Here is a 123,062-nt window from a genome sequence, read left to right on the forward strand (position 1 = left end):
TCTTTCTTTGCTAGTGAAAGGACACAGGCCTTCAAAAAAATATTTTGATCACCGTAACCTTGTACTGTCTTGGTTTTATTTAAATATGATTTGAGATGCCATTAGAGTTACAATCTTGTACACTGCACCAATCAGGGATGAATCATTTCCATTTCTGTTGGAATGAAATTAAGTATTTCCAGTATCATTTTTAGTAGATCCACAATGACCCATCATCTGGTGAGATGCAAAGAGATGGCAGCCAAACAGCAGCTGAATGCTACATACTGACCTTCTGGTATGGTCAGTATCCTAGTAGAAAATGTGTTTTCAAATTTATTTTAACATAGCATTTGGATGTGATGTGTGAAACCATTCAGAGGGAATTTATACATTAGCAATTTAATTTAGGATTACTGACTGCAAATGTGCCTCAGAAGCAAAACGAAAAGTGCAGATAGTTAAATGTTTTTTTTTAAATCAGCAGTGATCACATGAGCTTCAGCTAAAAAGGTCTTAATAAGTATTCACGTTCCCTTTTCAATTTGGTGAATTTTACTTCATATAGTCCCACTGAGTCCTCTGGGAGTGTTCAGTAACAGTGTGCTTTTGGGAATATATGATTGTGCCATGTAGCCTGCAAAACACCCAGTGGTGATCAGAGATGTAGAAGGTGTGCAAATCACCATCAGATTGCCGAATAAGACTGAAAGAAACTATATCTCCAAGGAACCTCAACAATCAACAATGTGAATGGAAAGTCACATAAAGTGTTTAAATGCAAAAGAAAACTATATTTGTCTTTCATATACAGTAGTTATAAATAAGAAACATAAATCTTACTATATAAGTATATAGTAGTTAATGTTCAGGGCAGGATCTCAAAATAGAATCAGATTGAGGGGGACAGATGATCTAACTATGGGTGACTGGAGCCCTACAATACCAGTGATATTCTAATATTAAATAAGGCAGCAATGCTTTTGGTACACATTATATGCAGCAGGACAATATATGTCCAGGTTAGGAATTTTTAAAGTAAATACACATTTATTTCAAAATCTCCAGACTTGCCTGTTTAAACTGTAAATATTTTGAAAATAAAAAATAATATGCTAAGGTGATATTCGCATCTCTAGTTTCACAACTTAAGGAAGATCACACGACAAAGCAGTCAGTACAATGCATTTGTATAGTTGTGCAGACCTGGCAATTCGATTTTCTGTTTTTCTTCTGTTTCCTCCTGTTATGCCACTTTGTACTTACACTATACAGTATGTGTATGTCTCTGTGTAGGAACATCTAAGCAGACAGCACAATCACTTTGATTTAGACACGAACAGAAACTAGTCTATCATTCTTCAGATTCTGCAGACTTGAGTAATAAGGACAATCAGTAACACATATGTTGAAAGTGCACAAAATCTGTGCTCTAACGTAAATAAAAATTGAGCTTTATCTCTTGTGTTTGGACAGGCGATAATATTAAAAAGCTCCAACAGAGTAGAAAATGACACTGATTGCCACAAAATTTATCAACTGCCCTACAGTATGTACATTGGAAGGCGAGTTGCAGACTCAAATTAGGCTGTCAGTTTTTCTTCTGTACTGTGACACTGGACTGTCAGACAATACATTTAATTCCGAGAACAGAGAGATGGCATGACAAAGCCTTCTGAGCACTTTCTCCATTAAGCAAATACTTGATACTGTATATGATATACCGTCCCTTAGGGTGGAATTGCTTTGACTTGACATTCAAAACGACTACATGAGACAAAACGGTTTCTCTTTCTTCCATGCATAATTTGAAATTCACGTTGTTTTTATTTTTAATTATTCCACCACACACATGCCACCACACCCTTAATTTCTTAATCGACTCAATTACACTGCTGCAACCCTTGTACCAGCAAAGGAGGGCTAAGGAACACGCATGCTGTCCTTTGAAGATGACATTGTCAGCCATCTACCGTTTTTCACAAATCCTAAAGCCCAGGTCTGAGTATCGATTTGAGGATCAGTACAGCTCTTGGGACCAATAAAGTTCTTAAGTGTCACTGTGGCAAAGCAAGTCAAGGATTGCCAACCAACCCATAAGGCATTTGGTCAATTTTCAATGCTGAGACTGAGCATAGGCATGAACTGTAATATTTATATACTGTACCAACCATGATTTGTTTTCTATTACAAAAATGGCAATGATTAAATCTATTTCTTTTCTCTAGCACTGGCTTTTTGGTAAATTTATATCAACACCTACTGAGTACTTTCACTGAATATATTTATCAAATATTTTTGAGAGGTTTTTTATATTCAAAATCTGGCCCTTACATTTGTGTTTCAGGTTTATAAGTGGAAATTGTACTGTGCTAAATTTCCATGGATACAGGTTTTCAGCTGAATAGATTAATAATAGTAATATTAATGCTCATGTACATAAGAACAACAGTTCCAAAAGAGAGAACATAATTGGACTCATTTTGTTTGATTTCAAATGGATAATTGATCCAGGAATTACATCCAAATATTCAATCACCTTCACACATTCAATGCAAGCCTCTCAACTCTATCTTCAATTATCCACACATGAAAATGTATTTAAAACATATTTGTATAAATCAGTGTATTTACAAATAGTTCTTATCATTATCATGCTTAAATGGACACAAAGCTCTTGGCCCGAAGTACAAAACCAGGACCTTTCTTTGATAAAACAATACGGCGGGATATTTAATTGGTTTTATCAAGCCATCACACAAATTAATTGTAAACTATTAGAAATGGATGGAAGGAAAACAGGTCTTTTTGGTTTCTGGGGCTAGAGTGGCTTTCGCAACCACTAATTTAGGGCACACCGTACATAGAAAAGCTGTCAGGCTGAAACAATTTCATAGAGAAAGGCAGACCTCTAGTGGAAAGAGAAGATACTTACATTTTACTTTGTGAGCCCATTAAGGAGCTTCAGAATTTGTTTTGAAATTGTTTGGTCATTTAGTATGATAAATTATATGAAATCCAAATGTTCTAATGACAGGAGTTCAAAGTTTTAATTAGCCTATCCTGCTCAAAATAAATAATTCTGATTTAATCTTCTTCAGTGATCATACCTTTAAAAAAAATATATTAACCATTTTTGTGGAGATACAGTACGTCGAGGTGCATAACATTTTCGTAACACTATGTAGTTTAATTTCACATGCACAAATTGTTTCTATTTTTCTCCTTTCCTCCCTCCTTGTTTCAGTTAGAAGACCACATGAAAATAAGTGTTTATAAAGCTCTTTCTGGAAACAGCAGCCCAGTGCATTCAAGCTAAAACAACTACAGATTTTATTCTTAAACGGAAAAAATTGCGAGAGGACCTGTCTTAAGCATTCAGAATCCTTAAAGGTGCTCACAAAAGAAACCTTTTGTCTTACTACAGCCTTCTTCAGATGCAGAGGTGAAACATCAATGGAAAGACAGAAACAGGAACTGCATTTAAAACTGGGAACAAGAAGCTCCTCCTTACAGAGAGGGTTATGGAAATGTGGAACAAACTTCCTAGTCATATTGTCAAATGCAATACATTACTATTGCTCTTTCAAGAAAAAAAGCTGGATGAGGCCTATAGAATACTGAGCCAAATGGCCTCATTCCATATGAAAACTTTCTTATGTTCTTAAGCTTTTATTTTTTACACTGTTAATCATGTATGATCCCATCTTTGACAATATCCCTTCCCCCTAAGTAACCCTTGTGAAGCTTGAAAGTCTGACTAGTGTAAGTTAGTGAGTTGTGGGGCAATATCCTGCCACTCCCCATTATAGGAGAAATCAGAAAAGAGGCTGTGGAGGAAAGTGGCAAATAAAAATGCAATTTATATGTTTATTAGATGTAACATTAACAAACCATGTCTTGGTAAATTATTTGCTGTGTTTAAAAAATAAAGTACGTTGCTCTGTGCTCTAAGGCTTCTGACAACTGATAATTTCACAGGGAACTGATCAGACAGGAGGCACGATCACAGTATGGTGTACCACTTGTCCCCAAGCATTATTATAGCTAACATGTTGAGTCCCAACCACTGAATCAGCCAAAAATAAAAATAAAAAGACAAAAAATATTGCAGCACACTACTTTATTGAGAATTGAGTCCATCATTTTCTTTCAAGGCAGTCTTGATCTTGTTCCAAAGATCCCTAGAATTACATAAAAGATTAAGTGGTCCTAAAAGTACAAAATATACTGTATATATATTTGTACAGTATATTTAATGATTTTTGTGATACATACTTTTGCACTTCATCAGGAACCTTCATCCTGCCAAGTACTTTAGATGTGCCATTTTCCAGATCCTTTCAAATGAATGAAAAATAAAACCCATTGAGTTACTTTTTTTCTGAGGGTTAGAAAAAAGCTCTTGCCACTTAGCATTTTCTTTTCCATTTCATTTTAAACTTGCTTTAACTAAAATATGAATAAATATTATTGGTTAGTATAAAAGTAATGTATCTCACATGTCTGTATGAATACAACAGTGCCAACAGAGAAAATACAATATGACAATTTGCCACATAGTAGAATTCAGTTAAGTGTTGTTCAATTATTCTCAGCAAGACTGTTAACAAGAGTTTCAGCAGGCCTTGAGTGAAATTGTACATACAGTATACTGTATGTAAAACTTAATAGTATAAACAGTTAAAATGTCAAAAACCATAAAAACAGTAATATAGATGTAGGTTAAATACAACAAAAACAGTGTGGCATAAAACAAGTGTTTTATGTATAGAAAATAATTCGAAACAGTTTAGTTGCAGGTCTATATTTAGTTAAATAAAAATAATGCATAGCAGCATCTACCATTACAGACTTACTTTTGTTGCTTGTTGTAGATGTTCATTGGAGGTTAACAATTTCATTACTTCAGCCTGCAGATAAAAAATAATGTCATTAAACTGGATATTTGTGTGTCTGTGCCCCTGACATAAATCAGAAGTGAGATGTATGTGGTGCACACATTTTTTTAAAAAATGTATAAGGTCTTGTGATTCGGTTTAGTGAGGAAATAAGAAAGTAATACATGTTTTTTTCTAAACAGACAAATCATATATATATATGTGGTCACACTTAAGAGTAACAGAATGCCACACCATCCCAGTACTGTATGTTTATCTTAATTTGATCAGCAGCGGAGTCTGAAATTGGAAATACTGAAGTTCCCTATAATCACTATAATGGAAAATATATAGCTTTGCAACTTAGCAACTGAGAGTATATCGGAAGAGTGCAGCTGCTCTAACTACACACATTCTGATGAGCAAGACATATTCTGTTCAATTATGTGGGAGAAGATGTGTCTTAGGGTACAGCTATGTACTATATTTCAGCCATCTGTTTGCTCCTCTCTGCCTACAGGATGCAGGTTTGCTCTGCTCTTCTGAAATGCACTCGCTTGCAATACATGTCTTCAGTTTCTTGTAAAAATTCTGGCACATGACATTTTTGTTTTGCCAGATTATTTTGTGGATAGCCAGCCTCTGTGCAGAAGTGCTAATTGTAAAACAGTGGTTGACACTCTTCACTCACCTACTGTAGAAATATCTTTACCTTTGAGTCTCTGATACATCTCTCAGTTGTGCCAGTAGTGATGGTTGAAACCATTTTTTCTTTGATTTCTCTCTCCAGCTCCCGAACCTCTTCCCAAGCTGCCCACACCTGGTACCTCATGTGCTGAATATGGTCCAGTGTGCAAAGAGTGATCTCTTTGTGTTTCATTGTCTGCACATAATCCTTGTGGATTTCTGAAAAAAAAGTCCAGAAGTCGCGAATACAATGTCATGGCTCCACTTGTCATCTGAAATAAATTTACAAACTTTAAGGAAACATCCAAAAGTGAAACTCAAAGATATCACAAAAATGACTATACCTAAAATGAAATGAACAAAAGGAAAGAGCACAGGTAAAGAAGGCCTTTGCCCAATCTTCATTTAACCAAATTTCCATTTGGCTGTTAGCAGCTACAGGAACTGATCAGAGGATCTCATCCAGTCTTTTACAATTCACTAGTATTTCTAGTACTAGTCTCCACTGCAGTATTCATTTCTGGTCCTATTTCTTTCTCTTGGTCTTTACAATATCCCTTTTACTGTACCCATGCTTTTGATTCATTCAATTCCTTTTCTTTATCCACAAATTGTTTATTTTTAATCACTTTATAAACTGCTTTCTTTCTCCTTATGTTTTCTCAATGAACTTACTAAACCATGTGGGTCACTACTTTCTTGACATCGACGTGCATTTTTGGGATTAATCTGTTCTGTACTTGAAACAGAATATCTTTCAACTGTTACCATCTGTTACCCACACTACAGTTACCTTGCTTAACTTAACTGCATTTGCCTTAAATCGGGGAAAAACACCTAGAGTATATGAAGATTAAAATATCAGATTAGATTTCGGCGTCACACATACAATACATTGCCTGCCATGTGTATTCAAAAAAAGGTAACATTATACTGTAAATAAACACAGTTTATTAAAATTCACTTGCCTTTTTCGTCAAGGCTTCCGGGTTTTGATACTTCAATCTGCAACTCATTCCTCAGTCTGGTGCAAACATTTATAGAAGAGACAATAAAAATTAGTGAAGCATGAAATAAATAGTCAAATGAAAGCTGTTTAAGGATTCATTTGGAAAACATGCCAAAAAACATTAAAAACCCTTTAGTAGGCACCATATTCTGAAAACCCATTAGCGGAATTCTCAAGTGAATTGTTCTGAAGATTGTATTTCTAGACAGGTGAGCTTGAGTTAAGTAGTTTTTAAACACATTTATAATAAAATTATGATTGTATTTTTGTAATTAAAAAAAGTGATTATGATGGCTATGAAGACCAAATAGCTTCCAGTGGAATAACATTTGAACAAAGTTTCCTTAAAGTTTAGAACTGACTGATTCAGAGTACCTTAGATCAAATAATAGATTTAGTCTGCATATCTCATATTTTTATGAAATATTTGCCATTATTGTGCAACACATCTATGTGTTAATTAGACACAAAATATTACTGGTTTGGATTAATCTTTTAATGCAGTCTCAATCCAGAAAAGCATATTTTCCCGAGTTCACATTTCAAAATGGGTAAAATTTCCTTTAGCATTGTGATAGAAAAGGACTGTCTTGAGGGTGAAGTTTCCAGTGGCATTCAACAAAGAAAGACTTTCTGTGTAATAATTACTGCTCATTTTCCTCCAGTGCTCTCTTAGCTGTTTCTCCCAGCCGGAGGACTTCCTCTGTGGCCAGCTCTACATCCTGTGTCATCACAAACTGGCTCTGTGTCCTTTGGATTTCTTCCACCAGGGGCTTTCATGGGTCAGAATGTGAAATATAACATTCTGAATAAGAGAACTACACAGAAAAAAGCTATGGAATTTATATAGAACATTTCCAACATGCAGTGTTTGGAGCAGTATGTGCTGGTACACCTAAGGATATGGCTAAAGTTAGCTACTTTACTATTTGCTAAAGTATGCCTAATATTATTTATATTTTGATCTAAATAAATCAGACCACAAACTGAAATTAAAACCAGCACCTCTCTTAAACAAGCAAGTAAATAACAATGAAAACTAGCTAACTGCATCACTGCATTTCACACATCCTTAAACCTTAGTTCCTTTTTACTGCTTCATACACAATTGTGCTCCCCTGAGCTGCTGTCTTTAACAAACATTTACATCAAATGACAATAAGCTTACCATGAGCTGAAGTGCAGGCTGGGATTCAAGGAGGGAATTTAAATAGAGGTCATATTCCATCTAACAGAAGAAAAAGAAATAATCAAATTTCCTTAAAAAGGGGGCTAGGTCTATGTGTAATTTTACTAATTTTCCTACTTTTTAAAAAAATTAAAATTCCTTTTTATGTGTCTCTCCAGGAACACCATGGGGCATATGTTTCGCCAATCAAACATATGTGTATTTATAAGTGTATCACATGGTTATATGATGCCTAAACAAAAGGACAATCCTCTTTGGAATCTACAGAAACACAAGCAAACTGATCTCCTCATTTATGTAAATGATATCTACATTTTTTCATGTGTATCTTCACATTTAATTGTAGGACTTAAGGCAGTAAGACATACAGTAAAATGTATCCATAAAAATAAAATACCTTAATTTCCTTCAAAAGTTCCCCAAAGACCTGTGACCCATTGCACACGTCAGAAAAAATGTCACTAAACACCTTCAGGTGCGAATAACTGGGCCCGTCCGTGGAAGACAACTTCTTCAGTTCCTGTGTTACAGATATTCAGATGTCATTGGAATAGCTTAGGGAACACCACTTCATACACATACTGTGTCAACCTGTCAGGCCACGGAATCTGGGGTGTTTTCACCTTCCTACAGCTGCAATTTGACAGCATTTCAGTTCCTTTTTGTAAACATTTTAATTTATTTGTATTCAGGCACAGTATTAGGGCAATATTAATAATACAGTATTAGGGCAAAACATAAGAATACCCTTTAAACACGATGCCAGGTAGAGTCAACAGACATCTATGGGATATGTATTAATCCAATTTAACACCATATTAATTCAGTAATTATATACTTTGCATTGTTGTAGTACAACAGCGTCACCTTGCCCAAGATTTAAAAAAAGTTTCAAAAGTGTTGTTTCAAAAGTGAAATAGATGAGCAGTTTAAGATAAGCATTAATTGTCTGCTACATTCATTTACTATTAATGCTTCTTTATGAAAAGGCGGCGTTGTAGCACAAGTGTTATCTATCCATCTGTCCATGAAGCCGTCCATCCGTGTTATGACTGTTAGGCCTATCCCTGCCAGCAAGTAAAAGGGCACAAGGCAGGATACACCCTGGATAGAATGCCAGTCCATTGCAGGGCATGTACAGACACAGACATGCACACACTCACACCAGGACCAATTTTCCAGGAGCTAATTAGCCTACCAGTATGTCTTTGCACTGTGGGAGAAAACTTGGGAAAACACATGCAACGCATTCCATAATTCAGGCTCTTTACAAAGTTAAAAACATGCCAGGGTTTGTAATATGTCACATATTCTAATCTAGAGCAACTGTTCTAACATTAGTATGATGAGTAATATGTGAAAGTGATATTAAATACAAAACTTCTATTTCCATACACTAAACTATTGCCTAGTAAAGGATATAAAGAACTTACTTCTTGTCATGGTATTTGTCTCCCTCTTGTGGGATGACTGAGAACACGACTACTGCTATGTACAGAGGCAACTAAAAGAATTAACTCTCCTACACCAATGGTGCTTTACCATTTAAGTGTTACATTTATTTTATATATTTGTCTATTCCATGTTTCTAAAAGACTCCATTAAAGTCTGCTTAAATATTTATTCTCAACCACATAGTGTAGTGAAACCACCAGAAACTCTTGTCAGAGTGAATGAGTGCTCCATGAACCCAGGACAACTCCCATTGTCAAATACTTTGAGCTGAACACAGACCGTTTTAGAACTCCATACACACAAACTATGAACTTCTGGAGATGGAAGGTGGGAATATTTGTTTGCAATCGTGAGTGTTTATTCCAAGCTTTAGCACAACACACACAAGCTGGAGTGGAGTGGTACAGTACAAGAGGACAAGAGAAGGATAATGGGGCAGCCAAAAGATGTTTCGCCATGGACCGTTCTCATGAAATCGGTACACAATTAAAATGGTTTTATAGTATCCTACCCGATCCAATTTCCTTGCGAGGTGCTCTGCAGCTTTGTGGCCACTCAACACGTGTCTTTCCTTCATGTCTTGTTTCTTCAGGACCACCTTTTCCAATTCTTGCATCAGCCTAAACTGCTCCTTTTTAGTCAGCCCTGCGTGGTGGGACTGTGTGAGCTGATAACAATCAGGGTTTTGCGCACTGCGTGTCCCATCGCTTCTCATGCCCGGGGGTTTAAACAATAAAAGTTCGGCAGGATCCAAAGAGCCTCTCAGTTTGTCCTTGCTGTCCACTTGCAGATGGCTCGCGCTGGCTGCAGCAGACAGACAAGGTTCTTCAGACCTCGGGGTCTGTGCTCTCCACCGGTCGGCTACTGAAGCAGTTTTTACAGTGAAATCCATCAAAGCATCTTTCATTTTCCTGACAGAAGCTTCTGATGTCTTCAGTCTGTGGGGAGATAGTGTTTTTTTCGGGTCTGGAGTCTTTGAGCTCTCCCAGATAGGTCCATTAGCCTTTTGGACTGGCAGTTTACACAGGTTGTCATGGTTGAGGTGTCCTGAGCTATAAGCCAGGATGTCTGCTTTGTGGGCTTTTTCCAAGCCCTGCAGTAATTCTTTACGGGTCTTGCTGAGAACATTTGAACGTAGTTTTCTTTCTTCCTGGTCAGCCCACATCACTAAAAGCAGAAAATATAATAAATATATTGATTGAGATATATATATATAATTAAGACTAGGCACCTCCATGTATACTGTACCAAAGCTTTGTTACATTGAAACAACAATCTTGAAATACTTCACTACATTATTTTGTAGAATATTCTGATCATTAAAGACATTGTACTAGTGAACACATGCTGTTCTAGAGCGCCCATCATTTAACTGTAAAGAACAATATACATGTATGTAACATATTATGTGCTCATATGCATTGAGCAATTGTGCAAATAGAGAAAAAATACTACAAAAAAATTAAAATGTTATGTAACCTGTAGGCGTCAAGCCAGCATTTGTCTATTTTCAATGTCTTACTTCATTTCGATGGTAATATTAACACAGTGCATATGACAATTCATGACTTTATTATTAATTCGCGGAGAAACAAAATCCTGTATATCGCTTATTTTTAAGTTAGTGTACTGCAGACGCTTACCAAGAAGTATTTCCCCGATTGCCAGTGTACAGGAAGTTGATCTCTCACCATGACAACAAAGTGCTCCGCTCTTCCGTCAGGCTCACTTGAACAGCGCTGCTGATGCTGATTTTCAGTGATTGAAAGCTTGCACTTCTTAAGGTAAGAAGTTTTTTTTTTATTTGATAGAAATGTTGCCTATTTAGGACGACTTATATTTAACACAAATAAATCGCTGTGCTATAAAACGCAGCTTACTTGCAATACTTCGTGTTAACTTGACAGTAATCCCATAATGCATACAGTACTTTAAAACGGTCCGAGTAGATTCAGCACGGCTATCACGTTGTTAACCCACAGGGCACATTTGATGTTTATTTAAGCGAAAGCAGACAGTATGAGATAAGGGAATGTGAATATTTTTCCTTTTCTCCAACTACCCCTCGCTGTGGAAGTAAACATTATCGCATCTCTTGAAACCTTAGGTTTAGTATGTCGGAGCCCCACAATTTGTAAAGCAAGTGTCATTTTGCTCGGTCATTCATGCTCATTGTCATAGCTTATTATCAGAAAGTGATAATTATGGTGGAATCACACCACACAGTCAACCCCTGAATGAAGGTGCTAGCTGAAGAAGGTGTAGTCCTTTGTGTTTACAATGAATGTGAATTTGTTTCTGTGCTTTCTGCTCATCAGGCTATGAAAGAGATTAGTATTAATGAAATTATGAATTCTAGCTGGGGTTTATGAATAAAATGTATTTATTTTCTCTGCTAGCTAAAGTGGCTTTCCCGCAGGACCACTCAGTGGAACACAATGTGTAGCAGATTGCATTGCTGCACTAAGTACAGAACTAAACACCCATTTGTCCACTATTCAGCAATTGGTCACAAACCTAGTTTCCCTTTATTGTGAAATGCACTGGCTAAAAATCTTCTCTCCTATTTTAGTGATGCCTTTGTGTAGAAATGTGGTTCCTACTCCATTGCATTTTTTTACAGAGGGAGATTTAGTTCAAGTCAGGATCCTTTTTTTAGGAAATAGGTTTATTCACAATGGGCTTGTAAGGTGTTTAATGTATTTATATTTTAAATATATAATTCTGGGCATTCTGTACAGGGTATATATAGAAGGTAAGGCCCCTAAGCTCCCTGAACTGGAAATATCTGCATAAGCATACAGTACCTGAGTAGAGCATGTGTGTGTTTATTCAGTTGTTTATAAATATGTCTTTTTGCCTGATTATTGCTCTGTTATTTAGTCTGTTGGAGAATAATGAACACGTGTGTTGTGTAGTGCTCAGTAATCCCTAACTTCATGCAGTGAATTGTTATCTGGGGGAAATTAGTTATCATTATTATTTGCTTGCACTGCAAACTGGAGTCACAACCTGATGTTAATACTGAATGAATAACCTCCCAATTTTTTACTTTATTACACCCCTCCCCCTCTCTGTTGTTACATTATTAACAGGATAAGTGCAAAATGTTTATTGCAGCAGGTGCACTGACATTGTATTAGACATGAGAGGGTAAATTCCTGCTGATTTACAATTCTATTCCGCAACGTTTATCAACAGAGGTTCTATTGTGAAAGTTACAGACTAAAAGCATGTGCCACCACCACTGTATAAATGCAGCGCAGGGTTTGCACCATGTTGCAGATGCTGTTTTGTAGTGTTCTGTCCCATTACTCTAATAGTATGTGAACGAGCATGTGCTTCTGAGCCCTGGATGCCACACTTCATCCCATCCCAGCTCATCCCACAAACGTTCAATGGGGATCAAGTTTGAGAAGTTGGCCATCAATGCCATAGCTATCATAATCCGATCTGCTGTTGCTCCACGAGCAGCCCGGGGACACGTGCTGCCCTTCTGCAATTCTGTTTCTTCACAGTGAGCCTGCAGCAGAGGCAGCAAGTGAGGACGTGATCGCTGCAGCGCTGTGCAGTCAAACTCCCGTATAAAATCAATTACACATATCTTTTCATTTACATTTGACATAGTTGTATTAAAAGTCATTTTTAAACTGTTAGTGTTTATTATGATGTGGAGGGAAGACTGTTGGCAGGGGTGGGAGGTGAACAGTGTGGAAGTAAGGAGGAATGCGCCTAGAACTGCAGATAAAGGGTTATGTAATATTGTGATAGATTGCAATACAGAAGTTCAAACTTGAATAGAAAAGAATAATAAGATTAATACATACTTATTAATTCTGTTGTTTTGCACAAACAATATGCTACGGGGCTAGTTCGGACAAACTTTTTCTTACTTTTTTTGTTTCACGATCACTGTCTATTTTTTTAATCTTGACATTCTTATATTTTGGGATCCACTTTAAGAAAGGTTTGCCTCTCCATGTAGATTTCAAGATTTGATTGATCTCATGCTCTCCTTAGGTTTAGTGCATTGCAAGTGTCCCTACTCCTCATTTTAGACTGTGGTGACGTAGCTTATAGAATGACATCTTAAACTGCTCTGGGAAACCTCATATTTAATACCATTCTTTTAATACCATATTTAAGACCATTCTGTATTTCATACCAGTTTATCACAGACTCCCCGTTACCACACTCATCAGTGTGAGCTTTATTCTTTGACTAATTGGGCTTCTGCATCCTTGATAAATCCTTCACTGGTTTAAAGTAATTTACAGAACTTGAATTAGGAGAACAGCTCTGGCAGGTCCCCCTTAACTGATTTCATGGCTCAATTCACATAACCACTGGGAGTATGGAGAAATTCAGTGTCAGGACCGAGGCCAGAGCAATTCTGGTGTCATTTTATCATCGTCCTAAGTTAGTTCACAATCTGAATTACTTGTCCGGAGTCTCCTTCTTAACTTTTAAAAAATGCCTTCTCGGAATAATTGTAATGTTAAAAGCCTGTAAGTCGTCGATCAAGAACCTGATTTGCCAGCACTGACTGCTTTAGCTCTGCTCCCGTGGTTATGATCTAACCATTGACCAGGGTTAATTACCCCTGAGACTGGTTTCACCCTAAGACTGAGTCAGTAATTAGACTTCTTCTCCTGTGTTCTCTATTTGTAGAAATCCTAATGAAAACCAGCTGAGTTTGAGACCTCATACTCCCTTGTGCGAATTCGTGCACTTGTTTTCTTCACTAGAGCAACCCGAAGCCTCCCTCTGGTGGCATAAATCAACATGGACACTCCAAGATTGAACTCTCTGTTACACCACCAAATAATTTCTTGGAGACCTCTGTACTATTCTGCGACCTTAGATGTGGTACTGTTATTAAACTGAACCTGCCAGGAGGACCTCCTATCTTTAATCACAAGTCATTTCCATTTGCCCCATTCAGAACCTTCAGAATGAGCTCAATCTACCTTTGCATTTGAGGGCATTTTTAGTCATATGATTAATTCCTCTCTGCTTGACCCTTAAAGTTGTCAACAAACATATCCTGTTATTTTTATATTGGTTATTTATTTCTTTGATTGATCTTCTGTAAAACACAGGTACTGTATAAGCATTTTGTCCAGTTCAACAATTTAAATGAGAAGTTGTTCTCAAGTGACTTTATCTAATTAAAATATATATTTGTATATGTCGTGCATAAAATATCCAAAATATCCAAATATCATGCATAATCAAAATGTTGCACGCAGCATACTCATTATTTACAGTTTAAATTAGTGGTTCAAGTAGTTTCCATCTGATTGTAAGTGCTGGTAAAAGCATTCACATAACACTAGATGGCACTTGCACCTTTAAAATAACATTTTTCCCAAGAATTTCATTATCAGCATCGAACTGTCCTGAAGTCCTTCAACATTACAAATCAGTACTTCATTTTGGTCACAAACGAGATTTGCTCAGGACCATATTATACAGAAAGTCAGGGAGATGTCATTAAAACTGACTCTTGTGTTCCCCATAAACAAACTGTGACTGTTTGTGTGGCTTATGTACATTGTTATTATGCATATAATCCATGCTTGATTTCATACATATCCCTGTTGATTTTGCTATCCTGTTGAATGTTGGACGTTTTAAAATCTTTAGCTGTCTTGCACGAAAAAGGGATGTGCCTTAGATATGGGTGCTTGGTTGCTGTGCTTTTCAACAGTGACACAAGGGCAGTGCAGTTAAAAAAAATGACTTACATGTAGGGTCTATCCAACATCACCCCAGTGTGTTTCACAGCACCATTTTTTACACCCAGCGTGGGTTTTGCCATTGAAATCATATACCCTTAAATCCTGACTTTCACCAACTGACTTACAATTCCGGCAGCTAAACCCTGCACTGTGTAATACATCCATCCATTTTCTAACTCATTCTTCCAATTCAGGTTCATGGGGAGCTAGAGCCTATCCCAGCCAGCTGCAGACAGGGTATACCCTGGATGGGATACCAGTCCATCACAGGCTACACACAGACATACTGTACAGACACACCTAGGGCCAATTTTCCTAGAAGCCTAGAAGCATGTTTTCTGGACTGTATGAAACCCACACAAATACAGAAAGAACATACAAACTCCTCTCAGATAACACCTCAGCATGACCACTGCGCCACCAGTGTAAAGCTTTTGATTATATGTAGTTGGAAGACAAGTTTCAGAAGGAACAGTGAAACATGACTCAGAGGGCACAAGTGGAAAATAAGTGGAAGTGTATTTAAAACAGAGAACAAGAGACACTTCTTTTTTACTTCTAAACTTGTGGACGTTCAGAACAAGGTACCCAGCCATGTTGTTGAAACTGTTACCCCGGTTTCGTACACTAAATAGCTGTAGGAGATCCTTAAATCCACTGGTTGGATGAGCCAGATGACCTCCTCTTATACGTAATCTTTCTCCCAGTCTGCTCTTTACATTGTATTCCCCCCAAGAATAAGTTTTTTCAGTTTTTCTTATTGTTGTAAGGTGTGTTTATGACTATAGGTAATTGATTTATAACTATAGAAAAAATATTAGAAACATCTAAATGTTGATTTGCATACGTGGAAATTCAACAGAATGTGGTTGCTGTAAAGGGAAAGTTTATTTTTTCTGTCTTCCAGACAAAAAGCTTCCCTGTGTGCTTTAGAACATGACCTAATAAAATCCCGCACTCCTTGGGCACCAGAAAAATGAAGAATCTCCACACTTTAGCCGGAGTGCAAGGCAATCTGAGAGAAGGTATACAGGTACAGTAGGAAGAATGACAGACAAAAGAGCTGAGACCTGAATGTTTGTGCCCATTTTTCAAAACTGTTTTATACAAAACTGTATAATGCATTTTCTAAAATGTTAGTCAAAAAGTGGGAGTAGAACCAGTTTTTACTAGAAAATGGAATGCTAAATAAAATGTAGTTAAAAAATATTCACAAATGTTGTATTCCCGTATCAGTGAACAGAGTGATGGGGCAGTTAAAAATAAACTGCAAGACAATAACTTTAATTTGGAACAGGCATACTGTACAAAGGTCAAGCAATGGAAACTGTGCCACAAGTAGGAACAAGATGTCATGATAAGCAATGCAAAGTCTAAACTATCTAATGGTCTAAAACAAGAATTCGAGCAACAATGGAAGAGTTTCAGATTAGAATTTCTTCTTGGCAGCAAGGAATACTCGACATTGGATGCAGTAGACAGAGGAGATGAGGTCCCAAAAGCACCTCCATTTTCAGATACTTTAGTTTCTCAGATGAGAGAAGATACTCTTAGTTGTCAGATGCTGGTCACATGTGGGTGTGGTGATATGCACAACAGTAATTTTCTCTTAAGCAGCTACAGTACATGTCATGATATGGTGATATTTCCCTCATCATCCATTCAGGACATTTCCTGGAATAAACACTCAAGCCAACAACTGGGGCTGGCCTAATCTAAATTCTGCAAGATGAAGAGATGCAATTCCATAGGATTACACTGGAAAGTTCATCAAAAATGTGCCAACTTTTTTCTGCCTTGCATCAGGTACATTCTATTAATATAGTTACGTGCACCATTAACAATTGTATTTTGAATAATACGTTTTTCAATCACACTTGATTGGTTTCTTAATCTTTTTTGATGAGTCTCCCTATATTTAAATATAGCTGAAAACATGTTAATAACTGTGCTAGAGAAGATTTTTAGAGATAAAATCATGTAGTTGAGCCTACATTAAAGAGGACACAATTACACAATATTCAGTTTGCTAGGATGCTCAGCAAACATTTGAACTTAACTTCTGTTCTTCCATTAGAAACAAAGTTTGAAATGTTTAAGTCTGATGCTTGTTTTCCTCATTATGGCTGTCTGATGTTGTGAAGAATCCTAGGACATCTTAGGACACTTACATATAGGCTCTTTAATTTTACATGTTGCATGACTTTTCAAGCAACTATAACAACTTATGACAGATGAACAAGAGTTACATAACCTGCCCAGACCTGCTTCATCAGAGTGATACATCCTCCTAATCATTGCCAAAGTGTTTATAAGACCACAGAATCACTCCCATCATTGTAACCAGACCTGTTCTGAGGCATCTACACAAACTAGAAATCCATGCTCACCAACCTATACTGAAGTCATGGTCCAAATCCCAGACATACGGTATTAAGATGCAAACTTCAATAGGCTTACTTCGTATTTTACTCTGTCGAACCAGGATATAAATTCCATTGAAGATCCCTAGGACAAATTGGTGTCTGATGTGTTTAAAGTGTTCTTTGAAGACGATTCCACACAGAAGCTTGTCAAAGCCAAAAAATGACATTTCTTTGCTTTATTTCAACCAGATAAACAATGCTCAAAAAGCAAAGCTTATATTTAATTTGAAATGGAATTGCCTACAGCATGTTAGTGCAGTGATTAGCATTGCTGCCTCTGGGCATTGGGTACTGGGTTCAATTCCCGGGTGCTGTCTGGGTGAAGTTTATCTCTACTTCCCCCGTTTGCACGAGTTTCCTTCAGGTGATACAGTTTCTTCTTACAGTACTCCCAAGACATACGAGTAGGTTAATGGGCTTCTGGGAAAATTGGCCCTGCTGTGTTTGTGTCTGTTTGTGACCTGTGATGGACTGGTTTCCATGAAATTGCCTATATTTGAGGAGCAGTAGCATCACAACAGTATTGGATGGGTTTTGGACAAGAGTTTTTTTTTCTAAAGTCATTTATGGTTGGTTTACTTGCACCCATTGTCTATTATATTCAATGTTGATTCATTACTTGAAATAAGACTACAGAAGTAAATGAAAAACAAAATATCTGTTCTGTGCATTTATTTACAATGGTATAATAAATGGTTTTGATGTTCTATAGTACAAACATAAGAGTATTCTTTTAAATACAAAGACTGCAAATGAATACATGGAGAAAAAACAACATATACAATATTTAAATTTATAAATGTGAATTTAAGACATCTCAAAATTATTGCACTTGCATATATATTTTATACAAACCAAAAATAAGAATAAAAAAAATACAGCTTATTTTATTCAATTGGTAACCAAGTACTTGGTATGCTACCCTGAATCAAATTACTTGTGAAAAAAATCCCATCCCAAGCTTTGGTCACAGATTTTACACACATTTGTTCTTTATATGTGTACAAACCTAAGCTAATCATTTGTTCTTACATTGGAGCAAGTCAGATCTCGGATTACTAACAGTAAGTAAAGGAGTTGTAAATATTATCCATTAACTGTTTTCCACAACTGAACTGATCAGAAAGACAAGGATCTAAGAAATGGATACCTACAGTAGCAACAATGGAGAGAAAAGTACAATAAGACTCCTTCCTGTTTTGATATTCTTGCACTGCTTTGGAAAAAGCAGCAGCTGCATATTATTACCTTCTGTTTAAGTTCCAGTTAAATTTGACCATACCAGGGTATGTGAATATTCGTTTCACGTATTATAAATAACATCAGTCTTTATTCCCAGAACAACAGAGAATGAGACCTTTTCTTTCTTTCTTTTTTGAAAGGGTGGGAAAATACATTTTTTAGATCAGCATAATTTGATTCACTTACGTGCTTCAGGATACTTACTACCTCTTGCCTTCCATAGTTTAATGAAAAAGTTATCATAGAGCACAGTGATTTATAAGAGCAGATTACAGTGGGGTCTCAAAGCAGAACCTGAGCTATTTCAGTGAAGTAATGTTTCTGGAACTACACAATTTTCGAGGAGGACTGTGGCCATTTTTAGCACAAGCATCATTTTGTTAGCCACATTTACAAAACAAGGTGTTTCATAAAAGCCATATTAAGGAATAGCTGTACAATAAGTGCTCCTAAACAACATATAATGCATTGCCCCCAAAAGAGATATTTTAGTTTTTAGGTTTGTTTGTGCAAAGTTCTTGCTTTAATTCCCTTCATATTAACTGGCCTGAAAGCTTTTGTTAAAGGCAAGACCTTCCCTTGAAAACAACAAAACAAAACATGCATGTTCTCATATTTTTACATGCTATTTAATCTGTGTTGCACACCATGAATGAGGTCAAAAACCTTCCTTTCATAAAATCATCATTAAATGTGCTCATTAAACATATTTCTCCACTTTCAGGTACTTTTATATTAAACATATTTCTCCACTTTCAGGTACTTTTATATTTTCCAAGCTCAGGTTTGCAGCAACACCCCAAGTAATATGCACACATTCTCCCCTTCAGCTGGTTATAGATTCCCTTGATTGCAAGCATGCTGTACTAAGCCTCCAGGCCTAATGGATCACATTAAGTTACTCCACAATGCAAATGCCATTGAGTTCCTGAAAAACCCTCTGAAGAGTTACTAAGAACCAAAAATGTCAGAAGCAAAGACACCTGCTATGGCCCTAACATTAGCCACTACTTTCACAAGGTTAATTTTTGGAAACGTACTTACAGTAAATATATGTCAAAGCAAGCTAAAAAGACATATTGGATTGACACTGCAGTCCAAAATAAATCATAAACCACACATGGGATATAGTTCCTTATAAATTAGTTTAAGAACTAACTTCTTGAGAAAATATTAAAATGTACCGTTAACATTGATTTCTTTTATCAAGGAAGGTGGGGAAGAGAAAGTTGGTTGATTAATTTCTAGGTCACAGCAACTTAAGTGTTTCTTGGTAATGATCACACAGATTTTTCATTTATATAGTTCTTGCTTTGTGCAGTAAAGTGTTGATAATTGCTAAATTTATACCTAACATTATTTTTCCTCTAATAGCAACCCGAGTGTGAAGGAGACCTCCTTGGGTCAGGCACCTCACATCAACTATATACAGGTAAAAAAACCTTGCAGTCATCCATCTTGACCAATCGGAATGGAAGACTGTGTAGATCACCATGGTGTTTTATCCTGTGCTGCTGGGCTTTAGCACTCATTATAAGTTTTGGTAACTGACTGCAATCTAATATGCATTTCAGTGTTGGGTGGCAGTTTTTACAACAATTTCATTTTTAAATAAATGTCTTTTATGAAATTTCAATGCTACACTAAAATGGTTATTTATCTTAGCTCGCAGTTATCATTGCTATTTTCTGCCCATTTCCCATTCAATATTCATAACACAAAGTGCTTGTTCAAAATTGTTTGCAGTGGTCTTCCACCAACACAGCACTTTCTGACATCTAAAGAAAAACACTGGGGAACAGCCAAATTACAAAGCAGAAAGAAATAAAATTACATCATCTTTTTAATGGCAATGGTGTTTTTTTTAATATGGAGAGACACATATTTAGTTTTTTTATGACAAAAAATGCTATGTAATATTTAAATAATTGTTTTTCTGATTACACAGAAGGTGAATCTTGTTTACATCAACAAATAGGTTGATAAATCTAAATGCAGTTATGTCCTCCCCACACTGTACTAGTACACAAGTAAAGAGCCAGCTTTTTTTGTAGTAATGCCTGTTGTTACTGAAAACTAAAGAAACACTAACCATAGTGCAATCAAAGAAACAGAAAGGTGCCAGATAAGGAATCTACATAGAAACCTTCCTATTACAACCCAGAAGACTTGGTTTTAAAAAAATGGGTTAAAACACTGGAGGCACAAAGATGAACCTCCTGATAGCACCATTGATGATTGCAGCTGCGCTATATTATCCTAGCAGTGAAACAATTGTAGAATATCTTATTCTTTGCAGGGCCATTTGTTTAAAAGTATGGATGACATTCAATACAAACATTATTCTAGAAGTTTCTTCTAAAGTGCACGCTCTAGAAAAGCAATACCGTGTATGAAAGTTAGCAACATAAAAACTCCCCAACTTGTAGATTCATGCTTCTGACTAACATTTGTAGCAGTTTTGCTCCATGTGCTTTTTTCATGAGTTTTTTTCTTCCGCTTCTGATTTTGAGTCTAAAGATTAATCCTAACAGAGACATTTCCAAGTACTTCCCAGAGTTATGAACCACTTTGTTATTCAGATATAAATAGACTTTTCTTACAAACCACTGTTATATTATTACTGAATTTCAACATACTCGGTTAAAGAGTGAAAGATTCCCACAGCACCCTTGCTGTTGACCTCTTACGTTTAGTCTTTTAGAACATCATGCATATTTTGGAACGCTCAAATATAGTATATATCTCTTTATATATGGAAAATAATTTTTCACAAAATTATCCACAAAGATTTCCCAATTTTCTGAAGTTGTCATCCCTGCCTCCACCCTTCAGGTCCTTGCTCACTAGCAAATGATTGAGGATTTCATAAAACAAGTTGGGCAAAAGTGCAAGAGAACACCAGCTGTTACACTCCTGTCGGTTACCTCTTCTTACATTCTGTGCATGTTACTTGGTGAAAGAGTATATTATAGATATGAATAATAGAAGTTTGCATTTTTCCAACAATCTTCAACAATAAGGCATTTCCATTCATGTATTTTCTCTGTTTACTTTAAAGCTATTCCTCTTAAGGAATGACGGAGCTTATTATTAGATATTATTTTCAGTTTGATTCTCATTTAGACATTTCTTCAAATATCAAAATTGTTTCAGAGTCTACCCAGACTGTACACAGTGTGCAGAAATCTGTGCATTTTGCTTGGCTGAGACTAATAATAAATGCTACAACATAAGATGGACAACCAAAATAAGTTAGATGTTTCAAATAAAAACACAAAAACAAAGCAAATTGCTAAAAAAAGTCTGAATCTGATAATACTACCTTAGGGAGTGCAATTCCAACCTGCAGTGTCAGTCTTCCATCCTCTATTGCTATTTTAAAGGGAATATTTTCACTACTGCAACTAACTCTTCTTCCTTAAAAATTACATTAGCTTAACTTTGTTGAATATCACAAAACCTATACAATAGGACAACGACTTTTTTAAGTCCACCAGTTTAAGTCTGATCATTTCATGCTCTAGAATAATTCAATGGTAACTGATTTCAAGCAACTGTTTGCATTTGGGGATCATTTTAAACAGAAGATACATTTCAAATAAATTACATGACTTCAAATATTCTTGATATTATTCAAATTTAAAGTATTGCAGTCAGTTCAGTCTTCCTGACCCCAGTATTAGTCATAACCCTTACTACCATGCCCAAGGCTCACAGCTATTTGTGGGCTCTTATTCCCTGAAGTTCAAGAGCTCACTGCAGCATTTCAGAAGTTCTTTATCTCGTTATATTATTGTGTCTTCCAAAAAGACAGACTGTTCTGTGGTGTTCTGTAAAGCTAATGTACATATAAAGTGGAGGTTCCCAGAATTCACAGTTAAAGAATTTCAGTGAGGAACACTGCCAGTCATTATGACTACAGTGGAAATCATGTTATCTTAGGCCAAAATGCTTTGCCACTCCTTGCACCTGGAAGGTTGAGTTTTTTTTTTGCCATCTGCTGTAAGAATAGGTTGTATTTTATTCAAGTACTGGTACAGAACCTTTTCTCTTGATAACAGACACATTCCTGAGACCGCAATCATTGTTTAGTCTCACAACACGAATCTTCCATAAACATTCCGGCTGATGTATAACCAATCCATTAGCGCTTTGTGGAATTAGCCAACCACAGTTTCAAAAGTACCATTTCTACAGGTTAAACCTCTAGAACACAAAACAGGCAGATTTAAAACCACCTGCCTTAGTTAGGGTTTTGAATTAAGGCCTCAGCAAATATAGACCGCAAAGGAAATCGGTTAAAACAAAATAAAACAAAACGCTAAAAAATAGACGTTCACTCTGCTGAACATATTCCCAAGCGGTATGGTTCAGGTGATCAGATCACAAGCCTCATTCTTCAACTGAAGTCCCTAAAGTCACCATTCCAGGTGACACCTTCAGTCTATGGACCTCCATCACCCAATGAGGTAACTGTATGTTTTTAGTGTTCTTCAACGAAATCACTCCTCCACCTAGTGCTCCTCTTCCTGGCCTCACAGGAAGGTGGTCGTGCGCACAGGAGTCTTTCGCAAGATTTGTTTCCCTCTCTGTCTCTGTAGCTCCCTGTCCATATCAATTGTCTATTTTCACAGGAACGGTCTCCGCAGACTCAGAGGTAACAGACTGGGAGGGAACCCACATGGAACTGTCCTCTCCTTCAGCCAGTTTTTCCCACTGGGCGAGGTTTTCCCTAAAAATAGAAGCACACAGTTCAGGCAATGAATGGAAAACACTCTAAGATGTAAAGGCCTTATAAGTACCAGAAAATGTGCAATTGTGAAATTGTTAAATGAAAAATACCAAACATTTCTTATCTGGAAAAGATGAAAATACTGGAGGGAATGTGCAACTTGAGGTTTACCATAACGAGAGTTATCGTAAAAGAACGAGCTATTTTAACCTATCATCATAAAAAGCATCCACTCTCAATAGTGTAGGAACTTTCAGTGGTGTTGGCTATGGTTGTGTCTGAGTGCAAACTGTCAACAAAAAAAGGAGGAATACGTCTGATTAACATACTAAACAGACGCTGTTGGCAGACACTGATAACAAACAATTTCAATAGACTGCTTCCAAAAGAATTGGACATAGGCTTGCCTACAGGCTTATGCAGAGAAAAAAAATTGAATATCTTAAACTAGGTCAACTTAATGGGGAGTTTAATTGTAGCATTTTTTCCTTAGGTTTTAACACGGCTAAACAATTGTATGAGAAAGTAGTGTTTTTTTTTTTAGACCATTCCTTCCAATTAGAAGTTGATGTAGTTTATACGTCTGCCTGATCCCACAACTAGCAGGGGCTCCAATGTGTCTGGGATGAGTGCCCATGAATTCCATCACAGAACCTTGGTGCTGACGCAGTGTTGAGCTTTTCATATCACTAAACAGAATTTGTTTGCATTCCCAGTAGTTCAAGGACACAGTGGCTTAAAACTGCACTATCCAGACTCCTAAAATAAAGATCTATAGGATAATTAATACAATGATATAAAAAGTGATTCCTAGTTTTTTTTTCCAAAAGGCAATCATATACACTTACTGCCCAAAACAGTAGGAATACCCCCACCACCCTCCGCCAAATAACATGCTGGGGCTCTGTGAGCAGCAAGAACACCTTGAACAAGATGAAACATTCTACAAGATTTTGAAATATTGGAAGCACATCCTCGATTTCTCTAACAAAACTGTTTCTACTTAGGGCTGTTACGAGGGTTGTTTTGTGTTTGTAGATTCCTTATGTTTTCAGGATTTGGGATTGTTCTGGTCAGGAAAATGTGTTGGAAGCCTGTGTCTGGATCCTCAACCCAACCATGCCTGACACTGAGAGAATCCATTGTTCTGGCTGGGACTCCTAAAGATTTGGCCAGTGAGCACAGTATTTTGCCCAATGTAGGCATCAGTATTAAAATGCATTTGTACCTGCATGCTCTCAGAAGTGGGGTGGATGGAGGAAATAACTCAGACAAAGTTGTATAACAGGGGATTGCTACCGCATTGTAGAAACCCACCTATCAAAAAAGAAAGTAAAAGGTTAAAAAGTACATAAACTCGCCTTTGAGTAAACAGGAAAAAAAGTATTCTAAGGAACTGGAACAACAGAATCAAATGGTAGTAGTGTGCAATTTCAGGGAATAAATCCAGGGGCATAGTTTGAATAGTTCCTTAATCCAACTGCTTTACATGTCAAGAGATGGAAGAATTTCAGCTTTGTGGAAAGAACACTTTTTAAAAACAAGAAGAGACACCTTAAATAAGAAGTACTAAAACTGAAATGTATTTCAGTGCTGTGTTGATTTGATGCTTATTAAACCTTTTTTTTTCTCCATAAAAACCTGGCTTATTAAGCTTGGCTGGCAATACCAGGTGGGATTTTGTAACACACCCATCAAACAGAAAACATGAGGGTTATAAAAATTGAGAGATTCTCACTTGACCCTGGGGAACTTCATCTTTTTTATCTCTATCCATCATAGGGATTGGCTGCATACCGATCTTTTTCATTTCATCTCCCTGTGCAGAGAAAGCAAGAATAGATTAGAACCATTTTGTTAACCTTAGACAGCAGCAGCCTTTTTAATAGAACATGGAAAAACAAAAAACAACACAAATTAAGAAACAAAAAATGTTAATTAGAGAAATTCTCATACCTCAGCCCAAAATTCTGCATATATGTCATTAGCGGTCAACCTTGTCACAGGCCACAACTTTGTGACCGAGCACAGGTCACATGCTGTCATCATCAAACCAATGACGCGATCCCTTTAAACAAAAAGGAAAACAAGTTCTTGTTAAGATGACCACAAGTAGGATTCTGTCCTCTTCTCGTTATGAAATAGCCTCCCCTCTGTGTTTTACTCAAGGGCTGTGTCTGAGTACATTTCATTTTTTTTCTCCCTAGCTATTGGGTCAAACATCTCTTTACTGTAATATTTTAAAACAAATAGAGTGTCATTTGTATTTTTTATTACATACCCACCCAATCTGGAATAAACAGTCATTTACAACCTGGCTTTCCAGCAGTGATTCTTGTACCCACAAATAAAGAATGAGGATCCATAAACACACCCCTCCAACATGTCGTCCTGTCAGATTTGTTTTGTTTTTTTTATTTACAGGAGATTGGAGTAACAGATTTTCACACATCACATCACCAAGACTTCAGGGTCATTTCTGGAGTCACTGTTGTACCCATCCCTATCACCAATTGCATACTGCCATTTGGGGAGCCCCAGTCACATTCAGCTAGCCATATGACTCGGGCTCAAACTCATGACTGCTGGGCTGCAGAGGACTCCAAGCAAGTGCCTTGGTGGAGGTTTTCTTGAAACACCTTCCTTCAGATGAGAAATGACAAAGTGGAGTGACAAATGCTGACCTGAAGAATGGGCATCAGGTAAGCGGATATCTCAGGACAATGTCAAGAGTGTGGCCAGAGGATGTCTTGGGCTACCTGTGTGCGTGATTGTTGAGGTCCAGAGCTCCTGTTGTTAGTAACTCCACCAGCTGCTTCCTGTTGCCAAAGTACAATGCTAGGTCTGTGGCAATGATGGCTTTCCGGATGATCTCCAGGACTTGCTCATACTCACTGGAAGTCAGGTTGGAGAAAATATTGTGCCCTTCCAGCTATGAGAAAAATAGAGATCAATAAAAAAGCAAAAGCTCTACTTATGAGGCGTTCGTCTGATCTTTATTTGGGATAAAAGTCTTCGGTAAATATTATTAATTGTCTTAGCTCTTTACTGAGGAGGAATCGTACTACACAACCATTATGGAAACTTTTTGTGGAGTGGGTTTCTTAACGACGCTGTATTCATCTCAACATTTGTTCCTCCGTGCCCCACGTCACTGCACTTGGAACATGCATCTGTCCAGGAAGTAGAATGTTACAGGAAACCAGCTGGACTCGGCTGAGGTCCTGTATGTTAGCGTTACCTGCAGGATGGAGACAGTTTGAGAGAAGTGATGCTGCTCCATGGTGGATGTGGAGTACAGAGCAGCCAGGGGGTGGTCAAACTTCTGCAAGTAGCTGTTGCTGTAGCCTCTGTGATCCAGGTCATGACAAAGGCAGGCTACCAGGAGTCCTTTCCGCTGCAGAAAGAAGCCAGAAGAACAAAGACGTACACCAATACACGTGAAATGAAGTCCCACAAATTCCAAAATGTCCGGTGACATCATGCTTCACAGGTGCCCTTTGGGCAGAGAGAAAGCAGGGAGGAAGTGCAGATCCATCAGATCACAACAATGCTCATGAAACATGATCAGGCTCTCATCAGTTGGGTCCCAGCCCTTTCAGCTTGAACCACCCTTTTTCATGCACTTCCTCCCCATAGGTACCCTCGATTTAAATGAAAAGAATGTCAAAATACAGAATTACCATTACAAAACCTTGAAAAAAAATGATAAAATATGAATATGAACTTATTCTAAAGAGTTACCACGTATTTTAACCAGAGCAGCTCCATTAATGAAGCAACCCTGGATGCTGTGTGAAAGGGATGATTTTACGCATTACTAGTATAAGGTTGAATTTTCTCTTCGCTTGTCTCTGATGACCCCCTGCATAATCTACCAATCTACTCCCTTACTACTGCTCTAAGGGAGAAATTCTATAGACGGGAGCAACTACAATATCCCCTACTGGTTCCTGCCATTAATCTTACCCATTGGTTCTCTAACTAGTAGACGAGGTCCCCTGAGGGATAATCCAGGGAAACTGGAATTGGATTTAATAAAGTGAAATATTTTCAATTTGTTTAATTTGTCAGAAGAAAGACACTAAATGACAATGCACTAAAAAAACGGTTGTCATTTTTAAATACAACAAGCGATCCCTCATTTTCTTTGTATATAAAAATTAAAATTTAGTATAGATATGCTGTATTATTTTAAAGTAAAGATTTACCCTGGCTTCTTTAGCAAGCAGTCTGGTAATAATAACTCAAATGTACATACATTTGTCCGTTATCAGAAAGCAATTTATTCCTGGTGGTTTCTAATTACACATCCTATGAGTAGTAATATAATGATAAACGTCTACATTCTAACTATCCCCAACCACCACTTACTTCTAGTTCAGTAAAAATGTCTTGGTTTTTCTGCAGAATGGCATACATGCAGTGAGCCACCGTTAAAGCATGTTTCCAGTTGTGGTAAGGAACACGCCGATAGTTTTTCCTCACTGACATGGTGAATCGGCACAGCTTCTCGAGTTCAAAGCTAGGCATGGAGACGGATAGAGACAGGAAGAAAAAAAAAGACAGCTAATCAATCAACCACACCACCACTGACTCAGATCATTAAGAGTATAGTGCTGTCCCACAGTGTTGTCAAAATTCGATGAGCATTTGGCTTTTAATCCAGGGGGAAATAAATTCATCAAGGTGTTCGTATTCTCTGCATGTGGCCTTGGCACCTGGGACATCCTGGGCACTGCCTCAGGGCTAAGGCCAAGCTAGCAAATCTGTGATGTTCTTGGATGGCAGCCAGCTCAATCGGTATGATGCTGTTTCTTGTCATAATATTTTTTATTTATTAATTGGTGGCATCTGATCCTCAGAAAGGCTTACAATCTTACTAAAATGTTGCAGTATTTTCATATATATTATTTTTTTTTAAATGTCCCTTTTGAATTGTTTGGCCTACAGTATGTTAGAAATAGCATTCAATGCCGAATATCCATTAGTGTATGCAAAGAAGACAGTGTAAAAATGAATTAATCTGTATTTAGCTGAAGAGGAAAATCAAAATTTAACGTTTGAAAAGAGCTGCATGTTGTTTTGCGTTTACATTTAAGCATTGCATAATTACAGTGTAAGTCTCCAACTAACTAAGGTATTTAGTTACCTGTTTTTTCCACATGAATTGTGGACCATGTATACAAAGACTGCCGGCCATAGTTCTTCATAAGGGTTGATATCAAAGTGAAACCTATGACCAAATAGTAAAACAATCCATTAAACCATGTATATCAGCACAAAAGTAGCAATCAGAAACAAAGTGTTGACCTATGATCCTAAAGAATAGGGTAGAAACTTCAACTGCAACTTCAGTATAAAGTATAAAATGAACAACAAATAGAAACTTGTTTTAAATTCTGTCAAACGATGACAAAGAACCTTATTGTTGGGGGAAAGGGGGTGAGTAATGGATGGTCTAGTATGTAATTTCTTTAAAACTTTCTGAAAAACGTCTGTGGTACAAGATCTGCACATTTTTGACTGTGACCTGTCAGTTTATCAAAATTGTTTATCAATAATACATGTGTTTTAAAACCACATGGCACCAGGAAATAAAAGCACTGGAATTGCCCTCAAGAGAAACTAAAAGGAATGACAGTACTTTGCTTTTACTAAGTGTGGTCACTGTTTGGTGACAAGGTTTTCCAAGGTTTGGAAAATAATTATTATGGTTCAGTCTCCGTGAACAACAATCCCAGCTAGCACAGGGATACAATAAGTTGTCATATCCTTTGTAGGACCAGATAGTATATACAGTACATACAAAGTTTCACTTTTAAAACATTTAACAAGTAAAGATTTTTAAATGAGTGATGGAGACATAAATACCACCAATGTGAACGTTTAATTATAAACCTTTCCTACCCCATAATACTATGAGCCATCAGTTAGGTAAAGGGCCTTACAGCTCTATTTCTTTGTACATGGGTGCTGGAAGTGTCAGCTGTGTGAGATTCTTCCACTCCTCTGATGTGCAGATGCTGTGGTAGGAGAGCTTCTCCATGGTCACTCTGTAAATACACTCTGAATGTCGTATCCTGTGGTACATCTAAAAACACAAACACATTGCAATAATTTTTCTGCAATGCACTTAATGTCAAAATATTTTGTTCCCTTGTAGTACTGTGAATGTTGACCAGCATGTTGCAATATACTGTATAAAATGTAAACCTCAGTTTCAGGGTTTAAGGCAAAACGTATTATTTTACGTTGATACTTCTTACACTATAGATTAGCTTATATTATTATTATTATTATTATTATAAATGCTTTAATGTGGGACACTATCTGGTTTCCAGTCTCTATTAAGCATATAGCATATCTAAAAGCATAAGAAGATCAAGTAACATCCTGAAAGCCACAGTGTAAAAAACAAATCAAATGTATCTCTCTCAATGGTTGACTCAAGTTTGCAAATCACTAACAGATACAAATATCAGGTTTATTTTATTCCTCTTTTAAACATATTTTTGAATGCTTCTGTGATGTTTGTTGTTTATTTAACAAAAATATTGTGTGCAATTTTAAGGCGTTACTTTAAATGTTAATATCCATCCATGAATCCATCATGCTATACATTCCATATATTCATTCATCTTCACAGCCACTACTGTCTTGCATTCCTGCATAAAAAACTGTTATAATAAATTACAGACATTAATGAGTGAGCTGTCACTGTGATTGCTGCCAGTGTATCCTGCTTTTACTAGAAAGGTATGGGTTACCTGAAATCAAGGGCACTTGTGTATTAAATGTTAGGTTAGTTCTTTTCAACACTGTCTTGTTATAATTATTAGGAGGGATTGGTTACAATCGGTACTAAGACTAGGGAAATTATTGACTGTTCTTCACTTATATCCCTGTATTACAAATATAGGACAAATTATGTTAGGGTGCTTATTTATTATTTGAACCACTAATTTTGCTGGTGAAAACTGTGCTTTAAGATCCTTGGAATAATTAGACATCTCTGTGTGTTCAGAGAAACTTTTTTTCTTTAGCCACTCAGTTTCAAGAATGATCTCAATGGGTCCTGAGATTGCTAAAAAGTCCAACCCAGAGCCATGAACTTGTTGATGTTGAAAATACAGTAAAGACAGAGGTACTCCAATCTGAATTGATGGGAAACGTACACCCTCTTTCCACTATTTATACTGCTTTCCTACTAAAAGAACTACCGTTCTACCATTATAATCTGACATCAATGTCTATAGTATAATTTTAAAGACCAATATCTGTTCAGAAATGCAAATATATTAGAGACTATGAGAATTACAGTGAAGACAAATTAATAGCATTCCCTCTTTCTATCTCTGTACATGGTGTTTACTAACAGTTTGGGTGTTTTCATTCATACACGTAACTGGAATTGCAATAGGCTGTGTCAGGCTTATTTCAGAAGCAGTCCTTTGAGAGCAATATGACTTTCACTACTTTGTAAGGGGTCATGACCTTGAGCAATCAAGTCTGAGATTAGTCACCTGCTTCAGTCTATTTAAGGTCATGGCTAATTTTATTCTCAGTGTAGACTATACCTCAGCTGAAGTGAATAAATAAAAATGTTGATGATTGAATATTTAATGCTGATATCATATAGCAAATTGTGAACACCATATTCACAAATACACTGAATCAATAAATCATGAATGAAAAATGGCTTAACTTATTGTGTGACTGATGTCTAAATATAAATCATAGTGGTTGGTTGCAGTTCTTCTGTCTTAAAATATTCATTGACGTAATTAATACAAAAAGCTTTAACATAACATGATAATTTGCTGCACTAAAATGAGTCAGAGCTTACAAATAGGGAACAGGGCATGAAAGGCTTTTGGAAGAGATGTAAAACCTGCAACCCTGTTTTATCTTTCAATAAATTGCACCCACTTCCTGAATCTACAGGTGGCAGTGTTTTAATAAATGTATAAACACTTTTCTTTTTTCAGCAACTTTATAAAGAAAAGAAAATACCTACTCCAGTTCTCACACTAGCAAAAGGTAGGGTAGTATTTTAAAGTTAAAATACTAAGTACATACACAATACATAAAGGTGGAGGAAGAGGCAAAGAACTACACTTACATTAGCACAGTGTAAGGCCAAAGCACAAAAGACTGCAAACATTTTAAAGTTGTTCTCATCGGTTTTAGTGAAGGCACTTCCATTTAATTTGTTCACCATTTGTACGACCCCTATAACTGTCCCCCGGCTGACAATAGGCATGCATAGGATGTTCCGGGTAGTGTAGCCCGTGTAGAGGTCCACCTCTCTGCAAAAAGACAGAAAGACGGAAAAATCTCAGGTCTCCAGCAAGAGTTTTGATATCAGTTCATTCAATTTCCTGAAGCATTTACATTCTTAACTTAACGTCTTAGAACCAGACTTCATTCTCTGCTTTTCATACGTTATTGTAATACTTCAACGTGGCCGTTCAGTTATGGCCTTCCTAAGAGTCTAAATCGTTTACATTGCTGCTCCCAAACATGCAACAGAAATAATGACTGATGAATTACAAAACCATAAATTTTCACTTACTGACAGTTTGGAATTTTTCCCATTAAAACACCTACCATATATCTAGAAACAAAACTGTCAAAAACAGTACTTGTGTGTTTTTAATAGGACATCTTACCTGTTAAAGCGTGGGTCTGCATAGGCATCAGGAATATTGAGGACCTCTCCTGTTCGTGCCACTTGTCCTGCTATTCCTTTTTCTATAGAAAACCTAAACAAAAAGATTATTGAACCTTTTCATTCTCTTTTGGCAACAACTAATCTGTGCATTCCTGTACAGCTGCTGGCCCAGCCTTCAGGCATTATATACTGTATATTCTAAATAGGAATTCATATTGGTTAAGTCAAATCAAGAAAAATGTTTTTCTTTTTTTCTATTGTAACTTCAAATATCCAGTAAATAAATCGGATAAACAATCTGACTCCGCATGCACAATGCTGTTAATACACCTCAGACTGTATTCTCATTGTCTCAGTGTCTTGTCTTTTAGCATTCTTGAGTTAAGAAAGCAGCTACACCTGTCTGATTTGGCAATGCCAAGGTTTGATTTAGCTGACTGAAAAAGGAACATTCTGAAGGAGCTGAGTTTTAGAATTTACACTGTTGCTGCTGTGTAAAATATTTGTAAACCAGGTATGCCCTATAACATGTCATGTTTCAATATCCTTGTCCTAAACAAGACATTTGTGCTTGCATAAGAGGCTGATTGGGCTTGCAGCTGATCTATAAAGTGCACTCAGAAGTACTTGTTTTAGAGCTCATCACTGACATAAAAAACAAACTTATTTCATAACTACAGAGAATTGCGCTGTGACTTCTTGCATCTTTACATAATCTTATTAACAAGACATACATTTTCTGGTAAGAGCATTTCTCTCTGGCCTCCACAGATGTGCTCTTGGACTGGGGAACAGATCCACAGTGAGGCAGCACTCACCTAATTTCTTTGGTTTTCCTAAAGACTGGTTTCCCTTCATTTTCTTCCCCAATGTCAAACAGGTCTGAGTACAGTTCCTTGTTGTTGTGGTCAACCTGAAAGAGCGCACAGCGGTCTGCATTCACCAGGTTTTTTGCATATATCTGAAAGACAGGGGAATGAAAAAAAAAAACAGATCTAACAGAGCATATATTATATACACACACAAATAAATAGAAATATCATTATGTAGTTCAAGTAGGTAGCTGCGTCAGCATGCGTAGGCTGCAAAGGAACAAGTTAAAGGTTTATTCCATGCTGAAAAGAGAAGAAAGGAAACACAATGTTTTAGCTGTGGAGCCTTCTTTGGGTGTCACTTGAACTACTTTAGCCTATTTCTGCTACGACCCACTATGCCTTCCTCTAAATCTTTTTCTAGATCTCTTCATCGCTCCTCCTCCTCCTCCCTGGGCCACTCCCCCCCCTCTAACTAAACCAGCATTCCGTCTCTTCACAGCCGTCTGTTCCCAGACCAGGCTTTCTCACCACCTCCTATTCCTCTACGGATGTCGCCGATACAATATCATCCCAAAAGGATTTACCCAAAGAAGGCTCCACAGCCGAAACGTGTTTCCTTTCTTCTCTTTTCAGCATGGGATAAGCCTTTAACTTGTCCCTTAAATATCATTATGCAAAGCAGGCTAAAATCAATATCTAAGAAAAATGACAAAAATTAAGCCATTTAACACCCACATTACTAGTGCAGCTACAATTAAAATTATAAATATATAAATTATGGTGCTACTACAGTACAATTACTTAGAATATTAATTTTATCTGCACAATGTTAATGAGTTGCACTTTAAAATGATTTAATTACAAAAACACTGCTGTTACTGGCATATTCCTGGTTTAAAAGAGGCAACTCAACTACTTTAAGTTGTAAGACAATCATTCTCATAGCCATTGTTAACTGCTTAATTAATACATTGTAATATAAGCCTTGATGTATTGGTAATTGGACTAAAGTACATGTATTTTAATAGAATTCTGTGGAACTAACACAAAGTTGTTTTTTTAATTTAAAAAAATCACTTGTGTTGTTTACAAGTCCTTCAATGGTTGTTCCAAACCCCACAAGCAAATAGGTATGTGACATGCTCATTCTGCATCTATGTCATCACACAGCTATTCAAACTGCGTCTGTCTATTCTCTGGATGCCTAATTATTGTACTCTACATGGCTCCATTATCAAACCAAGCATCTACAGTTTATCTGGGCAGAGACAGGGACTGAAGCAATGAACTCAGAAGCATTTACGTAAGAAACAAAGCAACTGCTTGATTAATAGTCAGACTGCAACAATGCTAGCGTGCTTATCTGCCCCTTGGGACAAACCAATGCTGTTCACTTAAAGACTAAATAGGTTCATATCTGACTTCAATGTTTGTTTGTTTCCATAATCTTTCATGTTGCCTTCAGAGGGTGTTCTAATTGTTATTGACAGCGTCGATGGCCTGGCTTCCAGTAATTACGATTGACAGATCTCACCTTTAACCTGTTCCTTCATTTAAGAAGGAAATGTCCCATTATAGCTGAAGACACAAATAAGATGGAAAGACTTACACAGAGGTAGAAAAAGTGGGCCTGGGTATGTGTGAGGCCACGGAAAATCTACAATCTGGTCTAAAACCACACCTGAAATGAGGCTGAAATAAGGTTTCTGATCGATAAATGATGCAATGCCACAGATCACAGCAAATGAACCACGGCCACTTTGTGAGGCCTGCTTAAAAGACACATAAAACTGCTAGGTATGCCCCCCTGTCTCTGACAGTTACACTGGAATAGAGCTCAGTATACAAAAATTAGTATGGATTTTATTCTATTCCAGTCTGTTTAAAGGCACAAGTAATGATACTGGAGATGTGATACTGACTTCCTCGGTCATTAAGACTGGGATAGCACTTTGCACTGTACAAATTAATGACCATCTAAATGGCAGTGGCGCAACAAAATATTTAGCATATAATACACTTAGGACAAATGCCTTGTCTTTAGCGGTCAATGAATTATGTTAGTGTGCAGAGTTCCAAAATCTAATAGCGGTGCAGTTTCAGTGTATGCGCTGCACTTGCTCATTGCATACTGTAACATCACATAGGCTGACATGGGACTGGAAAGAATCTCAGGGCAAAAAGCCTGAAGGGCAAAATAATTCTAAAAAAATCTGTGGTGATTTATAAGGTGCTGAGCACACGGTTTTAAGAGGATTTTTGTTTCTTCTTAGTTTCAAAATGAGTTCTCCACATCTGATATCAAAACAATGAGTAATATAGTGCCCTTAAAAAGTACGGGGAGAGCAAAATAAAATATTTTCTTTTGCTTTACAGTAAAGCCATTTGTATTCGCATGCACTTTTTTGTATTTGTGATTAATATAAATAAGGAAAATAGGATTTATTTTTCTTAAATGCTTTTGACTGTAGTAGAACAAAAATACTTTGTGTTCTACCCATGATTTCTATTTCATTTCATTTCAGTGTGTAGTCAGTAAAATGCATTCTTAGTTGGATTTGGATCTGGAGACTGATTGGACAACCTAAGATTTTCCACTTTTTACTGCTGATGAGCTATTCTGGGTCATTGTTATGCCACATGGTGAAGTGCTGCCCAACAAATATGGAAGCATTTTCTTCTACGTAAGCAGACACAGTGTTTCTGTTTTCTTCAGAATTAATTCTCCTGCTGCCATCATTAGTTACATCATCAATAAAGAGGAGCAAGCCAAAAAGACACTTTACTGAATACTACTGCAGTTACATATTTGTTGTCTTTATAGAAGCATTTTAAGAAAGATTAAAGCTCAATATCAGAACGTCCATGTTTAAATGGTTGCACCCGGGCTTTCTCCATCTCAGTGTTTATATTTCTGTTGTACACACAATGCCCTACAGCTTTCCAATATGCAGAGTTTATTTACACTATGTTAAAAAGCTTATTTAAACCTGCCAACAGCTCTGCACATCTCAGCACTTAACAGTTTACAATAATCTTTTCAGCTGCTGAATAGGCCTTGCATATAGCACTCTCATTATACTTAAGATACGCAAACTAAATACATTCAACTGCAACTTGTCAGCTTCATAATTTCATAATTTCAGGTGCTCAAGGCTATATTATAATCTATTCTAGGAATACAATTTTTAACATGAAAGAATGTGTTAAGTTAAAATAGGTTATTAAAGAAATGTTTCAGAATAGAGATTTGAAGGTCTCAAAGTTGGCTTAAAAACATTCTAAAGGTAATTTATGCTTATTTAATAAACAGCCAATTGGAGCAAAGTCCCATTCAGTATATACAGTGCAATGTCACAGCTATAAATAATGCCAGGACATCACAATCAATATTCCAATACTTAATAGGAATGATTTAGAATTACTGGAATGTGATATATTCACAAAAATGCTATCATTTTTGGTTTGCGAAAATTGCAATTGTAAAAGGCTTGGGAAATTTTTGATGGGTCTAAACCAGCACATCAGAAAGAAAGCACTTTACTACAATTTTTATACTGTTTATTACAATTTATGACAAACCAGAGTTTTTACATGACCCCTAAATGTATGCATGCTACCACTATAAAAATGTGGATTTAACAGTTTTATGGGATACCAGTTGCAATCAAGAAATAAGGTGGATAGTCTGTAAAATATTTACCTTATTTATGTTTGTCAAATATAAATGACTAATGATGTCTAGGAATATGCAAAATTTGAGTGTCAAATGTATGGAAATAAACAAAGCCATTACCAAAATTAATTACATTTTCACCCAGCTGCGCAATTCAAGGTATTTTGATTTCCTTTAATATTTTTAGACTACCTCAATTACTTCAGAGGACTAAAACCGAACAGCTCTGTTGAAATACTCAGATTGCTGCGAGCACTGTCAGTAAAGGTAACGCATCTCACTGCTCAACAAAATCAAATCCTGCACTATCACTGGAAAGGAGTTTCCTTTGCCTGATACATTCAACTATCTTCCCCAATATTCCAGTTGTTAAGCCTTTTCTTGGGTGTTAAAATGAAGTTACAGTGGGACATCTGACACCTGATGTCCCACTTTAACAGCCAATTTTTTTTCTACTTGTCAACATGAAATTAACCTTTGCATCCAAACGCAGCTATAACAAACATAAAAAAGTGGGTAAAACTATACATCAATAACTGATGATTCTGGGACCACCTTCCATAATATGAGTGATGTCCAGGCTCCACAGGCCACAGAATCCATGTACATGTACAGAATCCATTCACAGTATCCATTAATCCAGGAGAATTGTGAGAGATTCACCAGGATCTTTAAGGCGTCATATGAAACTAAAAAAAAGAGGTGGGGTCCTCCGGTCTTAAATGTCTTGTTGCAGCATAATTAAACATGTCCTCCCTGTTACCTAGGCTGCTTCCTGTGGCCTGTGTTTCTTCTGTTCAGCAGTCTGACAGTGGTCTGACAGTAATTCAATACTGGCCTTTAATGGCTGCCCTCTGTCAACTGCCTGCAGCCATACCGTCCCAATCCCTGCTGGTGATACAGCACAATTTCCATAGCATCACCTCGCTCAGTGCCAGTGCTCGTAAATCAGCCCGCGGACATGTCAGGGCTCACACTACAAAGCGCCTCACAGATAAACAACACGGTACAATTAATCAGGGCACAAGAGGGAGCCTCAAAATCCTCTGTACTGATATGGATTGATATGTGTTAAGAAATGTCAGGGCATGCCAACCAACTCACAACTGTGCTGATGGGCAAATCTTGGTGTGCAGTTCGGGAGAACCCCAGAGAACCTAATTGCAACATGTGATGTTTTACATCAGACTTACCATTATATGTTCAAGTAGAGAATCTATTGCCACAATGTTATCAAAGTATGTTCTACAAAAGAAAAACAGAAAGTGCGATTAAGTCAGACAAGTATCAGACTGCAGGTGTACCAAGAAAAATATGCTTACGGTGAATACTTAGCTGTAGGTTTAAATAATGCTGTACGTGTGTCTTTGGGTGGTTTTGTATGTAAATTTATTCTGTCTTTTGAGTATAGGTTAAAAGTGTGAATTCAAACACAAATGAGAGATTTTACGACTCTCCAGCAAGAAGCTGAACGGGCCCTTACTTTGAGACATCAAGTAGAAAGTCATTCAACTCTGTCTGTTTGGCAAGACCTCTGCACACCTAAAGGATGGGAGGAAATCAAGAGAAGAGTGAAACAGAAGGCAGAACTGGGTACATGCTGTACACTTACACAGGTCGCCATCTTCCCTGAGTTTCAACCACACTCTAACTCCAGATACTGTCAAGATACCACCAACTTTTATTTCTATCACTCACAGAGAAGGAGGAGAAAAAGAAATGAAAGTAACTTCTGGCAAAGCTTTCTATGTTTAGGAGATTCTTCCTTTTACAAACTACCTGCAGCTAACAGTTCAGTTTGAATGCATTCAGCCTTTCAATGGAGATCCATTATAAACACATGGTTATTACACAGGATTTCCCTGAAGAGGGGAAACTTTTTCTTGATCTCAAGGAACCCTTTGCATTGTTGTAAGCCAGATATGGGTAACATTCCACTCAGGCATTAAACAGCTGTTCTTAAATAAAAGCACCAAACATAACTTCAAAACAAATTTTGCTTCCACATCATTCACAAACTTGGCATTCTTCTGCGGATTTTCTCTCTGAACTTCAGATAAGAAAGATGTGACAGTGTGTGTGTGAGCTGAACTGTTATGTGTCACGACCACCAGCCAGCTGAGATCAACACGTAAGCGAGCCAATCAGCACCAGCAGCGGATTACTACTAACAAGCGCCGCCGCACGAGTTAACACACCTGCAATTGCTCTACCGTGCGGCACGCCGGGTTATTTATACCATTCTTACCTGATTCCCGTTGCTCGGTATTGAGTTCTCTACTTGTTGCTCAGCCTAGCGTTCTTACCCCTCTTTTGCCTTCCTGGAATTCTGCCTGCACCTTTTGCCTTCGGACTTCGGATCTCGTCTCGCCCCTTGGATTGTTTGCTATCATTGCCTGTTTTGGATTTGACCCTGTAGCTCTCTTTTCGACCACGATTCTGTCTCACGTTTTGGATTGTTCGCCACCAGTGCCTTAACCGGCTCTCGACCTACCTTCGCCTTCGGACTACGACTCAGCTCCTGGATTTGCTCGGTACGTTTACTTACCTCCCTGCGACTCCTGCATCTGCATCGGATCCTTGTCACCTCTACAGAGCAGCGTTACATTATGTAATTCTGTCTGTAGCAACTGTCCCCCCCCCCGAACAATTCTGTAGTAATTATGCCTCAAGGGACAGTAGTGTTTTATGTAATTGCTCATGAACAGAGTACACCATGTTTCACAAAAGCTGCAGGTACACTATGGATTTCACCTCAATGAGCAGCACAAAAACAAGTGAAGTTGTGAGATACCCAGATTTCTCTTATGGACTCCTTTTCAGGCTAGCCATAACTGGCCTTTTGTGCAACACATTCAGTCCAATGAGTACAAGTTCTTCTGCAATTGAAAACAGCTTTAAATTGCAGTTTATCCACTACTTGAACCATTGAGTCATACAACCGGGATTAACATTTTTTTACCAGTAATAAATCAATAACATTTCAACAAATATATGAAGAAACCACTTTCAATTATTTTAAAACAGTTACCTGGACCTGGTGAATTGCCACTGAAGCCCAAGCTAAATTTGCTGTTGCAACCTGAAAGGGCAAAAAATATTTTTCTATTATAATATTTTATTACAAATTTAAATTTATACATTTTTCACTGCACTATATTACAAGATTGTATATATGCATCTTCAAACTGAATAGACTAGTATCAAATGACAACAAAAGTCTTGAAATTGCTTTAGTTCAATAACTGGCCTAATTAAAACTTCATTTTAATAGATAAGCTAACCACCATTTTATTTTAGTATAGACATTGTCAATCTTTTCTCATATCAGACACATTTACAGTATATTTTCCACATTTTTATTAATCAATTAAAAGAGTAATTTTAAAGTAGTAGGATATAATTTTGAATGTTCTTTCTTCACATTTTTGCTACATACAGTACCACCTTATTAAGGGTAGCAAAAACATGAAGGAAACAATAGCACATACAAGTCAATTATCTTAATGGGGAGAAAGGGATAGAAATAGGATATAAAAAGAAAACGAAGAGATCTGTTAAGCCTGATACTAAGGAAACCTTGCACAATGTCTGTGCTAGCTGCTTTGAAAAAAGTCACTGTGAGAAGGGTCAAATTGAAGTCTATTGACAGCCAGGGAGCTGTCCTGGCAATACGTGCATCATGAGATGCACATAGAACAGCTTACAAGCCAATAGTCCTCTCTCGGACTCCCAGAAAAAACAAAACAGCCTCATGCGCTGATCACTGGCAGACTGGGATTTCCATCTCTACTCCTCTGCTGTTACATAACAATGGTGTGTTTTGGTGTGAAGTCTCCCCCTCCCTGCCAGCTCCAATTCGATAAATAATAATTCAGTCAAAAAAGCCACCACCCATACATAGTGGGCGTGATGGGAAAATATTTAATGCCAGAGGATAATCTGAGATGTTTTAAAACGTGGGCCAGAAAAATGCAGCACGAAACCACTAATGTGAACTGCAAACCCTTCAAGCTTTTTTTTGGCTTTTGCAGAATGGATAATCCACATATTACAGCATACTTAAAAACCAAATACCCAAATAAAAAAAAACACAAAGCCGTACCAAGCGCCAGTTTCAGATCCATTCAGGTGAGGTTGTTACTTTCCTGAAACAATTATACTTCCAAATCGATGGCTTTTTTTCTAGGTTTTTAGTCCCCTACACACTGTCCTTGAAAGTCAGAGGTTCCTCAAACATTCTGAGTTCCAAGCGGTCAAAAAGTACACCACTTCAAAAGAGAAGCAAGTGACAACAATTCTTGTATTTCCTAGAATCTAAGTCTCAGAGAGTCTGAAGGAGCCCTGAACTGCTTGTGCACCTGGGCCTTTATTCACAATGCACCTCACCTCCTGGTGACTAAGGTTGAACGGTTCCTTTCCCCAGTTGCGATGCAGCTCCAGGATGCCGATAAGATCACCGATGGCAGTGAGGATTGGCAAACACAGGACGGAGTGAATGTGAGTCCCTGAGTCCAGTCCTGTGCCTTTGGGAAACCGCTCGTCCTGCGGAGACATGTCCCAGCTTTCATCAGAGAGCGTGCTTAGGAAGAATAGCTATGGAAGACAGGTCTTCCCTAGAGGTCTCTGAATTTAGCGCTCTGAAGAGTCCGTTTAAGAACACTGATAACCAGGAAATCATTATCATCTAATGACGTGTTGCGATTTTTATAATACCTGCTAGTGCTATGCATTAACATTCATGAAGTTCTGTTCTGCAGCATATCTGTAACTACTGTATGTCATTATTATTAGAGAATTATCAGCCATTTATCTAAAACCTTCCAGATACACTTTTAATATATTATCAGCAAAAATGTCAGACTTAGAATTCCCCCCCCCCATTTCTAAACTAAGTACCCAAGACTAGAGAGAAGAAATAAACGTGCCTAGCAGTGATTAACCCACTTGATTAAACAATAGTATCAAAGGCAACTAAAATGCATTTGGTTTTCAGTGCAAAAAACCAAAACAAATCTTGAATAAAATCTTTCAAGGATGTCATGCTGACCTTCTGACTGATGATTAACATTTCGGACCCGTTAATCATTGCATGACCTTAACAGCTCAAAGGAAGTCAAGTAGGTTGTTAGGATCTGAGGCCAGCTCAAGAAGGATTTGGAACTGGAGGAAGGCAGAATGGGCCAGCAAAGTTCTCACCCCGAGGATGTCTTCCACCAACAGTGTTTTCCTGGTCTTGGCTACATATGCTGCGATTGTGGTGCCGTAAGCAATAGGTCCAGAGGGTATCAGCTGAGGCAGCCCTTCCCTTGCACCCGTAGGGGTGAACAAGCACAGACTCTGATGGAAAAGAAGACAAACAGCTTTTCAAGCCCAGTAGTGAGCATCTTTAAGCCCCACAAGCTATCCTGCGTTTCTTTTTATCTTTCCTCTTAGACTCAATACAGCCAAAGAAGAAGAGCAGACGGTGCTTAAGACCACTTTTTAATTTTTTCTTGTGAAAGGAATTTAATAGGTACTGTATATAAAAGCAATCTGACCTGTTCCTAATAGAATCTGTTTTGGACACACACTGGTGTGTAAGAACAGTTAACCTATAAATTGTAGTTATTCACAAGGCATTTACCTGCAGCGGAGTTTGAAAGGTATTTACAAACTCATTATCCTCAGCATTCCTATACTGTATGTTCCTTAGTATGACTGGTACCATCTCCAGAGTAAATAGTACATTTAATATGAAATGGATATCAATTTGTTTCAGTATTTTTTTAATGTAACAGTTCTTCATGGGGTATTTAAAATTACCAATGAGCACTCTTTAACAAACGCTAACAAAATGGGCAATTTGATTTATCCTGTTGAAAATTAAGAATAACCAAATAATAATAAATGACATAGAAACTTTGGGTACATTTTAAGTATCCTACAAACTACCACTAAAGGACCGAAACAAGACAACTAAAAAAAGACAGCATAACTCTCAATACTTACATTGTTACATTCTCCCAGAAAGTAAAGTGCAAATCCATCAGCTTTAGTAGCTGTAAAGATACCATACAATTATCAAAACAATTGTCACAACGGGAAAGTCTTTAATCAGATGTTAGCTATTCAAACCATTCCGAGAAATAACCGTATGTCTTGCTTCTAAATAATTAAATGATGTTTTTGGAATTTTTGTCCTCTAAGCCCTTGAAACCGCCAAAGCCAAGAATTAGTCTGAGGAGAGAGGCTGAGGGGGAAATTACCAAATACACGACACCAGTTTCCAGAGCCTGCAAGGTTTTCTTCTTCACCCCTGTTCTCCAGCACAGTACAGTAGCTGACTGTGAGTGGTTCTCTGCCCCTAGAGCAGCAAAGAAGAAGTGCAAAGCAGCAAGATGCCTGGATATATAAAAAGAGATCCTCAGCCATCAAGCACCCCCTACTTTTAAAATTCCTGGACAGCACCAATGAACAAACGCAATCTACAGAGTGGCAGATTAGGCGATATGCAACAAACAACCTAAGAAAAGTCCTGTCGATTTTTTTTTAATCACCTTTTTTCTTTATAGTTATTTCAGTTGCTTATGAACTATGCATATTATCATCTGTTTTTTCCTTCAGAAAAAAAAAAACAGTTTTCAGATCATTCAAAACAGAAGAGTCATGATATATTCTGTTGCAGTTGCAGAAGGTTTAATTATTTTTTCTGTGTAATGTGATTTCTGGAAAGAACAGCAAGACAATAACTACCTGCTGGGTGAATGTGAGCTATATACATGTAAACTATATGCATTTCATAAAATAATTCAGTGATATGGCCCCATAACCTTATCTATGAAGATATGCATTTGAAAGGTGTATTCCAAAATTGAAGGACAATCAGCACAACTACAGTATAAGCTCCACTGTGCTTAAACGATTAAAAATGATTAAGCTTCAGAAAAGAACCATAGCATTTTAATATAGAGTAGTCATCTGTGGCCAATAAAGAATGAGTCTGTTTCTCAGAGGAATTCAGTCTGCTTATCCAGAGAAATAACAAAAGACTGAAATGAGTAATCGGGAAACAATGTTTGATTATTCTTTACTGGATATTTATAGTTCAAAACTGAAAATACAGGGATTTTCAAAGGTTTTGCTATTTTATAAAATTTGCTTAACCTAATTCTAAAAACATTGAAAGGTCAGTTCAAGCTAGATGTGACGGGGGTATGAAAAACACAAAAGGACACTGGCTTACAATTAAAACTTTGTTTAAAACCCTACTGCTTGCTATGATGTTGTATAGGACCCAGAAAACAAACTCTGTGATGGCTTTATCTAGAAAGAGGAAAGACGGGGACAATTTTGCGGTGAAGCACAAAGGTATTCTGTGGCCTCAACCCAAACTTTTACATCACTTATCCAGCCTCCGGCCTCCAGTCTTAACAAACACTAATATTTTAGTATCTTTTTTATGTGTTTATGTTTTTCTGTGATACATGTTTTAATATCACAATGGACTGTATATACAGGGTGATCCCACATAGAATAGCCAAATATTACTTTACTTCACTGTAAACACCATGACAACAGAGTCAGATATTATAAGCAAACATTTACAGTAATATTTTTAACACACTTTTAAAGACTCACTTTTCAGTCACTTTCACACATAAGAATAATAGTCACACAAGAATAATAAAGGCTTTATGTCTTACTTTTTATATAAATAAATATCTATTTAACTTTACATATTCCTACAATTAACATAATGTCTAGTATAAATACACAGCAAGGCCTTTAAGGACTCAGATTTGCTAAGCTGGTATCTGACCTCACTGATGTCACTGTGCAAAAAACAAATATTGATGTTTCTCTGAATTTCAGTTGGTGGCACCTACTGTATCCTGATTTCACAGCTACAGCTGTCACATTGACGAGCAAATATATTGAATGCAACCTTCACTTAGCCAAAAAAGGTCAATGGAGAACAAATTATTTATTATTATTTAGTGGTTGCATATACCAGAATTAAACATGAATTATTTATGCAATATTTTATATAATGTTCACAAATTTCCTAAATAAAAGCTTTATTATTGCTAAAGTCTGGTGTTAAGATGAGATCCTCTGCTGCCCACCTGTTTTAATGATGTTACACAACTCGTAGAGCAGTAGTTTGTTATCTCCCCCCGTGTCCAGTCGCTGCTCCATGTAGCTGTTCAGTTCGTACACAACGCCTTGCATATTTGTGTCCTGGTACTGCTAAGCATAAAAAGAATACACCATTGCAGCCCTGTTCATAACTCACTTTCAGGTGATTTTTGATTAAAAACAGCTGTACAGTTACTGTATAAAAATAAATACAAAAAAGAACAATCTTTAAGTAGGAAACAAGAATAAAAATCAACAGCAGCAAAAACTTCGCTTACACAAAATCCTGAAGGGAATGCTCTTGCCATTACTTGTGCATGTCAGTGTTTTTTTAAATAATTGATTTCCCTAGTCAATCACGCCTGTGCCCTACTGAATATTTCATCATGTTAAATTAGAAAAAATGTTACCCAGTTCACATCCTGATTTGCCTCTGTTTGGACACCCTCCCAAAAACACGTCAAGCCCCATTTCTGGCATTTTGACCATTTGTTCATCATTCAATATATCTATTCAATATTATAACCTTCCCTCTCATCTGTTAGACAAGACTGAAAAATTAAAACACCCTCCCAAAAGTCCTCTATAGTGAAGAATTACTACTCCATTATTTCCTCATTAATCTGTCACATAATCTGGTTTACATACTATTGTTTATAGACGGTCACTTCTATCAGACCAACTACAATTATTATTTATATGCTTTTGCTCTTAGGTGCAGGGTCTTAACGAGAAGGAAGGTAACTGAGAATTCCATTTGGAACTACCCAGGGATACTTCTGTCCACATCCTGTTTTTTGTGGTCCTGGCTCAGATGACTGCAGTATGACGCACTGAAGAAACCTTGTTATTCCCCCGTGACAGCCACACAGCAAGGGTGACCAAGCTGTCACCCTCAGGTTCAAGCCTGTTGCAATAGCATATTGGATGACAGATCAAAATTAGTACAGTTTACTTCTTTTTCAGGATATGTCGTGACTTACAGTTTGGATGACTTTGTATTTATTTCAGGGGGAAAAAAAAGAGAGACCGTTCATTGAGCTATATTGTGATTAATGAAACTCCTCTTTAAAGATCAAGGGCTTAAACGAAAAACATCACAGGTGCCAATCATGAGAAAAAGAAAGATCTACAGTTAATTTGTAAAGACAATTCATCTTTAAGCAAGAAGCTTTTTATAAGTTATCCAGTTTTAAACCACTCATAGGACCACAATCCATATCTTGAGGGTGTTCCCAGCTTGTTCACATTGCTTTCGATCATGTTTGCACCAACCAGGAAGCTGCTCATCTTCATGGGGGTTGTTAACAATATTGCTCTCTCAACCTTAGCGGGATGCAAGTCCATCTCTGAGCCATGGAAAAAGGGACATTTTAGAACCACCAGACAAGCTTAGCCAACAACCCACATGAAAAGAAAAGCTAGGAGCATGCAGAGTCCATTCAAACAGACACCCAGAGCAAGAACTGCACCCAAGAATGCTGAAGTTGCGAGGGTGGTAACGCTAAGCGTATTGCCACCATTGAACTCCAAAGTGGAATCGAGATGAAAAATATTAACAAGCTTTTTAAAGTTCTGACTGAGAGTGAGAGGGGGGCTTTGATTCCTCATGTCCCCTGTATTTACAGTTTGTGGAAGAGCTTCAGGCTCAAAAACCCACAACACCTAGATCAGAGATCACAACCTGCAATCAGACAAAAAACCTGTACAGGTTGAGTCACTCTGGAACCCCGGACATAGGAAGTTGGATTCTGAAAGAGGTCAAAGGTAACTACCACTAGATATAATCCTTTGTGTGCCAGGGGACTCCTCTCACAGATAAGGGCTCACAGCTACCAAATCTGGGGAAGAGACATATGTATCTATTTCCACTGAGCCCCAGCCCCTCTGCTTCATGAGGCCAGAAAGGATGTCACACTTACCCTGCTGACTTCCTTAACTGTGGAGTCATCTGTGAGGAAACAAAGCAAACAATTACACACTCAGGGACAGTTCGCCCAACGGCGGGAACAAGGGGCTTTCCTGAGGGACTTAGGCAGGGCCTTCTGAGTAGCTCTTGATCACTCTAGGACGTAAATGCGATAACAGTAAAGTAAAATGAGTGTAAATTGTCACAAGAACACTGTGGCTGCACAGATGACATCTTTGGAAGAAAAAAAATAACACTATTGAAAACTATAAAAGTCTGTGGGAGTCAGACCTGCCTTGATTGTAACCTGCCTGATTGTTGCAGCTAATGACCGTTGTGCATGTGTCTCCAGTTTAAAAGCAATACTTTGTTCCAAATGATCCTTGTAAAAATCCCCTAAATATGAGCCACATAAAACCGCTGAATTGTTAAAACATTATGTGAATGATCATGTATGTGTACAATATTACAAGATACATGTGTACAAATAAGTGAATAATAAGGTATCATATCAGTATTTTAGTTATGTGAGGTTATCAAAACTTTTTAAACAGTTTCTCATACCACAGATGTCATGTGTCATGAAACTATAGATTTCTTATCGGTAACAGAAGCTAGACAGCACTTTCATTTTTAGACACCTCAACTTCGTTTACAACACACAAGTTAATGGGCATAAATTCTGACCTATAGAAACGCAGGATAAAACGGGCTTAATTTTTTATACAGCTAGTAGTTTATACAGGGGTCCAACAGTAGAACCCCACCTGAAATTCGAACCCACAACCCTCCAGTGCTAGAGCCCTAACCACTCCACACTGTTGAAACGCGATGTGACTGACGTATACAAAGGTGCACTGCATCTCCAAAATAGTATTTTGAAGACTATTACAGTAACCTGAATGAATAGTATTTTGTAAACATGTGATTACTTCTCTTACAAGAACTGCAGTTACTGTGAAATGCACATTACATAACTAGTACATTTTGTGTTCTTATGCAAAAGAAAATCCTTCCATACTTATTTGGACAGCATTTCACCATGTAGCTAATGCATCAGGAGAATAAATGGGAAAATATGACAGTGTCCATGTCAGTCTCCATGGATTTAAATCCAAATAAGCACACATTTTGCATACAGAATAACTGATCCTACAATTTTTTAATGATGTCAATAAGCTCCAGTCTTCATGCTGACACTGCTTCAAAGGGACATGCAAACAAATGACAGGTTTTATATACTTAAAGTGAATGTCTCCCATTCCTTATTCTTGTTCACATATGCCCAAATATATATTATTTCTGTGTAATTTCTGTGTAATTCCACGTGAAATGATATTGTATTTATCATTAATTAATTACTTATCACTAACCACAAAATCACAAATACAAATTGCTTGACTGTAAAGCAAAAATAGCCTTTAAACAACTTGTTACTGATTAGAAAACAGGTTTTGCAATCATTAAATATATGTATAAATAAAAAACAGACATATTTATGTTTTACTCCTCCCATCTAGAACTGACAACTCTGCACCCCTCTACCACACTCATATGCGCAACAGGATACAAGACAGCCCATCACGAACCTTAACCTAGCACAACCATTCACGGCTTTCTCACTGGGAATCCTGCAGGACAGTGGCATTAATCCAGGACCTTTCTGGATCTAAGAGTACACAGAAAGCTCCTGGGAACCAGGCAGTTCACAGGGTGCTCACTCCAACCTGTCTAATGTAAACCACTACTAGGCCTGAACTAGTGGCATCTGGGCTATAGGGCTCAGCCTCTGAATGACTGGGTAGCCCCCACATTACACCTTCTGAAAAATACCTTTTGAGAAATATTAATACCCTCATCGTTTCCTTTTTTAAATTGTATAATGTTAGCATGCCCAAAGGGGTTGGGCAGCCAGTTGACCTTGGACCCCTAGAGGTGTTTTTCCTCCTTACTAAGGAGTTTTTGGTTCCTCTCCTCTGTTGTCTTCTGGTCTTCTGTTCTGTATTGACAAAATGTATCATCAATTCCATTGTTAAGCACCTTGGGGCAACCTTGTTGTGAAAGGCGCTATATACAAATAAATTGAATTGAATTGAAATACAATGTGGTAGAAGAGCTTATTTACTGTCCTAATTTTGTGAGAGCAGCAGTTACAAAATGCATTGAATGAAAACTCAGTAAAAAAAAAGAACTCAAGCAAAAAAATAAAAATGCAAGGCTTCTCCTGAAATATAAATATACAATATGTACTAGACCATGTGAAATGAAAGTAGTATTCCAGCATTTGTTTATTTTACACATTCTTTCGGGGTGCATGGTGAATTTCCAAACTTAGCCGAAGGAGCTATTTTGAAGCAGACCCTCACTGCCAAGTTAACACAATGACGTCAGCAGAAGTCAAAGATAGGAATGTCTATGATCCACAGAGGTATTACAGCATGCTAAAAACGTTAGCACAGAAAAAGAAAAAAAAGAGGAAGCTGCAATTACCCTTACAAATAAACAACTGAAAGCACTTGTCTTCAGGGGCAATTGATCACAACCGGTCACTCGGACATGCTTTAGTAATGTTTTCTGTTGCACATCTTAAGAGCCTTGTGGTTCAAAAGGTCCCTGCTCAAGATCATAATTGGAAAAGTATCTCATAAGTCATCTGAAATACTGGTCTTAGAACATGTCTAACAATATAAAGCTGTCCCATCCTTTTTCTAACCTCTTATCCAATAATGGTCCGCGGGGGAGCTGGAGCCTATCACAGCATGCCATGGGCACGAAGCAGGATACACCCTGGATGGGACGCCAATCTACTGTGGGGCAGACAGATACAAACACAGACGCACACACTCACTCCAGGGCCATTTGTTTCCAGAATCCAATTATGCCTACCAGTACGTCTTTGGACTGTGGGAGGAAAACCGAGAACCTGGAGAAAACCCAGACAAACTCCAAGCAGACAGCACTCCAGAAATTGGACCCAGGGCCCCAGCGTGGCAAGAGAGCAATGCTAACTAACCACTGCACCACCACGGGGCTTGTTCCCCATGCTTGTTAAAGCAAAATGACAAACTTATCAGAAAGAATGGAAAACCAGATAACATGTTCCTAGAATACATACTGCCAACTGATGAAAACAAACAAGACTTCTTTATGGTATAATATAATATACCTCTTAGCCATTAACCTGAAAGTCACCTGTGTCACATATATGGCAAGGATACAGTATATTCACAACCCACAAGACAGGAATGGAATCCAAACACTAGGATTACAGTTAGTATTGTTACAATTAATAAAGTGGAGTAACAAAAAGGTATTTAGGTCGTGCATATACAGTAAATACAAAGGGATAATAAACATTGAACAGCCTAGAAAGACAAAATCAATGGATCATCTAAGACTATTTCCAGACCGAACCCAGTACCTTCCTGTATCATTAATTATTTCAGGGTTTCTCATTCCTTTTGCTCAGTATTTCCATCACTAAGTTTAATTTACCATTCCCATTCCATTAGGGGGTTAACAGATAAACATTTTTACCACTGTGGTTGCACTTCCAATATTAACCCATAACTGTTTCAGTAAATGGCTTATGCATGAATACATCACAAACTTAATGCATTGCCCCCTAAAAAGACATTAAATATATCCCAAATGGAAATGAATAATAGGGTGATAAAACAAAGTATTAATAAACTTTTATACCACTCATAATATGCAACATCATGCTTTAGAATATTGAAGTATGTCAACAACTGTAGTAAAAGATGAGATACAGAAACTTTACTTGCGTCACTATAAAGATCAAAAAGGGCTTCTGGCAGCACATTCAATCAATTGAGTCCAAGGGACATCACATTAAAAATACATGATGCTGAATCAATATTGCCTGAACATGAGTGACTCAGCAATATGAGTGAGGATTCTTGTGCTCAAGGGTCCTTCAGCCACAGATACTACTAATGACTAAAGAATTCTCCACCCCTGGCCACGTGACCCTCAAGGTGGAACAAGAAGTATCACAGCCTCTGATCATGTGATGTTACAGCTTTCTGCCGCAGCCTGCAGGTAAGAAGTTGTCTTTTATCACTGAAGTATATGTGATCACTTACACAACAACATCTTTGTGTAGCCATGGCCAACTTCCAAATTCACTGATAAACAGCATCAGCTGCTTTATAGCAAACCAAGATCAGAGCTGCTTTTACACAAAGGGGTTTAAAAAAGAAGAAAGAAAGCACTCAGCCCCCGTTTCTCAGGAAATATGGTAAAAGAAGCTGCAGGCCACCATTTTAGAGAACATTTTAAATAATGACAAGATTAGTCACAGGAAAAGAAAAACTTACATTGTAGGAACACTAGGTGGAAACCAGAATTTAATTACATTAAATAAGTCCACTTCTGCATAAAGTATTGAGAAATATTGTTCCATTATTCTTTACAACTTGTAAATTAAAACAAGGTATTACAACAGTAAAAAGTAATACAGTAAAAAGCAAGATATACTGATGCACTAAGAGAGCACTGGGTACCTACAGTACATAATTTCACTTGCAATTTAAATAGCAAAGTAATGTCTTGACTTTTTGTGTAGCATTGGTCTTTAAAATACTAGAATACTGAGTTCAAGTTATATGATTTAACAAAAAATCTAATTGTACAATGTTCACCATTTCATTTGAGTTCAAATTGACAATAGTTGATCAAGAATATGTATAAAGAGCCACTTAAGACTGTGTGATTTTAATTAATTCAAGAACAGCAGCATAACTTGAGTAATGAAGATCACCTGTTGCTATAGGTTCAATTAAAAGCACAGTCTACAAGAGAAGTTGCCCATAGAATGAGATGTTATTCTACAATTAGCAGAGCACAATGGCTACGGTAAGTAATGTCAGGAAGAAATAATATGCGCATCAGGAGAATGACTATGGCTCTCTACATGAGTAGGACAATTACCTGAATGCTCAATGACCGTTGAAGGGTAATATATTGAATAATAAGAAGTATACGTATATACTTCTCGATAATGATATCTTGATAAGAATTAATAAAATAAAATCATCATCTTCTGTAAATCAGAGGGTAGCAGACATGGTGGCAGAGAGAATGGTGGAGCTTTTTATTCGCTAGTAAAAATAAATGTTACATGAAGATGTGATGGTGATCATTATCTTAGGTCTCCCAACCTGACCAAGCAGAGTTCAAATCCAGTTTGTCTTATAGGGCACCCTGAGACACAATTTTTAAAAGATTAGCATTTCTCCATTTTCTGTGAAAAAATTACATTATGAGAAAAATATGCTTTGCATTGCTTCTATAAAGCAACAGAATTGATGGATTGTTTAAAATTATATTTCACAGTCTCCACAACTTTCATTGAATATATCAAATCATAGTTCCATCTTTCTTGGAGACATCTGTATTTGTGTCTCCCTAATCAACATTTCCTGAAACATGTACAGTATGCCAAAAAACCTAAATGTCCTCTATTTATATAAGCAGCAATATAAATACTTCAGATATCTGCAAAAATCTAAAGAACTCTGTGAATTCTTTAGCTTTATTCTTAATGAAGGTCCAAAGTCAATGCCATGAATTAATGAATCAATGACACACCTTTCTTGAAAATAATAAATGAACAGCAGTAGTTGCTCATTCAAGACACATGTGGTCAATAAAGAACTTACGTACTCAAAGTAAACGTCCAATCATTTTTTATTTCAGCTCAGCCCAGGTGCGTTCATTAGAAGGTAGGTTATTATGAGCAAACATAATTATTGTATTATTCATTCCTTGGCTTCTAGTGTGAAGCGGGCCAATGGCTTTACTTTTGGGCATTAAAAGTGGTGGGTCTGGGACATGAGTTAACTCCTAATCATTTCTCACGTGGCGTAAACAGAATTGATAACCCAAGAGAGTAACCCACTCACGTCAGCAGAGCTGATACCATTAATTAGCCATTCCTCTGAGTGAGACTCTCACAGGACCTCCACCTCTCACAGCTAGGAATACACCTCCTGAAAGAGGACCCAGTGCCTGGTCACTCACACGATCCACAGCTTCAGACATTAGACCTTCACTGAAGTCTGTCCAGATTTGAAAACTACAATTTGTTTCCAGTTGTCTTGAGAAAGCAGATGTCATTTGAAGCAGATGTCTGTGATATGCACCAAAGCTGGAGCCATAGAACAATATAAGAAGTTCACGTAGGTCGCTGCGTCAGCATGCATAGGCCGCAAAAGAACAAGTCAAGGTTTATTCCATGCTGAAAAGAGAAGAAAAGAAACATAACGTTTCAGCTGTGGAGTCTTCTTCTTCACCCGAAACAGGCTCCACAGCCGAAACATTGTGTTTCTTTTCGTCTCTTTTCAGCATGGAATAAACCTTGACTTGAACAATATAAGACCTTACTAGATGGCTGTCTCAGCCCTTGTGAAACTTCAATCCACCTAAACACACAGGCATGGATCTGTTCACCGCTACACTGCCTGAAGTGTTCATCTAGATCTTAGACGGCATTCTATTTATGGCCATTCTTAAAACTCCATTCACTAATGTACCTTTCATTTGTCTTTTTTATGGCAATAGAATTACTAAGGCAAAACACTAAATGTGTATACAAAAATGCACAATCTGGAAAAAAATCGACTAATTTATCCAAATTATCCAATTTACAAATAGGATGCATTTGAAAAAAGCACTTGGTAAGTTCTTTATCCCGAACTTATAAAACATTTGGAAGACCTACTCACCACATGTAAGCTCCACTGAGTATGCATGCAACAGGCACATGCTTATCCATGTTCTACAAGAAAAATGGGGCAATATCGCACAAGAAAGACATCTTCAAACTGGTGTATTTCTATCTTCCTGTACCACTTCCATTGGAAGCCACACAGACTACTAACCTGTTAGTTTCAGAGTAGGTCCCCTGTTGATCAAATGTTGGTGAACATTGTTAATCAGCATAAACATTTTATTGAACAACCTTGACATAGGTAAACTGTCAGCACGCCTGACTATAAAAGCCTGCCCGACAATAACATTGTTAATTTGTTGAAGTTATAAGTGATAAGTATCTTTTGATGCTCCTAACATATAAGAACAGAAGCCTCATTTAATCATATTTAAATAAACTATTTTCCACCTGTTTTGATTTATGTTTCATCCTTTGACATTTTTCTTAATTCTGAAAGTTTTCAGAATCCATCTGTTGTGTTTCTTTGCAGTTATTCCCACAAAGCTCAGAATTTCTATCACATCCCAAACTCTTGAAATATATGACTATTGGCTGCATTTCTTTAACTTCACTACAAGAAAGAAGAACCATTTAAAGTAACACAGTGGACTCACCTTAGAGCCCTAAAATCTACTCCCGAGTCTGGAAGGCTACATTTCACCAGGTTCAATGAAGTGAACAACTAATTCAAATTAAAAATTTCATTCCACCCTGTATATTATGAAAACCAAAAGACATAGTGGTCCTCTAGGAGTAAGAGTGAATATAGGTGGCCTACAGGGTCTTTGGAAAGTATGTACCAGTCTTCCCTAAAGTTGATTCAGTGATTCAGTCATCATCAGAAATGGCTTCCTCTTGTCCTTACTAGGATACCAAAGCCCACTGTTATGATTTCTAAGCTTTCCCAGAAGCCACTGGTTTGACTGACAAGGTTGTAGAGTTTATTTTTTTATGCTAAGAAACGAGACAGCAGACCTGTTGTTTAACCCTGGTTTGAGCAGACTAGCTCTAGATATTCTGAGACATCTGAACATCAGAAAATGCATACTGTGATTGGTGCTTACATCAAGTATTCCTATATCATGCATGCCCTTAGATTCCATGGTTTCATACATGTGTTTGCCTTGACATTTATGGTAACACAAGAGTTTGACCAGGGCTGTATATGCATTATAAAGAGCCCTGTAAAGTGATTGTATTTAGATTATGTTTTTCTGTACTCTCTGGGAAGGCCTGTCTGTTAAATAAACTCACATTAAAACCTCACTGAACTGGCACTGTGACATCTTACATCTCTAGAGTCCATTTTTGTATTGTATTCCATCTATCCTGGGACAAACTGGTCAAAACAGTAAGCCAGGCAGAATACATAATTACAATTTCAGAAGGCACAGGAAAAAACAGTAAAAATAATGAGTCACTTAATAAAATAAATAAAATAAAATTATAAAAATCCAGTACAACAAAGCTTGTGTGAAGTTCTGAGTGAAGTAACGCTTCAGCCTAGTGTTCAGGATTAATAAGGATATTTGATGAGTCTGTCTTTTTTGTTTGCATTACTCTAAGACAGACTCCTTGTGTTATGTAATGTGCGATAGGGGCATCTAGTGAAAAAATACAAAGAGATTTCATGTAGGTCACTAAGGCTATAGTGCAAGCACACAATATAACTTGTTTCAGTTCTTTTATCACATGACCAGCGACAGCTTCCAGGAAAACTGGATTTCTCTAATCCAGTCAAGGGTCACATGATGGTTACTGGGATGTAAAGGGTATTGTGCTGCACAATCTGTTTGGCATGCCTGCTCACAAGAAAGTGTTTGGCTCTTAGCACTGCGGACTGCTGTGCAACTAGAAACTCTTATGCCTGAACACTTAAGTCCTAAGGGAGACTTCAGGTGCTTTCAGTAGTGTTCACTGTGGTAAAGGCTAATAGAGGAGACTTAACCACAGCGTTATCAACTTTAATAACAAGCATCGCTCTTAAACCAATTCCACAGGAGAAAATCACTTGAAATACATCCACGGTGTTTTATTCATCCTTTCAAAACACTGCACTCTGATGTCCCAGTTAATTTCCTATACCCCACCCGCATCAGTGCAATTTCCTGCCACATTAATTTCCAATTGTGTGCAAGTTTACAAATCGCTAAAAAAGGACAGCAAGAAGTGTCTATTTAACCTAAGACTATTAATACTAAAACTCCCTTTTATCTTTTTTTTCTATTTATGTGTTTAGGTGTAGCATAGAAAAGACTGTCTTGTATACCAGGGGCGTGTCAGTGATACGGTGTTTACAGATTAACTGCAGAGTTCCTGCTTCATACCAGCATTTGAGTTTATAAAAAAATCGTAGGATTTACTTTTGTAAAGAAAACACAACATGACCAAATCCAAGATCTGGGGTTTTGATTACTTTTATATAATCAATAAAAGGGTTATTCTTTGGTTTAGAATTAAAAGAAATAATTGACAGCTAAGGATTCCTGATTTAGTACTGTTATAATTGTCCTATTTCTACATTTGTGAAAGATTAACTCAATAACAGAATTTTAATGTGCAAAGATACTATGACTTTTTTCAGGTTTTTACTTTTTAAGATGGAAATTCTTGTACATTCTTGTACTTTCTTGCACTATAATTGATACTAACTTTAAAACAGTCCTAAATTTAAAGAAGTAAGAGATGATTTCTAGATTATTAAAAGGAAATGTTGGAAACCTGTCCAGGAAAAAAAACTTTTTTCTCATTCCTTATTTCCCGAGTCTGCGACTGTGGACTTTGAAAGGGTTGAGAGATGTTTACTGTTTTTAAGTGGAAAATCTTCACAATTCAGCACAGATTTCTGAGATCTATATTGAAATACTAGGCTTTACTTACATGCAATTTTAAACACTTCTTTACATTTACAGCTCGACACATCTGTACCAATCATTTTTATAGTTCTATCTGCATACACACCAAGTCCACAATTCTGTTATATAATTCTGGACCAAACTAGTAATACATTTTAAACAATCCACCTTCTTAAATGAGAACTTGTAGGGAAATAGGTTTTCACTGATTCAGAACCTTAATGGTACCTTTTTCAAAACCATTTGACTCCTCACCATTAAATCATGAAAACAGTGAAAAGTTGATAGTGCTGCAAAATCAAACTGGCACACATGCTTTGCACGTTTCATCACCAAAGCAAATAACTTGCTCACTGTTTTTTGGAACAAACAGTGATTGTACAAGTTTAATTTACAGAGATACAAAGAAGATGCGGGGGGTTTAAGGCTTAATTGGTATCAAATAAAAATGACAAAACATACAGCAAAACCCCATTCAAATCCTGGAGCTTTCTCTTAAATGAACAACTGAACACATCAGACCTAACCACATTTTACTTCTTTGTTGCATTTTAAGGTTATACCTTTGAATAAAGAAACTGGATAAAACAACACACAAAACATAAAGACAAATAAAATATCAAAAAAAGAAAGGAAGAACTCAAAGAAAAACAGTATAAACAGTCTGAGCTGATCTTGGTGCTCTACAGGAAAAGGGGTTTAAAAGATATTGCAGCTGTGACGCAAAAGAAATACTCAAGAGATATCTGTGGCATACTAAGAACCATGTCGTTTTAATGACTATTTCTTTAGAGAGCTTCACTTTTCCTTCTGCACTTTAATAAAGAATAATGGCTGCTTTTGTTGTTGGTAACACTTGTCCTTGTTTTAGGTGATCACAAGTGGCAGTTTTGTTCACTTTCGTGAGCTCAGTGCTTTGATGCTCTGAACGTTTCTCTTTACTCCCAGATGGAACAACCTCAGAGCAGATTCTTCAATGGGGAAAAAAGCAGCAAGAGAAATCTAATAAACACTTCTTTTTAATTTCACTAAGATTATGGATATATAATCGACTAACCTTTTGAAGTAAACACTCTGCCTAATTCATTTACTGTACTTACTCAATTCATTTAGTGTACTGTTTCTTTGTACAGGTAATCTCTGGTCTGTTCAACACTGTCTTTAGCAAGCACATCTTGCCAGGGCATGCTGTTCTATGAAGAATTAGCCCTAACATGGCAGATGCTTGCAGAGGGACACTGATAATTGATTACAATACATCATATTGAAAAACAAGGTTCTGCAAAGGCCTTTGCCAAGACCACTCTAGCGGGAAATTTAAACTTGCCAAAAACGGTCCACCTTCTTTTATGAATATCTAGGGCTAAAATTGTAAATGTCCTTGAATATGTACACATGGGAAAGAGTAGACAGATACTGAACAGCTAAGGTTACAACTTCTGATACGAACGCTTAAACATCAATTGCTGGTGGCTGTAGACAGAGTGCATTGGACAGTCAGCAAAAGACTGCCTCTCTTCTGACCTGTATGTGGGTGGGAGCCTGCTGCATTTCTAGGGATGGCTGGTTGGCTGTTCTTGTTTCCTGCTCTGGTTTTTGCTGTGCTGGACGCAGCTCAACAATGCCTCCTTATGCAATGATTTGTTTGTTTTGTCAGCTTTCCAGAAATGTGTGCCAGTTCTTCTTCCCATGTGGAGGAATTTAAAGATGACTTTATTGCTATTGAAATAGTTCGTTTTCCCATACCTTTTTAACACCCAACAATCTATACATCTCCCTGCTACTGGCTGCTGCCATGCAGCTCACATTCACAATACACATTAGAACAAGGAGGTGTGAACATAAAACACCACAAGCTCAGGACAGTGAGTTTAAGGATTCAGTGGCACAAGCTAAAATAGCCCTGTGTTGGTTTTCTTTTTTTCATTTAAAGGAATTTGATTTATACCAAATATCACAACATGTTGTTTATCTAACAGCAAAAGTCTCACAACTACATTGCATTTATAAAGCAGTCTATATCTCAAGGTCTAAATTAGAATGTATAAATGTTACCAATTCTCTCTAAAACTGCAATTCTTGCACATTTACGTGCATGTTTTTTACTCACTGTAGACAGCCAACATGAAAACACAGAAATGACCATGTTCACTGAATTTGAGAAGAAATAGTGTTTCTCGAAATCTTTAATAAAATGAAAGAGGATATCTACAACCACAGACATTGAGAACGAAAGGCTGCCAAAAACATTTAAGTTTATATCTGAAATAAATACAGATGTGGGGTTCACTTATGTTTTAAAACCCACAGAGTTGAGGTTATTGCTGAACAATACACAATTTGATGGATCGGCTATGCTAAAGGACAAGACTGATTCCTAAAATTCACATTATTGTTGGAATATTGCCACGTATAAAACACTGTCATTTCCTTTTTTCCCCGGCCCAGTCTCTGCTGGGCATAGCAGATTCCTAAAAGGTGTGGGTGATTAAAATATCTGATCCATGATCCACATGTCCCAGCATCACTTAACATTTCCTTTCAAATATATTAACCAGATAAGTTGTAGATTTCATTTTATTCTTCCCCCAGAGTTCCAGTATTGCACCCATCGGATTTTGTAAACTGCATCTAAGCAAAACATCACGCACTAGCATGTGCTATGAGTTTGATAGAGCACATACCGTAGCTCCTAACGGCCGTTCTATATCATCCACTCTTTCCTGTTATCCCCTTTTTTCCTCCTTTCCTATCTGGTTGTGTGCATTTGCCTTTTTTTACAATCTTCTTTTTCTATCAAGCCTTGCCTTGGGATCAGCATGTACACTTCAGCTCCAGTCCTTTGAGGACAAAAATGCTTTGAAGGAGGCCATCAGCTTGAGCCTCACGCTGACGTCCTGGAGCAGTCTAGTGTCCTGTGCTTCAGCTATGGGAAATTTCTCTTGAGACCATGCCAGATCAGGGTGCTGTTACTCCGATCATTTCACTAACATCTGCTTTCCATGAAGTGGGAGCACCTCCTTTCAAGACAGCAGTGACCACTAGCAATAAAGGGAGCTAAGGATTTTTTTCCTCAGAATCATTCTGTGCAATTACTGCATTCTAAAGACTACAAGACTTGTGTCAGATGCTACAAAACCTCAAGAGCTCAATACAAATTCTTTCATATAGTACATATTACAGAGATAGAATATATGTACATTTCCCCTTTATTTTGACAAAGAGGTCTTTAGCTCTGATTCTGATTGCAATTTTCAAAGACATCTGCCTTCACAGTTTTTTATTAGCAGATTTCTACTATCATTCACTCATATACCTTGAACATCCCTGCTTGCGTTTACTGCTTACCAGTGGGACAGCCCATTCATTCGTCTCTTCAATTATTTTTATATAGCACCTTTCACAACAAGGTTGCCCCAAGGCACTTAACAAAGCAAGTGACCATACATATTGTGAACACAGAACAGAAAAGACCAGAAGACAATGGAGGTGAGGAACCAAAAACTCCTTAGTAAGGAGAAAAAAAACCTCTAGGGGTCCAAGGTGAACTGGCTGCCCAACCCCCTCTGGGCATGCTAACATTATACAATTTAAAAAAGGTCAATGTCAATGTAAAGTGCAAGACAATCTTATCCAATGTGACTGGAAGTAGCGACCTGAAAGCCTAAACCATCCCATATAATTACATTTAATCTATTTTATGTTACATTACATATGCTAACATACATAAAGTAAGCACCCAAATTTGTAGTGCAGCTTTTTTGCCATCAGTCCCCAACCTTTTTTTTGCAGAACCCGAAAAGCCTTGCATTTAAGGGACCACACTAAATATGTACCTGTATTGCCAATGTTACAGAATCACAAAAATCCCAGAATTATGTTCGTACATGGGGGCGAGACAAGTGGCACCAAAATTAAAAAGATCTTGCTCATACCAAAAGCAGCTGGAGCCCAATTCATGTCACTAGCGAACTACGAAAGGGAATCTCCTAGTGACAAATCACAAGCAGATCTGCACTCCTGATGGTAAGACTGGAAGTAGTGGAACAACAGCCCTTGCAGCTTCCTGAGCACCAGTAGAGACCAGCCTCAAAACCAGTAGATCATTAAGTGGCACTCCTCCCTTTGGGCTACAATTTCCCAAAACAATACGGCAGTATGGCGGCTGGGGACATCGTGATGACCTTCATATGAAAGATTGAACCAAGGGTGATGAAAAACCTATGGCACTGTTTAAAAGAGTAGGAGTGTTAGCCAAAGGGTCCCTCCTAAATTCCATTGGCGAGGTACTTTTTCTGTCTCTTTACACCCCTGGATCTGCCTCATAATGGCTGCCATACATCACCCAGCTGGGTGTTACTCTTCAGTGATCAATAAGTAGGTCCCCTTCCATATGTATAAAATCTTTTTGCAGGGAAAAACAATATAAATGCAAGGAATTCATCTCTCCTTCATTGTGCATGGGTACAGTACAAATGTTATGTTGTAGAGAGATTTGCAAAAGTTACTTAGACATAGGTGAGTATCGAAAAGCATTTGGAATATTTGAATAATTATCATTAACAGCCGACAAAGAAGAACATATCTATTTTGACAACAAAATCCTGTAAATAAACTCCTATTACAAATGACAACATAACGTTGAAATAAGCACATGTATAAACAATCCTAATGATAAATTGTTTTTTTCACACAGCCCAAATCATTACACTAAGTATTCTGTGTAAACATTATTCATGCCCCTAAAAAACACTCAAAGTTATATTCAGAAAAATGGATGCTGTCTGTGCAAACAAAATAATGTTAGGCTAACAACACATTTTCCATTTCACATTTTTCAAAAAGCAGTTTTTATATTGAGATGGTCAATGTAAACTGCATTAGGAAATAGTCAAATGTAAGACATTTCTGAGAAGCATTTCTTGTGCATTAACTGATATACAATACGTACGCTAATGCAATAAAGTACATTTACTGAGAGGAGACTAGGAGACCTCTACTCTTATGTCAGCTCTCGGATAAGGTAATATTATTTTATTGTCACCTTTCTTTTTAAATGTGTCATATTATTTATATCTCTGTGCAGAATAGCCAGTGACCGAAAGTCATCTACATGAAGGGACAGACTGATTCCAAGTACTATTTTACTATTTTTGTTTGTAAACCAAAATACATAGCTTGTCAAGACCCTCTCTCAGTCACAATGACCATTGAACATTCCTACAGCAATGCTTTTCCACAACCAATGCTTCGACATTTTGTTACTGACAAATTATATATAATTTCACTCATTATACTAACTGCTAGCGTCAGGACTACTATGATTGATAAAACTAATGCTGGCAAGAAATGGATGCAATTCTAAGGCAGGCCCTGTCTGTGGAAAAATGAGACCGGTAGAAAAAAAGGAAAAAAATATGAAAACTGTACAGTCAACAACACCTTAAATGAGAAAAGTAAAAATCGTTTTTGCAGAAATGGCATTTGAAGTTTTTAGAGGTTATTAATATCCATGGAATTTAATACACAAATCCTAAAACAAGCTGATATTTTGCAGAAAGCTAGCAGTTAATTACTGTAGACTTTCAAATTACACTCCAAAACCCAAATAACTGAGCTCAGAGTAGACACAGCATTCAGTTAGAAAAGGCATCCAGAATGCTGCCCCCCAAGATGCCCCTGGAGTCCATGCTGACGTCAGAAACTTAAACACACAGCCCCGAGCCAGGAACAAAACCACATGATGGATGCAGACTTGTGGTAGGTCTGTTATCCATGTTGCAGTTTTCTGCCTTTGAGAGAATACAGAGACTCCAACCAATACAAACACATTTAACAAGCCGTAAAAATCAGGCTCCATCCAAGCATTTTGTTACTGCTGGATACCATGTTGCATAGTTATTTAGTGAGGTAAACTGTAAAAGCAGATGCATAAATTAAGTGGAAAAAAGTTTAAAAATAGACAGAAAAGCATTAAAATAAATTTCCTGGCCCACTTCTTTTAGGTAAACTACCTGAGGGGAAAACTGTTCCTAGTGGAACAAGAGATTTTAATTGTAGATTGAAGGTATGTGTCCCTGCCAACAGTGTTGTACAGGTAATGCTTACGTTTCGGTTAACTGCTCGTTTCAGAGTTTTGTTTCCTTCCTCTTAACACCCGGCTTATATTTGTTCTGTCAAATGTGTGTGTATGTGTGGGAAAAAAAGACTTGTACTAAGTCAATTTATACAGCTGCTTTGATTTCTCTATATCGCTCTTCATCCCCTATTCAGTATAAATGAAATGGACTGTTGAGATGAGATCCAAGGAGTAAATGCAATGAAGCTGGCTGCAGCATGCCGGCCTTCAGTCAGAGCTTCATGAATGATTACCACCCAAAGCGTGCAGAAAGATGTCAAAATCACTAACATCTGTCCAAAGTTGAAATTAGTTGAAAATTCAACTATTTTCAATAACCCCTTAGCCCAATATAGTCACAAGGTACATGCACACAGATACAAACAACAATTTAGAGATCCCAATTTACATCAACAGCATTATCCTTGGACTGTGGCAGGAAACCAAAGCACCCAACAAAAACCCACACAGCCAAAGAAGAACATGCAAACTCAAGACAGGAGGAAGCCCAGGCCAGAACTGAACCCAAGAGTGCCCAAGAGTTGTGAGGCATCTATGCTTACTGTCATACTACCATGCTTAGCCTGGCACATACTGTATAATGACGATGATGCCATATCCCCTGAGATTGATGAGATCCCTCTCACCACTATCCAATTGTGTGTTAGTATTAGTAGTATATTAGGACTAGTTAGGATGTACTAATTTCCTGACATAATGAAAGCATCATTCCAAAACATGACAAGGGCTCTTGGGAAACTTCATGCTGCGTATAACCCCATTTCTTCTCCACCAATCCACACTCTTACCTTCCTGTCTGCTGTTCTTTCTCTTCAGCCATTTATCCACTGTTTCTGTGCTCACGCTTTCAGACACAAACTCATCTAAAACTTGGGGGTGGAGGGAAAGGTAGGCCTTTACTTTTTCATCGGTCAGACCTGAAATGGAAAACAGAAGAGTTAGCGCTGTAAAAGGTTTTTTTTTCTTGCATTCAATTAAATCCACTTTCTGCAGTACAATTTGGTACAGACAAACCAGATCCATAAGCAAATTATATAGAGCATATGCAAAGATTCTGCAAGTGTGGAAAAAAAGGCACCATCACCCAGCTGAAAATATAATATTCGGACCCTTTACAGCTATATGTTTTATTCAAGAAAATCCAGAACTTTGCAATGAGCGGTAATAGTACATTTTTTTTTAGTTTTGTACCACAGCAAACGTCTACAGATTGATAGTTCCATTTCACAGCTTGTACTGAAAGATTTGTCTATCTTTAAAAAAGGCCTGTTATTGCAAGGTAGCGTATAAATATTTACTTCACTTTAATTGAACTGAGATAGTCTGCAGACTTTAAGAGGAGACTGCTGTATATTATTGGGTGACAGTGTTTAAGGTACTGTTTTATTGCACTTCACAATGTCACAGTTGTAAGGTACTGTTCAAACATAATCCAACCAACATTAAATACTAAATAATTAACACATGTTTTAAAGCTTTAACAATGCACTAAAAAACCCTTTAAAATTTAAGGCATGAAGGACAATGCTTGGTCACAATTAGAATTTCACTTCCCCTCTGCCTTAAGATAGTATTTGACTGAACTACTTAAATGCAAGCAGTCTCTTCAGTCACACTACTCAAGAGCATAAGAACGGTTATGAGCAAGGGGAGCCATTCACTCCATCTAACCCTGTTGGTAGTAGATAAATTGATCCAAGGATCTCATCTAGCTATTTCCTGAAAAAAGCCAGGGGATTAGCTTTAGCAACAATTGCTGCGTACTGTAGCTTACAAACACAACTTGATGCAACTGCTTAAAAGAGTGCTGGCAAAAACCAACCCTCTGTGCTACCTCAGGATCAGCACAGAAGCGGGTATACTAGGAAACAGGAAGTCATGAATTTTACTAGAAACAAGAGTCACTTCTTTAAACCCTTTTCTTTAGGTCATAATGGGTACCTGCTATGAGTAGTAATTGTAAATTACATTTTTCCTAGCAGTCATCATAAATAAGCATATAGCTGCTCAACTGTAAATAAACAGCTTCATTCAGACAACAATAAAGTGAGAAAGTTTCCATATGGAAAAAGCAAAATGTTTTAGCTTCTCCAGCCTTCAATAATCGATTATTTGCTTGTAAGAATGTAAAGATTACTGTATCTGCAGTAAATGTGTATTCCATGCAGGCACAGCATTTACGGGACATCGGGATGCCAATAACACTACAAACCAAACAAAATGCATGATTCCAATCTGTTACAGACAGAAATGTTGGTACGAAAAAGGTACGAAAGCAAGATTGTTTTAAGTGAATGCAATGCACAATCTTTCATAATAATGGGACGCTTATTCCAATCTTGAAAGCAGTTTTTATTGTATCATCATGATTCAAAAGAAAATAAAACAGCCTGAGACAGTGGGTAAAAAAAATTAGCTTGATTGCGTTTAACAGACAATTAGATACTTAAGAGCTTAAGAAATGCAGCTCTTTAATATGTTTGTTGTTCTGCAAACAATCATTTGTAGAGCTGTCAGTATGGTAAACCACATTCTTAATGCAGCTTGTGTGGTCTGTATGAGTTTTTTTACTTCAATAATATTTTTTTATATAAAGTATTAAACATTACTTCAGTTATTGCTAAAACTTAAATGAAGATTAAAGACATCTGTTTACATCACAGCCTCAACTACATCCTTCAATAGCTCTTGCACTGTATTGCATGAATACTTTTAATTGTTGAACTGGCAGTGTAACTTGCTAATTGCACTTATTCACTGTACAAAAGGTATACACAATAAGATTTGTACATTATTGCACTGTATACACAACATCTGTCTACTACACTGTTTGCACTTCACTTCCATTACTCTTCCAATTCATGCCAATATTGTAATTTTATTAATTTATTATTTTGGCAGTACCTGCACTATCCTTCTACTGCTCAGCACATAAATACTACCAATGAAAACTGCCTCATCATTATTATTGATAATTCAGGGGATCCTCACACCTGCTCATTTGGATTCCAGCTGAGCTTTTTACGTAACTGAATTAACAAGGTGCCTGACTGAAGTTGGAGGGTTTCCAGTTCCTTACTGTACGTAATGCAACAGTTAAAAGGCAACTTTCAGCATGTTTAAGATCTGAAAACAAAGAGTTCAGCTTAATTCTACTATTGGGGTTCGTAAGGATTCGAGCATGTAACAGTGCTCAGCTGGAATGAGAACGAGCAAGTGTGGGAGTCCCTAAGACCAGGGATGGGAACCCCTGCTTTATAGCACAATCCAGCCTTGACAGGAGATTCTGCAGCCTCATCTGTAGCACAGCTGCCATCCAGCTGTTCAGCTGTTATCCCCTGTGTGTGTAAAAAACTCACATGGATGGGAAGGGTGGAGGCGTTGCAGAGAAGCTATGGAAATTCAAACCTTAAACTTTCTAAGAAGAACCCTGTACTTCTACAGGAAAAAAAACTATATTAGGTATTACCCACAAAATCTAGATATTTTATATTTAAAGTTAAGAATTTGGACATTTTAATAGGTTACGGCACTGAGGTTACATTGTCCGAACTTATCCCACTAGAAAGAAGGAAGCAAGAATCCAGCATGTGCCCAGCACTAATTAGATGGGATTTGTTTCTTTAATATAGTACAGGTTATTAATTCTATTTCAGACCCCCCTGGCTAACTCTATCTTCTGCAATGGCAAAGGCCTGAGAATGAGACACACAGGGTCTTTGTCCAGTCCCCACTGCACCGCGGGGCAGGAAGGAATGTCCTGGGTCTCTCCCCCTGACAGGGGGAAGTGTCCCACTGAGGGCCATATGCACATGCTTCACACAAGACGGATGTCAAACAGTGGATGTGCTGGGAATCCGAAAATGAATCCAGAAAGCAGCCAGAAATTGCTAAGAAGTCATTACTGGGTTCAATGGAGGTGATGTATAGCTTGCCCAGAATGAACTGCACACAGATGGAACTGGGGCCATTGCCGTTTTAAATACAGGAAGAAAGTTCTCCAAGTTCTGCCATGATGTGCAGACACAACATACCCATTGCTGTAATTATGATGAAATATAACACAATTAACAGAAAGCTTGCAAATGTTAACTGGCACATTCAAACACGTGTATTGTGAAAACTGTGCTGCCTGGAGCAATAGTTTGGGCTCACAGTTCATCCAAACACTTTACCATGGGCAACATTAGCTCATTGCAACCACCACTTATAGTGCCTTGCAAAAGTATTCAGCCTATCCAATAATGTACACATTTGTATTCGTTACTGTCAAATTAATATTTACATGTAATTTGCTTATTAACCTTTTTTTATTCATAAATGAAATGACTAAAGCTGAACAGTATTATATGTGAAACAGGTTCAATGTCAAAAGATCCTGCAAAGAACTCATATAAAGCTAAATGTATTGATGTATACTGTAAGTATTCAGCCCCCTTAGCTAGTTAGTAGGTGAAAGCACCTCTGGCAGCAATTATTACTCTTGGTGTTTCTGGCAAGGCATTTGCCGGAATTGCACACTGGGATGGTGGTATTTGGCCCATTCTTCCTGGGAGAGGTGCTCCAGTCCAGACGGGTTCTTTGGGGATTGTACAGGGACTGCGATGGTCAAGCTTCACCATAAATTTGCTACTGGAAAGTCAAGACTTTCACTGGGACACCCAAAGACATTCAGGCTCTTCTTGTCAGACCAGTATAGTATGGTTTCAGCTTTGTCTATCAGGTATTGTCTTGCAGAAACTGGGAATTTTTTACCCAGTTTTAGATTCTCCTGTAACTCCGGTGCTTATCAGTAGCGTCCCTATAGCACGGTGCTGATACAGTACCAACATGCTTCACAGCAGAGACGGTGCTGACAGGGTGACACTGTGTTGGGTTTGCAACACACGGAACGCTTTGCATTTAGACCAGAAAGGTCCATTTTTTACTCCACTGACCATAAAAACCTCCTGCCCCATCTGAAATGATACATTTCAGAAAGGATTTGTTTTTTTCAGCAAAGGCTCCTTTTTACCACTCACCCATACAGGCCTGCTTTGCGTAGTAACAAGGACGTTTTGATGTATATAGAGTGACTCCCATATCACACTGGCAAACATGATCTGATTCCTGCTTAAATAGTTGCTCAGTTTGGAAGACCTAGGTGTTGTGATGCCTATTCCACTTCGTAATGATGGATTTCATTGTACTCCAAGGGTAAGCAACCTTGTGATTTGTGCCTCAATACCACTTTATTCCTGACTAGCTCAGAAAGCTCCTTTCTTTGTGGTTGTTAGTCGGTATCACTGTGTGAGTTTGGCTCAAAATTCAGTATTTGAGAGATGGATGCATTTACTTTAAAGTCCAGTTAAACCACTTTAATTACATGAATACTGAGAACATTATGTGACCTTTATTTTATATTTTTGCCCCTCAAGTAATTTAGGGTTGCTGTAGTAGAGAGATGGAAAATTTCTGCAATTGAGAATCTTTTGAAATGTAATTGCATGCTATCAGCACTTAGCTTTTTCAGTTTGGAGCAGACCAAATAGATTATAAATATAAAGTGTCGTGCATGTTCAGACAGTAATAAAATGTGGAAATCTTGCAGGTGGGGTGAATACTTTTGCGAGGCATGGCATGTCTGTGATGACTTGAATGTGCGGATGCTCATGGTACACAGCTGCACGAAGCACATTTGAAAGTCATCCATGGGAAAGTGCTCTCTGAGGTCTTATTTGCTTGAACAGTCCAACTAACCTTACATTTTATTAGAGTGTTGTAATATGTAATGTGAAATGCTGCACTGTCAGTACTGTCTCCTCTAAATTAATTGCTCTAAAGAGGCCAGCTTCACAAGGGCATGTGGCGCATGAACTCAAGTGCATAAAATGCAATTGTGTTCGATAGTTTACTTGTTGCATTATCACATCACATGTCCCGCACGTTCCTTTGGCAAATAAGTATCTGGGTGTAAATGCACATTCTTACCAATCTAGTGCAAGATTTCTCAAAGCTGTACCAGAGGAAGCACAGAAAGAAATGCACAAACTGGGCAACAGTCAGCAATGCACTTAGCAAGTGAGCCTCTAGTTTCAATGTTTCACAACTTACACTGCACCTGTACCGGCCTCATCATTGTTTTTTTTAATGAAAACATATGAATATAGTTCCAGTATTATATAGCTATTCTGAAATAAACTAAGGTAATATAGTCTACAGTTTTTGATATTTAAAAAAAAACAATATAGTTAATACATGCGCCAATAATTTCATCAGCACATGAATATCTGTCTGGTATTTTGTATACAAAGATTTTGAACATTCATTAGTTCCGATTAAATGTTTAATGGAAATACACTATTTACACAGCAGCAAAAAAAAGTAATTTGTTGCTTTGTAGTTGAATGAAAGGTGGTTTGCCAGTAGACTACACCTTGTAAAGCAAGCAGACCTTTATACTGTTGGTCAAAACTCTGACTCGCGACACCTGCTTCGTTCACCCAAACAAGCCAATCACAAACTAGGTGACCTCTTGAGCACTTCACATATTTGGTTTCATTTTTAAAATAGTAAGCAGAACTCATAGCTGCTGAGTCACATGGAAAATCATCAAAGTTCTTGGAGCATCACATGTCATAGGCAGGCTTGTACACAAAGATGTGACACTACAGCTCAAAGCCTCCTTCAACACTATACAGTATGACACTACTTTCACACTGCGACAACAAACTCAGTGCCTCTCAAAACTATCGCTAAAAATGGATCGTTTCAATTAATAAGGACGTCATTGCTGAGAATACTTTTAAAGAGGCTCCTGAGATGTTCTACCAGATAAATACACTTGCCAGAGTGCAGGGACCAGGATACCCAAAGCAGCAGTGAGCGTTCGCTGAAACCTGCAGAGTACAGGGTTGGTATTACTAATACCATTAGCTGGCCAGGGCTTAAACTGGCTCCTTCAATCAGGGCTAAACCTCCAGCAAGAGGCTGCCTAGCCTGGGATATGTGGAATGATGAGTGTTCTCCAAACTGGGTATGTCAGAGCAGTATGCATACACTTCTCGATTCTCACCTTTGTGGAGCGTCTGTATTCATGAAGTGGAGATGTGAAAAACACAACTGGCAATTACAGATCAGGTGGATTTGTATGTGCTTTTATTTGACAATTAAAATGTATAACTCTTAAAGAACACATTAAAATGAAAGAGAAAGCTTACAACATGGTAAACTACAAACACTAATAAGAACTGACTACAGTACTGAATTTTCCTACAACATGCCCTGCTGCCACTATAGCACATACAGTATATATATACACACACACCAAAAACTGAAGAGGATCTAAAAACAGGAAAACATCTTCTAGCCAAGAAAAACAAAATACAATTATTCACAATTTTTACAAAAGGTCATAGGATACCAGACATTATGTAAACTACATCTGAGTATGAACACTCCTGAATCAAATGTCTGAAGCTAGACCAGCTAAAAACCGACTTGTATTGCACCAGTGATGTCTTAGAAGAACATAAAAGGAGCATTCTTGTGCAGTGAGCATGGCAGAACATATGAACCAACACATATTACCACACGTCGTAATCCACAAACAGCTGGGCTGCATTTTTTCAGAGACTGATAACTGTACCCCACTGACTAGAACGTCAGCAGACAACTGTGTTCAACTTGGCACAATCGTTTACAGTAAATAGGTCAAAGTGTGCAGCATGAAAAGTCAACAAGAATAACTTTCATAAACAGGGGAGCCAGTCAAGCCCTGACTTTGCCGATGCTGTCGTTCATTCAAACAGCAGATTTACAGCTCTTCTCCTGTGAAGAAAGCCATGAGAGTCGAAAACACTGATTCAGTCCGTCCATGTTTGTAGCAATTAATATTCATTTTACTGGCACAACTTATAGAACAAGCCTCATTTAACAGGATAACTGTCAATACTGAAGGTTTCTATCATTTAAAAAGCTCCTTTCGTTCCTGCAGACATCAAGCAAAGTTCCAAAGTAATAGAAACTATCTGGAGACTTTATGCTGAAGCCATATCTGATGGATACACCTGGTGACAAGAACTACATAACAATATACAGTACTTTAATGAAACTCTACAAAAGCATACCACAATCGGGAAAATGTTGCAATCGTTCATTTTAAAACAACAAAGTGGCGCACGGCTTAATTCCTAAGGTACAATGTTATCTTTGTCTAATTTAGTTTTTTAAGTCAAATTCAGCACTATGCAGTATCCCAAATATGTAATATAGAATGGTGTTGTTGTTTGCTTACAAATTAATCAGACTTCCTCTACATATCAGCTCTGTATTGCAAAAAAAATGAAAAAGTATTCCAAGCATCAAATTAATAATACAAGTAATTTATTCCATGCTGAAAAGAGAAGAAACACAACGTTTCGGCTATGGAGCCTTCTTCGGATGTACCCACCTGAACTACATCAAAATAATACTACATGTATGTCTTTAGAAACATGACATAAATATACAGATTTTAGATATTGGCTGAAAGTTTTTTCTTGCTTTATTTTGCTCGATTAGTCATACCATAACTGACCACTACATACTTGAGTAACTGACTTGCATTAGCACTAAATCCCCAAACCACCTCATTAGTGAGAGACTTGATTGCATGCAGCTGATGAGGTGAATCAACCAGCTGAATGTCAAGCCTGATAAATATCAAGAATAAAAAACACAAAAAAGAACAAACCTGTTTCATCTATCAAGAGAACGCCTTTGTGTATTCCCCCTATGGTATCAAAACCTAGGTGTGATGGTCTGGGAAAGACTGCCCAGGCACTACAGTACTTCTAGTACTGTAATTGATGACAAACTTAACTGGACGACACTACGAGGCGAGACTGTGATAGTTATGCCATGGATGCCCTCATTCCCAAACGCGATCCCTATTGAATATCTGTTGGATGAGCTGGGATGATATGTGGCATCCAGGACTCAAGAGGCACAAGCTTGTCCAGGTTCTATGAGAGGAATCGGTCAGAATCCCACAAGACTACAAGTTGCATCTACAACCAGGGGCAAAACTTAGCTCTTAGATGTACAGTTTGTATTAGTTCTAGCTGTGGCCACACACACTGCATCTGTTAGTAATACAGTAGTAACATCAGGTGTATCTTCTACATCTTCCGGATTAAAACCTAAAAAAAATACTTGCAATAAATTTGCTATGTTTAGTGTACTCAGAGTTCAACTGAGTTAGCCTACAGTATGTAAAGTCAGCTTACAGTAGGTATGACAACACTGCGGAATGCTTCATGTGAGCACTGCTCATATTTGAGATATCCATCCATTTTCTAATCTTTATATCTCAACAAGCAATGGGTGCTATACGCAAAAAATTGCTTATTAATTTTAGTAATTATACAAGGTAAAAGTTTTCTAGTAAATGTGCTACAATATGTCCTTATAATGTTCTTGAACTTGAAATAGGCATTGGAATCAGCCTTACTAATTTCCTTGAAACCTTTGAGGATCTCAATCAGTTCTCCTCTTGGATTAAATCCACTTTAATCTTCTCTCCTAAATCATTATGCTCTGTATTGAGTCTTCATATAACAAAGATGCAAATCGTTAGATACTTTAACTGCACCATAAAACAAAATACTTACAATCTGTGATGATGCTAAACGGAGTGGAGAGGGAAAGACCAGTTTCAGTTTCACATTTTATATCCTCTGCAGGGAGTCTCGACAGGAGGACTAAACAGACATTTTGTATTTCCAAGCGTTCATAGAACCACCATTCAAAACACTGATTTTATTTTAGTTCAAGATATATTAAGGAACCCTAAAATTGATCTATCAGGAAAACAAAAACCATCACTATCTAAACTATTTTTTACAGTGGCCACCCAGAACCAGTCTTGTACAGTAAGGCAGCTTGAACTGCAAACAATGTCAGAATGATTCCTCCTCACCCCTCTCCACCTCCCCCAGATACCCATAAATCAAACTCCTCTCAGGGAGCAAAGAAACAAATCTTTTCAGTGTCACTTTCATGTAGCCAATATGCTGTGATTCATTCAATTTGTCATTTTGTTTTGAAAGTGGATTCTTTTTGTCTAGTTTTCTGAAAAAGGCATGCATTCACTGTGTTGACTTTGGCATACAAGTCTCTGGCAGCATGTTCAGGGAATCTCATTAATAAGCAAATGTCAAATCATCTCTTAAGTGTAAGTAGCACTAGAGAAAGATTGTTTCTTGCATTACATCAAGAAAGACCTTGGTTAATGTCTCCACTAAAAGAGTGGCAATGCTACCCGAATTTATTGGGATTCAAGACCAGAATGGCAAAACTGCTGTGGCTGGAGTACTAATGTTTAATGGACAGAGCAGCTCTTACGCAGATGTTAAAAGCTTTTTTCCAGTCATACTTGCGAGGAATGAAAGACAGAATAACAAAAGTCAACACCATCAGCATGTGTAAATGAGGTCAACTGTCAGGAACATCTCATCTTACAATACATGCACAACAGCCAACAGATATTAGAAGAAAATACGGAAAAACTGAGATCTATGCACTTGACTTTGACCTTATACGTTCTTTGCTAGTGTGTCAGCCTCAGGAAATTTCAAGTTCCTCATTTTACACTGGAACATTTGAACCCATTCACACACAGAAGAAACCCTCTGATTGCGCATTCTTCCATTTCTATTCTACCCGAATAACAGACACAGCAATGAAATACATTTCCTATTTACAAAGATTGACGTAATGAAATCCCACTATACAGCATCATAAAGTTGTATCAGGGGACAAGTGAAAAGAAAATGACCATAAAAGAAAACTAAGATTTTCCTTTTAAAAATAACCAAGGCACTGTTAATCTGGGAAAGTTGAGATTCATCCTCATAATGGCATCACTGGAATGACGATGCTTTTGAGAACCGTTTCTCTAGACCAAAGGTTACTTCACACAGGAGTCCCCCTTTTCTAATCCTTTATCCCACCCTTCACACACCTAGGACTCATGATTATTCTAGTGAGGAGCCTCCTCCAGCTCCTGGAGCTTTTGTCCATTTTAAGGGGGGCCAACTAGAAGGCAAAACATTCCTTTAACCCCCATCCCAGGACCAGCCTCCTAACTCTTCCCCTCAAGTACCGGCTTTAGTGCTTGTCGGCCCTCACTTACACCTGAACCCAAACACCTTCAAGGATCACTAAAAAACACTTCCCTTTTTGAAATATATCCAGGAATTTACTGCTAAACTCATCTAAAAAAAAACCTCATCTTTCCAACACAGTCTTTTTTTTCTAAAGCAGCAGAGAATAGCCTCCTCTCGTTTGTAACTCCTCTTATGGGCGTTTGTCTACATTATGTCTATCAGCTTGTCACCCCAAAAAAAGAGCAACGTACAAAAAAATATCTACATTTCTTACTTTCCTAGAACAAACCTTGCAACTACTTTTCTCACTTCTATAAGTGGTTCACTTTACACAGTCATACTGTACTTTAAGTCTACAAGAGAATATACAAGTCAAACATTACACAGACATACTATAAGTAGTGATACGTAAATCATTGTATTTAAACAATATTAGTGGCGATACTTTATCTGATATCTATATTAATCTCAGATATATCGAAGGTCACTAGCATGAGAAGGTCACATTACTCAAAGCATGAATGTTCCTTCAATTGCTTTGTATTGTTACCAGCAGTCGTGGCTTTAATGAGACTGTTCTTCAGGGTTTAACCGCGAGGACAAAGACAAGTACTGTTTCTTAGTGTACTAATCAAAAACACACGCGCTCACTCCTTTCTTTACTTCTTACTTTGAGCAAAGGAGGTACACAAAATATTCTAGAGAGGAAATCAGAAAGGCCACAAGTGCAAACAAAAGAAACAGTTCAAATGGAAGAGTGAACTGGGGTGAGACCGAATTTAAGAACAAAAATTTTATTGAGGAGAAAGTTTATTGCTTCTCCGAAAATGTGTCCCGTTTCCTTTTTACAATAAAACTTGTGCTGCTGATGTACGCCATAAATGACATTACTTAGATTCACTTCAGAAACTGATATTTAAAGCACCATCCTTTTCACATTTTAAGACAAGAGAAAACCATGACCTGGCAAAAACAAACTGGGGTTTTAGCAAACCAGTGAATGCAAATATCATCATGGAAAGCTCTTTGCTTTTAAGCGCATCTAAAAAAAAAAAGTATTCACACTGACAAAATGTGGAACATTCTATACCTTTTCCCCTACTGAAATAATTCTTAACATTTTGTACCAGAAACAATAACTGTCCTTAATTCTGATAACATTTTAATTCAAAAGCAAACTGCTAAACCATGACCCCATCGATGAAAAATCAAGCACTGCATGTTATTATGCATCTTTTAAAATACCTGAGGAAACAACAACAACCAAAAAAGAAAGATACCAAAGGACACTGGGCGTTTTAAATATAAAAGCACTGATGCTATAAACTCGTTTTTAATAAAATCCACTCTTTCAAACTGAAGTTCGCTTGGCTCACTGTCAAGGGCATTCTGCCAAGGCGCTTCTTTTCAGCTGTCTGACATCAGGAGGGGGTTTGTGTGCGTCAGCAAGTTCACTTGGGACTCCCTGGCAAGAAGCTCAATACCATGTGTTTCTTATCTTATCTGTAGAGGGGTTTTAGTGTTTTTGGACAGTGAAGTGAGAAGATTTAAAGGATGGAGGGGACAAGAGTGTTGAGACCCCCGTGGGACAATTCCAGGTCACAGGCAGTGAAGGTTACTCTATGTGTTTTTCACATCTGCCTGAAATAAGATTACAAAATTGACATATGGCCAAAGCACATCGGCATTAGGCAAAGAATCACACAGATTTTTTCCGTAAAACCTTGTTCTTTCTTAGAAGTCTCTAAGACTAGTGTGTGGGCCTTTACGTTCAGGTTGTAAATTCACATACCTGCGATGGTCACTGCTTAGTGCTTTTTTGTTCTAGTCCATTCAGCTGTATAAATGGATACCATTATTGCTGGGGAAAACCTGCAACAACTACCCTCCTACACAGCTGGAAAACAGTGTACTCTAAAATCACTTAACACTATGGGAAAATGAGGAAAGCTCTAGCCTGAACTCAAGTATGGACTTTATTCTTTTTTAACCATCACGTTGCACCTTGTTGTTTTTCAGAACTGGGAAAAAATAGCTGTCTAAAGAACATTCATGACACCAATAAGAAAGACTCACTGAAGACAGTTAAAATGTGTCTTGTTCCTTAATATTTTTCTTTTACTTTCTTGCTACAAATTTCAGTAAACTCAGATTTGCACCCAGAACGTCTAGATTTGCGACCACACTCTTTAATGGGCACATGATATTTAAACTTGACTTTACATCAGGTTGATGGATCAAGAAAACCAGGATGTATTTTTTTTAAGTAGTAGCCTTCCTCTTATGTGTTTTTTCTTTGTCATTAGTAGAAATAATGTTTTTTCCCAGTATCACAGACTCAAATAACAGAATAAACTTTAAAGCTAATATGTAGCTTGGTGTTACTAGGATACAGGCCTGTACTGTAATTGATCTCTACAATGTAAAAAGGCCTGATCTCTATATGTAAAAAGTATGAACTATAAAAAGAAACATTAAAACAAGATAAGGCATGTGCACAATAAGTACACAATCAGATTTCACTCTGTGTTTTTTGTTTTTTTCATAATGTCTTTAACCTTTAACTGAAAATGCAACTTTTTTAGCCTAGTTGATTAATTAAGGCATTGTGGGCACTACATTGTACAACAAGTTAATATTTGTTCAAGTTCAGATATACATGACCTCTTCTTTTAACTGATCCTAAATCAAAATCCTACAACTGTGTACACAGATGTTGGCATTTGGCACCTTTACAGTGCTTTTGTCAGAAAACAGTACTTTTCTACAAAAACCGTGTGGTGTATTGTTTAGGTGGTTCTGATTACAAAAAGCTTTTACATTTACTATGGATCTAAGACACAGGTACTTCAGTTAAATTGCCGTAATAACCCTAAACACAATCACTTAGTTTCTCAAGTTTCTAGCCTGCTATTTAGTAACATATGCAAAGCAGGATGTACTCAAAACGATGGATGTGAATTTCTCAAGGTTCCTGAGTTTTGAGAACATGCATACAGAGAGTTAGTCTATGGTATTTATCATCATAGCTGAAGCTCTTTGTTTCAGTAACTCCTTACTCACCAAACATTTATTTTCAAATATGTCAAACACGATGCAGGGGTAGCTGAGTCTTTAAACACCCCTCCCCCCACTGATCTCTGACCATTTTAGGCTATAAAAACACTGACTGATGTTCTCTTGGACATCTGGAAAAATCTGGACAAAGCTGTATTGCAGACTCTAATTGATTAGAAGCCCAGACATTTTCAGACACGAAAATGCAGGGAAGTACTGAAGTCAGCAGTTTTTGTGTTGTGATTTTTTTCTCCTTAACAAATTACTGCAGCAACCATAAAATACCATGTGAAAACTGTGGAGTTATAATAATAGTCCAAAAGCATAGTACGTATATTTATCCTTAGTGATAGGTATCTCTTTCAGAGAAGTGTAAAGATCATTACTCAAATACAGGATTTGAACACTACTGACAGAAATGAGAAGAATAATAAACGATTATACATCCATACATCTAAATCGGATAAAACATGTTTAAAAAGTTAAATATAAAGATATCCTATTGCCTGTAGGACCATTTTCAGTTAATATGAATTTCCTGTTGGCAACTGTTCATAAGCAGCAGCAAACAATGCATTTTAAGATACTAACATAAGCTAAACCTTTGTGCTGCAGTTAAAGTGAAGTTCTCAATTTGTCTGCATCAGCTTTGGATCAATTAAAACTGAACAGATGATGCTTATAAAAAAGAGATCAGGTTTCCGTTATGTTTCCATAATAGTACATCCTTTAGCCAAAAGGGAAATTGGAACATCAGCATATTTACTGCTCCCATGTAATGTGAGCAGGGGAAACTGACCAAATGAGTCAATGAAAAGGGACAAGAAATACAGGGTAGAAAAAGAGTCAGCTCCTTCATGGGCCTTGACATACCCTTATCAATCTTTACTGTCCACAAACACAAAAGGTGAGAAACACTGCAGTAATGTGGTGACTTCTGAGCAGTCTGCAATTACACTGAGGTCTACATGTTGTGGCCAAAGTCATTGTCAAGCCACGCTGTTGAAGCTATTCCATCAGTGAAATTCGAAATGATGATAAATTGGGACTTATTTACTCTATTCCTCTATAGAATTCTAAGAGGACTCTCAAACTGTACATAACACAGATACATTCATAAGCATGCAGAAAAAGCAGGAATGGAGAACAAGCATTATGTTAAAGGCATATAAAATTCCATGATAACAGGAAACTATTAATAGATATTTTGCAATAGCCACCTAGCAGGAGTATTAAAATACACTTAAAATTCCCTTAAAATCACAGAAGTTAGCAATGCACTTTGTGATACATTAAGCTACAGTTATTCAAAAAAATGTGCTGTTTTTTTAATTTAATAATAGAGCCTATGGATTTTGATCATGTATCCTTCAAACAAAAGTAAAAGTTGGAAAATGTGCACAGATGCTCCCCATCCCTTCTTAAAATCGACATCTTTCCTTAAATCAATGGCGTCCTAGACCAGGGTGGCCAGCGTGTCTTTGGGTTTTTATTCCAACTCAGGTTTTAACAAACTAACTAGTTACTGGCTTAATTGGACCAATTCAGCAGCTTTTTGTAGATCTTCAGGAGATGTTTTTTTTTTTAAAGAGACGACTCTGCGTCACTGAGAAAGAAGTTAAGAAGATAAAGACTGGGTATTCAGAGCAAACACATCTGACACGGACAACAACAGGATACTTATGGCAATGTAAAGAATGAATGATGGATCCTTTGTATTTATCTGGCAGCAAAAACAAATAATTACAGTGCCCATAAAACGTATTTTTCCACCATCTTTCCAGAATTAACTAACTGCTCAGGTAAAACAGTGTCTGTCTCCTTCTTTGAAAAATGTTAATGGCTACATCGCCTGACAAGGCCAATGAAGAAGGACCGCGCTTAAGTCAATGGCAGTGGCAGTTCTAAGGTCGACTCACCCTCTCGCAGCTAGAAAAGCCACAAGACACTAACAGGCAATAAGTCCCCTCTGGTGGGTGGAGATAGAAACTGCAGTATCCAAAAATTTTAATATGCACGAAAACATTTCCCTCTAATAAAGAGATCTGATAGACTTGCTTTTTGGTAGAGGCAGTCAGATCTGCGTCCTTCAAACAAATCTTCCAATTGGTTCCAGTGCAAGTGTTTGATACACCTAGGTGTTTGATTATATAATTTAATCAGTTTTGTTGATGGAAACAATAAACAGAGGGGTCCTTTCCAGCTTATAGTGCTGCCTTGTGGCCTAAGCTCAAAGTTGCCGTGACCCATTGGCAGGAATAAGAGACTTTCTGATAAGAGATGGATGGAAACAATTACAACAGCTGGTTGTACACAAATCCTGTGGTGGAATGAACTGGAATGTCTGGTATGCAACCAACCTTGCAACACTAGATGCAGCAAACTTTGGCCTCCTTATCTCCAGCACTGTAATGAAACAGCAACACGTGCGGCAGACACATTTTATCAGTTTTCAAATCTAAATGATTCCAAGATCTATTTAAGCTCAGTTACTGTTTGTGGTTGGCAAGTAGGCAGACACAAAGCCAGAAATAATACAATATCTAAAAGACCATGTGATAAATATTAAAATTCTGTACCACATGTTATACAAACAGGACCATCACCAGAATGGAACCTTAGAGTCAGAATACGGTTCCATCAGCACTTGTACTCCCACACCCCTGGAACAAAGTTTTCAAGAATACCACCCTATAAAACTGCAAATAACTACAAATGTTTAGATTTTCCATCAAATCAACAACCAAAGAAACTGTCTGCAGGAAATTCTGAGAAGTTTTTTGTCTAGGGTTGAATGGGTATCTTAATACATCATCAAGCAGTGCGTTATATTTAACTTATAAAATCACTTTACAATTCGCCTACGTGTACAGGGGATGTAGCCGGATAATCTCCTTCTTCAAAGGGATGTAAATACACTGCCTTCAGATGATGGGTTATTAATGAACATTTTGTCTTTTGTTCAAAGACCTAGTACAAAAATAATTCTGAAACTTTACTCAAAAGGCAACAATGTGCAAAGATGAATCACGCTGCATTCATAAAGCAGTGTTCCATTGATTACTGCAAAAATTTCCTAAAATACTCCCAGTTCAGAAACATACCAAACTACAGACCTCCTAACTGCTGTTACAGAGCTTTAGTCAAAATGATGTTAATTAAAGGAAAGAAACGCTGACAGGAAGCACCGTACATGCTGAAAAGTTCAGAGCAGTGATCCATCCTCTCTTCTGCATTAAATGAAACACTTCCTACATTTTAAATTCAGGTTTTACAGTCTGTCAGATCAAATCACTACTGGAACTAGTTCACTTTCTGACCTCTAATAACGTGTGCAGACGTGCATCAGGGTTGTCAAATCAAAAATTTACGTGAAAACTCACTTTGAAAGCTTTAGACTTCACATTCAAAGGAACTTGATTTTTTTTTTAAACATAATGGCTTTGGCTTTCAAAGCTTAAAGTGATTTTAAAAGTCAGAATCCTCAACTGAGATGTCAAACTCGCCTTCATCTCCCCTTAGACAAAGCTGTATCAATAAATGAGCAGCTGACCAGCAGTTAAAATTACAACTGAAAGAAAAATAAAATCCTGGGACCTTCATAATCTTTGTGGTTTATGATCAGATTGCACAACTACAGTTCAGGCATTGGAAATTAAATAGAAAGCACTTCATACAAAAAATAAAGTCTAAAATTATAAAAGATTTACTTTGAAGAAAAACATAACAATCTGCAGTTTTGTACATTTACATTTAATTCTGTTATTAGAAATTAACAAAAGAAGTCAAACAGAGCTCCGTGTAATGGATTTGTCCTTACTACTTTTCTTTTCTATAGAGTGAAGTACTGTAAAGTTTTTCTACAATCACATTACCACCCAGCCACCCTTACATCATACTGTCTTCCCAGTGAGTGCTGTAGTATGATCATTTTTACATGCCCTGCATGTCACAAATAGAAAAGGAAATTAAGAGTTCTGACAGCTCTGACTCAACAATGAAACACCTTTTTCCTCATTTATACTGCCTGTACATACAGTGAAGGATCACAATTTAGAAGCATCTTTCTACTTTTTATTGATAGCTACTGTACCACAATAAGGTTGCTTGACTGCAATCTACGTATAGTACTTAACTGTATAAAGGACTTAAATTTACATTGTAAAGCGTTCATAGAGCCGACTACTATACAGTACATATTCGGAAAACGTTAACACAGAAGTTACAATAAAGAGAAGAGGTCAAAAACCACTTTAACATCATACGGCATTTTGTGTTTAAGTAATCTTCACGTGTAGACAACATTATGTCAGCTACAACAGTTGAAATTAAAATGGAAAACTATAAACAGCACACATAATGTTGGAAATCAACTCTCATGCTCAGGTCTAGCCACATTCTAGATCCCATCTGATCTCAGTATCTAAGCAAGAGTTAGTCCTGTCAGTATGAGGATGGGGAATCTCTAAGGACAACTTTGAAAACCTTTAAGGAAAAACTGGTCCACCAACACCTGCTATAAGACATTAAGTGGAACTCTTTCCTCTGGATCCAAATTTCTACAAACCAATGCCCCAGTGTGGTGACACTTTACTGCAAAACATGTCACATTTGAGCAAGATGTTGGGCGTTAACCCCTGTGTCTTCATTATTTCCACTTTGGGCTTGCACAATCTGACCTCTCTAAAGCTCCTCCATTATCGACTCGATGAAGTATTGTTTTCTCTACCTAATCCCTAACCATGGAGCTGCTGGTGCATAATGCCTGCTGCACATCCCCACAGTGGGTACAGCAGTGCACTTCAGTGGTGGATGAAGAATATCACTTCTATGAGTAAAGCACTTTGGGATGAAAAGTTCTCTATAAATGCAATCATTAACACCATATAATCTGCTTTAGAATATCATGCTTGGTAGCATGTTACACATTTTGCTTCCTAGATGCAATTTAGCAAAACTGACAATTCAACAACGCACTGAAAGGAAAATCAAACACACTCAATCTTAAACCTTATGAAAAAAACAAATATAGATTCTGAAAAGAACATAATTAAGACGCTAAGAGTCTTGTCTTCACCTCAGTGCTCAGATCTTGCTCCTACAGTGACTGTAAACATTCACAGTGTTTATTTATGAAGACCTTGTATTGACCCATCCAGGCATGTGATATAAAAGGTCCTACATTCCAAAGTGAAGTTTTTACTTGCCAATGGGGGCACAGATTCTAGATTTCTCAAGGTTTTACAGCTGGCAATTTGCAACTAAAGCCCAAATGTTATTGAGTATGTTTTACAGTGCTGAAGTTCATTGGTTTTAAAGCTTTTAAAGTATTAACTGAAATCAGTTTAACTATTTTGCATCAGCTACAGAAAAAGTATTGTAAATGTTTGCCCTTGGGGACAAATTAAATTAATTTTAAAAGTTTGATTTGTTTGTTTGACATTCCTGATGCCAGACATGGCTGCAATGGGGGTCTAGCTTCACTGTAACATTGGTCTTTACCTGTAACACACACACTGAATTGCCTTAAAGAAGTTGTTTCTGACTAAACGTCATGGTGCTAAACTGCCACAATGTAGTGGTGAGCTAGGATATTGTGGAAACTTCTCGGAAATCAACACCCAGAGTAAATGGAGATGAACTGGCTTACTTTCTTTTGTAAAAAGTTTAAAAGCCTGTTTTGATTTTTTGTTTTAAACTTCACTGAGGTTTTAGCAACAAAAGCATATGAATCTATTCTGAGTAATCTGTTTAATTCACGGGGGGACCAATTAATTCGTTTTAAATTAAGTGTTATTCAACTAGCAATAATCACGCCTCGTCTGAACCTAATAGGCTACGATACTAGTGTTATTCCATGTTCATTGTAAAATGTTTTATAATGAGTAAGGAAGCAAGAAAGGAAAAAAATGCCAGCACTTTCCACATCCTCTTGAATCAGTGTGTGGGGCACCAGATCAAGTGCACATCACATTACAAGTCTCTCCTTCTCTGCGTTAACCAATCAGGTTCAAAACTTTGCCTGCATGCAGTTTAAAAATATTAAAATGATTAAATGTAATACATTAACAAATTGTGCAACCACGGCATCCTATGAACTCTCAAATTCGTTTGTGCATGTTTCAAAGTATCATCTTTAATGAAACTTGAGCTAAACATGTATAGATTACATAGAACTACATCTTATCTCACTGTATACATAAAAATTACTTTCATATCAATTTCCATAGTGGATATTAAAGAGTCTAGTTATGCTGTGTAGACACTTTATTCATAATGTAACTGTTTAAGGCAAAAGCAAGCAATCCCACCCGGATTGAGCCATTAATGAGTAATAAAAAATTACTTGTGCATGTTCATCCTACTATTTTAATGCTAAAATTATAAAACAATATGGGTTGAATGTTGTTGGATGCCAGTTGCCACATCAGCATGTGAATAAAATTATTTATTCTTGCTTTAGAGAGGTCAGGCATTCTTAAATTAAGAGAATAAAAGTAGGACACCACCCTGCCAGAACCCATTTCCAAAAAAATGTATATGAATTATTTTTATCAATATTCTCAGACAACTAAACCTTCCTTGTGCTACAATCTGTATATGCTCAAGATTACCACACAGCAGGCCTTTCTCGAGCTTGTGCAATTATTCTTTAATGATTTCAAACCTCCAGTAGCACAGGCCCAACAATATTTCTGCAGACAGTAACGAGAATTAAAAACCTGAAGTTGTTATTTTGCAGACTTATTGTCATGCAACACAAGGAGTGCAGTATTACGCATTCAGCACACCGACGTCTGTATAGCGATTATTCTAGATTTGCAAAGAACTTCACAGTAAAAAATAAGCGTTACAAGACAGGAATGCTGCTAGACTATTACCTAACAGTTTATATTTAAGACTTGCACTGTAGATAAAAGCTACTTCAAACTTGGAGAGCTTAAATATATGGTTAATCGTGTAGCTCATTGCTGATTTTGGAGAATCTTCGATGTCTTATCAAACTTGTCTGTACTTCAACTCTTGTTCCTCTCTTCCTTTTATGTAGTCTAAGCGCATTAATTACACTAGTGTACTTCTGTGGCCTAAATGTCCAACTACAACATATTTTTACCATGCACAAAAGAACAAAACCAAAACAAATACATTGTGTACATGTTTTATGCTATCTTGCTTAAACAAAAAAAAATCTACAAACATCTTGATTTACTCACATTTAAAATCATTTTCCTAATAAAAACACAACTGAAAAGATGTCTGCAACCATTTTAGAGATTAAGATTCTAGTGGAACTAAAAGATTTTGCATAAATCATCGCCTAACCATAGATAAGTAATGAACAACCTTTTCTCCGTAGTTTTTTTTTTTCGTTCTAGTTCCCAGGCCAGACCACAAAAGCTGTACTTGAATCTGCTTAATAGAGCAAATGTGTTATGATGTACAAAGCAATAATGTGGAGACTGTTGAAAAAAAAAAAAGGTTTTCCACTTCTACATTCAGGAAACCACAGTATTCACACTGCTTTCGAGTCTTCTATGTCTAATCAAACACACAGGAGTAGACAATCACAAAGTTATCTGCAAGATACTAACAATAAATGTTTAATAGATTTACTTTTTATTTCACAAAACATTTATAAATATAGATTTTAAAAATACATACTGTTCCTTGAGAAGTTACTGAAATAGCTAAACAGTTTAAATAATTTTTATCTAATCTTTATCTAATCCCCATTGTCTTTTTAAATCTTACTTTTGTCCTGATGATATTTTGGATTTTTTTTATGGTTAACACAGCTTTAGACACAGGTTTACAACTGTTACGACTTAACACAATCATGTTTCATATTTCTTAAATAGTGAAATTATTCTGAACTCTTTTCTAATCAGCTGCCAATGTTGATCTTAATGAAACAGCAGTACCAGACCTTGTATCAGGGTCACGCCATAATCTAACAACATTCTGACCTTTTTTTCTCCTTTAAAATGAAAACGGTTAAAATAACTTTCTTTCATTGAAGGCAAATGGCACAGAGAAAATAATTTCAGAATATTTTATTTTTTACTGAAACTTTCAGTAACTAAACCCATAATCCCTTTAAGAAAATGTGAAAAATTCAGAGTGTACAGCTGTGATTTGACTTGATCAATTTACAGTAGTAACATAGCATATACAGTACATGAAAAAGCCATAGCAAATATAGTTAACCCCTAGCGTTTGCATGTAAACAGAAATTTAGGTTCAAATTATTCCTTTAAAATGTCCCATAGAGACCAAAGGGCATAATACTGCAGGACTCATCTAAGATGCAAAACAAATATTCCTGAAGGAGTGAACAGATCATATTCACATTAAAAAGTGAATATGAATCTCTAAACAAGTATCACAGAAAGGTATCTCCAAGTGTCCCACACGTGTTTGGCTACCAACAGGAATCGCACAGCATATTCTTTTACATGGCTGACTTCACAAGACAAAATGTCATAACTTGTATCCTTGTAAAGGACACGCTGACAGGGGCAAATAACCAACATCCCAAGACTAGGGATGCCCAGTGCACCAAAGACACGGATGTGCATTCAAGATAACCACACTAGAAACCGTACAAAGAGAAAGACAACCCAGGTGGACATACAGAGTCAAACCTTTAAGAATGAAAAGGCAAAACCATCTTTCATAGCCATATAGACATTAGTCCCCAATTTCCCATTTCAGAATACCCTTCTACCCCCCACAGTCCTACCACACACAGATTTAAGCACATAAGATTTGTGCTTAGCAGACGCCCTTATCCAGGGTACTTGCATTATCCACAGTTATACAACATTGTACAGTGATGGAATAAGTGCAAAGACAAGTCAACTAGGTTCAGAGGTGATTAATATCCGAGTAAAATAGTTCACTGTGGAACGGACTGTCTGTGAAAAAAGACGCATCTCACGATACTTATGTTTGAAAAACGGTAAAGAAAAATCTGTATAGAGTAGGTACCCAGATCATGTGGCACTGCCAAAACCTCTGGATGAGCAGATATGAAAATCCAATGGATTTACTTAGAAAGGCCGAAATAAATTGAGTTGCATGTCATGTCACTTTTACCTCACAAGACCTTAAGATTATTGATAAAACTGTTTTCGTGCGATATGGTACAGTCAAGCGCAGTGCAGACCGAATGGATTTTATGAATGCAACAGGGCTCCAACACACGTTTGATGCCACCTGATGTTGATATACTGTACTGTCGTTCGCTGTACTTACTGAACCTCAGGATCTTTTTGACAACTAACACCTTCACATATCGGTACTCGTTTCTATACAGTATACCCGGTAAACTAGAGCCTAGAGCTAATGCTGTTCAGATTCTAGACTTATTTTTTGGTCTTCGATTAAAAAAAATAAAATAAAAATGCACAACACTGCTCACATTAATATCTTTTACATAGGAGGTTTCCACTATTTTCTAATGGATTTGGTCATTGACGAGCCACTTAAATTCTGACGTGTGCATATGATCACAGGTTTAAAACTAATGGAGAACAGCTCTTTCAGTTGCATAAACTACCATCTTTCCATGAAAAAAAAAACATACGGAAACCGTGCTACTCTACTGTACCTGTTGAAATGGCATTAAGTAACATCGCAGAGCGAAACTGTGCAAAATCAAGTCAATTCATAAACTAAATCTACAAGAATGTCCTGCAAAAACAAAGTTTTTAACTACCTCTATCAGGGTACGCGGATTAGTTTTTTTTTTTAAATGTATGGGTAACTTTAAGCAGTGATAGACCACAGAATTCATTTAGCGTTCAATGGAAACAAATACCTACTTGTACCAAGAAAACAGTCCGTAAACCTTCTAAAACAGCTTGAAGAAGGTGGACCATCTTCTTCCATTTCTGACTCCAACAGCAAGGAAGGAGAAGCGAGCGAGAAAAACGTTTCTCTGTTATAATTCCTGCTGTAGGTAGTCCTGCTGTTTAGAAAATGATTCGACCAGAGCCCTTGCAGATGAGGTCTGTAAGGTCTGTGCCACTCTGGCTGCAGAAACCCGTGAAGGGAGCGAGAGGAGTGAGGGGAAAGAGAGAAGAGTCCGTAGCTACTCGCCGGGTTGCAGCTGAGGGTCGATTCGTCTCCTCGCTGCCGCAGCGCTGTAAATTTGCTCGGAGAAGGCGAAGGACAAACCGTGGAGTACGGGGATGGAGGAAAACAGGGAGCTGCAGATCTGGCGAGGATGTCGCTTCTTCCCCGGCTGCCGTTTTGAGGTGTCGCTGCAGAAACCGGAGAACTACATGCCCAGCCGCCTTCCAGAGACAAACTGCTGTATATGTGGATGTTGCTGCTGCATCTGTGCCGTTTCCCAGTCGTCAGGGGCGCTTGGGGGCGTGATGAGAGTAATTTCTCTGGGTTGGACATCCTCCTTTTTTATAGCATCGAGGCAGGACGTTTCAGACGCATCGAGAGGAATTACGAGAAGAAATATCGATAAAAGAAGGACTCCATAAAACAAATTATAATCCCAAGACTGTCAATAGCAAAAGAAACCTATTTATTTCATTACGTTTAATTGTACGTGCGGTCGTTAAAATACAAAATTAAAAAATATACATTTACAGCGCTTAAACTAAAGTTTCACAGCTCGCTTTCCTCTCTTCTTTTCTTTTTAATATACTGCGCAGGCAAAATCACTGCAGAGATGTGTTCCCTTTACTCAGACAAGAACGCCAGACAGACAGAAACCGCCCACTGGTGAAGTAAACTGTTGCAAAGGATTATTTGTTAGAAAAAAAAAATAAAGGACATTCGCATCAATAAACGTCCACATTAGCCATACCGCAATAGGCTCAACTTCGCTTGTTTAATCCGCATGAGATTTCTATTAGAAATCTCCGAGATATAAACCAGAAACACATAAATAAGGAATCAGCTGCAGTTTGATGCATCCCCGACGTCAGCACACGCCGGTGTGTGCAGTGCAGAAAGGTGATGGCTTAAAGCTACAGTCTCCTCCTGCATCGAGTGAAAAAAACGCATGCAAAATACCCCGACTGGTAGACGAAAGCTGAATTCTATTATCCATTAAATGCGAAATAGTGAATTTGTCGAATTTGTTGGTAATGTTCCTCCCCATACCGGTTAAAAACAATTTGATGCCATTTTTCCCATTTAAGAGTCTATTAGATATTTAAGATACTTCGGTATTTATAATCCCATACTAACATATTTTTAAATGATATTTTAAACACAGAAGACATTTTTATTTACAGCCTTAAAACAAATTACACTGATATATCTCATGTATTTCTGTATTCGCTAAATCATTCTCTTGGTTCAAAATGTTATTCCTTATTTTATTTACGGTAGTTTTTTAAGCTAACATAAAACATTCAGTTTTTACTAAGTTCTCAACAGTTAGGCCCATTTAGGTGTATCGTTTAAGAGCCTAATTAAGTGTTTATTATCTGATTAAATTTTGATGTCTGTGTCTCTGCGAACTAAGCCATGATAGACATTAATGTTTGGGGTGCTATATTTGAACTTTGAGTTTTGTCTATGGTTTTCATCTTTTTTTTCATATGAATAGAAAAATAAAAAAATGGAAATTCCTATTATGATTGTTAATTTTAACCTACTAAAAGGATAAAAAAGGTCAGGGGTTTGCAGCCTTACTTACCCAAGTATAACCAGGTTACACATACCAAAGAAGAATGCCAGGAGAATAACGTCATAACTAACCTACCAAAGTCCAGTTTTCATAAGATATAATGGTTCCTATGATATAAAAATAATAACAACGTACAAAATAAAGAATTATCGTAGCAGAACTATTACAGAGACCTTAACAGATTAGTCCCTATTTTAAAAAGTACCCGCTTTGCGCTAACTTTCATGAGCGCACTTTATTAACTGATAAGGCCTAATTAATCCTTATATTTTACTTAAATGCGATTTTACCAACATATTTTTACAGCGGATTGTTCATTTTGTTAGGACAACATATATCGACTTGCCATCATCTAAAATATCAAACAGCATAATCACAATTGACAGATTACATATTTTTCATGACAGTTAATAAGTGTCCATTTTCGTCTAGTGAACATTCCTTACTAGTGAATAATGTACTATATAATGTACTAAGAACTGTCAGGTTCAAAAGCCTTAAAGCCAAAATAAACTTCTTATGAAGAACATGAAGAACTACTGGATGCTTTTCGAGTTTCTGAAATGTTTGGGTCAAACACTTCTGATAGTTTCGGATGAAGCACTAAGTTATTCAGTTTAACTGCCTGTGTCTGTGTTAAGAATTTCTATGCAGAACATAAAGAACATAAAGAAAACACATTCATCTTCCAGAAAGTCCAATATTTATGCTTGGCACTGAAACGAATTTATAACATACCATAAAGACAGCCATCACAAATTAGTCAAATCTCCCTGTTTCTGAAAAAAAATTTCATTTTGTAGACAATGTAATCGGCACTGTAAATGTTTAAGGCGCTACTGTGAAGGGAAGATGTCTTTGATAACTATATAAAATGTTACCGTTTTTTGGTTGTGGCAAACATTTTTTATATAGTTTATTTAAATGTATAGCAAGAATAAATTCAATTTCGTATTGTACCCGGTTTGTTTGTTATTATAATGGTAGAAATGGATTGGTAATAACAGTCGTAATTTTATGGTGTTACTTTATTAATGTGGAGTTCTCGAAATGCATAAACACAAATATAAAAATATTTTAATGAGATGCTTGTATAAATACAGACCAACGGATTTTGTACTGTAGGTCTCCGAGCAAACATAAGAATGCGGACTGTTAAACAGAAAGCAGTTATGAACTTTTTAAATAACAGGAGTTCGTTTTCTTTTCTTTTTTGCTGGGAGGTTTTATACAAAGGATTTCCTGTGTCATTTTGACGTTTCATTGACGTCTTTCAGGCCCTACAATGTTTCCAAACCGTTAGAAATGTTTCAGCCTTGATCTCTTAACAACATTCAGCTACAGATTAACTCCCGAGACCAGAGTCAGCAGAGAGCAACAAGTAACTCATAAAGAGTTCGCTGTATTTATGTTGGCTAAAGTAACATTGTCAGTTTTGCACACGTAATACTGTAGGAAAATGTATTGAATGTGTTTATTTGGAAAAGAACAGGCCGTGGAAACGCAACCTGGGACAGGAAACGCAGGTAACAATCTATTCCTTTCAGCCGGTCTTTGGAGTTGGTAATCATTTAACTATAAATAATAACATTTGCCCAGTTTTCGCAAAACACAAAAAGAAAACATAAATTATGACAATTGTGATATATGTAATTTGTTTCCAATCGTGTACGCATTGTCTGTAGGTTAGAATAGAATGGCGTTTTATGCGGTAATAGGAATTGTGCGTGTGTGTCTTGAAAACAACATAAAAGTGGACATTATGATATAAAACCGACATGTGAGAGTATTGTTAGTATTTTGAAAAATTGTTTTTACGAAATTAAATAATACGAACGGAGATATAGTGATGACACAAACATTTCGTAGTTGCTGTTTATATACTGCGTCCGTTAATTTTAACTCGAGCGCAGTTGTCCATTTAACTCTTTAATTACTTGAGATTTGGAACCTGTTTTAAAAGAATTTTAAACTGCTAGGAGCAAATCTGAATAGTACATTTTTAAGAGAGTCTTCTATATGTTAAGGGAGATACGACGCTTAAATAATTGTACAGGACTGTCATTTCAGTTTACTTGGTTAATTTTAAATGACGCGCTTCGTGTTGATCCCTTTGAAATCTGTAATGAGAGAAGTCGATTAATATAACACGAGGAAAGACACGCCAAAGCTTTCGGTAGTAAAGATATATAGTTGTGCCTTTTTGAAAAGAAAATATTATACTTCAACAATAAACCTTCTTTTAACATACCGTTTTCAACATGATGGGATATTCCTCTGCTTTTCGTTTTTGCTGTTAAGAGAGATTTGACGGTCAGTCATGCTGCAGAAAACTACTGCAATCAACAAGGTAACACATGACACATGCTACCTTTTGTACACAGTTCCATTAATTAAGTTGGGAATTAGTGAAATGTCAAAACATAATGTCAAAGCGTCAAAACATGATTCTGCTTCTATTTTAGAGACCATGGGTTTTAATAACTTTCACAATTTCAGCACAAGAACTAGTGAATTGGTACTTGATTTAGCTACAAATCTACCTAAGTACAACTGAATTTACTATAATATTTCACTGTTCTTTTACTTGTAGATTGAACTGCAAGTGCTCTGTCCAGAGTAAGTACCAAAGACTGATGCAGCTTCTGTAAAAAAGACGTTCATACTGTAATTTATTTTCATCCTCCACAATTCTTTGGAGTTTTACTAGTTTTTCACCATTAAGATACTAAAATTATTACTGTCGTCAATCTTAAAATGCTCTCTATTGCTTTTGTTTCAAATATTCTGTTATAGCTTACTTTCTGATGTTTGTTTTTGTTTCTCTTTGGATGTTACTAACTTTGACTCATACATTATAGAGGAGCAGATCTCTTTTCCAGGTGAATACATTTTTGATGGGAAGTCTCCACAGTCAGTGCTCATGATTTAGGTGTCAGAAACCAGGAATGAGACACATGCAATCCTCTTGATCTAATAATTCACACTGTCAAATAAATAAATAACCAGTTACCCCCAAAAATGTGCATGATTTTGTTTGGTGTGAGATTAAAGTAGGGAACACTATACTAGTGGTTTTGGAACTCCACTGTGTTCATAATCATGGTTCTCCAAAGATCAAAGTTAAAACATATCAAATATTTAGCTGGAACATTGTAGCAAAGAGTCTAATATAAGAAAAGCTGTGAATGGGTGTATGTACAGTAAGTCAACCACAAATAGTTGCTTAACCTTAATAAAATAAGCCCCTTAGGATAGCAGTGTGGTATAGTGGTGAGAACTTTGGACTTGTAACTAGAAGATTGCAGGTTTAAATTCCAGTTGGGGGTACTGCTGTTTTGCCTTTGAGCAAGGTACTTAGCTTAAAACTCTTTATAGTCCCTTGAGACTTCAAAGTCCCACCAGCAGAAAAATGATCTCTGAATTTGGGTTTCTGGCCTGGCAGTACTGCAAAGTCAGAAACATTAGCCTGTAGAATTGAGGTGAACACTGGTCTGAGTCTTTAATAGGCCCAAAGGTCATTGTCGCTGAATTATTCTTTGATGAATTTACTGTTTCTCACTCATCATCCATGAAAAATATATCTAATAAAACTAAATATTATCTAATAAAACAATACATGCACGGATTGCTGACAGACCTATCAGGACTTATAAGTCCTGCTGCCTATAACCATTGTACAACAATTAAAACATTTTTTTTGCATTATTGTTCTATCAATGGAAGCATTCCTACAATATATGAGCACTTCTCACTTTTTTACACAAAAACAAAAAATCAGGCCATAAAGAGTTAAAAAGCATGGCTGTATAAATGGATAAATGTGGAAGTTGCTTTGCACAAAATCAGCAGCCAATAATAAAAAAGCTGTTAAAAAACATTTGCCATAGCCCAGCAATTTGTTTTCTGCACCCATGATGCTGCAACACCACAAGTGTGTGTTGGAAAATATAGGCAACTCAAAGCCAAAATGAATCAGTGGGCAGGTAATGTTTATTAGGCTGCATCACTTATGTGCACAGCCCTCCGGTTCAGCAAGACATGCTTTCCAAAGATTCAGAGAGTGCAGCCTGTTCAAAGTGTTGCTGATCACCCCAGCCTTGTGCAGTTTCTCTCGGTTGTGTGACAAGCCAACAACATGCTGTATGCAGTACGTAGTGGTGACTGTCAGCCCAAGTTCAATGAAGTGGACAAGAATTGGTCCCTGGGGACCATCAACACTTGAAGTTGACTGTACTTTAAAATGTGCACCACATCCTGTTCTTTCCACCTGCCAAGACAAACCTCTTTGGAGGCTCTAAGGCCGAAAAAGTGCCAGAGATCACAATATCCAGCAAGCTGTGCAATTCGGGCTCTGAATTGATGCAGTGCAACTGTGGCAAACAAAATGTTGCAAATACTGAAGTATTTCAGTTTCAAGCGTGTGTTGCACTATCAATGAAGAAATGCCATCCGGTACATAACATCTGATCAATTATTTTATTCATGAAGTGCCAATGCTTTTTGAAACCCCTTTATCCTTGAAAGGGCCAAACTATCTTTATGTGTTGAATCTAGAGTTATCTTCATCAGTCCTCACTCTTTTAGGAAAATGAATGAAATCTATAGACATAGGCGAGTATGGGTTTCTTATGGCTAAGAAAAGTGAAGGTGGTTTTGCTTCTATATACTGTAGATGCCAGAGAATATTTGCCCATTCCTGCCCTGTACTGTACCTCAGTATCTCAACCATGAAATGTTCTGTATTTGAAACAAACAAAAAAAGGAATATTTTCAACACCAGCTTTGTCACTTCCGAAACTGATGAGTGACGACCTCTTGACTGAGGTACAATTTTATAATGAGATTTACCTAACACCGCCACATTCTTTCAACCAGTGAGTATAATGAGTCACTCATATGAAGCACAGAATGTTTTCTATGTTTTCTGGACCATTAACCCTGTTCAGTGAAAAATACATGTAATGTTTATTGTTCTACTATCTGTGTCTTTTCTGTAAGACTACATTAAACAGTCTGCGGTTCAATATTACTTAAAGATGTTTATTCCACTACCTGTTATCCTTTTAAAAAAGTAATTTAAGTGAACACTGTTAATGGAAAAGGGTGTACACAGCATAAAAGCAGTTTGGAACAAAAAAGAATTTGATGCCATTGTGTCTATTTTTATAAACGTGTTTCTAACAGGAGTGCCATTTATGGACTGGTACAATGGTATATTACGCCCACTTCCAATATTCTTAGTTCTTCAGATTACAGTGCACGACTGCTTGTCATAACATCATAAGAACTGATGGTGTGACGGCTACAGTGAATTTTTCATCCCAAAACACCCCCATTCTCTGCTCTGCCACCAACTTTAGGTCCAATCTCCTAAGAAATATGGCAGCAACTTAAGAATTTTTTTAATGTTTGAAATTTGTAAACAAATATTTAACCACAAACTAAACCCATTATTCAAAGAATGTTAACGTTGAATGTAGGAAACTAAGTGAATCCTGTATATAAAAAAAGACACACGCTGGGCCTAATAAAAAACTACAGCCAAATTAATTTTTCTAAAGACACTAAATTATAAGAGAAAAAAAATACTGGAGCCTCTGTGAAAACTACCCCACTAACCACATTAATATCAATCGTGATTTAATCATTGTTAAAAAGCAACTCGTTTTGTTCCAACAGATTGTTTTTAAAAAGCACCAACACTTGAAACAGTAGATTTAATTGTTTGCTTCATCAGTTACATGAAGCTACATGGAAATGAAGTGTTTTGAGAATTACTTGGCTCGGCAAAACAGATATAATGGGGATTTAAAATTATTAAAAATAGCTTAACAGCCGATGGTTTAAAATGAGCTAAAAAATGGTTCTAAGGGCTTTGAGACTCCTTTGAGACTCCAGAAAATGGCACTCAAAGTGCTACCAAAGAATTTCCTGTGTGTGCTGCAAGCCATTCTGAGAGAAAGACAGTGATGGGATGCTCTAGATAGACAAGACACAGAGAAGACTCAGAGTAAGGAAAATGTAGAATTCAGGCCACACACTGCGCACAGCAGAGAAAACCCGTAACACCAGCCAAGCCTAGTCATGCAAGACTCACAGCCCATCCACAGCCACATCATAAAAAACAGAACGGAAAACAAGACTGGGTAAGCCTATTTTTGGTGGTTTAAATGCTGAACTATAAAAAACAATGATGTAAAGTTGCAACAAAATGTTTGAATCGTGGATTTGCAGAAAACTTTAGATTTTCATTTGACCATAAAAAAGCTTTTTTTCCTTTTTTTTTTATTAACCAAAGCTTTTTTTTTCCCAAAGAAGAAAACTGCTTCAAAGAAATTACAGTGGCAATTAAGTCTGTGCGCTTGGGGTTTCCCTGTACAATAAAATTAAAATTCAGCTTCTACCACTCCTTTAAAAGTCAAGCTATTGATTTAAATCAGGATATAAGCTGGAACAGCTTACACTGGAAATTCCATGGTATCTTCTGACACAATATTTTGACAAAAAATATGCAAAAGAATACAAATAAGAACAGATCTCCAACACAAAAAAATGGAATAGAGCTGGATCATTGTGATTTTACACATATTTCATAGAATTGCTTCCAGCAGTATTTTATATTATGAAGTGAACAGGCCATCCATGAATAATCGGATTCCATGCTTTCCCAGTGCTTTTTTTTACTCACAAATAAACACAGAGACCACTTAAACATTGAGAAGAATGTGGGATTCCTTACAAAAATAAAGCCCACTTGAAGACAGGGTAAAGTGCTACAAAAAGTAATTTGTGCAAATCATGCTGCATCTTTTGGCAAAAGATGTCAATTTTTTATGATTTCCACAGAGATCATTCTATGAGTTAAATGCAAAAACCTTCAGAAGGTGTGGTTCACAGCATGCTGCCTGACAAGATCACCTTTAAGATTCATATAGAGGGTGTATAGATGAGAATAAATGTGAGTCGTAAAAGTGCACACTGTTACTTATTTACAAAGCATGTGCACCACAATCATATGCCTCAAACATGTACCATCATGTACCATCTCTCAGATGTCCCTGAACAGAGTTTAAAGCAAAAGACAGTAGTATTAATTGTAACTCTATACATTATTGCAATGTTATAGCATTGTTTGCTGTTCATGTGAAATACTCAAATATTCATATTGTTATACCTTTACTTAATAATAAAACATCTCCAAATGTAGTAAATAAGTTTTAACATTTCATTATTTTAACTATAACATTATATGTTTCCATGTAAAATATGATGCACAAAATTTGTCTTTTCATTGCATTATTCATCAGAGCCATTCTGGTTCAATTAAATCACCAATAACATGCCCTGCACTACATTACATAGAGAATACACAGAAAAAATGTAGTTTCAGAATCGCATTAGAAAATCATACATAACATAATTGAGATCCTTCATCCAATAATTCTCCCAATTTTAGGTTTAAATGGGAAAATGTCTAAATAACATCTAGTAATATCAAAAGATGCCAAACATGTTCATTTAATAAAAGAAAGTTAAAAGCCTAAAACCTCTTTAAAATGTAATTTCCATTACAGTATAAATTGAAATATCGGACTGGATCCATTTAACTTTTTAGGACACCTCAAACAGCATTTGGTATTCCAATGCAAACTGTAAAACACATCCTCCCCACTGTCTTTTCCTATGATTCACCCTTCAGTTTAATTCAGAGCAGATGAGAAAAGTGGAAAAAGGAATTTATCTATAATTGCTCTTTCCAAGAGACCAGCTTGTGCTTCATACATGGCTGCTGTTTTACTCTTTTATCAGATGGCACATCTTTAAAGTTTAGAATAATGCAGAGGGGTGGGCAGCACTGTGGCGCAGTGGTTGGTATTGCTGCCTTGCAGCACTGCTGCTCTGGTTTTAATTCTTTAAAGCTTCATTCGTTTCTCTAAAGACTGGTCCTGGTGTGACTGTGTGTGTGTGTGTGTGTGTGTGTGTGTGTGTCTGTCTGCCCTGTGTCAGGCCTGCCAGGGTGTGTCCTGCCTTGAACCCGTTGCTTGCCAGGATAGGCTATGGCTCCCCCTCAGCCCTGAATTGGATGAAGCATTTAGAAAATGGAAGGATGGACAGACAGACAAAAGGGTATAAGAGACATTCCCAGCAGTAAACCGTTTTGCAGTTATCAATTCAATAATACACTCTATTAAACATGACAGCAGCAATGATTCCAGTTCAAGATACGTTGAGTCCCCAGCTGTGGCATCAGACCTACTGTGGAACTTCACATCAGCCCAGATGTTACTATGGACTATGGAGTGAATTAATCTGGCCTGCAGGAATCAGGCCACTTGGCTGCAGGAATCCATTCTGAGCTGCTGTACATCTACAGCTAAACATAAAGCTACTCGTATGGGGAGATGCGTCAGCATCTGTTGACTGCAAAGGAACAAGTAAAGGTTAATTCCACACTGAAAAGTAGAAAGTCAAAATGCAATATTTTGGCTGTTGACCCTCGCTCATACCTATAAGGCTTGAAGCTTTTTCTACTTTTCAGTGTTGAATTAACCTTTACTTTGTTTAAAACTGTTGAGAAGTGTTGTCTCATCAATATCTAGTGGTATGAATGTGATCTGGACTGAATGAAAATCAGAGAAATGTCCTCAGATCTAATCACTTTACTTTCAATGACTGCTTATGTAATTTAGGATCATGGTGGCTGGGAGCTTATCACAGTAAGCACTGGGTGTAGGATACACCCTGGATAGGAGGCGTCCGCAGGGGACACACAAACACAGACACACACTCACACCAGGGCCACATTTTTACATAAGTCAGTTAGCCTACCAGTACTTTCCAGTACTATCTATGGACTGTGGAAGGACACCAGAGTACCCAGATTAAGATTTAAGATCATAGCTATTCAGAGCCAGATGTATGAGTTGCAAGGAACCTATAGAATGACCTGATCATTTTTTATTTCTCATGCTGTATTCTTCTTAAACAAATGTGTGGTTAAATGCACTCAAGAATTCTTTATTTTTTTCTGTTAATATTTTCTGTCATTTTCTTTGCAAATGTAAATGGATATTTAATCCTGCCACTGTTCTACACAAACCTGAGAGCTTCTGATTTCTCTCCAGCAGTAAAGTGTAAAACATGTCTCTTATATCATTGTTAAGAGGCTAATGTCAATATTACCTTTTCATTTACAGTACAGCTGCAATGTGACATTGTAAACCTTCGGTCTTTGAAAGAAGGTTCTCCAAATGAAGTACAAGCTATCTCCCTGTCTTAGTAAATAATGTTAGATTATGTTCTCCACATTGTCTTCATGTACTTTTATAAACACACAAAATGCTTTGCTGTCCTTTCACACTTAAGGCAAAGCATTAATTGTTTGCCACTGATCTGAACACACATACTCTACCTAAAGGTATGACAACAGCTAGATCTCTGTCCCCCTGAGGTCACTATTATTCATCCCTCTAGCATGTCCAAATGCAAACAGCAAAGAGTTGACTCAGACAAAAAGGTTGTGTTCTAAGAGAAAAAAAAAGAAAGGTGAAGCTCGTTCTTGGCGACGCTTTTTATCAGTGAAATACTCGGCATGACTGAAGGCAGCAGCATAACCCTGCAGGAGGCACATGAATCAAAACACCATCGCTGTGGCACAGAAACAGGCTGAAAGGGAGCGGGGAGGGGGAGGGGTGGGGGCTGTGTCTGCGTCAGAACTCGAGCCAATTGCAGCCAGAGCTGGGGCAGGCTTGTGCATGAATTGTTATATCTAGCACTTCCTCAGCCGCCAGGACCTCATGTCAAGTACGTCAGAGTGCTGGCATGAATTACGGGAGCCTCAACCCTTTTATAAGTCTCTTTTTCACTGCTGCTGTGTGTCACTCCTGATGTTTTTACTGGCACAGCTTCATTCCAAAGCTGACGCAATTAATTGACAGATCCCTCTGATCAATTACCTAAGTAAGGCTAATGAAAATACGAAAGACTTTATAGCAGACGGACTTCGTTAGGAGCACCAGCTTAAGCTTCTTTGTATGAAACCCAGCTGTTTTTTAGCCCATCAAAAACAGGGGAAAAAAACTTCACCCTCCCTCTGCAACAGGCCAAAACGCAAATAGTAATGAACAAATGTGGCTATTCTGTAATCAAATTCTAATCATAAACCTTGCATTATCATTGACACTAAGCAGAAAGCATGCCCTAATCAGACACACATTTTCTTTACACTGTCTACCGTGCATTGCCTTCTCTTCAGAATCCATTAAATCACAAATAAGGAAAAATGTACATATTTAACTCCTTTTGCTGCTATCTAGCTTAAGAGCTCTACATGAAACTGTGTTCAAAGCTCTATTGTAATTAAAAGAGATTGTACTTTCTGAAACTAGCTTCAGTGAATGCTTGCAGAAGAAGCAGACTACATGTATCGGAAATAAGTGGGGAATTATTAAGGAAAGGTTTCTGCACATTGCTGTATGCAACATTTTTAGGTTTATTCAAGAATTTTAATTAATTTTAAATCATCTTTCAAATGTAAAATTTACAATGAGAAATGGATTAGATGATTCTCATACACAGTTTCTTCATTGCCTTTACAAGAGAGCTCTAAAGAGCTTCAGTGCTTTGACTAAACTATATAGTGTGTTAGAAAAAAGTGAGAGTCCAGCTTAATCGGTACTGGAGCTTCTTGTTCATTACTGCAGGATGAATTCTGAATTTGTGAGAACAGAATGACTGGAATTTTTACCATATATTTCAGGTTTTAATATGCTTTTAAAATTGAAATAAAAAGATACATAGTGTTATTTCTTTTTTTGTTAAAGAAAATCAAAAGAGTGCTTTATTGTTATGAAGAGCTAATGTTTTTCATGTCCGATGGGAATAACATCTGTTAATCCTCCCTCTGTCTCTCAATACAGGCCACCGTTCATAGGAGCTAATACCCTGGAATTTTGCTGATGTCATATGGACCCCTGGCATTTGTAACTTATAATTCTTCCAGAGCTGATTATTATAATGAAAGGGGAAACCTGCTCAATTTTCATTACCTTGTACGTCACAACCAAGACTGAAAAAATAAATTGTTTAAAGTCCTTCTAATCAGCACACTGTATAGGCTTTCCCTGTATGTAATGACAAGCAGAAGTGTATAAGTGTTACTTCAGGCTTTTATAACATCATGCAAAAAATTAAAACAGATCACATGAAGATTTGCTTTCACACACTTCTCCATTTTAGGTTTCTCTTGTGCAAGAAGATGTCATTTTCTTTTGTCTGTACATTTGGTAAAGCAGTGAAACCCATAAAAGTAATAATTTATGCAGTATACAAAGAATTAAACATCCTGTCAACATTGTTCTCATTCACCAGAAAGCAGCAGTCCTATTTTTGTAGCCAAACCATTTTATTATTTAGTAAGATTGGAAAGCTGTGAAAAGCTTTTGCACTGACAGGGTGAATATTTACAGCTGTCTTAGACAAAACAGTGACTGATGGTCAACAAACGATGTTAGCAGCAGACACTGTAATTGTTCATTCAGGCATTTACTAAAATGTACATGCTCAGGACATTAAAAAATTAATTATACAAAGACACGTTCCCTGTCCCCGGATTTCAACCCTACTGAAAACTCCTGGAATTCAAGAAAACATGCAGTTCAATCCTACACATGATTACCCCTCATCATAACCTCAATTGAAGGTCATCCTTCTGGAAAAATGGGATGGGACTGGACTGCAAATATTTCAGAACCTAGTGACCGTGTGCCAATTCCTGGTGAAGCTGTTCTTATTTCTCACAAAGTCCCAATACAGTTGTACTTGGTTTGCTACCATTTTGGTCTGAGATTGTACATCATATCAGCCACCAACAGAGATTTGAGGACAATTTCCTGTTTAAACAAATGTGTAACGCCATTATATATGACATAACCCTGATCTTGTGGTGACTATGAAAAATGCTTAAATAGCCAAACACTAACCCAATTCCTGTTGAAAGGAATTAAAATCTATTTATTTTAGGATTTCAGTTTCTGTTAATTATCATCAAGATGAATATCAGTGATTACATTCAAAGAATTTAACTTACTCTGAATTTAAAAAGAAAGACTAGGAGATGATAAGATTTTGAATGTGCTTTGTGCATTTTGAAACAATGCTCCTTAAAATGAAATGGTCAAGAAAACAGCCTAATGGAAAATATGTACTGTAGGAACATCTGTATTTGACATAGTCCTGCTGTATTTCCTACATAAATAACTCCAAAAGAATGATTCCAGAATAACATTTTTATTGTTCATGAGGTCACACTTTTACTCACACTTCTTTAAGCAGGTCAGTTCTTTTAGAACTGAACTGCAAAAGACGCTGACATTTCTTCGTGATCTCCTGTCCTCTCCAAAAGGCAATGAAACACTCACAGAGATTAAGTAAGTGTGATCTCACTCCAAGTGTCCAGTCCTTATTTGTCTTTTTTGTTTTTCTGTCTTTTTCATGAGAGCCAAATGGAACTTTTATTAAAGCTTAAAATGGTCGAATTTGATTTTGATACCAATGGAAAAAAGGCACCATAGATTAAATGAAGCTTAATTCCATTCAAAGACTGCAGAAGGACTCACCAATCTTCTTTCGTACTGAAAACCCCACAACCTTTTGTACAAGAAAGTATTTATTACAATAGACATTAGGATGTTTCCCCATCACTGGATTCACAGTGTTCTTCTTCTGTGTTGTTCCATTTTTATTAAATTAACAACAGCACTGAGATAAATACACACAAACATACTGTACATAGAAGCACAGACACACCTCAGAATGGACGCTTGAAGCTTAAAACGCCCAGCAGTTTTGAAATTCTCCATCAGTAAATTTATTTTAAATTGATTGTACTGATTGGGCATAATGGATGTGGGGAGTATCACTCTTCTTGATTTTGTAATAAACTGTCGGCTGAAGTAATGATGCACTTTGTAATGTAACCATGTCGAAAAGGAGTCAAGTGATACAAATATATGAAGAATAGATTTTTGGAATATATAAGCAATTTTGCACATGCCTCAGAGGAAATGTTACTTCACTTTGGAAAGCAAAGTGATCTTAATACAAAACTGGAATACAAACCTCAAACAGAGCAATACAGGACAGGGAGTTCTAATAATAAACAGGAATGCAAAATATAGAAACATAATTCTTGTTTTCATGAATTGCACACTAGCCAAAAGCAACCATACAAGAACTGAGCTACTGAGAAAAGCATGCACAATAAAACATCCTGCAAAGTCATTTTGTCTCTTACCCAGCCAGACAAACAGTCCTAACAGAACCATGCATATGGTTGCAAGGTTTATATACTGTATTTACACAGAAGCCTAGCTGGACAAACTAAAAACAGGTTAATGCCCAGGAGGTGCTGCTTACCTGCTTACTGCTTAGGTTTCTAGATAGGCGGAAGGTCAGAGTACAGCTTTTTTTGAAAGAAAGGAGCCCTAGATACTAGAGTCCCTCTTAAACAGGTCTTGACAGGTCGACCAAAGTTAACAGATTCTCTTCTTTAAACACCGACTTTGCATCTCATACAGATAAATCCCGACTGTCAAAAACACTTTAGAAATGAAGTCAATACAAAACTTCAAGCATTTCATTTGACTTCTATTTCCCACATTACTACATGGACACCTGCTATGTAAATGCTTTAATTTATATTAGTTTTGTAATAACTCTGAACATCTACAGTATATATTTTGTATAAATGTATTACAACGCTATTAAAGATTTTCTTTTTGATCATAGGAATTGGTACCTCATTCTGTAAGCAGTAAACTGTAGTTCTAGACATGTCAGTGCTATTTGAAAGCGTAATCTTAACTGTAATAGTTTTGTAAGCTCTAATTATCTTTGTTAGATGGTATTACTGTCACTTGGATAAAGGCAACTTCAACTACAATAATTATATGAGGTTTTTAAAAAATATACCTGCCCACTGAAAATGATAAATATTATAAAGATCACCATAAGTCATGAGAAAGCAGTGAAGTCTCCAGTACTGATTTGTCCGGCACATTATGTGACCTTGGTAAGTTTATTCAAAAACGTGAATGCACTTTAAATCATGTTTCAAATGTGAAAATTGCAATAACATTTAGATTAGATGATTCAGTTATATAGTTTCTTAACTGGCTTTAGTACAGAGTTCAAAACGGTCTTAGTGCTTTGAATAAACTACTTGGTGTGTAAGAAAAAGTGAGAGTCCAACCTCCTAAATACTGCACTGGCGTTTCTTATTTCACATTGGTGCCATCTAGTGTCAAACAAAAGAACAACCATCAGCAAATTGATCATGGAAAATTAAAACACAAGTCCCCCTTCATGCTTATCAGAGGTTTTAGCGGCGATTGTAATACCAACTGCAACAGCAAAGGACTAACCTACGAACTAATTAAGCAGATATGTGACTGTAGATCTTAGACTACAAGACCGTTAGATTTTCATTTAATCCTAAAAATTCTGACTGGAGAGCACTAATATCCTAAGCCTGTCAGGTATTTATTTGTATTCCCAAGGTGAATGTATATAACCACATGAAAGCACCTTTTTTTCTACAATGATAGGATTAGCGATTCTCCTTAGATCAGGCTGCCACAGAAAACAGATGGGTGAACTATATGATCTACCAATAGATAGTGCTGTTGCATAAAAAATGTTAAATTTCTAATAATTTGCATTGTAGGTGTAATATATACAGAAAGATTTACTATTGCATGGCAGTATCTCTGACTAAGTAAACATAAAAAATATTTTAATTGTATAGAAAATATATGTATACATTGTGAAAGAAACATCTTCCTGATTTATTTTCAGCTTTTGTATAAAATTGTAAATTAAATCAAAGCAAAAGGAAGTCATTGAAAATAAACCAGAAGTATAACTCAACCACAATAACATAAAAGTTAAGCATAGCCATTTTTTTCATAATTTATTATGCGATAATTTATATAGCAGTTATATAGCAGTTTTCACCAATTAATCTGACAGCTGTAAGCTTTATGTTAAGCACTGCTTTAGAATGCAGAAAATCAACCTGTGGTTATTTCATTAATAAGGAAAATAATGATAGGCACTGTATTTACTAGTTTTAAAGAACACGGTTCACCTTAATCAAACTGATATTCTGTCAGTTGTGTTAATCGATAAAATTTTCCATCCATTTTTCGAACCACTTTTTTCAATAGCCCGGCTGGGGCCCATCCCAGCAAGCAACGGACACAATGCAGACTACACCCTGGACTGGACATCTGTCCATCACAGGGCAAACACACCCAGGGCCAGTTTTTGGACTGGGGGAGAAAACCGGAGCACCCAGGGCAAACCTATGCAAAGATGGGGAAAATACACAAACTCCACACAGACGCACCCCAGGTGGGTTCAGAATAGAACCCAGGACCCCAGCGCTACGAAGGAGCAATGCTGACCACGGCGCCTACTCTGAATAGTGTCGCAGCTGTTGTGTATCTGCCCTCTATCACCAAATTCTAAACTATTGACTTTACTATGAGTAATGCAGAATGGGCTGTTTAAACAAGAGAGGCAGTCGATAGAGCAAACGGTGTGATTCCGGGTCAGCTGCACTTCACACCAGCACTCTCCTTCTGAGCTAAGACTAACAAAAACACAGCAAGACAGCACTCAGGCACGTATTACAAATCTTTCATAGACGTTTTCCAGGTGGAATGTTTAAGCAATGGCTCTATAAAAAGGAGTTAAACAAGTATATTTAAAATGTGCCTATATTATTTTGATCACATAGTAACTTTGGGTGGTTTGGTGTTTGACACACATCAATATTCAATTTCAAACAAAGAGAGACAAGGTGGGTGTGAAATTTGAAAACATAAACAGTTTCCCCGTTGGTAGGAGGCGTCCATATCATTGTAACCGGGTAGTTAACTGCACAAAGCAAAGTAATACCATGTAATGACTTGAATTAATTGAATTGTTTTCAGTTCAAAAAGAAGTATACTTAAAGTCTAAATCGGTAAGGACCTACAGTTTTGTCCTGAACAATTGCTCAAAAACAGCAAGAAAGAGCATTTTTAAACTTGTTCATTTTTAATGGTTAAACATGGTTCCTGCTGTTGATGTCAATGTGGAGAATTAAACCTGCCTCTGACCACCAGCAGCAATCAAGAGTGTGATGAGTCTGACTGGCCACGTTCACTCAACGCCCATCATCTCTGCTCCATTCACAAGCAGACACAGGGGTCTCATTTTCAAACATAAAGGCCACAGTCACACCCATGATAAGGAAAATGCATGGGCTGGAATACACTGTCGGTTTAGAAGAAGAAACTCCCTGTATTTTGCCTTCTACCTTCATTGCACAGACATGAATGAATAATGATGAATATGAAGATAACTTACACTTACAGTACATATCAAATGTCTGTAGGATATTTAAAAAGAAATGTATTGTTGCAGAGATAAAGGCTATTGGTGTATAAATGGAGTGAATAATATTGAATAATATTGTCTTCAACAGGTCCCTATGCACATAGTGTTTCCAAAAGAGGACAGTACAGTGTACTCATACATAGTAGTTCAGGTGGGGAGCTGCGTCAGCATGCGTAGGCTGCAAATGAACAAGTAATAGGTTTATTCCATGCTGAAAAAAGCATGGAATAAAAGTTGCCTTTACCTTTGCCTACTGCCCTGTCTCTCTCACACCTGAAGAAGGCTCCACGGCCGAAACGTTGTGTTCTCTTTCTTCTTTTTTTCAGCATGGAATAAACCTATTACTTGTACTCATACATATATTGCCACCCATTATTTCAGTGGTAACATGATCATAGCATTGTTTCCAAGAGATGTTTACTGATGTCCATGGAGACATGAAAACACTCTCTGATCTTCTCACAACAAAGGGAATCTGTTCCTTCTGTTTAATAGCTTGTTGCATCCTGAATTGTGCTCCCTGCTGGTGTGTGTTTATCCATCAAGCACGGCCTCTAAACACTTATGGCTGGATCAACTTGATCCAAGTCTGCTGTTTTCTTCAAGGATGCACGTTTTTGTGTCTGTGTATCTGCCCCTGACGGGCTGGTGTCCTGCCCAGCCTGTATCCTGCCTTGTGCCCATTGCTTGCTGGGAGAGGCACAGGCTCTGAAGCAGTTAGAAAATGGATGGATGGACAATATATAGGCACTGTTATTTATGTAATAGTACTGTGTAGTATACAATCTAAATGAAGCAGAGTGATATAAGCTGGGAAGCAACAGTTGAATAAAAATCAGTCAAACATTTCTTATATACTGCTGTTTTTTCTACTTTTTAATGTTTCCGACTTGAAGACCATGAATAATTCATGTCACACCTTCAAATCTCTTTTTAGTGTCTTTTTTCTTACTGCAATTCACAGTGCAAAAATACAAGTAAATATGGTTTGGAAGTATACACAGGACTGACATCATGAACTACGTGTAAATACGGGGTGAATGTAGTAGATGTAATAAGATCTATATATAAAGGTGAAGAAGAACCTGACTTAATGATAGGGTAACACCTTTAACCATTGCCTGCTGCGAGCCTGTGACTGCATACTCCCTGATTTCCAAAAACAGCAGAGTTAATGTTCTCATAACTTGAAACATCAAAACCTGAAATGTTAAGATTCTGAGATAATTTATCTCCTCATTTGGTGTATTTCATGGCAAAAAGGAAAGCTATGTAGGCAAAACCCTTTCATTTTTTCATTCCTATGCAAACGTAATGAAGTTGATTAAATTATTAGTTCTCTGATATCTACTTTAATTGTCACAGAAAGTTATACTATGGCCAATTCAAGCACTCACAACTGTTTCTCCTTTGTTATGTGCATAAATAACTATGCACTCTTCAAACATGTGATCACACTTATTGTAAACTTTGGCATAGCAGAAACCCTGAAAAAGATAATTACTGTAAACTGAAAGATTGACTGTTTCCCTGTTTTGTTTACATCCTGCAATTCTGTTCTACAGGATGGAGGCTGATGGGCTGTGATTACATCATCGTTTTCATCCTTTTCATTTTTTTAAATAGAGGCATTTTCAGCCACTGATGATGCAAACCATTTGGAGCACAAAAAGCTGAAGGTTTCAAACAGGCAAATAAGCAATGCTGTATTGGTAGTTATGTTTTAGAATGTTGTTCTCATTCTAACAAGATCCAAATTTAACCAAACTGTGACAAACTAAGTAATAAACACTGTTTGTTGTATTATTTAACTTCAGGCAGAGGACATGGAAGCTTTGAAGTCTTGGGAGCTGTAGAATTATTTTCTTTTTGGATCTTAAATCATTTCATTCACTACATATCTTAGTTACCACTTGCATGGCTAGATGAGGTCAAGTTGATTTAGAAGACAGATCTTAGTGTTATGAGCATGACATGTATTGCACTTAATAACTGAATATCATTGTTGGATATGTTGGATGCCAGCCTTTATATCTTACTGACATTGAAAACCACAAATCACTAATCTACTTACCACTCAAAGCTTTTACCATAAGGGAGAAAGATGGCCTATGTACAAACCCCTCCAATGTGCCTACCTTCATACAATGACTGAGCTCCAAACTGACTGGAGGAGTGGAGCACTTCTCACTGCTAGCACTGCAAGCTTGCAGATGCACTGACGGTCTCTGGAGTCACTCTGGACCACCTCAGGCCTACTCAGCGTAGACAGCGCACAGTCAATTGTGTAATACTGCTTTGTGAATCCAATACACAGTCAGTTGATGACTTTACCCAGGATTCAACCCGAATTGTCTGGAGTGTAAGGTTGATCCTGAATTCTGGGAGAACATCTTTAGTGGATGAGCCACTTGGAGCAGTCCAAAGATCTTGTTATCTGTACTGTGCTGTGCGTGCAGTCAAAGCATGCAAGTCATAAGTTGCATGACCAGCCAGAACTCAAATTGATATTAACATGCAGCTGTATATTTCTACCCAACAGAATTTGATTAGATCATTTTTCCTTCTATCGTGTGAGGTATAGGCAACATTGGGGCACTAATCTAGTTCACACTAACATTGCAGTATGCACTTCTACTTTCCTGCCATACTGCGTGAGCTCAGCATGCTATATCAGCACTTCCAATACTGTATTGGGGCGTCAGCGAAATAGCTGAAGTCATGCAGAATGAAAAAAGCGGGACAGTTATATTAGTACCTGCACAGAATACCTCTACATCTACAAATTCAAACTGCTCATCACCTCAGTCTAGGGTAGAGGTTATGTTAATTAAAAATAAGAAACTTCACGAACTGAAAGGCTAGAAGAAGATTTATAACGCAGATATAGAAGACTTTGTGAAGAAGATCGACGACACATGGATTTGAACGATGTGAGTAATATTAGTCTGCGTATATATCCCACAGCAAATTTACATTTTAAGCTTGCAGATGGTCAAATGCATTAACAGGTTATTCCTACATGACTTTACTTGAAAGTACACTGCACACCACTGCCATGTGTAGTACTTATATGCAAATTCTCTTGATGTTGTATACTTTGAAAAATATTAAATTTTTCTTTAAAAATGCCAGACGATCCACTGACAATTGACTTGATTCCAAGATACTCCCAGTTCAAACCCTGGCTTTGCCACTAACTCAGTCTGTTTTCCCCCAAGCAACATAGTGAATGCCACTGTACTATGATGTAGAACTGGGGAGGTTCCATTTTAAGGAAGTGTGCAGCAGGAGCTAATGCATAGATTCCCTCAGGCCAAAATCAGATAACCTGCCCACCATCCGCAACTTACAAACACAGTACTTCATGACAGAATTTAACTAGATAGAAGCAAAGATGTCTGGCAGAAAAATAAACATCCAAATCAGAAACAGATTTCCTATTTTTTGTCGTTTGTGACAGACAAATAATCTGACCCTGTAAATTCAAGATGGTTTCTAGTTTGTTTGGAAGGTCACTCTAATTAAACCATCACTTAAATTGTCCTATTTTTATTGATAACCTAACAACATTTTAATAGCAAAATTCAATATTTTTCAAATTTACCAGCAATGCTAGTATAAGCAAGACTTCAGAAGAAACATTCCATTTCTTTTTCCTTGTTGCTGCTGTGTGAGAAACGCCCAGGGTTCTGGATTTACAACTGGGTGACTGTGGGTTGAATTCCCAGGTAAGACATTGCTGTTGTACCCTTAAACAAAGTACTACACACACATTCCTCCAGGAAAATACCCACCTGTAAACATGGGTGCAAATTTAAGCCATGTTGGATGTACAGTAAGTGTGAGCCAAATAAATGAATAATAATCATACTTTAATCATACTGTTATATTCTATTACAGCAATTAACAAAGAGAAAGTCAGATCAATAAGTTAATAATTAATTTCAATATCCTGGCAATTTGTATGCTCTATAGCCATTACTCATACTGACCATTACAATTTGGAATCCATAACATTTTGATATGCAGTGAGCTCCACACCTGCTGGACGAGTGGCATGTTTCTCTCTGAAGTCACTACCAGCTCACATCTGCTCACCATGTCCTGGGTCACTGCTGCACAGAAACGAGATGTACAGAATTTTTCCATCTAATTTTTACTCCAGTCAAGAATACAGTGATAAGTGTCACATTATGGAAACATATCCACAGTGAAAGCCATACAAGTGTATATTCTACCAAAACAAAACATTGTGAGTCTAGGTTTTATATACTTCAAGACTACCAAACTACTGTCACAACAAGAAAAGTTCAGATATTACAATTGTGATTAAAGAAGCCTTTTTTCAATCACTGACGAAAATACCTGATGCCTTTACTTCAGAATTCAAAACAGATCTTGAAATAAACATATTATAGCTTATGGGTCATATGGGGTTTTCTCATCTCAGTAAAATGTGTGATGCTAATAAACATACTTTGTGTTAGAAGTAAACGTGAATAGATTTTTCTGAAAGAAAACTAATCTCATATAGCCCCTCTCTCATAATAATGAAACAGTAGATCTCCAACCAATACCCAAACCTACAGCCTTATACTCCTCTGTCCAGATTCCTAACCACTCCTCCACATTGCTACTATAAGCAGCACATGAGATTTTCAAAAGAAAATGTTAGGAAGAGATGAAACGTGAGAGTCTTTGTCAGTTATTTTAAATGCTAAAGAAGATGCAGCAGCAGACTGGCGCAGTGGTTGGCATTGCTACCTCGCAGCGTTGGGGCCCTGGGTTCAATTCAGGACCAGGGCTCTGGTTTCCTATCACAATCCCAAGACATGCAAGTCCTGCTGGTACATGTAGGTCAACTGGCTTCTGGGAAAACTGCCCCTGGGTGTGAGTGTGTGCATGTCTGGGTTTGCATCTGTCTGCCTGCCCTCCAATGGGCTGGTGCCCTGTCCAGGGTGTACCCTGCCTTGTGCCTCTAGCTTGCTGGTATTGGCTCTGGCTCCACCGCAACCCTGAATTAGAAGAAGGGCTGAGAAAATGGATGGATAAAGAATATGACAAAAGAAATAAATAGGTGTCGCTGAAAATGGAAAAGAACAGGGAGAAATCCACCCAATGAATCTCTTGTCCAAAAAACAACCAAAATAATGACACAACTTCCGGGTAGCGTAATATCTAAGATGTGTCCCTGTTCTATTTTTTAAACACGAATAGCTTGCAGCTGATACACCTGATCACACTGATTTCACATCCCTCACAGACTCGCACTCGGACCAGACAGGCCTCATGCACAGTCGAGTATACACACATCACCCGTGTACTTTTACTCTTTTCTTTTTTGCTTTGCCACAACAGTCAAAATCTGTATTTAGGAATCACAATTCAATTATTGTGACAGGTGTAATAAATAATGAATATATCTGCAAGTCAATTGCAATACTTTTTACTGATTTGACAGAACCCTTTAATAGGCTCTAGAATACCTGGAGTATTGTATAGCAATGATCAAGCCTTACATTTTTACATGCAGATGAAATTGGAATCTTGAACATACTACCACATTGTTGATACTAGTACTCTGAGTTTGACTTTCATGAAACATTGAACTTGATGAGGCTCTGATTGAAAACGTCTTAGGGATGGTGATCATTTCCATCTTCTAGACAACGTGGAGAAGCAATAAAAAATAGAGAAAAAATAATAGGATATTTAATTATAGCGTAGAATTTGTACAATCTGTACAATACACTACTAAGATCTCAATTTTTTGCACAATTTTGTTCACCACATCACAAAGAGATGATGATATTGCTGCTCTGGAACCAGTCCTGATAAATGCAACCAGATATATTATTTGACCTAAACATATCTCCGAAAAAAAACTGAACCTTTGTCTTGAACATTGAACTGAACAGAGAAAACTATGCGGGTTCTTGATTCAATTTACAGTATTCAGTGTCCTCCAAGGTACAGTATTAAGAAAGTCAACCCAGCTTTTTCAAAGTCAGCTGTGACAAACAAACTAGGGGACGCAAGTAGAAACTAAGAGGAAGTGTGTTAAAAACAGAACAAGAGGCCATTCTTTACAAAAAGGACTGCGGGAGTGTGGAACAAGCCTCTTTCAGGTTAGTGGATGAAATCCTTAGATCAGGGATCCTATCAAATCTACCAGATGGGCCAAATGGATTTTCATTTGTAAGCATTGATTTGTTGTTCCTTAGACAGTGTTAAAGGGCACTTGTACTGCAAAAAGTAAAATCAGGTAAAACAGAAAACTAGACGGTTCTCTAAAATATTACTTCCTGCAAAATGTAATAAAGTACAGCACATAGATTTCAATGAAAATTTAGCCATAGGCTTATAGCTTATAATTGTATAAGCTTAGGGCTGATTGAAACCTCATTTGAAGGTTGTGTGTTCTCTTTAATTTACAGTACATCTGTAAAGAAGAACAGGCTTCAGTGTTGTTGATTAGAATGTTCAATCTTGTTTCCAATAAAAATCAGTATTTAGAAATTTAGTTCAGAAATACATTTTTTGGTGCAATATGCTAAATTATGTAAAATGACATAGTTCTCAAAAATCTAGAGGCAAAACATAGAAACAAAAACGTGATATTGCTGCTCTAGAAATGTTCCTTTTCTGTGATGAATATCACAATGTTACGCAATTGCATTGCAGAAGCTGTCACTACACCATGAGATACCAATCCCAGCTAGGCACAGACAGGCCTTGATTTTTCTTTGCAAATAAAGATACTAACACCTTTTATGTGCTTTTTATAGGTATATAACTCGCAAAATAAAATGTGATGAAAATGATGAAAACTGTCACATGTGATAACATGGAAGCAAAAGAAAGATGACATTGAATGCTTTATATGTAACATGGGAGTTGCATATACACTACACCTACACATATTTGATTGTATAAATCAGTGAGACATTTTTCTCCTCTACCCTTATTTAAACAGCATTTCATCCATAGGTACCTACAGTATGCCACCATTATGTCTTCATAAGGTCCCACAACCCTTTTTTAGGTGTCCTGTTTGAGTGGATTAATAACCTGAACATTATGTCTTTCTCTTCACCATTTTCACCCATTGGAAAATATGCTAAAACTATCTACTGTGCCTCAAAACATACACTACACTGGCATGTCTCTTGGAAAAAATTGATGCGTGTGCCATTTCGTTTTATTGTCATGTGCCTTTTCAATCAGGCCCAGTAAGGCCTTGGTATTTGGGTTCCAAAACATTTTTTTAAATGATCTCTTTGCAACTGAGCTATAGTTATTTTCTCATTAACACAATGATGAAGGTCGTTATTTGTGTTGCAATGCTGTTACTCCATCTGACATATCAAGGTTAGAAATGCTTAAATATTGCAACAAAAATCGTCACCCAACTTCCTAGATAAAATCGGTGTAATACAGATAAACCTATCTAAAACTAGATTGTAGATTTTTAGAATATTTTCTTACATTCTACATTATTTTTTTCTTTTGCTAAAATGACATTTATTGAAATGATCTCACAAGTGTACCCATCTATCTGGGCAGAACAAAGAGAGCCCAGTTTGTCAAATCGGCTGAACACACTGTGCTGAAGAAAGGACTTTTCAAATGTTATTACATTTCCAAAACCAGGATGACGTAATTAAGTGACGTCTCCACATTTTCCTTCCAGAAAGCATTCATATGCATCACATGCACGCGAGTTTAAACTTACTTAATCTTGACTTGTTAATATGGGTTTACTGGTTTCATGTTTCTCTTTTTTCAGTTTCCTTTACACATATCGCAACGATGATTTTCACTCTGAATGCAGCACGCATTAATAACTTTTATGCTTTGTCTATGTGAGAAAATATTAAGAGTTACTGGGTATGAATATGTAAATTGCATTATTTTCGTGGATCAAAGCAGGCATGATTTCTTGAATGGCTCGTTGTTGAGATGGATTCCACATGTATCCAATCACCCCTTTCCAGAAACCAGGCAAATCTGTTACTAAGCTTTCACAGTCATGTTTTGTAGCAGCGACACTGGAGTTCTTACCTTGTTCACTCCCGCTCGCGCGTGGAGACCCCTCGTCATTCGCGATATCTGGTTCACCATCTGGAGTTTTTCGTTTCCTCGACATTGGGTTAATATTTCGCTTCGAAGAGCTTTATTTCGTTCTAAGGTGACAGTCGGGAATCGGTTGAAATCGAGACACTTTCAACTGGCTGCCGATCAAGTGCATGTAATAGGCAGGGACTAGTGCAGAAATCCCAACAAACCACAATCCCCTCAGCTCTCTCCGCTCTCTTCTGGTGTAGTTTACTCCCCCAACCGAACGCGAGGAGGAAAAAAGTTGCTAGGTGTTGCGGGTACCAGACTGCTGTATCCAAGGCAGTCTCAGACGCTGAGGTGGAGTTTCGAGATATACATACAGGGAAAAAAACATTTTTCTTTAGGAAAAGAAAAAAAAACCGCTTAGGATTGTTGCTTAGCAAATGAAGAATACTGCACAATTTGAGGATCACGTGTGTCCGAGATTCAGATGAACAGCATTTTGCGTAGAAGTGTGCATTAGAGTCAAAGAGCGGAGAAACGCTAGCCCTCTTATCGCCGGCAGGAGAGGCAGCGTTGGGGTCAGCGGTTTAATTTCAGTCTCCAACGGCAGTATTTTCATTAAAGTCATTTGCAAGGCTGGCAGAGAACCAGCTGGAATCCAACACTCAGACGCACACGGGGGACAAATATCCATGCAGACTGACACTTGCAATACAGTCTTCGCAAATTAAAGCGTTAATTGAGCATATAAGAAACGGCACTGTCCTGAACATTAAAAAGATCACAGGCTCAAAAGCTGTACAAGAGGAAAAAAAGATAAAAGTGTTCCAGCCTGACACTGGAATGCCTGCACCACTATTGCCGTGTCACATACTGTACCCAGAGAAGTGTTAGGTGACAGCAGCTGTCAGCATCTGTAGAGGCGAGAATTTCATCGGGTACCTATTCCCGTTTCAAACCAGAATACCACTTAAGTGCTGTAAAGTCTGAAGACAGTACCTTCACTTTAATACAGAAATCCTCAGCCCCCCGACGCGTTAAAGAAGCTCTGCTTGCCTTTGGTAGCGTCTTCATAAAACTTCTTAATCCAGTTGCTAGGGAGATGTAAAGCGACCAGATTGGCATGGTTCAACATCTGACTGTCTCAGTAATTTTCTGCGAAATGTTCACGGCGATGTTTTCTATATTTAACACCAAGCCCAGTGTAGCCTGCCTTTTGTGGCAGCACCGTGTAACTTAGGAGTTTGCTGTAAACAGGGGGTCCAGCAGTACTTGAGCGGATCTCACGTCCAGAAGGAGGCGATGACGTCAGTAGCTCCCTTGCAAACGGTGCCAAGGCTGCAATTCAAATTCGCTCAAATGATAACCCATCTTATCCTACGCAAGCAACCTCGACCTTTAAATAAATTGCGCTCCAAGTTAATTAGTGACACACACACACACACCAATAAAAGCTTGGAATAGAAGATGTATCAATCGCCTTTCATTAATTCATTTTGCTAAGATTAATAAAGCGAGTATAGACTGATTGCAATGTTTTTTATGACAGTAAATCGTGTCTTTAAAATCAGACGAGACGTTTATTGTTCTTGTCAAGGTGGTGCATCTGATTTCTACATGGATTTGTGAAATTACGTCCATAAGATGCTATTTTCGTGTTTCCGCCCCCTCCTGAATGCCACACAATTCTATACAGTAGATGTACGAAAGAGCTCGTTCTCGAAGCAAAAAGCAGAGGCAGGGTATGGTCGCGGTGTAGCAATGGTGGTCGCATCTCGACAGCTGCGGTTCGTCGGTTTCCACTTCACTTCAGTCGTGTCTGCAAAAGATTGTTATTCGCGAAACTATTGTTCTTCTACACCCATCTGTCATGATGTCAAAGGCGCCTGTTTTTTTTTTATTATTCGTTCAGAACGTTTATCTAGTGTTCTTTGGATTTAAAATCGGTTAAAACACATTGGCACAAAAATTAAGACATTGAATTTAACGGATCCATATGGCAGATACAGGTTTTTAACAATGGAATCACTTGTTGCCAATTTCTTTAATGTGGCAGTTGTAATCATGCGCTTTTGAATAAGAAGTTGCTCATATGTATTTTGCAACATACGTGACCTGCAAGGTAAAGACTCGCATGCTTGTCCCGCTATATAACAAGGTATAAATAAATAAATGAATGAATCACCGAATTTCGTGGTTGCTTTAAGGTGCCGAAGTCCTAAACAAACCTCTGATCTAACAGTACTGTCCAGATATCTGTAGATATCTATTGGTTTAAAAATAAAATTTTGACTGTATACAACACAAAATGTCGGTGCTTATTATAGCCCATAGGAGCAGCTGCAAAGAATGTGAGGAAAAAACGAAGGACGGGAGATGGAATTCAGCAAGCACACATTTTATTGACTTGGGAATTCAACTTCTTGAAAGCACCAGGGATAATGCGTTTGTTATCACAGGATGAAAACCGGTATATGACTCAGAAAGGTTCATCGTGATGGTATAAAATACAGACTATTTTGCTCATCATTCTCACATGATGCCAAACAGAAACATGTCGGGTTTACTGGGGATGTTGATGAATTGTGTGGCATGATTTATCCACTGTTTTGCTTCAGATGCCCTCAAACCCTTCAAGCACGTGTATAATGAACCTTGACAACAAACGTTTCCAATGGTTGTGCTGCACACACCCATTGAGCTGAAGTACCCTGTGTTTAACTAAGGAATACACTGCCAAGATTTATTTTCTAGCAAAATTACTCTGTTCCTTGCATGCAGTTCAATCGGCCATCACGCATCCCATGCTTAGCTTACAGTCCATCCGAACAACGTCACTGCTAATTGCTGGATCTGTAAGAATTTAAAATGTATGCTCAATTGTTCTTCGGCTAGCAGACAAAGATGCACAATGTGAGACTGTTTTATCAGGACATACACCTGCAGCCCTCTTCACTATGATCAAACTAAGCAGGGAACAACAAAATAAAGGTGTCAGAAAAACACCAAAGGGGCAACATCAAGCACCACTGGAAGAAGAAACATGACCTATACCGAGCTGAAGCCACCTCATACCCATTGTAAACCTCCGTGATGCCTTCATCGTAAAAGGAAGCGTTTGAGCCCCACATTTTGTTCAGAACTTGTGCCTCGTTACCGCAACACGACAAGCTCTACAGCAAAGGTTCATTTTTTGCATTATGAAAAGGAAATTCATTTCGACAATTAAATATAACTAGTAATGAAACCACAGCATTACTAGTTATATTTAATTGCGCAAAACCAACGCAAGCATGATTTTTATTGTGTCTGGAAAATTCTTGTTGGGACACGAATGTCTCCTTCACCTCCTTTTTTTAATTTCCTTTCATTCAGCTTAACTGAACGCATTCCACGAATTCGTATTTAGTAGCACATCTACCTTGTAAGGTACTATCTTATAATTTGTATATTTTATGAACCTTTGTTGAATCTCCCTCCCTCTGTGAGCTGGAGGGGTTTATGTAGATTTTTTCGCTTTCATTTTGGCCGTTTCATTTATGCCAGTGACGCCCGGAGTGTTTTCTGTAGGCAAACACGCGCTTCGCTCTCTCATTCACTGCAGTTGCTGACGTCAGAGCTGCTTGCGTCAATGCTCCCGCTTTGACAGAAGGGGCTTTTTTTTCAATAGGATCCTAATGGGATTATTTTAAAAAAAATGAGAAGGGGGGGAGCAGAACAGGGAACACAAAAAATCCAAGCCTTCAGCCATCTCATTGCTGGCACAAAACGACATTTTCTTTTTGCTACGGCCTGTGAGAGAGAGCGAGTAAGGAAAAAAAAATCTATTAGAAGCGATAAACAAGGGTCTGATACTATTTGCAGGAAAGCTGCATGAAATATGACTGAAAAATAGTCTAGTTGGATGTTTCATGGCTTGCAAGCACATTTATATCATGGTGTAAAACTTGTAACTTCCATCCTGCAGGAAAACAAGTAAATGGAGACGGGGTACTTCTAGTCCATCCATCGGTTTTCCATTTTATCAACGCTTTATCCAATACAGGGATGCAGTGGGACCCAGAGTCTATCCCGGGAAGCAACGGGCATAAGACAGGGGACACCCTGGACTTGAAGCAAGTCCACTGCAGGGCACACATCGAGACAAACTCACCCCACCGTCAATTTTCCCAGAAGCCCGGTGATTTACCAGTAGATCTTTGTAGAAGGAAACCGGAGCACACGGCAAACCCACGCGAACACGCGGGGAACACACGAACTCCACACATAACACCTCAGGAATTAGACCCGGGCTCCCGCACTGCAGCGATGCTACAATACCAACCACTGCACCACCGTGGCGCCCTTATTTGAAAGTCCAAGATCTATTGACTGCGTGTCCTAGCTTTTACAGTATCTCTAGCACAAAAGGGGTGCTTTCTTTTTGATCATAGTAGCATTTGTCCATGGTAGATTCGAGTTTATATTATGTCATAATATATCCCAATATGCTTGATAGTTTTTTAAATCTTTTTAATGTTTCCTTGTTTGACGGTACAAAAAAAATATGCTATAGATATATCTAACGATGTTTTCCACTAAAGCCATTGTTCTACAGATTTCCCTAGTGCAAAAACGTACTTTAAAATGTATTCACAAAATACGGAAAGATCGCATTCACATCGCTAATTTTAATGTTACTGTGGTCTTTTTGTGTTAGGAGCAATTCTTATCTGTTGAACACCCTCAGTGAAAGTGAGAAAGACTAGAAAAAGTCGCTTGATACTTGAATGCTCGTTTCTAATTCAACCCCTTTCCCCCTCACGGACAGATGTTTGTTGACCTCAATAGCGTTTAAAACGTTTGGATTTTATATCTAGGGCAATCACGACGGCCGGGTTTTAAGCGCCTAAAGTACTTTTATTTTCATAAGATCAGGCTCGCATGAAATCCGTCCTCTTCACCAGCAAATGCAATTTGCTGCACTGTTCTTGAACAAGAAATCCAGATTACAAACACTACAGGCGGTTTAAACTCGAGGGTTTGGTGCAAGTAAACTAAAAGCTCCAGTCATTCGATGATGTGAAATTAACAAGACTTCATCTGCCAAAATACCGACCTCGTATTGACGTATGCAATGGTGGACTTGACTGTTGAGCTGTACATCATTACACTCTGCTTGCGTGTGTTGCGTGAAAACGTCCCGGTTGGTCTTTTACAGTCTCTCCGATCTACAGCTCTGCCGACTCCTAGAAGTGTCTGGCTTTCAGAAATATCACCTCTTTTGCCCTCGTACAGTTGTGTGAAGTGCAGGTGCCTAGTCTATACCACAGCCGACACTGTACTCTTAGTAATCCTGTTTATTTCCCTGTTATAATCTGTAACATAAATAATTAGCACTCCCATAAAAAGCTGACATATTGACAGTGAAAAACGGATTCACTGTCAGCAGTGACAACAGACGAACAACAGAATCCTGATATGCTCGCAGCCAATGTTTTGTTTTCCACTCGAACTACGCAATTGCAACAAAACCACTCAAAAACACATAAGACAATATTCAGGACATCAGAATCTTTTCGGTAGTAGAGGGGACATATCACTATCAATAATGTTATGCTTTATGTATGCAAAAACCATGAGTAAACTGTAAAAAGCATTTTGCAAATGTACTGAAGTAATCTGGCCAAATAATTAGGCAAGAACCAGAGATTTACCTTCTATTTTCATCTCATATATTTTTGACGGTCTTGAGAATGAATTCTACGTCTGGCTCCAATACAATCTCATTGCACTAGAGTTTTATGCTGACCTTTGCTTTCAGAGCTAAGAATGTTCCCTGTCCTTACTGCGTCGATTTCTTACACAATAACAAAAGGCTGCTTTTCCGCATCAGAAGTGGTAGCCTGTCCTTCACCTGGTATTCAGCAACACGGACTGTCAGTCAGTCATCAGCAGAATAAACTGCAGCCTCTTCTTCTGGTATCCTACCTTCTTATTGTCATTATGTAACTTGAGTTGAAAACAGCATTTCCCATTGTGTGGTATCTTGTTCGCAAAACAGTACGCTCTGTTTTAACCATGTGAGGGATGTGGCAAGTCATTTCCTCCTTGTCCCCTTGGCAAGGTGGTGGGGAGCTCCACGTCTTCTCTAGATTTCCTGCACGCGAGTAGATTGACCATCCATCCAGTATCTGACCATTGTATCCAGTACGGGTTGTGGGGGAAGCCAGAGCCTATTCGCCTAGGCAATGTGTGCGAACACGATACTCCCGGGACGAGACAATAGTCCATCGCAGGGTACACACTCCACACACCAGGGGCCATCGTTTCCAGACGCCAGTTAACCTACCAGTCCGCCTGGACTGTGGGGCGGAACACAGCACCTAGAGGACCCAGAGCACCTAGAGGACACCCACACAAACCTAGAGGGCAAATATACAAACTCCACACAGACAGCACCCCAGGAATTGAGCCCAGGACCCCAAGCACTGCCTGGCAGCACAGCTAACTAACTACGGCACCACTCAGCTGTCCCCGTGAGATGAATCAAATGAACTGAAAAGGAGTTCATTGTCTGAAAACAATTGGCACTTGATGAAGGAGACAGACAATTGTTGGCCTATCGTCCTTCCAAGACGTTACAAGAGTTAGTAGCAACGGGGACAGGCGTTTTTCCATCATTTTCGCTCTACTCATCATATTAAACATCACTTTTTTAAGTACAGTTAAAGACATTCTGGCAATGCAAAATGCTTTAAAAATCCAAGAAGAACACAGATAACTCTATTTCTATTTTCTATTTGTACTTAAAGCTACACATTTCCAAATACATGATCAATTAACCAACCCTCTTGTGCTGGGCAGTTTGGCAGATTTGAGAGGCTCTGAGATCTTGCGCCACCTGCTGTGAGTTTAGAAAACGCCAATACTGCACACGAATCAGAAGAAACACTTCGATGTTTTCGGCTTCGTGTACGTGAATATAAAATGCATTACATGATGCTTTTTACTCTGGACTACTCTTGAAGGTGGTAAAATCGCAGCACTTCATGATATAAAATCTTCGACTCTCTAGATTTCAACCTCGCCTGTAACCTACACTTAAAAAAGAGATGAGATTCGGTTGAAATGTATTGTGCAAAATCAGATTGCGTTCGTCCTTCGCCTGTCCAATCGTTAATGACAAATTCCGTATCACCAGGATATGTGCTATCCAACCCGCTGGAAAAGAAAGAATACACCTCGTTACCATGGAATCATACTTTATAAAAATTACATGACTGAAAACGATAAGACGTCAATTACAGGGGAAAACTGTATAACAATATACCTATACAAATAATGGCTCTAATCAAAGGTCCCACGTTTTTTTTTCCCTGGAGGGATGCCAAATATTTCAGAGAAGAGCTCCTGAAGGTAAAAAGACTTCAGTACTCAATGAGTCCATATTAGCTCATACAGGTCATTTATACGCGAATAGAGACCCCCAATTATTATTTTTTTCCTGAAGGCAAAAGTATTTCAGCAGAGATAATTTGTATACCGGGCAGGGAAACAATCTGAAGGTAAAAATAACCCAGGATATACGCAGGTATTTGTTGTGTGTCCTCACATTCACCGCAGTATCGCAGCATTAATCGCACAACTATTTCACTTGTTTATACAGGTTTTCTTTCCACTAGATGGCGATCAACGTCTTTACAAATGCGATAAGGAAAATGACTTTTTACTGCGAACAATCTCGACGAACAACTATTTACATCGAGGCAGGTTTGAAAACTTTCTGTTTGTAACCTTTTCTCATTAGTGATTAAAAGCCGCAATGTTGAGAGTTCTATCATCTAGGATTTTCAGTGAATGTGTACATGTTAAATAAAAAAAGTATATGGAGTGTATATTATTACATTTGATTTGTTATTATAAATAAGGATGTGAAGTTTTAGAATAAAATAGTCCTGATTAGAAGTAACATCGCGTCACTTAAACACAGTGTCCGAATCACTGCTCTTTCCTATGTGGCCTCGGGAAGGGATTGATGTTGTGATTTATTGTCTTGCTGTTAACAAGATTTCGTTAAGCATATGCTTTTGTATAAAGAGGGTGGTTGTATCTTAAAAAGAGTGAAAAATATTACGCTGAATAATTTGAAGACGCCTGTGCTTTTTCAGGAAAGTTCTTAGGTTCTGAATAATAACCTAAATTTTTTAGGTTCTAAATAAGATCCTATTTGCCTTTCAAATTACTTTTTTATATGTATTTCATCTTTATGAGTTGTACAAGTCCCAATCTTAAAGTTAAACTTTGTACGTTGTTTTACGTAAGAAGCTGAACTTTGTAAACAAAAAAGTCCCGTTTGGCTCTAGTGACATTTCGAGACGTTTAGCCCCGTCTATCGTTAAATAACAAGTGAAGAGTTTCACACCTGATTTCAGTTTGAAAAGCACTTCCAACCAGAAACCCCATACCCTGCCGCTGATACCCCAGCAATTAGGAGACACAGGCTGTGGTAAATCTGGATACACCGCGACGCAGCGTTTCTAACTTGACTGCTAAACCCCCTCAATAAGCAAAAGACCTTTTTGTGCTCGATCAAAGAAAGGCGTCTGTGATTTTTCCCAAACCCGACATTGTGTTGTGACATCAGCCTCATAGAAAACTAAAACTAACGCTAGAAATCCAAGTTTAAATCTGCACTGCGTAAAAATGTGTCGTGCTTTGTTCGATTATTCTACACATTATTTATGTTGTACCCAAGGATCGCTGTTGTGATCCCTCTCAGGGCTCTTTTTTGAAATGCGGAGTCCTTGGAAGAAAACGAAGACCGAAAATACGAATGACCAAAAAAAAAGTTTTTTTTTTCCAACCGTGGTATAATGACCGCACACGACTAACCGTCACTGCTCATGAGGCAGCGTTGCGAAATGTGTTTATTATTAACTTAAAAGGCATCTGTCTTTGTCGTGAATGTGTGAATTAAAATGTTCTAACAGGTGGGTCTCGGGAGGTTAATTGCGCTAGTTTTTCGCCCTGTCCGGCCCTGAAGAGTCTTGTCAGGAGTTCATTCAGTTTCCCCTGGTCGCAGAGTCGCCCCTGGGACCTCGGCCAGCAGAGATAGATGCAATTCCTCACCTATGTAGCAGAATTTGCTCATAAGAAGAAAGTACACAGTGCTGGACTTTCTAAGCCAGGGTCCAGCAGTAACCAGCAAAGAAAAAAGTGCAGACCCATGACAGAAATGTTATGGATGGATAGCTCTGCAAACAAGTAGTTTTTCATATAATTAAAACTGCAGGCTCCGCCGGTCTGTAGGAATAACCCCGATTTTTTTTTAGCATGTGAAAAATATCCTCCTTAAAAGAGCCTTGTCTGGATCCCGAGACTTCTCAAGGAATGCTGCAAGCAAAATGGGACACAATTATTGATCAATCTACTCGGTTCACAAAATCTTTCTAAAAATTACTCTAATGCTTTCGACATTTTGTTGTGTAGCTTTCGATGAAGTGTTAACTTTCAGGGATATTCAAATTCAAACTGAGTGAGGTTCCTCATGAATACAGAATACCCTTAAAGACACGAAATAAAAAAGCAAAACACGATCAATCTGGCGTAAGAGAATGAAAAAAAAATGAACGTGGTGTATGTTCAAGCAGTATTCCGCTAACCATTAGCACAGACGGAGGTACAGCGCAGGAGGTGCAGTTTTCAGGTATTTAGAAAGCAATTAATCTGCTGTCCCACAAAAACATCTTGTGTAATGCGTGTTCTCAGTTCGGTAGAGCATTTGAACACAGGATACAGATAAATAATCCCGTTCATAAATAACCCAACAACCTGTGTTGCTTGAATTTGGTTTCTATTTAACCCACAATCGCTTATTCTGAGAGAGCAACCATTTACATAGAAAACAATACACATTTCCAGCCTGAATCAAAAGCAGTTTCTTCTCTACTTCTGTCAAAAAGGCAGTAAAATGTTGGCCACATGTTTAAGAAATGTATGGGAAAACAACACACAGTACATCTCCCTCTGTACAGAGGACAAAGGTAAGAGGAGTTACAAGAGGAAGATGGACCAGAAAGCAACAGCCTGCTGAGTGCAGGAGCAGTCGTGTTAGATGTCAGCAAACTTATTTTGGAGAGCAAGAAAAATTAAGTGACATCATCACCATGGTGACCCTTCATTTAAATTTGCAGAAGAAATTTCAACACTCTCTCTTTTGGGGGGGTCTAAATACCTCTGATTTTGACGTGCCACACAGAAACAAACTTCCCTAAGACCGGGTGGCTGTTTGGGGTAGATGATGTCTGGCGGACTATCACTGAAGGACTGAAGTGAACATTCCCCTCCAGATGAGTTAAACAGAGCCCATGTGCACTTTGTGCCAGCTCAGCCATTTGCAAATGAACCAGCTGTGACCCCAGCACCTTCGCTTCAAATAC

The 123,062-nt window shown here is 37.5% G+C and overlaps 2 protein-coding genes and 2 long non-coding RNA genes across 12 annotated transcripts; 2 read left to right on the forward strand and 2 right to left on the reverse strand.

Annotated features, from left to right (window-relative positions):
• Nucleotides 1-4,087: 4,087 nt before the first annotated feature.
• LOC148646322 (uncharacterized protein C6orf118-like) lies at nt 4,088-10,923 on the reverse strand. 4 transcript variants are annotated; one of them, XM_088609510.1, is made up of 10 exons: nt 10,843-10,923; nt 9,711-10,366; nt 8,142-8,264; nt 7,724-7,741; nt 7,204-7,328; nt 6,515-6,570; nt 5,572-5,765; nt 4,839-4,892; nt 4,258-4,319; nt 4,088-4,163 (listed from the first exon to the last, which is right to left on the reverse strand). In XM_088609510.1, the coding sequence occupies exons 2-10, from the start codon at nt 10,362-10,364 to the stop codon at nt 4,103-4,105; spliced, it is 1,347 nt and encodes a 448-aa protein (XP_088465636.1). In that variant the 5' UTR covers nt 10,365-10,366; nt 10,843-10,923; the 3' UTR covers nt 4,088-4,102. The 4 variants fall into 4 exon arrangements, with proteins under 4 accessions (XP_088465636.1, XP_088465635.1, XP_088465639.1 ...); XM_088609509.1 differs by having other exon boundaries at nt 7,724-7,783; nt 10,843-10,922; XM_088609513.1 differs by lacking the exon at nt 8,142-8,264 and having other exon boundaries at nt 10,843-10,922.
• On the forward strand, nt 10,894-26,319 carry LOC148646323 (uncharacterized). 2 transcript variants are annotated; one of them, XR_015927850.1, is made up of 4 exons: nt 10,894-10,983; nt 19,986-20,043; nt 23,249-24,521; nt 25,771-26,319. It is a non-coding gene; the product is annotated as an uncharacterized LOC148646323 (long non-coding RNA). The 2 variants fall into 2 exon arrangements; XR_015927849.1 differs by lacking the exon at nt 25,771-26,319 and having other exon boundaries at nt 23,249-25,663.
• Nucleotides 20,452-113,906, reverse strand: pde10a (phosphodiesterase 10A). Of its 5 annotated transcripts, none has more exons than XM_088609507.1 (22): nt 86,291-87,409; nt 63,066-63,194; nt 46,558-46,586; nt 44,623-44,743; nt 42,506-42,555; nt 41,714-41,854; nt 40,904-41,059; nt 39,546-39,596; nt 37,998-38,056; nt 37,708-37,759; nt 32,842-32,984; nt 32,022-32,114; nt 31,472-31,658; nt 29,298-29,440; nt 28,499-28,582; nt 27,721-27,871; nt 26,588-26,743; nt 26,106-26,278; nt 25,303-25,414; nt 25,085-25,165; nt 24,575-24,663; nt 20,452-23,346 (listed from the first exon to the last, which is right to left on the reverse strand). In XM_088609507.1, exons 1-22 carry the CDS (start codon nt 86,874-86,876, stop codon nt 23,229-23,231), a joined length of 2,904 nt encoding a protein of 967 aa, XP_088465633.1. In that variant the 5' UTR covers nt 86,877-87,409; the 3' UTR covers nt 20,452-23,228. The 5 variants fall into 5 exon arrangements, with proteins under 5 accessions (XP_088465633.1, XP_088465631.1, XP_088465634.1 ...); XM_088609505.1 differs by having other exon boundaries at nt 44,623-44,746; XM_088609508.1 differs by lacking the exon at nt 86,291-87,409 and adding an exon at nt 112,642-113,906 and having other exon boundaries at nt 20,452-24,663; nt 44,623-44,746.
• On the forward strand, nt 89,384-101,915 carry LOC148646325 (uncharacterized). The gene is made up of 3 exons (XR_015927923.1): nt 89,384-89,651; nt 90,719-90,744; nt 99,048-101,915. It is a non-coding gene; the product is annotated as an uncharacterized LOC148646325 (long non-coding RNA).
• Nucleotides 113,907-123,062: the final 9,156 nt, after the last annotated feature.

The sequence above is a fragment of the Lepisosteus platostomus genome, chromosome 17, assembly GCF_059453375.1.
Source record: "Lepisosteus platostomus isolate fLepPlt1 chromosome 17, fLepPlt1.hap1, whole genome shotgun sequence".
Lineage (NCBI taxonomy): Eukaryota > Metazoa > Chordata > Actinopteri > Semionotiformes > Lepisosteidae > Lepisosteus > Lepisosteus platostomus.

Coding starts and splice junctions, on each gene's coding strand:
- LOC148646322 (XM_088609509.1), bottom strand. CDS start 10,364: ATGTGGGCTGACCAGGAAGAAAGAAAACTACGTTCAAATGTTCTCAGC. Junction 7,329..7,723: donor AGCCTGCACTTCAGCTCATG/GTAAGCTTATTG, acceptor GACCCATGAAAG/CCCCTGGTGGAAGAAATCCA. Junction 4,893..5,571: donor GATGTATCAGAGACTCAAAG/GTAAAGATATTT, acceptor TTTTATCTGCAG/GCTGAAGTAATGAAATTGTT.
- pde10a (XM_088609503.1), bottom strand. CDS start 86,876: ATGTCCAACCCAGAGAAATTACTCTCATCACGCCCCCAAGCGCCCCTG. Junction 37,760..37,997: donor TTTCTACTTGATGTCTCAAA/GTAAGGGCCCGT, acceptor TTTCTTTTGTAG/AACATACTTTGATAACATTG. Junction 29,441..31,471: donor TGGCCTTACACTGTGCTAAT/GTAAGTGTAGTT, acceptor TTGTGTTTTTAG/ATGTACCACAGGATACGACA.